This window comes from Pollicipes pollicipes, unplaced genomic scaffold (genome assembly GCF_011947565.3).
Source record: "Pollicipes pollicipes isolate AB1234 unplaced genomic scaffold, Ppol_2.1 Scaffold_4295;HRSCAF=5057_pilon_pilon_pilon, whole genome shotgun sequence".
NCBI classification, from domain to species: domain Eukaryota; kingdom Metazoa; phylum Arthropoda; class Thecostraca; order Pollicipedomorpha; family Pollicipedidae; genus Pollicipes; species Pollicipes pollicipes.
The window spans coordinates 7,556,192-7,685,863 of NW_023596461.1; the positions used below are offsets into that span (position 1 = coordinate 7,556,192).

The 129,672-nt window shown below is 53.2% G+C and overlaps 8 protein-coding genes across 11 annotated transcripts; 2 read left to right on the top strand and 6 right to left on the bottom strand.

Moving 5' to 3' along the window:
- Positions 1–38,984: 38,984 nt before the first annotated feature.
- Positions 38,985–55,878, bottom strand: LOC119096620 (lysophospholipid acyltransferase 5). Its single transcript, XM_037219523.1, has 16 exons — positions 55,798–55,878; positions 55,362–55,468; positions 54,323–54,430; positions 53,843–53,965; positions 52,881–52,996; positions 52,599–52,757; positions 50,635–50,772; positions 50,133–50,241; positions 49,236–49,380; positions 48,619–48,766; positions 48,071–48,327; positions 42,303–42,443; positions 41,377–41,500; positions 40,782–40,941; positions 39,949–40,032; positions 38,985–39,675 (listed from the first exon to the last, which is right to left on the bottom strand). Exons 2-16 carry the CDS (start codon positions 55,450–55,452, stop codon positions 39,431–39,433), a joined length of 2,148 nt encoding a protein of 715 aa, XP_037075418.1. The 5' UTR covers positions 55,453–55,468; positions 55,798–55,878; the 3' UTR covers positions 38,985–39,430.
- A 6,088-nt stretch (positions 55,879–61,966) lies between these two features.
- On the top strand, positions 61,967–71,643 carry LOC119096977 (divergent protein kinase domain 2A). Of its 3 annotated transcripts, none has more exons than XM_037219979.1 (6): positions 61,967–62,039; positions 67,362–68,282; positions 68,759–68,899; positions 69,119–69,278; positions 69,576–69,700; positions 71,320–71,643. In XM_037219979.1, the coding sequence occupies exons 2-6, from the start codon at positions 67,680–67,682 to the stop codon at positions 71,527–71,529; spliced, it is 1,239 nt and encodes a 412-aa protein (XP_037075874.1). In that variant the 5' UTR covers positions 61,967–62,039; positions 67,362–67,679; the 3' UTR covers positions 71,530–71,643. The 3 variants fall into 3 exon arrangements, with proteins under 3 accessions (XP_037075874.1, XP_037075876.1, XP_037075875.1); XM_037219981.1 differs by having other exon boundaries at positions 61,996–62,039; positions 67,554–68,282; XM_037219980.1 differs by lacking the exon at positions 61,967–62,039 and adding an exon at positions 66,335–66,394.
- A 4,734-nt stretch (positions 71,644–76,377) lies between these two features.
- On the bottom strand, positions 76,378–81,609 carry LOC119096622 (leucine-rich melanocyte differentiation-associated protein; the record flags this gene model as incomplete). The annotated part of the gene is made up of 7 exons (XM_037219524.1): positions 81,395–81,609; positions 79,078–79,152; positions 78,557–78,657; positions 78,228–78,351; positions 77,771–77,910; positions 77,352–77,472; positions 76,378–76,437 (listed from the first exon to the last, which is right to left on the bottom strand). Coding segments are annotated over exons 2-7 (585 nt in total), but the record flags the coding sequence as incomplete, so codon positions are not given.
- Positions 81,610–82,234: 625 nt separating this feature from the next.
- Positions 82,235–94,904, bottom strand: bur (GMP synthase burgundy). The gene is given in 15 exon segments (XM_037220640.1): positions 82,235–82,697; positions 83,480–83,668; positions 83,993–84,107; positions 85,312–85,427; positions 87,178–87,303; positions 87,956–88,135; positions 88,737–88,952; positions 89,536–89,687; positions 90,077–90,242; positions 90,903–91,046; positions 91,459–91,507; positions 91,509–91,613; positions 91,887–92,099; positions 92,445–92,664; positions 94,751–94,904. Coding segments are annotated over 14 exon segments (2,031 nt in total). The 5' UTR covers positions 92,603–92,664; positions 94,751–94,904; the 3' UTR covers positions 82,235–82,595.
- A 1,280-nt stretch (positions 94,905–96,184) lies between these two features.
- On the bottom strand, positions 96,185–100,376 carry ArgRS (arginine--tRNA ligase-like protein). Its single transcript, XM_037220641.1, has 2 exons — positions 100,242–100,376; positions 96,185–98,280 (listed from the first exon to the last, which is right to left on the bottom strand). The coding sequence occupies exon 2, from the start codon at positions 98,260–98,262 to the stop codon at positions 96,274–96,276; it is 1,989 nt and encodes a 662-aa protein (XP_037076536.1). The 5' UTR covers positions 98,263–98,280; positions 100,242–100,376; the 3' UTR covers positions 96,185–96,273.
- Positions 100,377–100,796: 420 nt separating this feature from the next.
- On the top strand, positions 100,797–108,030 carry LOC119097601 (ubiquitin-like modifier-activating enzyme 5). The gene is made up of 8 exons (XM_037220643.1): positions 100,797–101,011; positions 101,994–102,129; positions 103,173–103,369; positions 103,774–103,916; positions 105,053–105,224; positions 105,756–105,869; positions 106,730–106,830; positions 107,316–108,030. The coding sequence occupies exons 1-8, from the start codon at positions 100,869–100,871 to the stop codon at positions 107,510–107,512; spliced, it is 1,203 nt and encodes a 400-aa protein (XP_037076538.1). The 5' UTR covers positions 100,797–100,868; the 3' UTR covers positions 107,513–108,030.
- A 544-nt stretch (positions 108,031–108,574) lies between these two features.
- LOC119097602 (transmembrane protein 41A) lies at positions 108,575–114,984 on the bottom strand. Of its 2 annotated transcripts, none has more exons than XM_037220644.1 (5): positions 114,844–114,984; positions 113,204–113,348; positions 112,200–112,526; positions 111,737–111,875; positions 108,575–111,327 (listed from the first exon to the last, which is right to left on the bottom strand). In XM_037220644.1, the coding sequence occupies exons 1-5, from the start codon at positions 114,879–114,881 to the stop codon at positions 111,137–111,139; spliced, it is 840 nt and encodes a 279-aa protein (XP_037076539.1). In that variant the 5' UTR covers positions 114,882–114,984; the 3' UTR covers positions 108,575–111,136. The 2 variants fall into 2 exon arrangements, with proteins under 2 accessions (XP_037076539.1, XP_037076540.1); XM_037220645.1 differs by having other exon boundaries at positions 114,840–114,977.
- Positions 114,985–119,241: 4,257 nt separating this feature from the next.
- LOC119096623 (Krueppel homolog 1-like) lies at positions 119,242–120,705 on the bottom strand. The gene is made up of 2 exons (XM_037219525.1): positions 120,084–120,705; positions 119,242–119,339 (listed from the first exon to the last, which is right to left on the bottom strand). Exons 1-2 carry the CDS (start codon positions 120,703–120,705, stop codon positions 119,242–119,244), a joined length of 720 nt encoding a protein of 239 aa, XP_037075420.1.
- Between the last annotated feature and the right edge of the window lie 8,967 nt (positions 120,706–129,672).

The window sequence follows — 129,672 nt, forward strand, 5'->3', positions numbered from 1 at the left end:
TGGATCATTCGGCCTCATATCAGATCGGTTCCCGGGCGCTTCCTGGTCTTGCAACAGGAAGCAGGAGCCGGTTCCCAGGAAGAAATCTCGGGAACCAAACGCAGGTCTACTGCCAGGTACCTAGAACTTGACTTCAGGTACTGCCTCCATTTCGACTCGTCTGTCAGGAATCTGAGTCGATTATCAATACGCACACGACTTGCCTTGCGAAGATGATCAATTCGCTTCCGATGGATGGCGAGTCAGACGTATTTGCAGATGAGTTTCGTTGTCTCCAGTCATCCTTGAATCGGGGCCACTTCTGAGCCAGACTCTCTAAGAGTTTGTGCCTTGTGGTACGCCTTATTCTGTCCAGCTTGGCGACAGCACTCTGGTCACCATCCTGTTTCATTTTCCCTTCTGATACAAATGCGATACTTTTGTCGCGGAGGAACTCAAACATTGCTTGCTCAGCCATAGCAAAAGAGCCGTCTGTGCCGTAGCTTACCTACTATTGTGCAACTTCAGCCGCCTCCATTACAATGCATTGTAGCAGTCTCACCGTCAAACGCCGCCCAAAGCAAAAATACCGAGGATCCTGTGTGTGTAAAGACTTTGACCTTGAAATGATAACGTGATCGTGTAAACGTGCCATTCAAAGTCCACGAGCAGCATGCCAGTGGGAACGACTGTTTCTCTGAAGACTACCTATAATGACCACACACAACAGCTTTACCTCTACCACGTAACATAGCACCATTGCCCAAAATATGTGTCGATTGCCTCGATCCATATTGATCTTGACCAACTGTTCGCGAGTCATCTATAGCTTTAAGTATTTAATCCAAGACTCCTTTGTAGTCCTGCTACTCACCAATGAAAAACACAATCGGGCTTAGCTACATTTCTCAAGTCTTTGCGTCGAAAAAAGCGAACGCGGATTGTCTCACAAAGGGAAAAAAAACCGAAACCTTCGACCCCCCCCCCCCCCCCCTACACACACACCACCTAAGGGCCCGCTCCACTCGGCACGGTAATCATTTCACCAGCTGGGCTAAGCAGTCGCCGCCCTTCGACCGCGGACGAAGAAGCAGTCAGCTGGCGGCCCCGCCGCGCCCGGGTGTGTACCGGTCACGTGCAGGCCGCACCCCCACCGTGACCTTTCTCTTCGCATTGCTCTGCCGACTTCTCCACCACCAGCAGCTCTGTCCACCTAGCCGTTGTTGTGACATCGCTGATCTCATGCGCTGATATCGCGCTTCGTGCGATGCGGCTTCATCGATCAAAACGTGCACTTTCCTGCGTCAATACTGGGTCGTGCTCGGGTGATCCATCAGCGGCCCCACCCACAGGCGCACGAACGGGGGCGGGAGTGGGGCGACAAGGCAAAGCCCCCACCTGATCGTTTCTGCCGCTCTCTACGCGCGGTCCTAATCCAGACGCGCCGACACTGACAGAGACGTAGTTTTTCAAAGTAAGCTGGGGAGCTGAGAAGGGAGAAAAGCAGCCGAACCTACCTCCAAAAATACACGTTTCTCCTCGACTTTGCCCATTTTCTCATGGAAGTTGGGGAATGGAGTCTCTAAGTGAACAGGTGACGGCGCCTCGGGAGCTGGTCACAGGCCACAGCCGGTGACCGCTCCCCAGCCGCGAGCGTCAGTCAGCGGGCGCCTCCCCGTGACGCGGCAGCTCGCGGTCGCACCCGCAGCGTGCTATTCGAAACACGCCCCGCTCGCGCCTGCCGACGCTGCGCCGCCGCGGCCCGCCGCCCCGAGCTCGGCGCCGATCCTATCGCGCCCTTTGACACCGTATTTTTCGCGCCGGATATCGTCCCATCTCCGCTGAATATATGAACTGGGCCGCAGTGTGTTGTTCGGCGTCGGCCACAGCCTCCCGGCGCGCCCGATTCTCGTTTTATTACAGCACTGCTTATCTGATGGGCGATTGTCGCCCGCGCGCGCCGCCGAGCCGCGACACAACACCGTGCTGCCACCTGGCCGGCAGTCAGCTGAGCGCCATCCATCTCGTGACGTCACGCGTGCCGCAGCGGGGGCCGCGTGTGCTGCTGCTGCGTATGTCGCCCCGGCCGCGGCGCGAGCTCGAGGATGGCGCTATCGTTACGACGACGCGATAGCCATCGGCGGTCATTATCGCTCTGACGCCATCCATTTCCAGGCTGGGATTTACCCGGGCAGCAGACAGATGGCCGCGATTTTGGTGGCAGCGGAGGGCTGCTTCAGGCATGGCTGCTCTTTCCATTCTACCGAATGCCTATTGCTACGTCAAGGCACCTGGCGCCAGGTACATCCAGACACATGGATGTCTTCCCCAGTCGGTGACATGATCTGTGACCCGACCCTGGTGTGGCCCAGCGGGTCCAGAGTCGGGAGATCGAGCTGGCATACTGAGGACAAGGCAGCCGGTCCGCGGTGTGCGGGATATGACTGTGATGTGCGGTGTTCAGTGCATCGGTCCGATGTTTTTGTCTTGTCTAACAGTGCAGGGCAGCCGGCCGCCGAGGTGTGTGGGATATGACTGTGATGTCTATGTGTAACAGTGCAGGGCAGCCGGCCCGCGGTGTGCGGGATTATAACTGTGATGTGCGGGTTGTTTGTAACAGTGCAGGGGCCGGCGGTGTGCGGGATGATATGGACTGTGAGGGCGGTTGGTTGTAAACAGTGCAGGGCAGCGGTCCGCGGTGTGTGGGATATGACGTGATGTGCGGTGTTGTTGTAGCAGTGCAGGGCGGACGGTCAGCGGTGTGTGCGGGATATGACTGTGACGTGCGGTGTCTTTTTGTAACAGTGCAGGGCAGCCGGTCCGCGGTGTGTGGGATATGACTGTGATGCAGTGTAACAGTGCAGGGCAGCCGGCCGCGGTGTGCGGGATATGACTGTGATGTGCGGGTGTTGTAGCAGTGCAGGGCGGCCGGTCCGCGGTGTGCGGGATATGACTGTGATGTGCGGTGTTTTGTGTAACAGTGCAGGGCAGCCGGTCCGCGGTGGTGTGTGGGATATGACTGTGATGGTGCGGTTTTGTAACAGTGGCAGGGCAGCCGGCCCGCGGTTGTGCGGGATATGACTGTGATGTGTAGTGTAACAGTGCAGGGTAGCCGGTCCGCGGCGCGGTGTGCGGGATATGAGTGTGATGTGCGGTTTGTAACAGTGCAGGGCAGCCGGTCCGCGGTCGCGGTTGTGCGGGATATAACTGTGATGTGCGGTTGTAACAGTGCAGAGCAGCCGGTCCGCGGTGTGCGAGATATGACTGTGATGTGCGGTTTAACAGCGCCAGACGCATGGGCGCTGGCCTCTTGACGTGAGTGTCATGATAGCCAAGTTAAATGGATCCAAAGTGTGGTCGAGACAATGGATTTGCCGAAAATGTGTGTGTGCGTATTGCATTTATATGTCTCTGAATGCATGTATATTTATGCAGATGTGCGTGTGTGCGTGTTGTTATACATAGCAATGTGTGTGAATCTTCAAGGCACTTTGGGTAGCAAAAAATGTACGCTCAGGATAAATCGGGCTAATATGTGTCTGGTTCGGCCCTGGCATAAAGCACGCATAAATCACATATAACACAATACCCCTCAGGGCATGAACAACCGGGGGATTCAGATGACCGCCTGCAAAAGTCCACGAAACAGCCTCCTGACCATCCATGCGCCACCACCTTGTCGATGTCCCAGAAGGTCATAAGCCCATCTTGCCTCTATTGGGCTGAGCGACAAGCAAGTCCAACAGTTTGATGATTGACTGAACCGGGTTTATTGAAATTTTAAAATCAATTCCTAAGTTTTGTGAGGAAGCGCAACGAGTTCGTTTGCTGGTGAGATAGTTCACAACATCTGGTACTAAACTAAATCCACCACTGAAAATAACATCATGCATTTCATATATCTTATTAAATAAACGTCATAAGCCGTGCCTGCTCCATCCATCAAAGTGACTCATGTAAGCCTCCAGTGACTGGCGATTAAGGAACGGCGGAGCTGTGTGGCAGGTTCGCGCAACATAGACATCATGGCATACTCCATTATGACCGTTTACTTTGACAAAAGATTTATAGCGTTGGGGAACGCTTTCTCAATGCGGGGCTTTTCACGTTACAAGGGGCAATCCTGACGGCTACTAAACCACATGGAAATGGAGGGATAAATCACGTTTATTGACGAAACATCCCACATCAGTTCATGTCATTCCCGCTGCTTGACAAAGCACGCATTTCAACGACGCATTTCTGCTGGGAGTTTGCCAGAATGGCGCGCCGTGGTAACCTCGGCTGCCAGATCCGCTAGGGGGCGGCAGATGCCTAGCCGAGATGCCGCACCCGCGATCGTGAAGATCGTCTAGATACGCGCCCGGTTGACAATACCTTATCAGCCCATCTTGAATGTGTTAAACGCGCCCAGCTGGAATTCATAAATAATTCCACTTTATGACAATTTGTTGTTTAGTCGCCCGATGATGTGGAGAAAGTACCTGCTGAATCCTGTTACGGTTATCTGATGACGGGCGGAATTTGGAAACGACCCATTAGTTTATGCTAATGCCGCCTTCAGAAGTGTCGTTCCTAACGCCCCTCAGTTTTTGTGGGGGGTATGGGGACGATTTCCCGGGTTGTTCCGTGTTGTCGCCGGGATTTTCATCATTCTTTGCGGCATCTGATAAGCGTTTTCACTTATTTCCCCACGGGCGCTGCTTTTAATTTATTTTACGTTATGCATTCCCGGACTATGTATTCCACCTAAGGTTTGCTTGTATAGTCGCAGTAAATCTAGCGTTTACCCTAATGTGTAGTGCCTGACGTGTTTTCGGAGCTATCAAGGCTTCCCTGGGTCCACTGATAACCCCATCTTATCTGTACCAAGTTATTGGAACGATAAAATCTGAAAAATGTCAAAAGGGTTCTAATACCACTACAGTGCTATAAGAAGCCACCTTTTCACGCCATACTGACCATGCGAGTGTCACCGTGATGCAGTGTGATGCTAACCTACTATTCGCCAGGTGTCAATGCCAAAACTTAACATACAGTATGCAACCGAAAGAGGGGACGCCCTATACCAGCAAAGAGGACTGGAATTATGAGGCGATTACGCGGCTTCCTGTGTGGTACGTATGTAACTTCAACAGCAGAACTCCATTACTCCAAATCACTCGGAGCCAAGGTCATGTGTGATGATAAAGTTCCGCCGAGCTCACTAGCCTCGGGGCTTTATATTTCACTTTATCGCGGCCGGAAACAGCTTTGTGCACTTTCTCAGCATGATGTCGAAATCCGGGTATTACAGGTACATTTTGGTTCGCATGTGTCTCTTCGCCACGTCGCAATAGGAGACGTATGTGTATCATATGCATATCATATGCGTGTATCAGACCATCCCCGCCAAACTGACGCTTATTTTACCAGAAAGCAAGTCGCAAGACAACCGCGTCGACCCGTAGCGTGTAATATCGGGAATTCGCCTGTGATCCATGACTGAGCTCATGGGAACAATAGCTAGGTTTCCCGCGCCGGACACGCGGAGAGGTCATCTTCGAGCTGCAAACTAGATCGGCGGAGCAAATTTAACCGACGGACCGCAGAACTCTGCATTGAATATGAAACCGACAAACATGGGAAGGTCTAAGAGCCTCTAAGACAAGAATCCATCGAAAGAAGATTCACACGTAAGCAACCTGCAGAAGTCCACTTCAAAGTGCAAGGGCTACATTCCACCTGAAGCGAGCTTCGAACGTACCCATTCGGCGCGCTCCTTTCAAGACGATACGCTCACTGGATGGCGCTTCGTGCGCGAATGTTGCCTGCTGTTAAACCTGTAACTGAACGCAAAAATTAGGTGGGAAGTGGGAACCATTCCCAGGAATCGGACGGCGAATTAGGCGGAACTGCAGTTGCGGCGACGGCAAATAAGTGGGCCGGGATCACTGCAAATTAAACGGCAGCGCACGGATCGGTGCGCATCGCGCCGCGGCGGCCCGCCCTCGGCTCCCTCTCTCCGGTCGGACGCGAGCGGCCGGCCGGCGGCCGGGGCGACCGATCACATCGACCTCGACGGAGCGCACGACGCGTCCCGGCGCGGCTGCGGCGTGGCCGGAGGGGCCGGGCGGGCGCGTCGGACGTGCGAATCCCGGCGGCGGGCCTAATTGAGTCGGCCGGCGGCGGCGGGACGTCCGGCCGTCGGCCGCGCCGTGACGGATGGCCCGCCTAGCCCAGGGGACGAGCACCGCACCGCCCCGGGACCCGATTAGCGCCGCGACATGTGTGATTGTCGGCCGGCCGGCGGACGGGCGGCGGCCGCCGCGTCCGGCCGCCCGTGGGCGAGGATGGACGGGGCGTTCTTCCTTGATGGGGAGGGCTGGGCGGCGGTGAAGACTGCTGTCTGCCGCGTCTCGTCTGGTTGGCGAAACGCCACGTCCCGGCGCAGGTGCTGCGCTTTGCGCCCGCGATAACGATAGTGAGACGTCCTCCAGGGCGGATCCAGGGGGGGGGGGGGATAAGGAGCAATGCCCCAAAGATGGTGAAATCATGATCGGCCCCCCAAAAAACACTGTATTTATGTTATTATATGTATGCTACGTCATGTTTCCAACAATTGATCGTGTAAGTTTCTCGTTTTGTACTGTTGGAGGAGTCAACTGTGTCAGAAGTCAACGCATACCTACAGCTGACAACGGTTATGGGCCTAACATGAGTAGCTCATTGCTGTTGGATGGTTAACCCGCTACCGCATTGACGTTTCGAGAAGTCACTTAACCCGCGATTTTGTTAATTGTGTCCCCCAATGACCCGTTAACTCGATCATCACACCCAGCCCACCGGTCACGGATTGTTCTGCTAGCCGCTTCCACAGCCGTTCCACGCGCGACACGACATGAGCCCATGCCACTACCCCAGGTCGTGTCATGTATATACATGCATATATATATATATATATATATATATATATATATATATATATATATATATATATATATATATATGTGTGTGTGTGTGTGTGTGTGTGTGTGTGTGTGTGTGTGTGTGTGTGTGTGTGTGTGTGTGTGTGTGTGTGTGTGTGTGTGTGTGTGTGTGTGTGTGTGTGTGTGTGTGTGTGTGTGTGTATATAGCCATGCATGGGTGTGGATGTGAAAGCCACTAGGGTTTTAAATGGCATTCTATAAGAACGGTTTGCCCCCCCCCCCCCAAAAAAAAAATCCAAAGTCTAGATCCGCCCTGGACGTCGTTGTTGAATCGTCATTGTTTTAACACGTGTAGCGCAACTGGTTGATAACGTTAGGAGTGTTTTATCTGAGCCGCGATTCGGAGCCGGGCTGATGATCAATGTGAAGACTGTGATCATACGGCATGCAAACTTACATGATTTGCAGCGTGCGACGTAACATAATGGACGCGCATTCATCCATTTGATCTACGCCTGTTAGAAATGATTTGCTGTCTCAAGAGTGGGTTGAGCGCAGTATAAGCCAGAAGTATATTCATCTCGATGACGTAATTGCGTCGTAGTTTACAGCTTGTACGCCCACACCTAATGCCCGCTGAGCCTGATTTAGGGCGTGGTGGAATGTGCACAGCACAGAGTTGGCCCTGCCATTGATCTACGGCGCCCGGTGTAGTGGCGTCCTGACACGACACTGTTAGCACAAGCCGTCCTGTTATTGATATTTAAGCCAGGCCAAACCATCCAGTTGTGATAAGTTTTTAACGGCAATCACTGGCAGCTCATCTTGAAAATGGAAAACAAAGACAGGCTTCATAGATCCAAACTTGAAAGGGACGGTAAATCGCGGTACAGAATGAAGGAGCAAACCGTTGGACATTCCCAACTCGGTAGATTACTGTCAGTAAGCCCCACTACAAACATGAAACAACTTACGCAAACAGTCGTCTGTTCGTGATATACGTTCAATAACGTTGCCGTCTGGGTTACATTTGCTAAACGAGACAGGCAACATCTCGCAGATGGGAACATAATTGCGTGTCTCGACGTCAACTAACCGGAAATTCCGTGACTTCCGCGGGCCGGTCCAGCACAGCCAGCGAGGCTTCAACAGGGCTTTGTACCACTGCAACTACCGCCGATCGTTACACCATGCCTTCCGCAGAACCCAGCGGCGCGAGTTTAAGGAACGAGAGAAGGTGTTAAACCTGTGTACTGTGAGGCCTCTGAGGTCTTTTCATGCACCCCATCTGATAAGTCCACGTTCTCCCGCAACATTACGAGACCGCTGAAGCTCCGCATTTCCATTAGATTAGCACGAAATATGTGAACTGTCACAATCGTTAAAACCCTGAAGAACGTAGCTCGAAGCCCGGCTGAGATCCTGATGATCAGGCGCCGCAGCGGCGCTAGGTCAGGACAATTTGACGGGAGGAAGGGTGAACAGTTGCGCTGGCAACAGTTTGGATCAATATGCGTAGCCGGTCACTCGCCGTCGAGCGCAAACCTTGCATCCGCCCGTATTGGAGTGCTTTTATAACAGGTGTTTCACAATGATGTGGGATTTTAGCTGAAATAGCTATCTGGAAGAACTTTCGGTGCTGTTGATGTTCCTGCCGTTCTTAAGACTTAAGTCCCTTTAATTTCTGAGCTACACGCCAGCGAAAATGGGGAAGGGTATGTCGGGGAGAGTGTTTCACTTTGGCATTTGTGACGTCATACAAATTCTGCCATCCCATTAGCCATGCGGCGATCAAGGCCACACAGATATAGATAATTGTTGAGGCGTTCATAGCTGGCGTTTGCGAGCGCGAATTCTAGATACAACAACCTCAATTGGCTCTCAATGTTGTGCAGGCCACGGTGAGGTTATCAGACCATGACGCATCAAGGAGCGTATTTACTGAACAGAGAATTGCGCCATCTAGAACAGTCTTTTCCACTTGAAGAGTATGCCACTAGTTATGAGTGAGCTTGTTTCATCATATATGATGTTCTTGCTTCAATAGCTTCAAATGTGGAACATTCCCTTTAAGGATTTGCGTCAGATCTCCGTAGCCAAGACAGACAAGGATGTTAACTAGCTGCACGGAGTAGGCGACGGTACCGTCTACAGAACAGTAGATGCTTTAGAGCCGTTTGACCCATGCGTGTGCCACTAGCAGACCGGGCCAAGGCTACCTCCTTCGAAATCAGCCTCAAACACCCTGCACTGTGATCTAGCCCAAGAGCCAGTCGGACAACAGAACTGCATAGACACGCAGCACGGCTAATCGTGAGCAGCATCCACCCAAATATCCTAGCTTCTGAACAGACTTTTTCACATCCATGGACAACGTAAGCCATACCCAAACTCGTCGATTGCATCACTCACAGCTGGGTAATCTCGTCAGGCTCAAACCAGGCAATTCTCGGACAATGCCACTTATAAAGTTGAACCAAATCGCTACACGTCAGTGCACCGCTACCTACCAAATACGGAGGAGCATATTCTAATAAATTCATGAAGGCCTGTTTATATGGCTTCCCAGAACTGACTAGTGACTAGCGACAAGAAGAATATTCGCTCACTTGTCGACGCCATCTCCAAGGTGATAACATTAACGGCTGTTGTTGCATCGCTCGTTCATTGCCGTAAACAACGTCTTGATGTTATTATGTCATGTCTGCGTTGGGCTTCATGTTGTTTCATGTTTCACCAAACGCTGTTTTCCGTGCTTGAGGGACAGGCCATCAGGCTTTTTCTGCTGATGTGTTTGGTACAGTTGGTGATCGACCATAGCATCATCAGAGCTATTCAGCTGGTATTTTCGTACAATCGCTGATGGACCATCACTGAGCGCAGACCGGCATCTCCTGCATCTAGCCAGCGTTCAGCCAGGCACTGTCTTCACTACGAAATGAATGTGCGGTGTTTCGGCGCCTAATCGAGTTTCTCAGTACTGAGCGCGTCGCTCGTGCGCGACCACAGGTCACTGCTTCTCCCCGTGCCCGCTTGGTATCGGTCGCAGCCAGTCGGCCCTCGTTGTCTGTAATCTGGCAGCCGCGTCGCATCTGGCAGCTGGCGGTGGCGGCGTAAGTGACAGCTTCCGACCGGTGCCTGGACATGGGTGACCGGTAAATCCAGTTACCGCGGCGCACCGGCCCATCCGAATCGGTTTACCGAAAAATTAGTCCGCAAAATTGCTACAAATCACATTGGGGAGCCGATAGAGGAGTCAATAAAAAGGCGGCCTCTCAGGATTATGTGTCGTCCGTGCGCCTAATTGAGTGACGTTTGGACACATTTGCCTAGATGAGTGGCGCGGCGGATGGGTTGTGATTGGCCAGAAAGCGACGCCCTGAGCCAGAACGCGCCGCGTGCGGCCACGTAATGGGATGGAGTGGCCACTCGAAAGTCTGTCCGACAATGGAATGGCTGCCGAATTTATTTTACGAGAGGAAACGACGGTGCACTGGGCCGGATAATGGCACCGTTTCACGTATCCGTGTATGTGATTAAGCCATCCTTTGACGTGGTTTACTCGATATAGCATCGAGCTAGGAAATTCCATGCCTGCCACGAGTCGAGTGTGTAATTTGAGTCGCATCCCAACGTCGCTAGGAGAGACAATGCGAGTATTAATATTGATTACTCATAAAGCGACTGCTAGGTTTATCAATCCACTTTTAGTGAACGCTGTTTTTCTATGCAGAACAAGGTGCTGGGATCGAAAAGAGGTCTATCTTTCCTAGCTGGGTGGAACCGTGCTTCAGGATGCTTCGTTATTCAAAGGGATTTAACACCTCTTTGGGGTTCAAGTGTTTATTTTGGATTACAAGTGCGTCTACGTGTAAAGATCCAGCTATCTGCATCACGTTTTTGAATGTTCAGCAGCACGATCACCAGTATGGCGATCGTGCACGCCTATGATGCTTGGGAAACGTTTACCCCACGACCGCGGACCGGTTTCCACGGAAGCATGTAGGGCAAATGAAAGGCACCGTGCATTCATCTGCGTCTGAAATCCAGACCTTTCATCTGAACAAATTCCACACCGCAATAACGTGAAGGATCCCTCCTCAATCGGCCAAAACACCTACTTGTTGGAGCCTAGGCATCACGAAGCTGCCGCTCTTCAAAGATGAACGGCCCCAAAGCGTATCAATATTTGTATCGGAATTGCATGCTCCCATTCCATGTTGGAAGACAATAGCTGCCACGCCTTTGAGCGACCCTGTGCAGTGCTCAAGACGGTCTCCGAATCAGCGCTGACTCCGAACTGTTATTTTCGCTGAAGAGCGATGACTTTCTTGCCTGAAGATGTTGTGTTGGCACTGGGCTCCTTCACAGTCCATCAGTCGCTTAGTCAGCGCTCGCGTTCGAGTGCATCAGGCCAAAATCCCTATCCACGGCAGATGACCCGCGCTGTTCAGCCGGCTGACTAGGCTGACGAGGTGTGTGACGAGGTGACGAAGTGCGTGACGAGGTGACGAAGTGTGTGACGAGGCTGACGAGGTATGTGAAGAGGCCACGAGATGCGACCCGGAAACCACGACACCAGTTCCTGGAGACCACCATCCCGGCCCAAACCGCCTTTATCGCTTCTCTGTCTGGCTTCTCCAGGTTTGCGGTGCGACAATGCCGCCTCCGCAGCAAAGCCCTAGAATAACAGGCTGAGTGGCAGGATTTACATCTAAGCATAATAAGATTTTAAGAGTTATCGGCCTGGCAATATTATAATTCAAATTCAATAAATAATTGTGGCAATTAGGATACTTCAATGCCATTTTGTTAACACATTGTCACTGGTTTAGTGTCATAATATGAAATAAGAACAGTGCATATATGTAGCATACATGATAACATCCTCAATGGTCTAAATATGACTAAGTATGACAATTTGTACAGTTCTGGCTCTCCGGAGACATAACAAAACTGCACTAGCTCTGCTGGCAACATACAGGGCAGCATAGGCGTTTTGCTCCGATGATGGTTCATCACTCCCGCTGAATATTTGTGTCCAGCTACCCACTCTCCTGACGTTCAGCTAACCATGTTCCCTGAATTCTGTCTTAAAGTAGCAAACAATAAAAAAGTGTTATCTTTTAAGACCATGTACCATATCGACACATTCAAATTTATGATGGAAGTTCCATAACACAACTTTGGTGTGCATTCAAAAGCGATTTAATTTGATGTTCCCCTTTCTCCACACTTCCAGCTGGATATAACCTTTCTGCGCTGCATTTAGCAATAATATTAATACAATCTTGTGGGTGCTGCACTAGTGTCCAGCGGTCAGGGGCGCGAATTGAGTTGGGGGGTAGGGGAGGGGGGCTGAACAGTGAAAAATGACACAACCCGCCACCAAAATACACCAAACGGGTTTCTCAAATTTGTGAGGGGACGGGGAGGGGACGGCTAGAGCCCAAACTGAGGGTTGGAGCCCTTCAGAACTTGAAAGGAAATTGCACGCCTATCAATTGGTGCTAAGCATGCCTTATACAGTGCCCGGTGTCAAGTGTGACCCCTTTAAACACATGAAGATACCCCTAAGTATCTAATACTGGCACAATCACAGATGAGTGTCATAGTTAGAACATACCATTTGGCCACATCATTGATTCCTCTTGATAGCATTTCATCATTACCAGCGGTGTAGTCAAGATTTTCCACATAGAGGAGGGGGAGGGACCTGATCAGCACCAAGGCAATTCTTTCCATCCCTTCTTTACCCTCTCAAACGTTGCAATTACTTATATTTGTTTATTTCAGGCAGCGTAAGGCAAACACTGAGGCCTTCTGGTTTAATACTTTGGTGATGAGTTGGTCCTGTTTGGTCCCAGAAGGACTTCGCCTCTGGGCGGGTGGAGGGGGGGGGGGGGGGGGAGAGAGGGGCTCTCACCTGCCCTCCAAGTAGTGTCAGATAACCTGAAGTCCTTCATTGCTTGTTTCATTTAGTTGCATTCGACCAATATTTAACTGACAGTTGTGAACGCACTCGTAAAAGGACGTCATGTCGTGGCACAGGAACTGTATGTAACTCCAAAATGCTATTAATTAATACTGTTGCTGTTCTTCACCCGGGCAACCTCTCGCACTGTTGAAATTGGCCAGCTGCAGCTATCAATATTGCATGATGAATGGATCAATTACCCTGCCCCCTAAATCATGTTAGGTCCTGTGGAGCCAGTTGACTCTGCTTGCCAGCTGGAACTTGCCAATTGGAAGGTCAGTTTCCTTTCATCTTTTATACTTTGAAAGGTGACACTCTGCTCTGCGCACCCAAAATATTGCGCCGGCATCCCACCAGCCACGATATGTCCAAGAAATCACATACGAGCCTGCAACTCGGTACTGGAATTTTTACCTTGGAGTATATAATTAACAATGTTTTGTGCTTCAAATCAGTCTTACAAAGACCCCAGAATGCTGAAGGCATCAAAACTACAAGCAACCCACAAATTTTCTTCCAATTTATGCGCGGCTTTCACTATTTCCGGACTTCTGAGGCCATACACATAGAAGCGGTGGAGGGGGAAGGTAGAGCATGGCCTTATCCTTCAACGTCTCTGAACGTTTAGCGGTGCTCCGATGAGCATTGACTGGCAAGCCTATACCCTACCTCAGCCCAGAAGTGAGCGAGGCGTTGCTATTGCCGTCATCATGTGGAATCAGATTGCTCCTGTCTTCCCTGGCAATCCAATCAGGAAAACTCGTGATGCCTCACTTGACCTTAAGGCGCATTCGAACGGCAGATAGTCTCGGAAATTACCCGAAATGTTGGATGCCATCTAGAGGCAGTGCTCGGCACTGCAAACACGGAAATTTTTCCAGATTTTTTTCCGTACCGAGCGAGAATCTGGAAATAAGAGCATGGTCAAGACAGAGAATCTGTTTTCACTCTGCATAACCATGACCGTTGGCTCTGCGTAGCGTACGGGAGACGATCCTAGTGTATAATATGCGAACCGGCCGAACACAAATGGAGAATCTCCGTGGCTGATTATCGGAGAGATAATTATTCGTTGAATAATGATTCCTCCACCGAACGCGCCACTAAGCCAGCCGCTGCCGCCTTCCTATTGGTTGTACACTCGAATGTTTTCTTTCCATGGAGCTGAGCATGTATTAGCACGTTTCACCGATTTGGTGCAGCCTGTATCTGGACCACAAGTCCGAAACGGTCGACTGGGTGATGATCTCATCAAGTTAGTAAAAGTCCCTATTATTGGATGTAAAGCATGGTGCAGAGATACGAGCTGATGTTGGAATATGACTCCCCACAGCTGTTAAAACCCCGGGTATGTGGCTCGGAGACGTGCTAGCATACGTCTGAAGACTCACGTCATGGAAAGGAACGGCTTAGAAGTATTTAAAAACGATTATTGAAAACTCGCATTGTAATGCATTCAACACATACATACCCTGAGACGTCGCCATGGTGACGTCGCCGCGAGATTGACAAACCTAATCCCGACTAGGCTCCGACCCCCTTCTCCCCCCCCCCCCCCTCCTGCTCAGCAGTGATCCTCTTCGCGCGGCCGTCTGCGCACCATCGCCGCGCAGGCGTGTCACTCTCATGATGCGGCCTGCCGGTGGTCCACGCGCGTGCGGCGCCGCGGGCGGCGCATGCCGCGCGGCGGCCGCCGTCCGGCTTCGCCGCCCGCCGAATTGATTAGGCCCGCTCTGAGGCGGCGTCATTAGCAGCTGGCGCGGCCGGCCGCCTGCTCTGATCCGCCCGGTAAAAAGGCCCGAACCCAGAGCGCCCGGCCCGCCGCCGCCTAATTGGTAATGACGATACACAAACACTCCATTGTGGGGCGGCGCGGCGTGTGGCGATGGCGCGCGTCCAGGCGCGGCAGGCCGACAGGTGGGCCCCGTCGCCGACCGCCGGGCCGCTGGAGCCGCCGGCGAGCGGCGCTGGTGACGCGGCCGCTCGCCGGCAGCGGCCAGTTGGTCTGCAGCACTTCTTGTGCGGGTGTTGTTTGCGGGCGAGTGTTGATATTGCTGCTGGTTTGCTCACATGTGTACTGGCCGTATTGGATGGCTGTATTCCTCTCAATGAAACGATGCAGTGTATCAGCGAGGCATTCTATGGCCACATGAGTTATGCATATACAGTGGAATGCTGCTGATGAGGGACGCATGTTCATCCTCTTATGTCTATCCATGGCTTAAGCCGAGTCAGCATCATCGGACATCCAACATCCGGTCAAACATTTCCGGTCAACGGGCACAGTCCAGCACAAACGAGAGCAGTCACGGGCACACTGTCCAGCTCTCACTGGCTGCGATCTCGTGCGTCGGTGGACGTCTTTCTCTCAGCTGTAAACCGCTTACGTGGTGTTTTTTTGCCGAGTTAATGCCTCCAGAGCGAAAAAAAACACATTTCACCATTTTCGGGTCAAGCAGCCGGGAAAGCCACCTGTTAAACCGCGGGTAGGTCACGTGACTGGATCCGCCCAAGCGCCGAGCGGCACGGCTCGCGGAATGAGCATTTCTCCACAGATATACCTGCTTGTTTGCGTGGACCGAACAAAGAGGAGATTATGTTATCTAAAAGGTCATCCCCCAAGCACGGAAGCTGCAACGTTGAGATGGCATGTTTTGAGGCTTTTCCGTGTGTCGTTGAAAAAAAAATAGCATGCAATTTTGCGGGAAAGCTTCCCAACTACCTCGCGGGTCCTTCTTCAGGAGGCTTATGATAAACCCCATAAAGAAAATCCACAAGGTACTACAAAAGGTAGTGAAGAAAACTGCATGCCCTTTCTCTCAACATCACAAGAGAAGCCCAAAGAACATGCCATGTTAGAGAAGAAACCGGGTACGAGCCTCGAGCGCCGCGTGGCTCGTGGGGAATAATGCCGACTGGGCTGCTGCCGAGAGAAACCACGATGAAGGCTCGCAAGTACAACATGCAATTTGGTAACATCTTGTTGGTGCATGTTTGGTGAGCAGATGGTGCATGTTTGGTGAGCGGATGGTGCATGCTTGGTGAGCGGATGGTGCATGCTTGGTGAGCGGATGGTGCATGTTTGGTGAGCGGATGGTGCATGTTTGGTGAGCGGGTGGTGTTGACACTTACCAGCACAAAGTTAAATCTCATGGAGTGCATGTTAAATGAACCAACAGCCACCAGCACTCTATCACTGACAACAGCTTGCAGATCTGAATTTTATCTCAGTATCAGTTAACCAGCTTTCATAATCTGTTATTTTTTCTAGCTCGGGCAGACCATTCTGGTTCCAAGAGCAGCTTTAGATGCCGGAAAATCTAAACAGGCGAAAGATTTGCGCTTTTACACTTTGCCTCTGGCCGTACCGCTGCAGACTGAAGCACTACGATGACCGCTTACGTAAGTTTGCTTTCCAAAGGTCCACAATAAGTCCAAAGCTTTGCAAAGGCAGAGGTACAATCCTGGCCAAAATGTAGCCGGAACTAATCGGAGCGGTAGCAAACAGCTTCGTGGGTAGTTAACTTTGCCGTCTCTAAAATAGGTCCTATCTTTTTAATGTAAACAAAAAACTATAATTCAACTGTCGACAGCCTTAGTCCCAACGAAAGTTTCGAAAGCACATGCAATGCGTCTGGCGGTACTAGAGATGACGCTAACTTGCTTACCTGTTAAGCACATGTGTAGCACTGGGTCAGCATACATTTCAGGGTGTGCTTTTAATCTTCCCTAACAACTGCCAGCTCAATGGATTTTGAGACATCCATATTCGATATCCATCTTCGGTATTCGAGGCTGCCTGCCCATCGCCTTCCGCGATGGGCAGGTAGCCTCACAGGCAGGGCATCTTCCTCCCACGATGCCCCGCTCTGGCGGAAGCGGTCCCCCACCCCGGCTCTCCGCCCCGTCCCGTCCCGTCCCGTCCCGTCCCGTCATCGGACATCATCGCGTCGGCGGAGCCGGTTATCACGTACCTGCGCGACCCCCGGCGCGGGGGGCGGGACGCCTTGTTAGGCGGCGTGTCGGCCGGCCGGCCGCCGCCCGGCGACGCGTCCGCATTGAATTAGAGGAGCGGCCGGTGCCCATTACGAGCGCGCACAAAGCGGCCCGATCGCCCATTAGCCGCCTTCGGCTGTTATTAGCCGACGGCGGCTGTTATTAGCCGCGCCGGCTAGTAATCAGGCCTCGCCGAGGTGTAGAGGCGACAGGATAACGATTTCACCAGCCGCAGCACGGCGCGGGCGGGCCGGCCCGCCGGCTCGTCCGCCAATTTGTCGGCGGTTCGCGGGCCGGGCCCGCCGGAATCTCACGCACATGGGTGCCGGCGCAGGCGCTGGGGTCCGGGCCGAGCTGGCTGCAGGCTCACACACCCCGCGGGGCCTGCGATGGAGCTGGGTGTACGCTCACGCACGTGCGTGCCGGTGCTGGAGATGACCCGGGGCGCACGTCCGCGGACAGCCGCACTGCAGCTGGGGATGGAGGGGAGCGTGGGGGGGGGGGGCTCAATGGAGGCATACGGACGACGGAAAACTTTTGGTTGAAGAACAGTGAAAACGTGTGATGAGAGGATACGTGTTGACATGGACTGATGTCGGCGACTTTATATATTACTTACTTTGCAAAGAAACAGCTCCACCAATTCCACCCAATGGCGGAATTAAGCAAACGGCGAAAGAAGCAAACCGCGAAGCATTCCAAGAATACTGTAATAAGAAAAAAGCCAAAAGTGACGCTATCGTGATTCAGTTTTACGCACAATGTTTGAACATATATGGGGCACGCATAGTAAACACACGTAAGGCAGAACACGAGAACGCACTTGTGCCCAGGCAGGCTGCTGCACTGGAGGCGCCGCCAGGGTTTCTCGCCAGCGGCTCTTTTACAGGCTACATTACTTGAAAAGTGGGGTAAGACGGGTGGGCTTGGGCGGCATGCGAAGTGGACCACACACAGTGACCCCTGCACCGGGAGAGGGGGGGGGACGCGCTCTCTCAGCTCCAACTGGGCGGAAGTGGCGGCCGAGGATGCCACGTTGGTGCAGTGGCCTGTTTCGAGTCTTGAGACCGTGAAAAAGTTTCGTCAAACAGTCAGTTCGGCAGGTCATTAGTTCGGGCTTTTGTCCAGCTTTCGGATATCGTAGCACAATTATTTTTGTAAGCCTTGCTGCTCTTCGCCAGAATTTCTGCGTAAGTGTCGATTGCTATCAGTGTATTAGCACAGTAATAAAGACGATTTGTAGAAAATGTACGCGGACAAGACATGGAACAGAGAGGGACGGACAATATGCGGAGTGGTTTCCCGATTTCCGTACACCAGCCTCCGCGGCGCGGAACAAGCTGCTGATAGTGGATGTGGTAATCATCATACAGATGAGACCCGGACATGGACGAAAAGACACTGTTGTCTCTGGGAGCGCATGTGGATAGGAGAAACAGTGCATTGAAGCAGGACGGTTACTTTAAATGACGTTACGCATGCGGAGAGGAGGGTTCTTTATAGACCGTAACAGGCAAAGGTCTTCACAGGTATTATTTTTACAGCTGTACCCGCCCTGATACCCGCTGTACCCGCCCTGATATTCGCTGTACCCGCCCTGATACCTGCTGTACCCGCCCTGATGGCCGCTGTACCCGCCCTGATACCCGCTGTACCCGCCCTGATACCCGCTGTAGCCGCCCTGATACCCGCTGTACCCGCTCTGATACCCGCTGTACCCGCCCTGATACCCGCTGTGCCCGCCCTGATATCCACTATACCCGCCCTGATACCTGCCGTGCCCGCCCTGATATCCGCTGTACCCGCCCTGATATCCGCTGTACCCGCCCTGTAACCTGCTGTACCCGCCCTGATACCCGCTGTACCCGCCCTGATACCCGATGCAGACCTTGCGCGTCCATTTACCCGCCCATATGTCATTTTCCTAACTCCTGCACATAAGACACAGTAATGCCTTAAGTAGCACGTAAAAAGCTCTAATGCACGCATTTTAGCTGCCTCAAGACCTAATTGCACGTGGTTAAACCAAGATAAACAGGCAGTACCAGGCACCAGCCACCACCTGGCACGCTGAGGCTATAGCGCTCCCAACAGAGCATGATACATACGTGTCTAAAACTTTCCCATGATAGGACAATAATTATGCAAAAATGTCACCTCTGTTTGATTAACTGGTGTACATTCTAGTATCCGTAGTCCTAGTTTAAATGGATGGGTAAAACATGTTAATGTTTGGATTTGTTCAGTGAAAATATACCAATACTTGTCATAACTTCGAGTCGCGGTAGCGTCAACACGTTCCTGGTTTCAAAAGGACTGTTTTTTTGAATTTCACATGGTCTCAGAGCCGAAAACCAGACAAATTAAACACAAAATTCGATCGTGTTGATATAGACCACCAGCTTGCAGTATATTGTTCAAATAATAATGCACCAACATTCATCTGTTTCATGTTCACCTGTTTAATACCCACATCTTTATATATTTCGTTTTCCAGGGCTAGCAGCCCATCTTTTCATGGAGGGAGCACTGTATCACTTCACACATTTGTGTAGTCCACATTGTTTGGAAAGTACGGAATCAGTTCAGGGGCAATGTAACTCCTCCGAAGTCGAGAAGATGGCCATTTTTGTTGTTTTTTTCCAGGCAACGCCAATAGCGCGAATGCTAGATTTTCAGGCAGATTAGGAGGGGGGGGGGGAGTCAGCCTCCCCGGCTCCCCTAGTTCCCGGTACCCTGAATATTTCCATACAAACGTTTCATCTTGTCAGGAGTCCGAACCTCGCCCGTGCTGCCCAATCTATTCACACTTCTCCCGCACAAATGGATACGTTTGGTCTCAAACGCCACACAATCGTACAAAAATGCCACTCACCAATAAGCTCATTATAAAATCCTTTACACTACAGAAAAGCTTCAGTCTTGATAGAGGCTGCAAAAACATCGAGCGCAAGAACACTTAATGCAGCGTAACCAGGGAAGAAGGAGATCTTATATATATATATATATATATATATATATATATATATATATATATATATATGTGTGTGTGGGGGGGGGGGTGGATGTGGGTGTGGGTGTTTGTGTGTGGGTGTGGGTGTGTGGGTGTGCGTGTGGGTGTGGGTGTGTGGGTGTGTATGTGTGTGCGTGTGTTGTGTGTGGAGGAGACCCATCTAACATGGAGAGGATGCTTTACCGGACTCTTACAACGCCCCGACAGGGGTAAATGGGGCGTGGCTGCATCCTGAAAATTTCGCAACACTAGTGAAGATGCAGCCGGCCGCGGAGCACCAAGACTTCTCGATGAGCCACACTGGTCCCCATTCCCCTCTCCTACCCCCTCCCACCCCCAGCGATGCGGCCTCCGCCTCATCCGCCGGCCACACAGCTTGTTCATGGCCGGGCCCCTGACCAGTTGGGGGGATTCCCTGCTTCCCTGATGTATGCCAAATCCCGTTTAAAGAGCGCTAGATTACCTATTGACGGATTCAAACGGAAAGATAACAGCGTTGCCGCTTCGCCCGCTGGTGTAAGCGGGAGCCAAATGACAGGGAGTGGCCCCGGCGACAGCAGCAATAGGGTACGGTTCCCCTCTCATGTCTCCGGGTGAGGCACGCCGCCCAGCAGACCGTTTACAGGAGAGGAGCCCTCTTGACCCCATCGCCGGCTTTCGATCACGTTCCTCCTACCGAAACCTACTTCCCCAGTGACCAAGCGTTAGACCTCGACCGTCAGCGCATGAATTTGAATAGCAACTCCATCCATAGATATGTACAGATCAAACTACTTGGGTCACCTGTGGGCACATGCTTGGTCAAACACCATCCCCTTTTCTGCAATATTGCGCTTGCTTGTGGCCATTTAGGTTTCACTTGATGCCGCTCGATGACCCCGTGCAATGTGCACAGGGGTTAATGGAAGCTGAGGTGGGGTGCTGACGAAATTCGAGGAGTGCTGCGTCTTTGGCGCCCGACTGGCCATGAACCCAATGTACTTTCCCAAATACTTCCCATCTGTTGCTATATTAAAATGGGCGCATTTACAGCAGCCACTGGAATTTTGTACCACACACATTCCAATTTTGGAATTTGCTGATCAGCCTATCGACTTTGCATCAGCCAGCGAATAGCGGACCAACGTTTCCACGGTCCCGCAGAACGCTGTGTAGCGCCGCTTGGTTACGACTTATGGTCATTGACGAAACTCGTGTTCAGGCAGTTGGTGCAGATTTGACGATTACCTAAATGCGAATGACGAAAGGTCAGAATGGCTGCATTGGAACTGGACAGAACATTCAAGTGATAAAATGTGAATGGCAATGACATGCCGTAATGTAAAGGCATATGCAGCCATTGCGCATTTGCCTGCACCTTTTCTTTCAGTCAAAGTTTTTATGCCTAGCAAGTTGTTGCAGAAGTAGAACAGAACAGTTGCAATTACACAAAATTATATTGTTATGTGATTGCCACCAAGGGTAAAAAATCGCTTTTACAACTGAAAATTCATATCGCATCTCACATTTCAGCACGCTCCTTTTATTACCTTTGTCATCCCAGGTACGCCCGAAATTTTCCATCAATCCCTCGCGCTTCAACCAGCCAAACTTCCGTTGCGACGCGTCAAAAGCTCGTCAGCACCATCCGTTCCGAGCGCGAAACATTCCTCTCGGCGGCGCGTTTGCCGCCGCCGCGTCACCCTCGCCGCCGCGTTGTCGGCACATCTGATCATAGACTACCACCCAGCGCGCCGGGAGCGGGAAGGCCTGCCCGCAGCCACCCGGCATTTAATAATATTACGGCACACTGGAGACCACCTTGGCGGCGCCCTGTTATGTGGCCAATTATTTACATGTGTATTACACCGAAACGTGTTAATATTGATATAATTAATGGCGTGGCAGTTTAAACACACTGCCTTACATCTCGCCGCCGGTTCAAAGGGGCCGCGGCGCGCTGCAACCATCATCGCTGCCAATTATTTGCAATTAGCGATACTTGCCATTTGGGATATTGAATGCTAATTTATTGCGCGACCCGCAATGAGATGAGAAAATTAGGCTCCGGAGGTGGCCAATTACAGTTAAATTATGCTATTTATCCGCGGCGGGACGACGGGCATTGTCAGTTGTCACGGATGTCGGCATGGCTGTGGTTTGTCAATGGAGCTGACGCAGACGGGCGCAGCCACCGTGGCGAGGCCGACACCGGGGCTGGCCAGCAGGGGGACCGGAAACGGCACTCAGCTCAGCGGTCAGAGCCTGAGCCCCCAGCACAGCCGACACTGGGGAGGTCAGAGCCTGAGCCCCCAGCACAGCCGATACCGGGGCTGGCCAGCAGGGGGACCGGAAACGGCACCTAGCTCAGGGGTCAGAGCCTGAGCCCCCAGCACAGCCGCCACTGGGGCTGGCCAGTAGGGAGACCGGAAACGGCACTTAGCTCAGCGGTCAGAGCCTGAGCCTCCAGCCCCATTACAGCTCGCCGCCGCGTGCGGGATGTACCGAAGAAAGGGCTGAGGGCCTAATGAATCTGCGCTTGATGGGCACAGAGGTATCGATCAAGACAACGTATGGGGTAACTACGTGTGAAAGGAGGGCGACATTCGCGATATCCGCTGGCGATGAAAATACGACGAAAGAAAATAAAACAATCAATGTGAACAGAAGATGATCTTTGCATATCTATATCTGTGTTTATGGTGCTTTTGTTTATATTCATATGAGTCTCCGCAGCTATGTTTGTGGTCATGTTTGCGGGGCTGCCTCAATGACACTCATCCACCTGCGATCTAGGATTTCAGTTTTCTTCCTAGCCTTTAGGCGTTTGCTTAGACAGCGACAAGGCGGTAGTATTAGCCTTATTCCCCGGAGAAAAACCAGGAGAATAGAATGGAGATATAGCTGGTCTGATGTTTCGGCAGCATGCCTTTATCGAAACAATAGCAGAAGTGAATATATATATATATATATATATATATATATATGTGTATATCTCTCTCTCTTTCCCTCTCTTTCTCTCTCTCTTTCCCTCTCTCTCTCTCTCTCTCTCTCTCTCTCTCTCTCTCTCTCTACGGGCGGCTTGCTGTATTTGACCTCCGACTAGGTGATAAACAATAGCAGAAGTGACACTTCTGCTGTTGTTTCGATAAAGGCATGTTACCGAAATATCAACCCAACTATTTCTCCATTGTCCTGGTTTTTCTACGAGGAATAAGGCTAATACTACTGTCTTATCTATGTGAATAATGTGCCTCGCTGATGCATTGAACAACTTAAGTTTCTAAATACCTCCGATTCCAAATTCTTATCACATTCAGGAAGTGGCAAAGTGGAATTTTGTCGCACCTTACCAATGTCGATACTTACCGGACAGTATGCAGAACGCGATGGGGCAAGCTGTGATCGTGGCATTAACCAGGCCGTGCTCAGTGGAGTTCAGGTGTCGGCAGGGGCAGGTCAATTGACCTTTTTCCCAGAGGCGTAGTTTTGCGAAGTGGGTGGGGCGGTGGGGGGGCTAAACAGTGAAAAATAAAGCCATCCAACCCCAAAATACACCAGCATACGGATTTATCGCCAGATTTCGCCCACTTTCTTCTCAAAGACGGGGGAAGCCTGGATTCAAGAGGGAAAGGGAGCTGGAGCTCCTTCCACTGAATAAGTAACTATACATATGCGCCGCAAAGGTTTCCCGTTAGGTCAGTCAATCCAATGCCTATGATGTTTTCTGAGATACGCAAGGCGGAAATTCATTAGTCACCATTTGACACATATGACACGGTGCCGCACTTGTCTGTCCTCGTCGTTGCGGCCCTCCCAAACTGTAATAAGCTGACCGAAGCGCCCAACTAATCACCCCGTTTTTTTCGCTCCTGATTTATGTTTGTATTTAGCATCACGTGCAGGTCAAATACAGTAAGCCGCTCGTATAAAGCCGTCCACTTCGAAAGTGAGGATGATAAAAGACGAATGGAGACCGAGGCGGCCTCCTTAGGAGAAAGCTGAATAATGATCAATTGCTATAAGTAAGAAACCCCCGATTTCTCGTACATTGTGAGGTCTTGCACGGACAACGGTCAGCCTTGCCTATACTAGACCGTGCTAATTAGAAAAAGGTAGCAAGCAATTATTGAAATTTGTGATGCAATGCGCAGCATTTCAGCAGACTATTTCAAGGTCATTCAGACGTGCATAACGCCATAGCGATGCCATTTAAATCCCGCCATCCCTTAGGCCATGCGGCGTTCAAGGTCAGGAAGAATATAATCGTCGATCCTTTCAGATCTGACGCTCGTGAGCATCATTTCCAAACGCAGAAACGTCAGTTGGCTCTAAATCAATGTGGAGCAAGTTGTGCAAGTTCGAAACCCGAATCGCGTTTGTGGTACATAATGTAAGAAGTTGGATATGGTTGTCAGTTATTACGGAAATGCAACATGTAGTCGAATGACTTAAGAATAACGCAAAACCGAATTTGTGAATACGAGTCAACATATTAAACTCATGGATACATATGCAAGACCACTACGAGAACGGGCCAAAACACGAGCACATGACGATATTTGACTCAGCGAACACTTCTGCACTGCCTCGCCATCTCTCGGCGAGTTTTAAGTACTACAAGTGAGTGCTGGGGTGGCAATTTCGCACACCTAGGTTGGCAGCACCTAAACATCATACAAACGCTCCATGACGCAATCGAACCACGACCAATTGAGTACCATTTCTACTAAATAATGTAATTTTGTTGTCTATGACCGTCTTTTCAAATTCAAAATATACCGAACGTTATCAGTGAGCCTATTTCACAATATCTAATGCTTGTTTCAATGTCTGCAAATGTGGAACATTCCCTTAAAGCAGACATTAACGCTGCAAATTGCCTCTGACGGAGACCTCCCGAATCAGTATACACTTTAGATTGGAATACGTAGCGAGAGCCATCGTCATTGAGAAGACACATCCAGACAAGTCGCATTTTCGTTCTTTCATGATTTTCATAGATTAGACCGTAGTAATTGCCTTAGTCCTCAGGGAATACCCAGGGGAATGGAAATATAGATGGGATGATATTTTGGCTACATGCCTTTATCAAAACAATATCAAAATTGTTTGCTGTTGTTTCGATAAACCCGTGTTGCCGAAATATCAATTCATCTATATTTCCACTCTCTTGGATTTTTTCCTAGGAATAAGGCTATCACTGCTGACTTATCTTTGTGAATAATGCTCCTCGCAAATGCACTGAACAACTTCCTCGGTTTTCTTAGACGATGAACTCTCACTGAGCCCAGTCCCTCTTGTTTGCATTCTTGGATGGAGTTCGTTGCACTGTTAGATAATATGTTTGCACTTTTTTTAATGGTCAAGGTATTAGGAGATTACGAGACCTTATGCTGGTCATTGTTGATCTTCCATACACCTATCAGGAAATGTTATTTACCCGACGTCATCAGGCAAACATTTGTTGCACTGCCAAAACTCGACTTCTCAAGTTGTGCTTATGATCACGAGTGTGATCCGTCACCGGCCTATAACATCAAACCTTGCATCAAAAGGTATTCAGTTTTGGTGAAGCGGAATGGTTCATAATTAAAGATATCGAAGCAAACATCAGATCTAATAAAACAAGCTCACTTATAACCATGCGTGTACTTTTAAGTGCAAAATCTGCTCCACGCAGCACAGTTTCTTTGCTTGATAAATAGGCTTTGCAATACGTCATTATCTGATTGCGTCATCGTACCTTGCACAAGATTGATAGCCAATTGACGTCCTTTGTATCTGGAAATTGTGCTTACGAACGTCAGATATGAACGACCCGATAATCACATTTGTCTTGGCCTTGATCGGTCCATGGCCGATGAAATGACAGGATTTGAATGGCATTTTTATAGTGTCATGGATGCCTGAGTGACCTCGAAAAAGGCTTCCAGAAATAGTCTACACATCTTCATGGACGTATAGCTCAAAAACTAGAGTGGTTTAGGTCCTAAGAAGGGCAGAGCTGTGAACTGCACCGGATGATCTTCAAGATGGCTAATTCAGTTCAAACCCCCATACACATGTGGAACACTTCCTTTAACTGTTGAGAATAACCGTAGCTCGTCAAGTATCGTCGTCCTTGAGTATCGTCAAGATAAGCGTTAGTTAGGGTTTCATCGTCGTTTAACCATTACGTCCTCTTCATACATAATATGTAAAGGAAAATCCAAGATCTTATTTTCCTCTTCTTATGAGAATAACCTTGAGTATCGTCAAGATAAGCGTTAGTTAGGGTTTCATCGTCGTTTAACCATTACGTCCTCTTCATACATAATATGTAAAGGAAAATCCAAGATCTTATTTTCCTCTTCTTATGTAGTGATAATCGTTAACATAACAAATTTCAGGTCATGATGCCAAAGAACCAGGAGCTGAAGGCTTTTCTTCTAGAAGACATTTCCTCCATATAGCAAGTACATCAGTAGGTAAGGTAGTGCACGGATTTGGTAATTTTGTCACATGTTCATATCGTTACAACACCTTGAGAGAAGCGCGTTCCCACCCCTTTACTGGCAGCAGATGTACACCTATCATGCGTGTTTGTTCCGTCCTTTGTAATGAAAAGGGCTCCCTGTTGACCCAGTCGGTGAGCACTGGATTTGGATTTGCAGGCTCAGGGGTGGCACAATTAAGCATCGTTGAGAAACGTTCTCGTCTCTGAGAGACGAATTATTGTTAAAAGCATGACTGGAAAAACATCTCTGACAGCGGGGCGACGAACCAAGTTTGTAGTCAATGTTCAGCGTTCTCAGAAAATGGGAATGCAATGGCACCCCGCTCCGCCCATCCCCCTGCTTTACGCCCGTGCTTACAATAGCTTTTTTACTAGTGTGCTTACAGAAACTTGCAATATTTTGTTTATCTCGACGAAGCATCGTGTGGCCTACAATCTGAGCACGACCCGTCATCGTTTTGAACCGTACTGGGTTCATAAACGCTTTGCGAGGTACGCAAAACAGCCCGGTGGTCCAAGGCCCTGGGGCGACAGACCACCCAGGGCGCTCACCGGAGCGACTCCAGACAGCGAAGGCCCTCGAGGCCTATTCTAGGTCACTCGTGACCTGTGTTCGAGGTCATGCTCCTCTTAGAGTGATCATTAAACACTAATCTAGCCGCTAATTACAGACACGGCCCAGACGCCCGAGGGCCGCTCCACATGCATCCCCCCCCCCTCTCCGAGATACGTCACGGCCGGACCCGGGGAGATCTCGGGGGGGGGGGGGGGGGTGCGAGGCTTGTCGCAATATCTACCTCGCTTTCTTAGGGGAGATACAGTATTTTCGGACGGGGGCTGAGTAAGAACGGGAGAATGCTGAGGCATGTGTGTGTGTGACAAACCTGCGCAAACGAGAACCACTTAACATACAGTGGTGGAAGCTGCCAATTTCAGTTGAAGAGCTGTGGCCTCTGCCGCATCTGCAATGCTGCAGAATTCCAGCTAGCCTGACTGATCACCCCCTGTGCCGACATGATTACAATTCCTTTGGTTTGAAAACCAGCAAATTTTTTGGTAGCCGCAATCCGCCTCCTGTTTTGTACCTCCAGGCCCGCGCAGCATAATCACAACAGAACACACGCCGGCGAGCTGGCCATCAGCCGCGGGCCGACTCCCAGCGTCAGTACCCCCGGGCGGGCCCCGGGGCGGGTCCAGGTCCCAGTCCCGCGCGCTCGGCCCGGCTTGGCCCGGCGGCCGGTATGCGACGGCGCTGCGGCACCTTCAAACAATGCCCAATCCGAGCCCGGGCAGTCCAGGCCGCCCAAACGGCTACGGGACAATACTCCTAAACGGCCATAACTTGCATTAATAGATAGAGTGTAACACCATGAAAGAGACCGAAGTGGTCATATTTTTGAAACGGTCAGTTAGGGCGATTTAATAAGCTTAATAGTGTCAAAATAGCCCGTCATGAACCACGAGAGAGTCGTAAATAATGCGCTGCCTACCTTTCAGTCTGCAGAGCGGGCGGCGCCATTAGTGTATGTGCCGCCACCCAGCACGGAAAGCGGCCTCGTCAGATTTACGGGCCGGGAAGTTTCGGGCCCGTGTTATTACGCGCGTGGTGGCTTGAATAGGCTTCGCAGGCCGTTCCCCGCGCGGCCTGTGGATAATTCCGGTATTGCATTTTATGCGCCTCCCAGAGAGGCCGGTTCTGGGAAATGGCCGTGGCTAACGAGACTCTGGTTGCCGTATCTTGCGTGAGACGCAGACCCCATCTGCTAATTTGCGTCGCTCGCAAGTGCTCCGCGGCCGCTTAAACCCACACCCCACCGGCGGCTGGCGAGCCGAGCGCGGCGTCACGTTTGTAGACGCGCCGCCGGGAATGCCGCAGCGGCGACGTTGAAAGAGCCTCCCCCTCCGCTAATCCCCTGCAACCACCTCCTCCGTTTGCATAAGAAACGTAACAGGCATTTACCTCGCTTACGCCGCGGACTCGGCCGGGCCCCCCGGCAGCGCTGACCCGCCCGCCGCCAGCGCCATCTCTCGGCCACCGGAAGCGGCGGCAGCTGGCCGCCGTCGGCGCCGCCGTTCCGCTGCGTCGCGGGCGACGCGGCGCGTGCGTCGGCGCCGACGGTGCCGACGCAGCCGGCGCGGGCGCACCCAGCCGTGCTATTGAAACACTAAACGCACTGCTTTACGGCCCAGTCCATCACGGGCCCGCGGAAGCCGGCGGGGAGGGGGCAGGCAGACGTTATCGCCGCCCTGGGGGAGCGCGGAGGGGGAGGGGTCTAGCTGGAGCTCGCCGCTGGCAGAGATTAATCTCGATCAGACCGGAACGACGCCGGTAATGGGAATGGAGATGTTCCGACGATGTCTTGATCGCCCCGGCGGTACGCGAGACGGCTGCAGGGTGTTTTGCTGCACCGTCTGAGGTACGCCGGGGTCGCGGCAGCTAAATGCGCCAGTCTGTTCGCGAATTGGTTCGTACCGAGATCGCATTAGCTTTTGAGAGGGGGAGGGGGGAGGAAATCTCCATGCTGCGGCTGTCGTAAATGAATGGCAACATAGAGACAGGGAAAGAGCGCCGCCCAACGAGGACAGGATTTATTCTCGGCACGGTCCGCCCATTCACATCAGACATAGTTTGTTCACAATTATGCCGACAAACGCCAATTGTTACGGCTTGCAGCAACATAACTTGAGGGCCCGTTTTGCATGAAGCCCAGCTAGTCATGATATACAATGTTGCAGATACCTCGGCTGTTTTATAATAAGCTGTAAATTAGAGCAGTAAATAAGTCGGCCCAAAGCCCGTTCATTTTATTTCGTCTTGCAACAGGGATGACGCGGCGCTGGTGCTTGCTTGACGCGGCGCTTGCTGGTGGAACGTCCAAGGTGTGTGCCCCCTTGCTGCTAATGCCGTGCTGACATTTCCAGGCGTTTATTTGGATTTTATTGGCGCATTTAACGCGTCTATGTTCCGTTAGTGAATCCAGTGATGGTCACCCCCGCGGAACCACAATGCCTACCCAATCTTACTCTGGGCCTCCACTTGGAGGCTTGGACCTCCTAACATTTAGCCAAATCAACAAAACGGCCTTATCACAGACACATGCGTCTTATTCCAGAAGCATTTAGGTTTAGTACTTCACACAAATTTTAACGTTTTTTTACCATTTTCGTTTCCTCTAGATAATTATTGCAGCCTCGTTTGTAAATGAAAGCACAAATGCACGCCCTATAGCCCTTCTAAAACAGCTCAAAGAGCAAAGCGAGCCAGATAGCGCCCAACAGGATGGTTTTACCTGTCATCCTCATCACCACGTCGTGTTCACGTGATTGGGAACTGGACTGGACACTTTCTGAGACTCGGACCCGGACTGCCGTAGTCCAAACTCACAGTCACGAGGTTCGCATGACGCTAGGAAAATGGGAAATCTCACAGGCCCGCAGTCGACCTAAGTCATTCTGGACACAAACTGGCGTCTGATGCAGTATAAATATCAAAATACTCGCAACTTACGCATACACAGGGGGGTCGACAACAGTAAGTACACAATTCATAAACAGAAGAGCCATAAAACCGGTAACACATTTTTCCATTTTCAAGTATCAATGTTCCATATACTCAGTTGTAAACATTCAAATGTGTCATGTAGCTATTGCATGAATATAATGCCTTATTTCGGCTTTTATTCATTGAAACTGACATGCCGAAAATGCTTCATCTCGATCAGATCGGAACAAGTACCTTGTATCGTTAAGATAAAATGTTATTCGTACAAAATCAGCCATATGTTTGTCGATATCTGTACAATGTTACGTTTCGAGGTCATATGTTATCATCGAAGAAACATAAATGGCGCAAACAAGAGGTTTTGAGTTTAAATAATGAGAACTGCATCGTGGTCTTAAGAACGTCTTTTTGTACGGAGGACAAAAATTGCTTCCATCACTTGAATACGTATAAAATGTATCCGTAATGAAGAATATCAGCGGCCCGTAAGTTGGTGTGACAATGCCCTGTCATATTCGTGTCGCATATGCTCGAAAGGTGCCCTGGCGCGTAAGTGCGCTGTCAGGCATTGTCAGGGTATCGTTGTGGTTTCCCCAATGTAGTGTACATCAACCTTTTTAAATAGCGCCTCGCGGCGTATTGCAGACAGATTATTAGTAGTTCTTGCTGTTGCGATAATATTCACGCGTTTAGCAGAAAAGTCATTTTGAGGGAGCGGGAACACAGGTCACCCATGGGGCATATACTAAATGCGCCAGGTATAGATAAACGTGAGTGCATTAGTTCTTCGTGAGTGCCAGAGAACACTCGATCCTCGCCTCCTCCATTCCCGGCGCGAGTTTGAGCGAGAGCAGAAACAAAGCCAGCCGCCGCTCCCCCACTGGGCACACAGTCCGGCGCCGAATCAATGCGTCCATCTGACAGCCAACAAATGCCGGAGAGGGCGGCGCGGCGGGCGGCGGCGGCGGCGGCGGTGGCGGCCAGGAGCCTGACGTCGCGCCGCTCCGTCAGGCACGATTAGCCGGCGGCGGGGCTGCGGTCATCTGGCTCGTGTCAGCACCGCTGCCGGCAGCGGAGCCGGGAGGAGCCGGGCGCCGTCTGGGAGCCGGCCGGGCGGCGGAGCGAGAGCGGCGGCGGCGAGCAGACGGACAGACCGACGGGCAGACAGAGCGGCCGACAGGCAGACAGAGCGGCGGCAGACGCCGCTGCGGCCGCGGGCGGGCCGACAGGCGTGGAACGGCAAGAGCGTTGCTCGGGCGGCATTAGCGGCGGGTGGTCGGGCTGCTAGATTACAGACATCAGACCACGGCGTCTGATTGAGGTCGTTGCGGCTTTGATTAGTTGCCCGTGCAAGGTGACGCCGCGTTAGTGGGAGTTCACGGCAGCCTTGGGCACAGTCATTGTCGAGGCTTCACGAGCTAGTGGCGAATCAACTCCCTGGGTCAAACAGTCGCACCGGCACAAAGGCGCCGCCTTTACGGTGTCAGCATGCCCACAAAGGTTGTTTCGGGGCTATTTCTCTGAACTTGTTGGCCTTCGGAGAAAAACAGCATGCTACACCACAACCGAGCTGTAGCCAGCGAAGTTGTGGGACACCCCGGTGCCCTGTCGTGGCGTCGACAATAGATACCAGCCTATCCGCCGCCAACGACGAAAGTCGACCATCGACTTCAAATCTGCATCCTGTCGCGCTGCCGCGTGTTTCTTCAACGGGCTTCATTGTCATCTTATTCACAAGTCCTCACACCAGGCTCCTGCACGTGGGGGCCCCCTCCTGGTCGCCGGACGCACCCCGGCGCTCATCTGCTCCCCATCGTCGCGCGCAGCGCTCTCCGCTAACCATCTGCATAATCCCACCAATATCGGCCGGCGAGCCGCCGCTGCTCGCGGGCCGCGGCCGGCGCGCGGCTGCAGAAGCGTCGACCCGCCGCCGGCGCGCCCGGTAATCCCGACAGTCCCCTCCATCTAGCACCAATCCCCGCGGCGGCCGGCCGCTGCCACCCAATCTGCGCCCAATCCGCGCCGCTAAGCCGCCGCCCGGCCGCGCGGAGCGCTGTTTGCTCAGCGGCCAGACGGCCGCTAATTTCACGGCGTCCGAGCGCCGCGCGCGCGACCCGGCCGCCCCGATCTTATTTCACGCGCCATGGAGCCGGCTGATATCGTCACTTCAGGCCGGGCCGGCGATAAAGCAGCGCCGTCGGCGGCGAGCTGCGGCCCGGTAAAGAGCCGACGGCGCGGCGAGCGGCGGCGAGCGGCGAGCGGCGAGCTGCGGCCCGGTAAAGAGGCGACGGCGCGGCGGGCGGCGGCGAGCGGCGAGCGGCGAGCTGTGGCCCGGAAAAGAGCCGACGGCGCGGGGGCCAGCGGCGAGCGGCGAGCGGCGAGCGGCGAGAGACGAGCTGCGGCCCGGTAAAGAGCCGACGGCGCGGCGGGCAGCGGCGAGCGGCGAGCGGCGAGCGGCAAGCGGCGAGCTGCGGCCCGGTAAAGAGCCGACGGCGCGGCGGGCAGCGGCGCTACCGACGCTACCGACGCCATGGCCGGCTCTGGCGGCGCTCAACTGGCGGTCGCGACGGCCGGAGGCAATGACGGACGCTTTGTGGGAGTTCGGGTAGAGCTGCTGCTGGATGTAAGTGATCGGTGCGTGTTTCACGGCGGTGCTGCGTGTGCTATTGCGATTTCCCAGTCAAGCGACCTGAATAGTTGCGTTGAATTCTACGGTTTGCACAGGAATGCCATTTACCTTCGTGCCGCTTAGCTGTGACGGAAAAGCTTTGCAATCCTATACGTACGTAATGCAATACCTGTTTGCATGCGTCTTTGCCGAGCATGTCAGTAGGCACTGGACGAATATCACCACATGTCGCATGATGGGCTTAACATCAAGCTGTTCAAAAACCAAACAGACGTTTCTCTGTGTTGCAGTGCAGAAGCCGGTTTGAAGAAACTGCCCTCCAAATGGTTACGCTGCATGACATATTGCCTCGTCGGAATGGGATTGCAGCACTTGCAGGCCATGACAGGCGAGCATACATTGGCCAGACATTCAGTCGTGACAGTTGTGTGCTGTAGCCACGCGAGCCGTCCCCAGCTGCCCCTCCCCCCCCCCCCCCCGGCGTGCGCTCTTCAGGTGGCTTTGTCCACACGTGCGCCTCGCTGGCGTCTGCCGCCGCCGCTGTCGAGATTTGGCAGCTCAGCTGCGGGGTGGTAAACCGCTGCCAAATGCACACCCGGGGTCGTGACAAGTGTGCACGGCGGTAGGTGCGCGGCGTTACGCTCAGCTGTGGAAGGCCAGCGGCTCTGTACCCTGTCACAGGAGCTAGGCACGCGTGGAGCTCCACAGCATGGTCACGAACCGCGTCGTTGAAGAGCTGTTATGGTGCGTCGGCGCGCCTCGATGACAGTCAAACACACTGACGGCAGTGCGCCGACGAAGCTGCTCTCATGCGACAGAACCTACCGCTAACGCGGACATGGTGCGGCTCTCTTACTGGCACTTTCCACGCAATGGGCTGTCAGCTATAGGTCTAAGTCTGAGTTCCATCCTGCCTGCGGGAACGGTGCTCTGGAACGACACGGTCCGTTCCGGCCCGCCAGCGCAGTGCAGACGTACCACGGCTGCGTCATCTCGCTAATCCAAGGCAACCGGGCGCCTGCTGAAGATTGATCGCCGCTTTAATTTCGGGGCGATACTGGGATGGCGCGCAGCCGCCAACTCGAAAGAAGTCATCAGCCTGTGAGATCGATGGGGGTGGGGCCCGCCGAGTGGGGCGGGTCGAGGCGCGGGCGACGTGAACACGACCGGGCGGCGGCCGGGGAGAGGACTGGAGCAGTGCCAACAATGAAGACAGTCTGCTGATGGCGCTCGGACAGATATGCGATAACTCAGCTTTATCGCCGAGTCAGTGAACTCCTAGCACTTCAAGTCAACAATGTGGTGCTTTGCTTCGGGGGTTTATTGCAGGCTCTGGCAAGCTGACGGACGGCTCACGTTGTCGAACTGAAAATAGATTGTTTATTTCGCGTCCAGTTGGCGGCTTACCACCAAATCGCCTCGCGCAGACCAGCACGAAAGAACGACCGACATCGTGCTGGTAACCAGCTGAACAAGACGAGTTTCGCTCTTACCGGCAGGCCCCCTTCCGCGGCGAACACGTTGAACGATGCGGTAGGCCTCAGACAATCATTCCGTGACAAACAGCGATGCAATTTTCGGTGCCGTATTACCTGACGCTGGTGCTGAACCGGGCGCCGGCGGCACTGAGGCGGAATATGGGCTGCTACACGCTGATTCCGCGCCGATGCCAGGACACGCCCACCTGTAAAAGGACGCTGGAATTCTGTGCCGATGTCATGACTGACGAGGCTTTACCGGTCCGAGACCGGCCGCATTACCGCCGTGCCCGCTCTTCCCGCTAGGGTGAAATGCAGACGCCATGTAGCCTCAGCAGCTGAGTGCGTCGTTAAGTCCCGATGACGACGACCAACTGCATTAAAAGTACTTGATAATGTTCTGGTTTCTGTATTCGTCTGGTTTCAGCACTAGAATAATTGTTTCGCTTTCAATCAGTTGGGTATATTCGAATATTCGACAGAGAGCTAAGCATGGCTATAGCAAGGTTAGCATTTGCGTAAATTGCAAACATTATAGCCAAGCGAAATTATGACAGACGCGACATATTCATACTCGTTGTAATATTGCCGACTGTGAATTTGGACACATTGCGGATTTGGAGCATATCAGAACAGGAAGAGTGACCACAATTGAAGGCCAGCACGGGAAACTCAGTCATTTTTTTGCCACATGTGTAAAGTCAATAAAATGATCGGGATAGCAAAGCATGTTTTCTAAGTTCAGCTGTCCTAAATAAGTAGAAAACTGATTGATTCTACGCACAGTCGTTGCCTCCCCCGGAAGAAAAAACAACAACAAAAAAACAAAAAAGGGTACAAACAACTAAAATATCACCTTTTTGGACCGTTGCTGCACGCTCGTTTCTCACTGTGCTCAAACTAAAACCAAGACCTTACAGAACTATCGGGACTTCAAGAGAGATTTTCCGGTAAAAAAAACAACAAATGAACCGGGAGGGTACGACGCAGCTTCCTGTGCGCTTAGCTTGTAATATGTTGTAGCATGCCTGTCCCATTTGAATGATTCAACCTACTAGTACCTCTCTGCCTTTGCAGCAGCAGTTCCGCGAGTTACGCTGTCCTTCGGCTCGGCCCCTCCGCTCAACCCCTCCGTAGCAGCCAGTCGGGGGCCTCTGTCCAGCGCTCCTCGGTCCTTGCCGACAGCCTGAGCCATCCGTTCAGTCCATCCCAGTCACTGCCAGTCTATATCAAGGGCCTTCCGTCCAGTTCCTCCCAGTCCCTGTTCGTCCATCAGGGCCCTTCCTTCAGTCCAGCCCCTGCACGTCCGTCAAGAAGCATTCGTTCTGTTCCTCCCCATCTCCACCCGTCCATCAGGGACCTTCCGTCCAGTTCCCCCCCCCCCTGCCCCCAGTTCATCAGCGCGCTCCATCTAGTCCCTGTCAGGCCTTGTCTGTCCACCAGGACAATCCACCCAGTCCCTCCCGATCCCTGTCCGTACATCAGGAGTCCTGCCAGTCCCAGCCCACCCTTCAGGGGCTCTCCGTCCAGCCCTTCCCGGTCTCGGCCGGCCAGTGAGCCGGGTCCCTCCGCCCGGCTCGGTTTCAATAACCGGCCTGTCCGGACAGATAATCAGGTGGCGTCCTCACGGGCCGGAAGCCGGCTAGATTTGTCACTCAAATTAGAGGATAGGTTGGGCCAAGATTGATGACTGCCCGGCTCCTCAGGCAAATTAGAAATACAGCGGCGTGCCAATCGAGCCCGGCCGCGCGCCATTCGGACAAATTAGCTTAGAGCTGGACAAGAATCCATCACGCGGCTAGTAATTGGTAATTGGCACCGCGGTAGTATTGTTTCACTTGTGCCTACAATTTGTCGCAGATGGTGGGAGAATCTGGTCGGCGCGCCCGCCCGAGATGGGCAATTTGCGCGCAGACGGCACTCGCTCGCCTAGCCGGCGGGCCGCGGCCGGGCTAATCGGGTCCGTTCAGGCGGCACCGGCTCGGGAGGAAATCCGTCAATAACTTAACCCCGTCGCCCCTGTGGTTCCGGCCACGAGCCGATCCGTCACAGGCGGCAGGGGCGGCGCGCGCGGCGCACGGCCATCCCAGGCGCACCGCTCGCCGCTACCGGAGCCGGCGCGGCCGTTGGCCGGTGGGCGGCCGCGCAGCAGCCAGCGTCGCAGGCTGGGGATCGGTCGGTTCAGAAGCGGCTGCCCGGCGCACTGGCGAGCAGTGCTGAACGCTGAAGGGAGCAGTGGAAGAGAGCTACACTTAGACAGCTGCCTCTCAGTCCGAGAACACGAATTTGCGCTTTGCAAGCGTTTTCCCACCTCTATTTACATGAGTGGAGTACGTGTTGCAAAATGCGGACTTGCCTCGTTCTTGACCGTTGTATTGGATCAGTGAATATTCATCTACAATGGTGGTGTTGAATTGTCCTTGCTTCTGTTTCGAATTATCCTTTCTTACTTTCAAGGCCTGTCGAACGAGTAATCCGACTTTTTAGCAACTGCGTCCTGGTAAGCTGGGGAGGGTGGGGGTGGGAGGTGGGGTGGGGATGGGTGGGGTTTGGCCTGAAGCCCAAGTTGGGGACTGGACCCCTCTACAGCCGAATAGAAAACTCTACCCCTTCCGAATTTATCTTACAGCAAAGGACAGCTGTTTAAATGACCTTTCAAGTACGAAAGAATTGAGAGGTGGTCAATGTGTCTTCATGTTTTTTTCCTGGGATAAAAGTATTGCTGAGGTTGCAGTGATTTTAGTGTTTGACTGACGGTCTCACTGTTGCATAAAGCTGCTCAACTTTCCACGAGTGCATGTGTAAATAAGAATATAATCTCCGCAACCATCAACAGCAGGCATCCCGAGCAAATCCCCGTTTGCTGGAAGTGTCCAAACTGCGCGGCCGTGTGCTGCGGAAGAAGGGCAACAGACATCACCAGATCACGCGCGGGGTGTCAGGTCAGCTGAATTACTCATCGCGAACTTAAGAAATCTTAATGATGATGCTTAGCACAGGGAGAACACAAATTAGTAAAGAAACTGAAGCTTAATGAAGCCAGATAATGACCACGGACCCATATTGCATAAACAACGCTTACGCAGCTCCCTGGAGTGAAAAAGAATCATTAATGCTTCCACAAAAAACATTGGACTGGTGCCAAACTATTGCTTCTCAGCCCGGAAGCACAGTTTGCTTTTAGGAAGCGGTTTCCAATTTGGATAGGCAGAAAGAAGACAGGTAATTATTTTCAAACAGCGCCAATTAATTTCCCAACTGTTTTTTTCATTCTTGAACCCTGTCCGCACATTTGTCTTCCCGGCTTACGTACAGACTAAATGTTTGCTTCGGCAATGACTTCAAAAGACGCCTCCCGCGCTGACTGGGGTTACACGAGGGTTGGGCATGTCACGTTACTGGGTCTACACGACGGTTGGGCACGTCACGTTATTGGGTCTACACGACGGTTGGGCACGTCACGTTATTGGGTCTACACGACGGTTGGGCACGTCACGTTATTGGGTCTACACGAGGGTCGGGCACGACACGTTATTGGGTCCACACGACGGTTGGGCACGTCACGTTATTAGGTCTACACGAGGGTCGGGCACGACACGTTCCTGCGCTCTGTTGTAGATAGTGTGAAGGCATCTGCCACGAGAATCGGCTGGGTGCACAACTTGAGTCTGAATGTGATTCATATTGACAATAAACAAAACAGATGCATCAATGAGTCGATTCCAAATACGTCCGCGTTACTCTCATTCTCCGGCAACTGCTCTCGTCCAATGACGGCACGAATGCGTTGCAATGTCAAGCTGCGGACCAGTTGCTACATTGACAAAGTTGCGTTGCTTCCGTGCAGCCGTGCGCTGGTAGACTCTATTTTTTGGATCTACAACAGTTGACTGGTAGACTGCGCTGGTAGACTCCATTTTTTAATCTACAACAGTTGCTACATTGGCAAACTTGTGTTGTTTCCGTTCTCCATTCAAGAACTCCATTTTTAAATCTACAACAGTTGACTGGTAGACTGCGCTGGTAGATTCAATCTTTTTAAATCTACAACAGTCGCCACACTGGGAAACATGCGTTGTTTCCGTGCAGCCGTGCGCTGGTAGACTCCGGCCCGATCCTTGCTTTGCGTGTCGCGGGCGGCGCGGGGCCACGCGCCGTGAGAGACGACGCGACGAGACGTGGGGAACAGCACTTACCCGGGGGAGGGAGCAGCCGTACTGGTGCGGCGCTCAGAGCGCACACCAGCAAACCTCCGCATCTGACGGGCGTAACGCGCCATGCGTTGTTCCGTGTTCACGAAAACTGCGGTGTCGAACTCAGTGCCTGAGAGTTAAACTTTGCTCGGACTGCAACTGACAGTTGAGGTTTGCTCGGACTTAGTGACTGAGAGTTGGGCTTTGTTCTGACTCAGTGGCTGAGAGGTGAGTTTTGCTCGAACTGTCTGCGATTTCGACACGTTTCAAATGTCCCGTTTCAGGACTCCATCGGCGCATCTATTATGCGGACATGATTGGCTGAATACACGTTTCAGTGCGCTGAAATATCTATGGCTGTGATTGCTATCACCGAAGTCCTCCACCGCATGGGGGCACAAAGGGCAGCTGGTGCACGACCTAGCATTGCAAGCGTACGGAACGGGGAAACGTTGCAAAATAATGTTTCCACTTTTCTTCTGCCCAGCTTTACTCCGTTTAACAGCTCGCAGAGTGTCTTGTCTCCTTTCCGAGAGTGCGTATTACAACCATCATTGTTTCCAAGCCATGTGCATGTTTGCTCACGGTTTTGGACCAACGCACAGAATGTATGACAAGATGCGGCGTTGAATGTTATCTAGAAGCCTACCTTATGTACTTATGGATCCATTTACATTTACTGACATGTGTGACCATCGATTGTGAAAATTCGTGTGATAATGCCAATGCTTCAGGCTTAAAGACAAGATCCTTACTGATTTCATAGCCTCTTAAGTCCCAACTAAGTACCGAATTGGCGCATTGCAATCCTGCATGCAGCATTTATTTACATGTTCCTATTTCATTCATGCAGTCATTTACTTCGTGCTCGTAATTTGAAGGCAGGTGACATGCGAGGAACAGATCAAAATGATAAAAGTCCCACGATGGACTCAATTTATGCAGAGGTGCACCAAACAGCCTACACAATCACCCCAATCCTACACAATTACTCCTCACACGATCGGGCCGATCTGGCAAGAACGTCCAACAGATGTCAGGCCCGCCTAAGTCTCACGATGAAGGTGTCGCCACAATCGCGTCGATCGACGACCGGACGGCCAGGACGCGCTTTAAGCTTGCACTGCCATGCACAGCAGTTCAAAGGCGCAAACACAACGCATTAAAAGCCAAACCGCAGACGTCAGTTCCAAACCTCCACAAAACGAGGCACGAAAACAACGTCAAAGTCCTGCTCCTCTGCCGCTGGTGCTGCACGCACCGCTCCCGGCCACCTCTCATTCGTCGTCAAGCTCGACGCCGTCCTGTTCGTACCGACAGCCGGACAGCGGGTCCTGCTCGGTGCCGTCGGCCGAGAACTGCAGCTGCCTGCCGTCGGCCGGCTCGGCGAACGCTGATTGGTGGGCGCCGGCGGCGCTCAGCAGGTCGGCGAACACGCCGCTGTCGGCGACCGCCAGCGGCCCGGAGGAGGCCCAGTCAAGGCCGGCACAGAGGCTGGACAGCGGCGTTGGAGGCCCGTCGCCTGCAGACAGGGGCGGCATGCTGCAGGTGACTCTAGCCAGAGACAGGCGAGACACACTGAGGCACTACTAATCACCCCACCCCAGCACCCCGAGCCCGAAATGGTGTTGCATTTCACGCTGAATTGTTGTGATGCAATATCACCGAGTAATTTCAATAACAATTAAAGCGATGAATGCGCTACAGAATGAAGAAATGAAGCGCGCTGCTGGCTTTGGAATTACTTGAGGCACGTCATCAGCGTGCACACACCGCCACGCTCGGTGGAGATTACCGATGGTGATTGTGGGCGATGTCGCAGGAGGCGACGGCTCGAGCGGCAACATCAGGTCCTTGGTCAGATCGCTGAGGCTTATCACTGGAAAGAGGACCGTTCCTGGTGATGTGCTGCACTCAACAGGCCGCATGTTTCGGATCATTTCATTTGTCACCAATGGCCCTAAACAATCGTTTGGTTTGGGTCTGCAGCTAGCTTTCAGAGAGTGATGAATATTCGCTGGGTTATAATCTTATCATGTAACGCGAGTATTTGAACATTTATCTTCATAAAATTTACACCGATTGTTACACGATTGAGATGATTACATGAGATGAGACGAATACACGATGAGATGATACACATTGAGATGCCCACATTACCGATTTGTTTCGGCTAGAGCTCCATCGGCCTGTATAGACCTCTTTGGAGCCCTGAAGTCTTCAGGCCACAACCAGCGGCATGCTGAAGTTCTCAGGCCACAACCAGCGGCATGATCAAGCCTTCAGGCCACAACCACAGACGTAGTTTTGCAAAGTCAGTTGGGGATGGGAGGAGCTTTACAGTGAAAAATGACGGAAATGACCCAGAATATACGTCAACAACCAGATTATCCCCGCATTTTTCCTACTTTCTTTTCGAAGTTGGTGTGTGGGGACGGGACTAGAGCTTAAGTTAAGGGAACCAGAGCCCCCCCCCCCCCCCCAACCGAAGAGGAAACTACACCCCTGGCCACAACCACACACCCAACCCTTACTCTGCAGGAAACCCAGCCGTGCAGAAGGCAGGACCTGACGGTGCGAGGCAACAACAGAGGCCAGGATAGTGGCCGTGCTCCGCCAGTGTCTTACATGGGCCGGCCGCCGCCTGCTCCTCGGGTGGCGCCACGAGCGCCATCAGGGCGGCGCCCGTGCCGCCACCTGACGGGCTGCCCAGCGATGACGCCGTCAGCTGTTTGTAGGTGACGTTCTCACCCTTTCGCCATTTGGCTCGTCGGTTTTGGAACCACACCTGCAGTCAAAGGAAACAGCGCTCAAATCAAGCAGCAATTAAAGTGACCTATAGAAGATACCTCACATCAGTGCTTAACACCAGAGAAACGACGTCAAAAGAGGCGGAAACGCTTTTAAACGGTAATGCCAACACACTAAGCCGGCGTTCTTGACAAGCGCAGGTTCTGCACTGAGACCAGGACGTGCGCTCACAACGCTCCCTTACGCGGCGAGCTGAGCCGAATAGCCGTGACCTAGCCCTTGACCTACACCCTGGTCACCGCCCTGCACCCTGGTTCCTCACCTGCACCATAGTCCCCGACCTGCACCCTGGCCCCTGACCTATACCCTGCCCTGACCTGTAACCTGGCCCCTGACCTGTACACTGGCCCCTGACCTGTACCTTAGCCCCTGACCTGTACCCTGGCCCCTGACCCGTACCCTGGCCCCTGACCTGAACCCTGGCCTCGGTAAGGTCGGCGCTGGCCGCGATCTGCTCACGCAACACCACGTCCGGGTAGTGGGTGCTCTGGAACGCCCGCTCCAGCTGGTCCAGCTGGTGGCTGGTGAACGTCGTCCTGGAACGACACCAAGAACACCGCTTACAGCTGGAGATGCGTGGGCATCGGTGGAAAGCCGTAGAAAAAAAGACCACAAGCGGACAGAGCTTTATGTTTTTGTTTCACGCCGACGAATATATTGTTTTTCGAGTCCATCGCAAAAAATGAACTATCAGTTCAAAGCAAATAACTTCTATCAGTAACTAGTTGGATTCTAAGTGGTTTCACTCCCTTGCAACCCCACTGTCAATAACACGCTTTAACTGCGTAGTTGACACACTTCTATTCATCCTGCAATGGACAGAGTATATTACCCAAGAGACGAGACGATATCTCGCGGATATCCTCTAATCAGAGAGAACGCCAACATTTGTCAGGTCAGGTCATGTCAGGTAAGATCACCTGAATACTCCATCACATTAGGCCAGGTCAGATCACGTCAGCTCCCACCAGATCAGGTCAGATTATGTCAGCTCCCACCAAATCAGGTCAGATCACGACAGCTCCCACCAGATCAGATCAGGTCAGATCACGCCAGCTCCCACCAGATCAGGTCAGGTCAGATCGCATCAGCTCCCAACATATTGGGTCAGGTCATATCGCGCCAGCTCCCACCACAATAGGTCAGATCACGTCAGCTCTATCAGGCCAGGTCACGTCAGCTTTCACAAGACCAGATCAGATCACGTCAGCTCCCACCAGATCAGGCCAGGTCAGATCAAGACAGCTCCCACCAAGTCAGGTCAGATAGCGTGCGCTCAGCTGGTCAGCTCGTGTCCGGTCAGAAGAGCGGCGGGCGCCCCACCGGCGTCTGCCTGACCTGTAGCGGCGCTGCTTTCTCTTCAGCGGGCCGGAAAGCGAGGTTAGTGTGATGAGGTGGCCGCTGGGTGTCTGGATGGTGGTCAGGTCGTCCAGCGTTGACTCCGCCGGTGGCGCCGCCTCGCCGGACACGTCAGCACCGCTGGCCGGAAACGCTGCCCCGGGGCAGCAACGGCACGGTCAGATGAGACGCTCAGTTAGGCGCCGGGCCCACGCATCAGGTCAATCAACATCGCTTTTAGGTAAACCTATTGCAGGTTTCCCCAGGGGCTTTACTCACAGTGACACCGCGAGCGCATTGCGTGTTCCCGGAGGCTCATAAGGAGAGCCCCTGATGGGTTAACTTTTAAGACCTTCTCCGATCCCAACAACTCATCCGCCCCTTCATCATCATCTTCAACATTTTATCCTGCACTCTATCGACAACCCGCTTGTCCGGGTGGGCTGCGTGTGCCAGCAAAGAGTAGACTGAAGTACCCTCCTTTCCGCCTACGGCTACGGTCCTCCGTCTGTGCGCCTGGCACACACCCCGCAGAAGGGTCCCCGTGGGCCTCTGCGTCCTCCCGAAGCCTCGACAGTTGGGTCCCATGTGCATGCGGTCTTGTCCCTACCGTTATCCATGCTCCTTCATCCCACAGCCCTGAAATGATCGCGACTGTCCAAAAGGGCTCCAGCCTAAAAACCTGTAACCAAATCCAACCAACTTGAAATACAATCTGCGCGCAAATCTGTCCCTTTCACAGTGTCTAAACCGATCGGTTTAACTCCTTCCAGTAAAAAATTGTCGATAGGAAATCTTACATCCTTGGAAATCAAGTACATAACCACACTGCCCAAGCACAAACCAAACTGCTGCCCACGTGACAATGAGCTTGTTTCCCCGATTGACATCTGTGCGTTTTGCATGCATGCAAAACGCATAGATGCCAATCGAAGAAGATTCCACGTCTGCATTTCGTTGTTTAACGGTGATCCCGCATCGACCTGGATCTGCAAGACATGCCTGTCCTATGCTGAATTCACATCGTTATAAAATGCGTCTTGTGTGACGCACAGACTTGGCTCGTTTTCCCCGGTGTCAGTGTGAGCAGAGGACGTCCTACGAAGCGCCAGCACATCGCGCGGAACAAGTTCGAAGGAAAGCGGACCTGCACCGACCATTCCGCAGAGTTTCTGCTACTCAGCCCAATCATTCAAGGTCACACATCGAAATAGCCGGTTCCGTTTTTCTCAGCCATCCGCCGTGGAGCCCAGCGGTCACGTGACCGCGTATCAATGCAGCTGCCACCCGGAAAAACCGGCCACTTTGACTGCCAACAAGATCAGCCGACGCCGCGCCGCGCCGCCGCGGCGCGTAATTTCATTTGCCTTAATTGAATTGGCAGGAATCTCGTCAGGGGCATGGGGCTTCAGCCGCGGTGCGAACGGCCAGCCGGAGGGGGCCGAGCACAGTCACGGGTCGCGCGGAGAGCCGACGGCGGCGTCCAGGGAGCCCCTGCACAGGCGGCCGCGGCGTGAGGGGCCGGCGCCTGGAAGAGACTCCCGCGGAGGAGGTCACGGCCGTAGGGCGCCGAGAGTGGCGTCCCGGAGCGCTCCTGCGGCGGCGGTGACACGGCGAGAGCGCGGCACGCGGCGGAGAGGGCTCGGCCGCCCGCCTGCGGCCGCCGGTGGAGGTACCTCGAGAGATACCTCGCGGTCCCACGCGAGGGCTGCGGCGCCAGGGGCAGCGCTCTCACCTGGCGGGCAGTCGTGCGAGCAGTGGTCGCCGTCGGGCAGCCGTGGCGACAGGAATGCCAGGTCTGACGAACGTACCGGCCACGGCAGCATAGCCGGCCCTGGCGCCGCCGGACGATCCTGAGACGGACCCTGGCGCCGCCGGCACGTCCTGAGACGGGCCCTGCCGCCGCCGGCTCCTCCTGAGACCGGCCCTGGTGTCACGGGCTGCTCCTGAGGCGGCTTAAGTGCCCTAGGTGCTCCTCAAACTATGCAGAGCAGGCGCCGACGGTGGGCGAGGAACGGGGAGGCGCGAGGACGAGGCGGCAGCCACACCGCTGCTCCGCGGGCGGACTCGCCGCCGGCTGTGGGAGGGGAGGCTGGAGAGGCCGAGGGCCGCGCGGAGGATGAGCCAAGCCGAGGACGCTGGGCGTGGGGACGGAGCGGCGAGCGGGGTCCGCGGCGGCCACCACACATCTGCCCGCGGGATCCGCCGACGGGACGCGGAAGCCCTACGAGGCGTGACGCCGCCGCCACCGCTGGCTTTGTGGGTTTCGGGCCGATAAATCAATACCCGGTGAATGCGTCACTTGATTTCGACGAGCGGAGAGTTCGCGGGAAGACTGTGAGGAAGACCGTGTGCCGCTGGCCAGTCAACTCAATGTCCCTTGACCGGTAGTGAATGCCTGTTGATGTAAGTGCACAGTGCTACCACGTGCCGGGAGCTAACCCGCCAGCTGCGAAACATTCGCCTACAATGGAACACTAACGGGGACTGCCTGCCTTGTCGTGGCATTTACGTCTTGTTTAACGTCCATTAGCTTCACTCGGGCCCAGGGCGGCTGGGGTCAAATCGCTCCAAATTTGGGATATCAGCTCAGGAGCTAAGAGGATTACAATGACGCACTGCATGGAGCCCAGACTTTGATCCCAGACATACACGCTAAGCATCAGGAACAGTTTGCGGAAGCGCCTCATCAACTCCTTCCCAGTAGCCGCCAGCATGAGAAGCGAACAAATATCAGTCAGACAAAACGAAACTGTTGCTATTGGCGCATTATTTCTCGATAAGCGGGTGCTTAACAATAAATGGAAAATTTCGTAATCCTGCTGCCGACGGAGTTGACTTGACACGGCGGACTATTTGCATGATAAAGCATTACCATGCTTCATGTGTATGACGAGTCCGCAAAAGTTCAAAAAGTGTTTTAGTCCGGTAGCGCGACATTGGCGCACGCTCCACATTTGAGACACTCACATGGCATGCGCTAAATCTCCAGTAGGCGATACTTGAATGCAGTGAGATTCCCCAGTCTCAGCGCTCGAGATCGGTCAGGCCCGGGAAGACACGGGTCTGCACGCCCGAGAAGCCCTGCAAAAATAAGAAACATGGTCTCGGACCTGTGCGGGCTCTGATGCATGTAGACCTGAAGCAAAGCGCCTGCCGGGAACAGAGTGGGCCCAACTGAGGCTGACCAGTGCGACCCAAAGCGGCCCAACGTGCAGCCGACAGGGACGCGCCATCTTAGGGCTGGAGAAGCTGAGACGGGTGCCAAAATAGATTCGGAAAGGTTCTGGCCTTTTATGCATTCCAAAAATAAAAGCCAGGGCGTAAACCGGCGCCACGCGATGCGACTCATAGTGGGAACCGACCTGGACATGGAGCGGAATGAAGCCAAGAGGACGTGCTCTGGCGGTCTGTTCGGCACACACCCTGGCGGAGTTGGTCACGCGAACGTACCCAGTACCCGCCCGCAGCCCGGGCTGTCTGGCTCAAGGGAAATGCAAAATCAGCGCTGGCTACAAAGTAGTTCGAATTGAACTGACGTCTGACACATGCGCGAGTTCCATCTGCTGAACCATGCCCGCTGTACATGGCATCCATCACCCTACTGTGCTCACCCTGGATCCTCGGCGACAACCCGTTCATGCGGGGCAGGTCGCGTGCACCAGCCGTGGGCGGACCCCGAGTGCCCCTGGTAAGAGGCCCCGTCCGAGCGCCGGACACAAAGCCTGGACAGAGCTCCTTGTGCGGCAGGTCTCCGCGGATGAGCCCCAGACGCACGTAGTTGCGCCGTTATCCACCGTCACTCGTCCCGCAGACCGAAGACGCCCGTGACCGGCCGAAACCGCCGAACAATTCAATCATCCAATCTAATCCAAACAACCGAACCCAAATGTACATGGCACTGACGAGCTACCGACACCCCACTCCCTTTCGTTCATCCGTCCCAACAAAACTGAGCGTTGGAGAAGATATTACCGTTACGAGGGGGATGGGGTTGAGATGTTTCTACTCGTCCGTCGAACCACGTCAGCGTCTGTCGCCCCAGTGGCGACGACGATTGACATTGGTCCCCGACACCGGTCGCTTCGAAGCCGTCATATGCATATGCGCGCTTTGTTTGCTTCTGTGTCGAGATGTGTTTGTGAAAGATTACTGATTGAAAAATAATGATTGGTTGGCTTCTGGCTGAATTAGCTCTTACTCCAACTCACACGAACAACGTGAAAGCACCGCCTACTTCGTAGGTACGGTGGAACAAACAAAAAACCCGTGACGACATTTTGTATTGTTACACAATGAAAACATCACAATTAGATGCATGTGAAAGGCATCATCACGTTCCGTCAGTAAAATACTAATTTAACACTATGCTCATGTTGTAAGTACATTCCTCATTATGTCAGCACACTCCGAATCCATATTTGATTATTCACATTCGAACTGGCAACGGTTGCGAAATGACAACGAAAAAACGGGACGCAAGGAGAAGGCTACCTTAACACCAGCACCATTCCAATACGCCGAACGTAAACAAGGCCAGAGAACAATCCCGCCCGCTACTATCTCAACCCAAGCATGTTTTCATTCCAAAGTTGCCAAAGACATGCAAACTCATTGGCATTGAGAAAACAAACGTTATGGCCCACAAATACTTTCCTGGCGATTATACTGTTTCCCTGGACTCAATATCCGTCGTTTTAACCAGCATCCTGTACAGGTACCATGTCAGGCTGAACTACACGCTTGCGAGACGCGCCATTGCCCGTTTACCACGGCGGCAAAATGGCTAACAAGCCCAGCCCAGTCCTTGCACAACTCCTCAGCGCCCGAACTAGTCACCCATAACACCAACCAACCACCGGCTGCTCCTGGCCAAACATCACTCGCTCGTTCAGCGTCCAAGGTTCAACCAACGGTGCAGTAGACACCCATAACCCGGTTGGCGTCGGGCCTGGCTCCATGCCAAGATGGCGCGCAGTGTGTTGGCGCGCTGCCGCGCCAGTGCTGATCAGCGGGGTCAGTGCCGAGCTGAACGACGCCAGCCGGCCTTCCTCTCTCACACATCGGCACACGAGGGGGCCAACGCTTGCCCATCGCCTCAGCCACGGCGACGCGGCTAAAACCAGTCTCGGTGACCGGCGCGCTGCGACGAAAGCGACGCTTGTGCGACACTCACCGCAAAATCACTAACAGCGGCAACACAGCAGCCGCACTAGCATCGGAAGCGAATCAAACGGCAAACGGCTGTAAAACAACACCCGGAGAGCGGCGCGCGCGCCACTGAACGCCGCGCTCTCATCCCGCCGTCTTTTGTGTGGCTCGCCTTCGCAACGACAGCAGAGGTAGACAGACACGCTCTTCACCCGGCGACCCACTCTGCCACGCGCTCGCCGCCGCGTCGCGCCGACACCAGCCAGCCGACCACGCGGCGAAGCCGACCGGCGCGGCACCGAGGTCGGCCGACGCTGCCAGCGCCGCGGCGGCCCCCCGTAACAACAGGCCTCGCCGCCCGCCCCGTAAGTACTGCTACATTATGACGGAATACCTGGTCGGAGAGCATTTATGCTACGGCACAGGCGTCCCCGGCTCTGTTGAGCGATCGGACCAGGCCGCGTCCCTGCCCTGGGCTGTCGCCTCGCCCGCGCCCCTACAGCTCCTTCTTGGCGGCCGACCCGGCTGGGGCGGGTTCCGGCTCTGGTGCGGGTGCGGGCACGGGCGCGGGCGCGGGCGGCCTCGGCGCACCGTCGGCCGCCGCCGGCCGCACGCGCCGCACCCCGCACAGCCGCATCAGCCAGTGAATGGCCGGCACGAGCGCCGGCCACGACAGGAAGATGACGTGGCCGCAGAAGTACACCGAGCTGAGCAGCGGCCACCAGCGGCGGCGCACCACGCTCACGAACGGCACGCACGAGTAGCCCAGGAAGACGAGCGTGTAGAGGCGCAGCACCAGCTGCAGCGGGTACCGCAGCCAGGTGTCCCAGCAGGTGGACATCACGGACGGGTACTGAGAGAGCGCGCCCAGCACCTGCGACACGTGCGCCACGGCGGGTCAGGCGCAGCGACGGTCCGGCCCGGGAGGAGGGACGACGCTTCACCAGATGAACATCAATGCGAGGTTATTCCCTCATACGCCACAGAGCCGCACGTCTCTGTAAGATGGAGACACCAGCAGAACAGACACAAAGTTAAAGCTGGAACAAATGATTGGGTTTTTGCTCTCTCGAGTAAGTGCATACTTAAATGCTTGCAGCCCCCTGTTTGCGTGACGCCGCGCGGATGCGAGGGGAACGCCGACTTGACGTCAACACGCACTTACCTTTCTCTCCCACAAGACGATGGCGAACTCCATGAAGAAGACGACGAAGTAGCCGAGATGGTAGCCGTGCCACACGGCCAGAAACATGAGCGTGAGGAACTGCGACAGCTCCTTGTTACCCAGGAAACGGAGACGTTTGAAGATGTACCTGTCGTCAGAGAGGCGCGGCGCCCGCGCTGTCGGGCCAGCTGGCAGGAGGTGGGGAAGAACACTCTGGGCGTCACGACACGCCACACCGGGGAGAGGACGTGCTGCTGCTGACCACGTGGCCGGCAATCTCAGCATTCTCATCACTGGATCTGATCGGTTCGGTCTGATCTTGCGACTTTGGTTACCGGCAGAACGAATAGGTATCACAGGAAGGTGGCGAAGTAGCCCTCCGTTTCGATGCAGTATTTCTCCGCTTTCTTAAAGTCAAGTTTACTTGAACGCACGATAAATCCCCAACGTTCTCTGTAGACAAGATGCTCTACAACCGACATGACAATATCATTCACAGTTGACAAACTGTGCGATGGGCTTCAGGAGATAACTGGTAAGTTTACAAGACCGACCAAGTTCAGATGACCACCGCCCCCAAACATCCAGCCGCGTGCCCATCCGCCGCGATATCTTACTTGGAGACCCAGACATTCGTGTTCACGTTGAAGCCGGGCACATAGTCCTGAAACTTGATCGCATTCTCGTAGACACGAATGCGCACGTTGGCCAGTCGGTCCCAGAGGTGGTTGCCTTTGCTGTCCTGACCGTTATACGTCAAACCTGAGGACGACACAGCCACGCATGCCGATTACGAGGTACACTGGCAGGCAGTTACCATGACCCAAACCAGGGCGCAATCAATGGTGTGGACTCTGAAATACGCCAAAACCCAAAGGGGATGGGTGGAATAATGGTGACGGAGCTGGGAAAGCTGCACCACAGATGCCGAAAAAATTAACATGCCGCGTGACATGGCACAACCGTAAGCCCACGCCGAAGTAACGAGACACATACACCGAAAGAGGCCCGCAGTCATGACGGCACCACTGATGGCGGATTGAACGTAGGCGTCCACCCTGTCTCCAATCCTCCACAATCACATGTGCCCTTCCATGGCGCCTGAAGCATGCTGCAGTGCAACCCTTTCCGCGGGGTGACGGCAACTGCCGTGTCATACGAGCGCCTACAGGTCCTGACTCTCTCGATCGGGGATCCAACCTGGGCCTCCCCCGGGACACTGTGCGACAGACCAAGTATGCTTCTCAGAAAGCAAAACACATTTCAATTTCGCGGCTTCCAATGTCGCGGATGACGGCCTGTGGGGCGTGGCCTTTTATCTCATCCCTGCCAGGCGGATGCTGGACGAAACCGGATTGGACGGTGACGGACGTGAGAACATTGCACCGATTGGATAATGGAAGGGTGGATGAGGTGGTCAGGCGGAAGGAATGAACCGAGAGGGAAGGTGGGTCTAACACAAAAAAATATACAAGAGTGTACGGGGGGGGGGGGATGGTGCAAGATCATCTCACCTAGCATGATGCAGCCTCCCTCAGCGAACATCCAGGCAGCCAAGTAACGCATGAAGATCACCTTCACCCAGACACCGATCCAGAACATCTTGCTCCAGAAGCTGGACGCCTACCGTGCACGTCACGTGACGCGTCATTTCACAGCGGGCTGGCGGGTGACCTCGCACACGTGACGCGTCGGGTAACTCCAGCAGATCATTGACGGATCCGCGCCGCCGCATGGTTAACGCCCCTCACGCCTTGCACAAGTTTTACAGCACCGCCTACGCCTATCGCAAGCAGGGCAACCGCCGCTGACAAACAGCGGGTAACGAAGCCTGGCCTTACAAGGGCGTCAGCGCACAAATCTCCCGCAGTCATTCCGTGAATACCACACGTACACAGTCCCTTCTCGCCCCCTCCACAAAAGGCCTCCTAACGCCTGCCAGACACCGGTGCAGCTCTCACTACGTCTGCGCGTCACGCAGTGAGCCAGCCTTCCCAGTGTCGGGCGGGCACGCACCATAAACGCCGGCCCGTGGAAGTAGTCGTCGGGCACCAGCAGGGTGTAGAGCAGCTGGTAGAGCAGCATGTAGAGGGCGCCCAGGCCGAGGCGCAGCAGGGCTGGTCGGATACAGTCAGGCAGGCCGGCCGCGTCCGGCTGGGGGAGGGGAGGGCGAGAGGGCGCCGCGTCAGGACCGCGGCCAGGCGTCCAGCGGCGGCCGGCGAGGCGCCCCCAGCAGCGGTGCGAGCAGACGGACCGGTCGCAGGCCTCATGGTGGCGGCTGACCCGCTGACGGCGGGCGCGGCGGGCGACATATCAATGCCGGCGGTGAGGGCACATGCCGGCGGTGAGGGTAGACGCCAGCGGTGAGGGCAGACGCCAGTGGTGAGGGCAGACGCAGGCGGTGAGGGCAGACGCAGGTGGTGAGGGCAGACGTCGGCGGTGAGGGCAGACGCCAGCGGTGAGGGCAAACGCCGCGTTCGAGGGCGGTCCCTCGGCACGTCATGGGGGTGCAGCGCTGGGGGCTGCTGGCGTCAAGTTTGGAAACTGGCCGAACCAGTACGGACCAAATCCCGACTGGACAGCAGATTTTCTGACAGAAATCGTCCAAAGCAATTATTCGCCGGATATAACAACAGTTTCTGAAGCATTTCAATCAAAGCTTGGCCAATTTTCCGCTGCTTGACAGGTCGAGCGCACCAGCCTCAACTACGTCAGCAGGTACTTTGAGCGCTCTGCACGCCCGGCTCGAGCAGCGCTGGGGTCACAGCGGGGCTGCACTGGGGTCACAGCGGGGTCGCAGTGGGGTCACAGCGAGATCACAGCGGGGACCACAACGGACAGTTTTTGGTAAGCGAGCGGCATGGAGTCGGGCTATTTCGGCATGAAGTCGGGCTATTTCGTGCAAACCATACATAAAACTGATGGCTGCTGTAAAGCCTGAGAGAACGACTTTGTCTCCAGAGGGTAATGTCGTTTAGATGGATTCGACCTTATGGAGGTGATGTAGTTTATAGGTTAATGCAGCCGTTAATATATGCAGCGCACGATGGAACGCTCACTCAAGTCACCTACTTTCATGCACAGGACCACAGTGCTCGAGTCACATGTCCACAATACCGAAATAGTCCGGAACTATTCGTGAATGGCACATCATTGCAAAACGTTCGAGGGCAAATGCATTGGCACAGGGCTCAGGGTTCGCCGTATGCAACTAAGCAAACAACCACTATCGTCACTATCTCAGCAAGCAATCAGCGTCGTCGACCGGCCGGCGGACCGAAAGCCATTCCGTCCTATGCGGTACCGGGCAACCACTCTCGATCGATACCGCCTGCTTGTCACGCAACAAATAATCAGGCCCAACACAGGCCGCGCTGGAATGCACGACTCTCGTGTTTTCCGCGAGCAGGCCACGTGTGAACATGGATCAGCTGACGCCCTGCGACGCGCGGTGCGGACAGAGCGAGCCCCGCGGCGACGGACTGCGACGGGAAGCCATGGCGATCCGCCCCAACATTCCACATCGATCGCGCTAGCCGGAATGGGCGCAGAAAACGGACAAGTCCAACGGATACCGCTGGAAGTCTCATGCCGGCCCAACTCTGGGGCCCAGCCGCCGCTTCACGACGATGGCAACACGAAGCGCCCCGGTGTCGGAGGTCTTGCCTTTTGCTGGATACCGTGCTCACACGTCTTGCCTTTTGCGTTCGTGACGACAAAGGAATGACACGACTGGGCTGCCAAAGCACACTGTCTGGCAGCACAGCCCGCAGAAGAGCGCCCGGAGCGTGCGGCACGTGATCAGCAGAAAACGTCAACACCCACACGTGACTCCCTCCCACAAATAGCCCGTTACGCGGCGGGTCACGATGACAGCCCGCGCCAGAGAGCGGACACAGCGGCCTTGACCTCTGTCTCCGCAAGCTCCGCGCCGGAACGCGCGTCGTTAGCAGGCCCCTGCTGCGACCGCGCCCACTCACCGCGAACTTGAGCTGACCGTGCGTGAACTGCTGGTAGAGCCGCAGTGAGAACTGCGGCCCGACTACGGCCGCCGCCGGGAAGAAGGCGTGCCCGCCGATCTCCAGCAGCGAGGGCCGCTCTGTCAGCGCCGTGTCCTTCTGGTCCGGCCGCAGCTCCGCCTGCAGGAGCGCAGGGCCAAGCAGGGTCAGCCTCCTCACCAGGCGCTGCGCACCCAGTGCCGGTCGGCGCGCTGGGTGGGCGCCACTCGTGTTCGTCAGGGCGCGGGACGTTCGGCTACGCACCTTGTCCTTATGGCCGTCGAACATGTCGAAGGCGACTCCGATCAGTCGCAGAGTTAGCACGCAGTGCGGCGTGCACCAGTTGATGTCGTAGCCGTCCGTCTGGGAGAACACATACCCTGCGGCACGGGTCCGCGAGCGTTAGCAGTCCGGTCCCCAACACCCAGCAGCGGGCGCCGTGCCTGGGGGTCAGGCGACATCGATCGTTCAAGAGACTTAATGGGAGTAAGACTACAGTCGAATGTACCCGTTGGCACCGCGTCAGCTAAAGAAGAACAACATAACATTTGCTTTTTCCTCGCAGCCAATGTGCTGTGCTGTGCTGTAAATGGAGTTCAGTAAATACCACCGTCTTACAGTCGCAGCCAATAAGACCATGTATATATGGCAGTGGCGGAGTAGCACGACTGGCGACACACTTGCGATCCTCAGACCCGAGCGCAAATCGAGCGCACTGTGCTGTCGTTTAACACTGGAATCATCAACCCCCTTCATCAATCGGCGTCACATTTGAATTCATCGACCTATCTTATTAATCTGCGCGGGAGATTGTAATACTGATGACCTTGGCAGTTAGGTAAGACACGTAAGCCTATCTACACGACCATATTGTAGATCTTGCTTTCTGAACGCGTGCGAGCCCAATAGACTAAGACATCATGCCCTATCTTGCGGAATCAGACCTCGATCCAACGACAAAGCGTATGGTGTTACTCGGAGCCGGATGGGAAACAACTCTACACAGAGTGTGTTGGAATAAGTCGACGTCACTGCAGCAGCCAAACACACCCATGGACAAGTCACGTGACAGATCCCGTCCATCCGGCGAATGGAGCGCCCCAACATGGCTGGAGACAGTAGGACCGCCCTGCCGAGACACGTCCCACGGCCTCCCGTTCTACACGCGGTCGTTTCCAGTCGCCTGGACTGAGGCTCGGAGCGGGAGCCGTAGCTCGTGCTCCCACCTGTGATGAGATAGCCCATCTGGAAGATGAAGGAGAAGACGACGGACCCCAGCGTGCCGCCGGCCACCAGCAGCGTCAGGTACAGCACGGCCACGCAGATGATGGAGTGGATCACCAGCAGTGCTGAAGGTGGGAGGCAGCATGGTAAGTGGCTGGGCTGACCATCTGGATGGGGTACAGGCATCAACAGTGATGAAGAGTAAGCAGGGTGGTCCAGTGAGCAGAGGTGCAAATTAGCATTGGCATTAGGTGGCCATCTTGCAAGTGATTTAATGTTCAACATATGGTGCACAAACATCACACAAGATCAACAGCCAACATATTTCAATTCATGGTGCATACCATGAGTTTGTGTCCCACATGATGTACCTTATTGGAAAAAATGATAACATAAAAATGTGATGGAATATACCACACAGTGAAATCACAGATCTCAGGTATACTACACAATGAAGAACACAATCACCAGCTGCAACTCACCAAAGTTAAAGTAGAATAGCCACAGGCCAGAGAGTATGAAGAATATATGCTGCACTGTCGGTGATTGATCGCGCATTGTGTACCGATGCACAATGGCCAGCGGATAGCCTGTGGGGCAGATATATGCTAGCAATAGATGGTGTGCCAGTGGACATCTTGCATGCTTGCACATCAAGACAGGAGTGGAAAGAGTTATACATTTTGATCAATTGGCATATCAATGAAGCTAGATTCCAAGCAGACACTTATATCAAGCATCTGCCAGAGGTTCATCTGTTTAAGCTTCCCACACACTTGGCTAATCTGATGGTTGGACCAGGTGAGGACAGTGTGGAAAGGCTCACTGAACATCTGTCAGCTGCCCACATCATTGCATGGTCAAAAGGAGCCCTCTGGATGCTTGGGCAATTGCTTGGTAGGTATCAGCACATACCTATACATGTACCTCATACTGTGAACTGGCACTACAATGCTTGGAGGTGGGTTCATGGCCAGTGGACATGTCAGTGAACCTATGTGGACTGTGGACACAGTTCAGAATGAACAGGCTGCACTTTGGGTATAATCAGCCTCATACACTGCAGTCTGCAAAAGAATACATTCAACCCTGACATTCATTCTGGCACACAGTTAGGGAACAAAAGTAGGAGAGCACTTCAATATACACCAGGAAATAAAAATGTCATGAAATACATATGAAACAGCTTCACCATCAGAAAGTTATTGTATGATGTCTGGCACAATGCTATTAACATACAGATCCCTGGACAAATGCAATCAAACAAGTTAGCATGGATCATCAAAATGAAAACCTATCTACCCAAGATATCTAAGGATGCACAAGAAACTTCCATCTCATGTAACCAAACAGAAGGATGCTAAGCAAGGGGGAAAGTAGCATTAACATAAAAGTGGATAAACCTCATATGAGGCTGTAATGAACATCAATCACATATGAGGACAAGCATTTGTAAATAAAATAACCATTTATGCATGTCTATAAACTATTCTCAGACAAATCCCTCTAATCATAACTTACCAAACAGGAGAGAAAGAAGAAGACGGAGAGCAGGTTCTGTGGCCCCAATGTAGCCAGCTAGAACTGCTATCAACCCTGGTGATGTCATCATGAAGATTTATGGAAACCTGGAACACAGGCACATTGAGAGTACAGATGAGGCATTTGTCTAATGCCTGAAATACCATGCACTTGAAAAAGTGGCAGTACATTTTGCACTACCTGCAGCCCACTTCCATTCAAAATTAATTGTTGATTAGTTAAGTCATGTATGAAACTACATGCTAAAAGGTACTGCCGAAATTTTTGTCTGTTTTGGTTTTGTGTTGTATGTTCAAAACACAACAATAGCACTGTAAGACCAAAAGTTACTGGGGTCTGGGCCCCACTGACTCAAAAAGTCACCAAGCTCATTAGTTCAATACATGTTTACCCAGGTTTTGAAGCCATGCATCACCTTAATGAACACAAGTGATGAATGAGTGCTGATGACCACCCAAAAATACACATATGCACGCGGGAATTTCTGATGTCAGTGGTAAACCTGGTTCGCGCGCGCACACACCCGCACGGCCGAGCGTGGCGCAGCGGAGACGTTCCTTGATGTGGAGAAATACAAAATGTGCGCAAAGTGCACACAACACACGAATTGCACCAGCGAACAATCAGTCCGAGAAATTCTTAACCTTGTCCACATCTAACAAAAGCTAAACGACGTCTGGTCCACAAAGTTCACCAAACAATCGCCGTTCCCAACCCTACAATACCCCTCAATGTAAACAGCTGATTGGTGCGGGATGCTGCTGCAGTATTTGCTACCATATCTCACATGTCTTTCTGCGCATGAAGGAATTATTGCTGACTGGAAACAGCTGGAGGTGCGGACAGAGGGAAAAGGGTAACGTGGAGGAACCAAAGCGTAATTTTGGAGCTCAAACCAATGCAGCGATGCCACCATGAGTCCACCCTCGCCTTAACGGCAAAGGAGCGTATACATTATTATTTCCCCCGCCACTGCAACCTCAAATTTGGAAGTGTGCAATATAAATTATGCGGTACTATAGGTTACAAGTCATACTAAGACCGTTCCTGCCGTTTCCTATTTATTCTTAGTTCCTTCACTCCCCCTTCAGGAAAAAGCGAAGGAACAAAACCTTCTCTGGCGTCCCATTGTTACGACGTCCGTAACTGTAAGGTAGTTGCCATTTATAATGCCGCATTTTCAATCATCTAACGCTAACCACAGTTCAGCGTATGTTTGGGGCATGCAATAAATGGTTAATGCACTGTAGCATACGATATGACGGAGTCGCGTCGTGAAAATCCGGCGTTCGGTGCGCCAAGAATTACGATGCCACTTCGCACCAAAGTTCCTGCGCCCGCCTATGTTACATCATGCCTGTGGGCTCACCTGACCGTGGCAACTGATAAGTGGAGCCCAAAGGGCTACACAGATTAACACCATCTGGTGCCTCGTTTGACACATCACGAGCAGATGATAGACGAACATGACGCTTGATAAAACCGAGGCGAACACGTGAGTGTAATTGGGGCTTCACGACGCACTCAGCTGCTGAAACTATACGGCGCCATTTGTCTCTCACCCTGGCGGGAAGGGCGGATACCGCGGAGAACCCAATCCTGTACCTCTGTTTTCCCACGCGCGTAGCTTACCCACTACGCTATTGGTTCCCCGGGATACGTGAGTGTAACCACTAGCCAGACGATACTTGACCACTTAAATGAGTCCCACCCAAAAATATGTACACATAATCCAGTAGCCAATACTATCAGACAAATATGTAATTGTCAACATTTAGTGTATCTGTGGGTCATGGAACAGATGACCGTTATTTGCATGCTGCACAGGCAAACTAAGCCGGGGCCAACCCGTCCCATGACGTAACTTAGTTCTGATCAGGGGCATGGGGAGAGCAAAAATAAATATTTCAGCACATCAGGCATGTGCTTGCGTCCGCCCAATATTGATGTACCGTCTAGTCTTATTGCCTTTTCGCACTCGGGCAAATTTGTATCCATTTAATTTACAGAAGGGCTGACCTCGGACCTAGTCATACTCGTTTGAAAAACCGAGTGCTCTTATTCTTCTATGGACTTATCCGTTAAAGGCTCTGACTAAGAGCAAGGCTTAACGATTCTAATGACATGAGACCCGCGTGCCTAACATCATCTTGTCATTTAAGTTACAGCAATGGCTGAAACCTACAATTTCGGAGCAAAACACGTGTTGAAATATAGGGTAATTGAAGTTGGCACAGAAAATATTAGCTTATGCCCACATTTCTAACGGTATTTTGCTTTTGCTAACTCAGTTACTTAGTTTTGCTCTGTGCGTCTTTAGAAGCATATGGTCTCAGCAGTCAGAGCGGATGAAGGCGCGACACCACCTACAGGGTGGAGGTGAATGTATCGGCTGTGATTCGCCAACACACAGCTGTTCAACCAATCAGCGCGTGAACAGTTGACCGGCAAACGGCCAACGCCATCTTTTCCGACTACGATCAAGAATAGAACACGTCATGGCTTAAACCAGCAGAGATTGCGTCATCGCAGGTTCACAGGAAAGTCTTCTTGTTCATTTTGATTCCCTGCTTCTAAAGAAACGTATTTCCTCCGAAGAATCCGGTCATAAGTCCTAAACTGTGAATTACTGCAAATCTGTCAATTTCGTGCATGCAAATTGCCGAACCTGTCCAGACATGGAGCCCCAATTTTCAGAAGAATCCAGCCATAGATCCGAAACCGTGAACCACTGCAAGTCTGTCAATTTCGTCCACGCAAATTGCCGAACCCGTCCAGACAGGTGGCCCCTAATTTTCAAAAGATATTTCCAATCCACTACGATTTTAGCTCAACTGATCATATCGCAAATCTTATTTGTAAATGAGCGTTCCAATGCAATCACATGGGACCTCCACCCGTTGAACTCACACGAAAGGCAAAGGACCAGCGCGTTGCCAAACCAGTCGGTATGGGTTGCCAAAGTCTCCAATTGCACAATTTTTGACACCATGGGCATGACAAAAATTTTGAACTCTCACGAGCGCTCTCTCCTCGTTTGCCCCGCACCCCATAGAACGTCTTACTGTGTAAAATAGAGGCGGCGGACGGTGACAAGAAGCCTGCTGCCGCAGTCGTACAGCACGTGCTACTGAAAAACGTGCCATAGAGCTTGCATGCACAAAATGAGCGAGGGGTTTGTGACATCAGTGAAAGGGCACATACCAAAGCTTGCGCGAATATACATCACACAAACATCCAAAGGCGTTATCTAAAAAGTTAAAGTTGCAATTAGTTGCGATCAGAATTACAAAGCACAGCAAATGTTATCGTGGTGAAATGATAACATCAATGAAATGTTAACGTGTTTCACACGCTCTCCGTATTGGTTATAACAGAGATTATACTCCACCCAAACGCGCCGGATGCGCGATCGTCCCGCAGCGGTAAAGCAACCAACAACCGTGAACCTGCCTCTACCATCAAGTAATAAGCCTGAAATGCTCATAGTATAAATCCACTATGAACGTAACGCGTCTTTTGACTGCGCTGGTACTCCAGATTACGATTTCTTTGACAAATACGACTATACGAGTTGCTTACTTACTGGAGACTGCTTTCGTCACATCGAGATGTGAGTACTGCCTTGCAGGTCAGTGTATTTACACGCGATATCGATGTATGGTTGATGTTGGCGTCAAATTGATCGCTCACACTCATGATATCGTTTAACTGCTACTTGTTTGCTGCTGTAACTATGCGCCAAATCATCCAACAGGAGCAAAACAGAACTTGTGAGACGTTTCTACACCAGAAGCCATAATTGCAGCATTTCAACGTTTCTAATGCGATGGACTTAATCTAAATCAGTCATACACGGATAATGCAAGTAATCAACTCAGCTTTTGGAACGTTAATGCTTCTCCACTAAACCCATGTAGTTTGTGACGTATGTGGACGAATGTAAGTACCTTGGCTTCCTTCTGTCTGATGTGTTTTGTGACATGTCTAAGATGCAGGAGCAAGTTCGTCTGTCATGCTGCCAAACGACCCTCTTGTCCGTTAATTTTTCCATGCGCCTCTACTCCGCCAAAAACCTTTATTTATGACGCATTGCTCCACTGTAAATTGTGTTCACATGTGGCTTACGTAAGATGTCAATGTTCTTAAGAAGTTCAAGGTAAGCCTAAACGGTGCAGCCGGGACATTGTTCGGTTTTAAAATAGTCTGTAGTGCTTTCGTCATGAGCGTGTCAAAGCGCATTGACAACAATGAAATGATGCATATAATGGTGGCTTAGGGCTTTGTACCAGCGCCCCGGCAATTCGTGTAATCATATCATGATATCTCTCGCTGGAAGTGCTTTCATAACAAACTTGCTGTAAACGGCGTCCTGGAATCCAGCTCTACTTACCTTGTTGCGTAATCTTATTTCAGACCACGAACCTGTGAAAACAGTGATGTCTCCTCTCTCTCATGTAACTTTGAGGGCACTTGGATTTAGTCGCGATCTTAAGTTACAAATGGAATTTTCCCCAACACACATAATCTTTGAAGACATGGTATCGACACTTCTGCAACAGACCTTAACAATGAAAATACATTTATGTCGTTTTGCGTCTGCCTTACAGGGGCGCATGAAACATTTTCCCACAGGATGGGGGGGGGAGGGGGGAACTCAGTGAGAATGCATTACGCTGTTGTGTTAATTTGCTGCCAGGGGGCATCTCTGGTGAAAGATGAACAAAGGTGTGTCTCGGAGAGGGAGGGAGGGGGGGGGGCTCATCTGTGATGCCTTGCCCCTGAGACCCGACACCAGTTGTTGGCGCGTTTGGTTAGGACAGGGTAACTTGTGCTTATTTATGGCATGACTGCGGACGAGCCGCACAACTTATTAACTACATAAGTAAATACCTAACCTGTGCCCGTGCCGGATCCGGCGCTCCAGGTAATAAATCAGACCCTCAGACCTGTCGGCTCCGAACCCGCATTCACTGATGTTATCCCCGCGTTAGGGGCAGCGAGGGGGCATAAAGGAAGTAATAAAACGTCATCCAGAATCAATAACTTTTGCGTTACTCCGTCACGTTACATGCAACGAACGAGCCTGCAACATCCTTCCCTGTTATTATCCGCTGGAGGCTACTTTGCTCTTCACCTGAACACCTAAAAGTTCACAGCTCCGTCTACCGCAGTGCGTTCGCTAGAATCGCTCACCTGCCACTTGTGTCAGCACGGCCCGCCCTGCTCAGCCTCGTGCAGCTGGTGTACAAACAACCCTCTGCTGGCTCCGCCGTCGGGCGCGCCGCGCACTTTGACCGCGAGCGGCGCCACCGTCGCCCGACCCGCCGTGCCCGACGCGGCCTGCCCAGAATGCGCTGACCCTGCGGAGGACTCACCGGTCGCCGCCCGTCTGTTTATTTCAGTCGCACCCGGCGTAGTGGCTGGCAGCGGCGGCGCCAGGGGGCGGACCAGGACTTTGACGTGTGCTGATGGTGACGTTGGTCGGTCGCGGGCGCTTCGGAAGCCGCGCCGCGGTCTCTGGCCGTTGCGCCAGTGAGATCGTTTCAGTCGTTCAGTGACCCCATGAGCTGCAGTTTGCTGCGTAGCCCGTGATAACGCGTGACAGGGATGACCGCTGCCAGCATGCCAGTTGGCCGAGTGCACTCTCTATGCGCACTCACTGTTTGGCTCCTGGCTTTGCTGAATGGTAACGTGGGCTGCCCTACAGGAGGGGCTGTCAGCCGATAGCGTCAATGCCGGCGAGCGCTCTGAGGAAATGATGGACAGACGCGACGTTGGCGCGTTTCCTTTTATGCAGCTACCGTTAATATTTAGTTTTGCTAGAAAAGGTGAGGTCCTTCAATGTGCCAACCCAGGAGACGAATTCCCAGTGCCGTGATATCTCCCTCATCATGAGTTAGAAAATATTCGCAGTCAATAGGACATTCAAGATAGAAAGATGGCAATGGTCAAAAGAGCGCCCTTTCGACCCACTCTTCTGCAAAGCCCTGCTGAAACGACGAAAAGTCCCTCCCTGCTCATATACCAATGCACACTGCTGGCACGTACGGCGGCCTGCTCTCCGCCAGGCTGTACCAAATACAACCGTCTTGTGCCCTCTGGTCTGATGTGTCCCTGGCTGAAAGGCATGACTACGCAAGGTCACGGATCAATCAGGAGACACCGAGTGTCTACGATCAGATTAGACTGATTCGCTGTTACCCAGCCAACGATTTATCGTGGCTCAAGCCGGGAAGGTTTTTGTGGCAGCACAGTCCGGTCTGGAGTCTAGCAGAACGTACCTAGTCCCTTGCTAGAACGTATTTATTTGTGATTCGCCCACCTAGAACCCAGCTTGCACCCAGATGGGCTTGCAGTGTGATTTCTACAGCAAATGCCGTTGCAGAGTGCGGGTAGGATATCAATGGGCCACAAGTCTATCCCATCACACCAGAATTCAAATTCTGGAGCCGCATTTAGCAGCGGTCGCAACACAGTGCCGTTCGCGCCGGTGGTGATGTCGGCCACGTGGATGACGTCACACGAGGCCGCTGTTTTCCGTGTGAAGTGGGAAGCCTACTCAAAGTGAGATAAGCCCTACACAGATACAGGCAGACTGACTCCCTCTGTGCTAGGAGCACCATCGTCAATGTGACAACGCATGCGTAATACCAGGTTAGCTCCGAAGTTATATTTAAACCACGTGTATACTTTAACCATGCGTATACTTGAACCGTGTATAAATTTGAAGCATTCGTACATTTGGACCATGCGTATATTTAAACCATGCATATATTTGAGCAGCGTTGAGGAGGCTACACGCTTCCTGGTGAGATAAAGGAGCCAAATGGACATTCTATTGATGATCTAATAGTCACTTTTTTCTAAAAAAAAATAGCGCTCCACATTTACATGGGTTTTGAACTAAAATAGCCATCCTAAGAACATTAGGTGCAGTTCACTGCCCTGATCTTCTCAAGACCTTAACCCCCCTAGCTTCTGAGCTACACACCCACAAAGATCGGCAGACTATTTCAAGGTCACCCATACACCCATGACGCCATAAGAACGTCATTCAAATCCTGTCATTCCATTAGCCATGCGGCGATCAAGGCCAAGAATAGCAAAATTATCAAGTCGTTCGTATCTGGCGTTCGAGAACACGATCTCCAGATATAGCGGCCTTCAATCAGCTCTCAATCAATGTTGAGCAAAGTGCGATGATGCCATCAAGAAATGACGCATCGAGCAGCATATTTACTAAAGAGAGAAAGCATGTTGGTTGGAGCAGTCTTTTTTACTTAACAGATACTTTTAATCATAAGTCAGATTTGTGGGTCATAATTAATGCCTGTTTCAAGGTCTCAAAATGTGCAACGTTTCCTTTAAATTCGCTCGCGTTTTCAGAGAAGCATTTTGTTTGTAAAGTGTAAAAAACGTGGAATTCCTAGTTTTCAAACGCTACTATTTGTTTCACTTGGTCTATGTAAAAGTGGAAAATATTTGCCATGCTCTCAAGCGTGGAAAATGCTTTAGTTAGCACCATGTTAGCACCGATCGCGCGCCATGGCGCCGTCAATTGCACCAAACTGATAGTCGGCTGGAATCGGTAAATCTTCCCTTGTGTCAAATAAGTGGAAATACGTATTAGGGCAGTGTTCATATGGTGGCAACTCACCAGACCGTGACATGCATGCTTTCGGTACGTCAACATATATTTTCACCGGCTATTTGGAGTGTTGGGGCTGCACAAAAGTTTTCAGCCGATGCGATTCCATGAAGCATTTTCTGTTTGGGCGGTACAAAAGCAAAAGAGCACATGCTTATCATTCTGCCCAAAAAAAGTTCAATTGACTTAATCCACAAGAAAAAGTTGGGAATACGTGCATTTATTTACAAACTCTGTCTGTTCCGCAGTCATGTTCTCTGAGAGGAGGCCAAGAGAATACTCGTTATTGTCCCCTCCTCAGCTTCGGCCACCCCTGGTAGCAATTGTGGCTGCCTTTAGTAACTTAAAAGTGGGGTTTTGAAAATGACTCAGTTCATCCCACCTTGCCCTTACTTATAATCGACTGTAAGGGCTATATCATAAATGCTTTACTTTTTCATGAGTAGACACTGAAAGAACTTTCAGCGAGAGATTGTAAAAACACAGCACCAGTCCCAATTTATTGCCCGTTTTTATTACCCCTTGAAGCGTACGCATCTGCTCGTAAACGCTCGCAGGGAGAACATTGTACAAGTCCACAGGGTGCAAAGCCATTACAGCTGTTGCGTGCTATATCATATAACCTGGCTGGAGGTCAGTGACCTTCACCGCTACCGGCATCGCCCGAGAGAACGCGTACTGTGCGGCAGCGACGAATCGATCAGCTTTCTGGACGTTTTTCTAACAGGGCTGAATCTGTTCTAGTGTTGCGAAAACGCGAGTGCCGTGCCCAGTAACGTGCCATGGCTGTAGTAAGGCGCACTCACGAGTATTTGGATTGCTTTCTTTCCATGCAAAGCAGTCGTGTCATGTCTTTCCGCTTGCAACAGGGCGGTTACAAAAATGCGTCAACGTCAACGCTTAACAGTCAAGTTCCTCTAGACCACATGGAGCATTCTCTTTGGAATGAGGATGTTCTCCAATCACCAACATCAGAACTGTAGTTGGCGGAATTTTCAATGCAAATGTCGTTGAAATTCTGCATAAAGCGCCTTTTATCGCTGATTAGTCATTTAGCTCGATGTCTCAAGGAGTGACACCTTACAGAAGGATCAAACGTGTCAGCTCACGGGATACTCCTGTTAATTCTCCAAGTGACAAACGTAAAACTCTGGATCGCAGTCAGGTCGTAGTGACACATCTGCCAAGTTTTAAAGAGCTTATTGACGCCCACTTGTGCGCCATACCACAATGAGATCGCGTCCACAAATGTTTGATGCAGATTTGATATTTACAAAGTGGCTGCACCTTGAAAGAAAATGAGAAACAAGAATATGATGCAAAGAGTTACGTAATCAACGTTGGAACATGCTCACCGAGCACAGAAAATGAGACACGTCGGCGCCAGTGGTGATAGCGGGTCAGGGGCGGCCGTTCCTGGTCTCTAAGAAAGCGACAGGGACACTCCTAAAGCGCCTCGAAAAATGCATCGACAGTTTTGATGCCCGTTTTGAGTATAAACTAATATGACCGTCAGTAATGGAATGATGAGTTCGGCTTTGTAAATTTTACTTCACGGCGCACATGTGCCGCGTTGTTGCGTTTTATGCGCTAACGAAGAATTGCCGGAAAGTGTCTTTATTCTAGACATGATGCATCCCTCACTGGCTTCAATCTCTACGTCTCCACTGACATCCTACATGACAATTTAGGTTATCCTTATATTCTAAATAATCCTAGTTGCTTTTCGCTGTGCTCTATCAAACCTATCTATGTCTTTTTGAAAGCATGGGCACCGAGCCTGTACACAATACTCTGGGCGTGGTCTGACATGAGCCAAGAACGAATTTTTGACAACATTTCTTCTCTTGTAAAGGACATCCATGTTGATAAAACCCAGCATCCAAAGCGCCTTGCTCCTCTGCTCTTGTGCTCATACGCGTGCTCTGGAGTCGATACCGCCCAAATCGAGCAATTCTACATTCGCTTAAAGCTGCACGAGATTAGCGATTCAAAACTGCTCTGCCTTTTCGGAACATCAAACCGGGTTCAAAATACACCACATTGCAGAAGCATGCACCTGTTTGGTAATCCGAACCAGATGTACCATGCCTAGTTATTTCCACAACAGGCCATGACTCTCACGCATCAGAAGAGCATTCGCCACGGAAAAATGTGCCGAGTGCCGCAATTTTTACCAGCTGTGAGATATCTTACACCGGACAAAGTTGAGTGTACTTAACTTGGAGTGCTCCGCGTCGCACGTAAAGCGCGGGGCGCTGACGAGGTCCTGAGAGCCCTGGCGACGGAGTAGCTCATGAGCGTCAAGTGACTGAAATCCGTTGACATGGGAACCCCATCGCACGGATATGAGGAAACCAACCAGATGAGGCCTGCCGGGACCGCAATGGACTGGACGAATCGGGCGGGATCGAACAAGACCGGATGAGACCGGACGGGACCGGACGTGGCCGGACAGAACCGACTGGGACAGGGCGGGCCAGGACAATAGGAACCAGTCAAAACCGAGACCTCATGACAACGGCGACCCATGCGGGCACGGCGGGGCTGGGTAGAATCAGATGGATACGGAGCCTACCGCACCAGGTGAAGCCGGACGGGAACAAGCGGGACCGGGCTTGACCCCACTGAACTGGACCCGACCTGACCGGACCGGACCGGACCGGATCAAGTCTGGACCCGTCCAGACTCACCCAGTCCACTCCGGTTCCGTCTAGCTTCGTCCAGTCTTGTCTGGTCTCGTCTGATCGTGTCAGATTTGATCCAGTCTCGTCCTTTCCTGTACGATCGCATCGTCTTTCCAGTCTCCACAGACTCATCTCGATCTGTCTGTTCAGTCTCGCAGACGTCTAGCCGGCCACCGCGTGTTGTCAGCATGGGAAAATTTGGGAGGGTTAGACTCCGGGAGGCTTTAATCATGTTGAACCTGGTTGTTTGCAGAAAATATGTGCTTAATTTGGCCCATTCAGTCGTTTTGTTTTGCGCACCAAAGAAGACAATGTATTTGGTATGCAAATGTCTGTTGTGGCAGTTTTTCACAACAAAGATTGAAATGTTTGCCGCGGAGCTAGGAATATGGTAGCTCCAATTGTAGCGTGCTAATACTGCGCAGCATCTACAATTTACGCCGTGTGGGGCCAAATGTCCCAGAGCGAAGAGGGGGCGGACCGATGAGCTCCTCTTTCAAGGTATGTCGTAGCGGTGTTATGGAGGAATGTTCAACTAACGAGTTGTGATATAAACATTCTGTGGGGTGGAGCTACTGCACAACTCAAAGGCCAGTTGGAGGAGACTGTGGATAGGTGGAATCGCCCCCTGGCAGGCTACTCTGTGCATTGATTCGTCGATTTGTTACAACTAAGTAGGACTGCTGGGTTAGGTAGCCGTCTGAACTGCAGGATGGGAAAATAATATACCAGTGGAAGGCAGACCTTTAAGTCTTCATTGTATTTTATTCCCTCGTACCACTAGGCTCCACCTGTTTCATTAGACTGGACTTCTGGCTTTGAAATTCCATCTGGGTGCATACTGGATGCCTGTGCTGGATGGGTACACTTGTCTTAGATCTAGAATTGAGGTAGCGACTTAAGCAATTTGTCATTGTTGGGTGCTTATATCCATGCATTTTCTGTGTGCCTTACATATGGGTGTTGTCTCCTTTCCATATAATTACTGTAGACAGGGATCACTTGATATGCTGTGGTAAGTTGACAGGAGCCTAAATTTGTTCTGAAAGTTTAAATTTTTATGGTTTGTCAAAAATGTATGTTTTCCCGTTTCTTTCAACCATTTCATGTTCTTTTTAACATTAGGTACCAATGTGTACCTATGCTCTACCCTGTGGGGTGAGCATATGTGTACTGTCGTACTATAATTGTAAGCCATTTTTGTTCCAAATTTTCAAGGTGACTCATTCTTGATGCACTGTTTTAGTAATAATGAAAGAAATGTGATATTTTGAAGTGATAACTGTGCAAAAATTACATAAACCAATCTCAGCTATAACTGAAATGATTTAGCAGTCCACATATTTCATACAAGGTGTATGTGTGTATGTCATCTGAGACATGTTGGTGTCAATGGGGACCAACTTTTGTATATATAGCCCAGGGAATCAGTATCATGCTTACAAAGTGATGATCCAAGTGCTGCCTGCACAGCTGCAGCAGTATGGGTTGTGAGCATCTCACTCATGGTGAAGAAATCTTTGGTGGCACAGAACATATGTTATTGCATGTAAGCCACTATCCATTGCAGTTAACCTGTTTGCTGTTTCTTTTGGTGTCATGTTTGTGGTGCTATCATTTAACATGAAATATTTTTTTCAGGTTGAGGGAAGCTACTTCTGCAGCCTGTCTCTTCCACCTTTTCAAGCATACATTTTTGCTTCAGCTCATGAGAATTTTCAGTCAACAGTATCTGACATTGTGGCAATCAATGCACATGTCTGTATGAAGCATGGCAGCAGCACAGATGCTTCGGGCAGCAACCTCATTATGACTGTTTGGTCATATTTTCAGCAGCAATCACGAGCAAGACCAGGAAAATACCACCATTGCCAACTTGTGAAGCCTGGAACATTTCCTGAATTCGCTCATTGAAAAAGCATCAGAATCTCATCAGTACAAGGTGGAAGAGTCGATAAGATGCGCTTATTTCCGCCTGCCCGACTAGAGTACTGTGTTTTTATAATTGTCTTATGGTGTGCACTGGTCACTATTGTGTTCATTCTATATGGTGAGGACCAAGTGCAGAGCAAAACACTGCAAGAGACGACCAAATGTCCGGTCTGCTTCGGTGACACCAGCTGCTTCATGCTACACTCGAGCAACATGCACGTGGTCAAGCTGACCGGCCTCTCCAAGGTCTCGCTCTTCAACTACATCAACGTGAAGAACGTCTTCTACGGCAAGTACAAAGGCAGCGACATCGTGCTGAAGAAGCTGGCGCACGACGCCGAGTTCCGACAGTTCGACCAGCTGGTCTGCAACGGCTCGCTGCGCTGTCAGCCTCGCGTCCACTTCTACCGGGGCCTGCTGCGCACTGTCTTCCCGGAGCTGGCGGCCGACGGCTCGGCCGCGCTGGCGCTGGCGCCCGACGTCAGCGCCAGGTTCGAGCGCGAGCAGCTCACCTGCCCCTCCCGGCGCTTCCTCAAGTTCCTGTACGACGCGTTTTCGGGGCAGTCGGAGCTCAGGTTCTACCACTTCGCCACGATGCTGCTTGTGAACGCCGAGCCGCTGATGCTGCAGGTGAGCCGATCATGTCGGTATCCGACTCGTACTGGCAATTCGAAATCGTAGGAGCTCTTGGCATCCTACCGCCTGCTGTTGGTGTGACAGAGGGGTTTTATGTTATTTTTCCCGGATGAACAACAGCACTGATACGTTTAGGCTACCGTAGCATAGTTGTAGAACGAGCTTGGAATGGTGGTTTCATTCACATCGTTACATTGTCAGATGCTTTACGAAGTGCGTGATCCTTTCTGTAAAGGAGGCGTCATTGCCTAACCATAACTCATGAATTAATTACCCCATGCATTCAGGCTTTAAGCTCCTCTCCCCAGCTATTCGTAGCAGGTGGGGTGCCCCTGGACTGAGTCGTCACGGCCCGACCAGTGTGGTCGGGCGCCTCCACCCGCTAGAGGCGCCGGCTAACGCTACACCAGACGCGCCGGCACACGAGACAGTGCGCTCTCTGACGTCATACGCCCTTATCCGGTGGCCAGGCGTTTCCCCAGTCACACGGCTGGCCGTTTCCACGCTATCTGGGTGCCTGCGGCCGGCTGGTGCTCGAGCAATACATCGGGCCCACGCTGGCGCGCTACCACGGCGCCTCCTGGCGGCAACGTGTGGAGCTGGCCCTGCAGGTGGGTCCGCCGCCTGCCGCATTATCACGCGGCGCGTGGCGTCGGCGAGGTAAAGTGTAACTGGTGAATCTTGCCCTTGTTTGTCTGTAAGGGAGCCTGCGGCTTGCGATGATGTTTTGGCTGTTATTGTCACTGAGATATTTGGTCTTGGTAAGACCACATGCAGTTTGCTTCAAGTGCCTCGCCGTGCGTAGTAACAGGCCCGGTGTTTCCACCCAGCTGCTGGAGATAGCGGAGATGCTGACATCTAACGACTACGACTTCAACTTGTACTTGACGGACGTGACGGCCGAGAATCTGGCGGTGGACTCGGAGGGCCGCGTGTTTATTGTGGACGTGGAGGACGTGGTTGTGGTCGACAGACAACAGCTGATGAGGGGTGAGTCAAGCGCTTGACGCTCTATCCAGTGACGGGGGGAGCTCTGGGCGTAGACGGCGGGTTAGGCTCGAGTTAGGTCAGAAGTGTTGGTCACCGCTTGGGATGGCGATCGCTCATCATCATCATCACGTCATCTTCTCATCTGTCATCTTCGCTGGCGATTGATTTGCCACTGCACAGGCGTGTTACGTTATGGGGACTAGAATCAAGTGTCGTCAGGTGCGTTCCACGAGCAAAGGCCACGCCGGTTTTTGACACCAGGGGCGAGTGTCCACCTCCACACGTGACTGTTTTCAGACCAGCCCCCCGGCTGGAACCGAACGCACGTGGCCCCGATCCTGTGCGCCGACTGCATGGGGTACGAGGCGGACGAGCTGTGCGGCCATCTCGTCTCCGACCACAACTACTTCGCCATGTGCAAGGTACGCCTCCGGCAGTTACAGCGGGGCACTCGACAGGGTGGTGAGGTACCCGGCAGTTACAGTGGGGCACTCGACAGGGTGGTGAGGTACCCGGCAGTTACAGTGGGGCACTCAACAGGGTGGTGAGGTACCCGGCAGTTACAGGGGGGCATTCGACAGGGCGCTGAAATACCCGGCAGTCACAGCGGGGCACTCGACAGGGTGGTGAGGTACCCGGCGGTCACAGCGGGGCGCTCGACAGGGTGGTGAGATACCCGGCAGTCACAGGGTGGTGAGGTACCCAGCAGTGGCAGCGGGGCACTCGACAGGGTGGTGAGGTACCCGGCAGTCACAGCGGGGCACTCGACAGGGTGGTGAGGTACCCGGCAGTTACAGCGGGGCACTCGACAGGGTGGTGAGGTACCCGGCAGTCACAGCGGGGCACTCGACAGGGTGGTGAGGTACCCGGCAGTCACAGGGTGGTGAGGTACCCAGCAGTGGCAGCGGGGCACTCGACAGGGTGGTGAGGTACGCAGCAGTCACAGCGGGGCACTCTACAGGGTGGTAAGGTACCCGGCAGTCACAGCGGGGCACTCGACAGGGTGGTGAGGTACCCGGCAGTCACAGGGTGGTGAGGTACCCAGCAGTGGCAGCGGGGCACTCGACAGGGTGGTGAGGTGCCCGGCAGTGACAGCGGGGCACTCTACAGGGTGGTAAGGTACCCGGCAGTCACAGCGGGGCACTCGACAGGGTGGTAAGGTACCCGGCAGTCACAGCGGGGCGCTCGACAGGGTGGTGAGGTACCCGGCAGTCACAGGGTGGTGAGGTACCCAGAAGTGACAGCGGGGCACTCGACAGGGTGGTGAGGTGCCCGGCAGTCACAGCGGGGATCTCGACAGGGTGGTGAGGTACCCGGCAGTGACAGCGGGGCACTCGACAGGGTGGTGAGGTACCCGGCAGTGACAGCGGGGCACTCGACAGGGTGGTGAGGTACCCGGCAGTCACAGCGGGGCACTCGACAGGGTGGTGAGGTACCCGGCAATCACAGCGGGGATCTCGACAGGGTGGTGAGGTACCCGGCAGTGACAGCGGGGATCTCGACAGGGTGGTGAGGTACCCGGCAGTCACAGCGGGGATCTCGACAGGGTGGTGAGGTACCCGGCAGTGACAGCGGGGCACTCGACAGGGTGGTGAGGTACCCGGCAGTCACAGCGGGGCACTCGACAGGGTGGTGAGGTACCCGGCAGTCACAGCGGGGATCTCGACAGGGTGGTGAGATACCCGGCAGTGACAGCGGGGCACTCGACAGGGTGGTGAGGTACCCGGCAGTCGCAGCGGGGCACTCGATATCGGATTGATGTTGACTGAGAATACGCTGCAGGTAATGCTGACGGAGCGCTTCCGTTTAGATGGGATGCGGTGAACAGTAATAACGGATCTGGGTTTAGCACCACATGTTGATTGACAACCTGATAGCTCAGCTTTAATGTAATGCCGATACAAAAATGAGCATCCGAATGACGGTTTCTGTAATATTCGTATCCAGCTGGATGTTTTACGGCCGTGTAATAAGCCTGTGACCGCCAGACGTCGCCCCCCCCCCCTCCCCCCCCCCCCGGCTGACTTCCCGTGCGTGGCAGGGTCTGCTCGCCCCAGACGCGTTCGCACGCGGTCTGCCGGGTGGTCTGCTGCACAGCGTGCCGGAGCTGGTAAGCTCCACCCACCCGGAGCTGGCCGACTGGCTCCGCCTCTGCGCCGACCCGACGGCCACCGGCGGCTCGCGGTTCGGCCCGGCCGCCGAGCTGCGGCACGCGCTCAACCGGGCGTTGGCGGAGGAGGGCACCGACTGACCGGGTGTCACGGCTGGTGGGGTGTCTGACCGGGTGTTGGCGGAGGGGGGACACCACCTGAGCGGGTGTCACGTCTGGTGGGGCACATGACCGGGTGTTGGTGGAGGAGGGCACGTGAGGGCACGTGACCGGGGGGGGGGGGGGAGACGCAGCACCGGACGAGCCGACGGACACGTGACCGGACGGGCGGACGGCGGAAGTGGCGGTTTGACGAGTGGGCGGAGAAATCAGCACGGACGATGAAGGGGATGAGCACGCTCGGCCCTGTGGACTTGCGGACGGGGTTCTGGTTGGGGATGGGTCAGCGAAGGCTGCTGGCGGACGGCAAGGGGCTGGGTGGGCGGTGGAAGGTGAAAATTATAGGGTGACGGCAGCGAAGCACGCCCGTACGTAACGGCCACGAGCTGCTGGCACGGTTGTGGATTAGAATATCAGGGTAAGATAGAGCGTTCTGTTTTGTTTTTTTTTGTACGATGATCTTAGCCGACAATAAGCAACACAGTTTCTCCAGATGTTCAGGTACTTCGCCGGGTGCACGGTTGCAATATGGGAAAATTGTAATATCATTGGAGTCGGTGGCCCGCCTGCACACCGTTCGCAGATGTTTCGATGCAGGACATGGCTGGAGAAGGTGGTTGCTGCGACTGCTGGCAAATATCTGAAAATGAGGAAGAGGTGCTTACGTATGATGCCATTATGTAGACGTGCTGTTTGTACATGATCTTCACCGTTAAAAGACCGCGTATTTGGCATATTTGTATCGGCTTCCGGCCCTAATGGCAAGATGACGGTAGTCCTAGTGCTTCGAAATTATTGGAAAAAGGATCGGACCTCGTCGATAAACGGAAGCACCACGGCTTTGGTGAAAGCTAGCAGAATCGTGGGTCACGTGGAGATGTGACGGGGGCCACTGACCGCTCGGCTGGTGCCGCCAGCGCCAAAGCATCCATTCACCTTTGTGTGTTGTGACGGCATGATTCGAAGTGACTGGCTGCGCCGCGCGATCCCAGCGGGCTGATAGCAGAGCTGTTCCGCAGTAGGTGGTTGGCTGCGCCGCGCGATCCCAGCGGGCTGATAGCAGAGCTGTTTCGCAGTAGGTGGCTGGCTGCGCCGTGCGATCCCAGCTGGCTGATAGCAGGGCTGTTCCGCAGTAGGTGGCTGCGCGGAAGGTTTTCTTTGGGAGTGCAGCATGCGTCGAACCGGGTGAAACCAAGGACATTAGCTTTGATGAACTGTATCCGTTCAGTAAGAAGATGTTTCCCAATCCAGTATGATACGGCTGGGATTGTCAGGCTTCCAGAATGCTTCCAACGCCGTTTGGGGAGCGGGCATGTAGTCCTAAGCAACTATGTGTAGAAGGCTTTAATATTTTGGAAGAAAGTATTGTGTTGATCCATGCAATCCATGTTCGTGGTGCACTGCATTAGGGTCGTCTACTGTTAGCGTGTGAATGGATGGTGGGGGAAGCTGTCATTTGTAGTACTTTTATGGATGTTAGGGCATTGTATAGGTTTGAGCGCTAGGAAAGTGCACACGCATGAGATGTTAGAGGATTATATACGCCTGACACACCCTTTTATGGTCGCCGATGTGTCAAGTACGTGTTCAGCATGCTTTGGGTCTCGGGCCACGCGCGCAAGGTAGGTGTTGACTGCGCCTGTAGCAGCTGCGCCATGGACTCGCCCTGCAGCTGTCAGCAGCAGTCGGCAATCTTGCTGTGGTCTGTAACATGGCCATCTCGTTTCACGGTAGTGGGCCAGTAACGCGGTAGGATGTTCTCACGGCAGTAGCTGTTAGATTAAACCTCCGAACTCGAACTCACGGATTCGGCATGCAATGGAACCTACATCCGGTAAAAAGACGCCCTCCAGACTACGGTGGGTCGCTTTGTGACGCGGTATGGATGACGAGCCCCTGCGTTGTGGCCGTGCGGGGTGTTTCGCAGCAGCCTCTGTTAAAACTGACGCTGAAACATTCCACGCCTCCTCTGCAAGGAATACGGGGGACGATATACCTCACAGCGGTCTTACACTCTCTGACCCTGAGTCTCCACTGTTCCTAGACCTTGCCGAATAGGTGGGTTCGAGGATGGCAACTGACGCAATCCGTGCAATGCACCCTTAGGCCTGCGTTGTTAGGCGGACGGGGGGGGGGGGGGGCGGGGGGTGAAACTTTTGTACCCGGCAAATGTGCATTGAATGTTAGGTGAGATCTCCTATAGTGCGTACACATTGTCCACGTCGTCGTATGTGTTGTGAGACTGTCACCGGCTGTGGCGTTTTGAACAATACAGTGTCAAACAGCAGAGGCATGTCTGTTTCTGCCACGGCTCTCCGGCCGGCGGCGCCGACTGGCGGCGGGCCCGGCGCGGTGCCTCCCGTGTGCACGTGGCGAGCCCATGCCCTAACCGGTCAGCGGCGGGCCTGACGGCACCGACGGCGGCCCGCCGGCAGAGCGGGCCGCGCCCGACACCATGCTATTGACGTGACCCAGCCAGAGCTTCACCCCTGCGACAGAAAGCGAACAGGGAATGACGCCCATTTATTGTACAAATATACCAAAATCAGCGGAACTACCAGGCATCAATAAACTTTGCCTACTTGGTCCCGCACATACCAGTGCATATGACTGGACTCATTTTCGCAAACTATCGTAACAGTGGCGATGTTGTCCGCCAGACGAATCATAAGGCGATGATTGACGGAGCACAGAGCACCAGAACAATCATTGCTAACGGCATCAAATGACTTACGCGTCTAACAGGGCAACCACCAGTTCTCGCAGCACGTGTGCTCTGGCCTAAGAACTCAAGAGAAATAAAAGCAGCGCCCCTGACACGGGTCACTAGGCAATATTTACATTAAGTTCTTCATCGTTATCAGATCTGTAACCAGGTGCTATTTCACACGTACAATCGCACCGCCTTAGCGTGTAACCGTTACGAGGCTATTACTGCAGCACACACGCCAACATCCGCGGAGGACGTTTGACAGCGGCTGACAACCATCCGGCCCGGGCCGGTAGCGGCGACACAGCGGGGCTTAGGGGCCGCCCAGGGCGACGGGTACAGCCAGCGCGTCCCCCCGCCGGACGATCCGGGTCACCCAGCCGTGAGGCCCGCCTCGCGGGGCAGGGCCGGGCCGCAGCGAACCGTGCGCGACACCAGGACCCCGGCTCGGACGGAAGCTGGGCAGACAGCCGACGCTAGAGTATTAAACATAATATCCTCGATGGCACACGCACACACGCCTGACTACCAGAACTAAATTACAAGTTCATAAGGACGCCAGAGACAACGGCGAAGGCCAGATGAACGCCAGGAGCCCAGGCCCCGACCCGTATTCCGACGCCATTTGGAAAATAAGCGCGACACTGTCTTCTCTCCAGGGAACCCCTGTTGTCATCAGAACCGAATGTCGAAAGCCTCCGTGCTGTGGGAGACGCTCCAGCCTGTACTGAGCTGTGGGAGGCGCTCCAGCCTGTGCATTCTGTAGGAGGCGCTTCAGCCCGTACAATGCTGTATGAGGCGCTCCAGCCTGCGCAGTGCTGTTTGAGGCGCTTCAGCCTGTACATGCCGTCGGAGGCGCTCCAGCCTGCGCAGTGCTATAGGAGGCGTTCCAGCCTGTACAACGCTGTAGGAGGCGCTCCAGCCTGTACATGCTACAGGAGGCGCTCCAGCCTGCGCAGTGCAGTGGGAGGCGCTCCAGCCTGGTTCACATCTCGCCGCCCCTCAGACGTACGGAGAGAGAGGGGCGAGCAGTGACTCCCGCCCGTGGTCACCGGAGCCGGAGACGTGCCCCGCCCCCGCCCCCGCCGCCGTCAGCGGTCCGCCCAGCGAGCGCAGCAAGCCATGCGGGGACGACCCGTACCCGGCCATTGTCAGGGGGCACCGGCACCTCCCCACAGCTCAGCCTGGGCACGGGAGACGGGTTCAGCCTTCACGAGGTCGCCCCCGGAGTAGGCTCGTAACGACAGGCGGACTGGAAATGGCGGCGTTCACGGCGCATGGTCCCTTGATCGTCCGGCAACGGCTCCTCCACACGGCCGGGCTGACCGCACAGCGCGCGGATCCGGACTCGGCTCGAGCCCTCTCGTGCCGGGCTGCCGCCGTGTTCGGAGGCGCCGGCAGGACCAGGCCCGGGCGCGTGCTCAGCTGGCGGGCGCCATCACAGGTCACTGTTACGAATGAACCTGTTGCCTTCCGAGTGCTTGCCGATGTACCGGTACGCCAGCTGGCCATAGACCGCTGGAACAGCACCACCGCAATGTTAGCACCGCACCGGCCGGTGGTGCACAGGCGGCGAACCAGCGGGCCGTGCAAACGAACAAGCCCCATTGCTCAGTCGTCGCACTCCATCATATAAATCACTACCTTACAAGACATGTCATTATCATTACATCGCAACATTATAGAACGCGCACATGCACATGATTGTCATATTATCACAGGCCATGCCCTATCTGAACCTCGGTGTAAATGGTGGCCGTTCGCAGGATACATATTGCAGTGAAGCTGAATGAGCGGGGGGGGGGGGGGGGGGGGCGGCGCCCGATTCCCAACATTGGCAGCGGCTGGCACGTGTCCTCGCCTGCCAAGCAAGGCCGTCCTAACTTGACAATATCCCAACCGCAGCCATTAACGTTATCATCAGCGCCAGTCCAAAAGCCGGAAGACTTCCATCCCTTAATTGACGGCGGTCGCGGGACAACCCGGCGCGGTCGGCCCCGCCGCCAAACACCCCGCCACCCTCCTGGCCTGCGCCTGGGCCGCCGGGCCGGCGCCGGCGACCCGGGCTGACACTCACGGCCGCGTCTGCCCTCGTCGGCCGGGGTCGGAGGCGGGGTGAGCGCCGTGTCCAGCACGTCCTCGCCCCACTCCACCCTGGCCGGGCTGGCCGGCGCGTCCCACTGCGGCCGGAGGGAGGCGTCACACACTCGATATGGGGAGGTGATGTCACGCACTCGATATGGGGGAAGTAATGTCACGCGCTCGATATGGGGGAGGTGATGTCACGCGCTCGATATGGGGGAGGTGATGTCACGCGCTCCATATGGGGGAGGTAATGTCACGCACTCGATATGGGGGAGGTGATGTCACGCGCTCCATATGGGGGAGGTGATGTCACGCGCTCCATATGGGGGAGATGATGTCACGCGCTCCATATGGGGGAGGTGATTTCACGCACTCGATATGGGGGAGGTAATGTCACGCGCTCGATATGGGGAGGTGATGTCACGCACGCACGCCTACCCACACACAGCGCAGTGCGGACATGCGGATATGTGAGGATGCCGTTATGTCTTCGCAAACATGTGAAGCAGTTGAATATTGTGCTATGAACATGCTGTCACATCTTCACACACCAGCACATACATCCCACACACCAGACGTAGGACGGCGTTACAACGGGCACAGGGTGGTGCCATCACCCAAGCAACTAACAAATTTGTGTATGTTAAATGCAAAGACCACTGGTATACATAGTGACTCCCAATGGGCCAAAAATGCGGCAGGCGCCCACTTCAGCACTGAAAGGCTATTCGCTGATCTGGGTATGCCCTCAACGGACCTTGACATGCCATATACTGACCCTGACACGCCGCACGCAGACCTTGACATTTCGTTCATTGACCTTGACGCGCTGTGCACTGATCTTTGCATGCCCCCAACGGACCTTGACATGCCATATACTAACCCTGACACGCCGTCCGCAGACCCTGACATGTCGTTTATTGACCCTGACGCGCTGTGCACTAACCTTGGCATGCCCCCAACGGATCTTGACATGTCATAGACTGACTGTGACACGCTGTACACTGACCTTGACCAGTTTGACGGTGCGACAGTAGGCGCCCCGTCTCTTGGCCTCGACCCGCTCGGGCGCCGTGACCCGCGTCGAGTCAAGGAAGAGCAGCTGGGGCAGCATGTACAGCACGTACAGCCTGCCGGAGCGCGGCACCGAGGTGAAGCCGGCAGGGCCACTGGTACCCAGCCCGCGCGGCCACCGGAGCTGGGTCATGCCCGCGAGCTGGATCTGACATCGGCCCAAACCAAAACCGGTCTTATGGCCGCCACGTGGTCGTGCATGGGAACGGCCTACCGGGAGGAAGTCACGATCGCTGCCGCGTCACGGATTGTCAATGAGTGCGCGGGTGAACTTCACGGCGTATTTCCTGTCAAAACACCCGCTCCCTGCGCCGTGGTGCCTGCTGACGACCTCCGCGTGCCGCAGCCGCTGACCTGTGTCTGGCGTAGTCGGCGGGCGTGTACCGGTCGCAGGTCAGCTGATCGGGGCTGCACGGGTTACCCAGGATACTGAGGTAGCGGAGGCGGCCGGCGCAGCGCTGCAGCATCACCAGCAGGGTCTCCAGACCCTCCACCTGCGCAGGCGCATGGATGTGCAGCAGTCCGACTCCCCCGGAAAACCGCAAGTCAACGGTCGCCGAGATAACGTCCCTATCGGCGCTTCCAGTGCCGCTATCTGAGCACAGCAGCGGCGCCGGTCAGCTGCAGACCCGCTGCAGAACCCCGCGGAACGGCCCCTGCTGCAGTGACTGTGTGCCGGAGGGCACCACCAGGCAGCAGTGCTCGACGATCGGTCTATCAAGATGCCCAAACTAACCATGCAGGTAACCAAACACATTGTTGGACATACTGTCATGGAAGCCTCTGTTCTTCCAGCGACCACGCACTTTACCTTATTGTTGTTCAAGGACAGTGTATGGAGGCGTGGTAGTCGACACATCTCTAGCGATGTCAGCTCGTTGTTGTCCATTATTATTTCTTCAACATTGGGAAACATCGCAAGCCCTTTTGAAAATCTGAAACGAAGCACAGAGGCTACAGCCGGTGCCAAAAATCACATGGATGAAGCAAAAACCAGTGGATCAAAAACTGCTTGAATATAAAACTGACTGATCCATGACACTGGCAAAACTGATCCCTTAGGGAACTGCACCAAAAATGTCTCACTATGAAGGTGCTTGGTACGTCAACAGATGACATAGCAAGCAAAAATCCACACACCTGAGGTGGCAGGAGCTGAGGTTCAGCCGAAGCGTATCAGGCCCGAACAGGCGGCAGACTTCGCGGGGGATCATACCCTCGTGGTTGTCAAACACATGCAACTGTGAAAACAGACACCACACATGAGCTGACACAAAGGCAGTGCAGGCAATGGCATTATCTCTGTACAAGGGCCGAGTAAGTGAGTTGATCACTTGCAAATGTCTGCGCTGATATGATGGTGAACAAGGTCCTCTGATAAAAAACATCAAGCTTGTGCGTGTGCGTGTGCGTGTGCGTATGCGTGCGCGTGCGCGTGCACGTGTGCATGTGTGTGTGCATGTGCTGCTCTACTCAAACCAAGCCCACCAGCGGAAGGGTGGGTGGGTGGATCCCAAGGCGGGGGCTCTAACCAACTGAGCCAAGGGGATGGACTGTGCTAACATACATGAAGCCAAACCTTGCTGGTAAAGTTCATGCTTCTTGAAGGTTGTGCAACGACATTACAGAGCCTGATGAGAACGTAGCCATGCAGGCATCACCTCTTTTGTAGAGTCCATGAAGTTATAGTCCTCCTCCATCACTGGAGCTTCAGGGACCCAAAAATGACCAGAGGGCTGAAACAAAAAAAACAGTAAATGTTATTATACAGGACTCTCATCCATAATGAGATCATTTTAATAACAAGGAAAAGCTATTTGAAAAAGCTAGAACAACTTGGCAGACACATGCAAGAACAGCCATGCAGAGAACAGGACTTTGACACAGCAGATACCAGAACATAGGTATAACATCACTCAATCACTCACACATAGAAACAAATGGATGAACACTTTGAAAAACCAGAAAACTGTCATGAAAATGGACATCTAACACCGCACACATACACACTGTGCCAAACAAAGGAGCATATAATATGGATATAAGAATATATAAATGAATATATATATATATATATATATATATATATATATATATATATATAGGTGTTGTCAATCTGGGCACAGAAGATGCAATGTTACTAGAAAAGGGTCAGGGTGTACTTTCCTACCTAATGTTAGAAAAAATCATTGTACACCATTCGTCGTGTTTAAGGCATGACATATCGTAAATAATCTCAAAACAGGTAGAATCATGCTCCTACCTTCGAATTTCAATAACTTCGATGGCGGGCCCCCGAGCGCCGCGCGCACCGCACCGCCTGGACTCCCCAGCGCCGTTTCCGCGTTGCCGTTGCGTAAATACAATATTTCTGCGTACCAAGAACTGTACAAAATGTACGGGACCAAAGTAAACCATTCGTCATGTTTAAGGCAGGACAACCATAACCTAACTGCGAACCATAAAAATATTTACTAAACATAAACCATATTTACCATAACCATATTTACCATATAAACCATATTAACTGCGAACCATACTATAAACCATAACTATAACTATAAACTATACTATATAAACCATACTACAACTATAAACCATATTTACTGCGAACCATAAAAATGTACCGGGACAAGGTAGCAAGAATCCATGAAATTTGATCCTCGACGCAAACGGGACCATGGGTTGCAGGGGGATTGGGTGGGGAATGTAAAGCAAAATGAGAACATGGCAGCTAAATAAAAGCTCACTATATGGCACCTATATATGGCATGGAACATGGATGCCAATGAGATGCTCGGTTGAAGGGGATATAGGGTGGGGAGGTTAGGTTAGGTTAGGTTAGGTTAGGTTAGGTTAGGTTAGGTTAGGTTAGGTTAGGTTAGGTTAGGTTAGGTTAGGTTAGGTTAGGCTAGGTTAGGTTACATTAGGTTAGGTTAGGTTAGGTTAGGTTAGGTTAGGTTAGGTCAGGTCAGGTCAGGTCAGGTCAGGTCAGGTCAGGTCAGGCTAGCTTAGCATAGCTTAGCTTAGGTTCTGGTCTATTCTCAGTTAGGTTAGGTTAGGTTAGGTTACATTAGGTTAGGTTAGGTTACATTAGGTTAGGTTAGGTTAGGTTAGGTTAAGTTAGGTTAGGTTAGGTTAGGTTAGGTTAGGTTAGGATATGTTCTGGACTGTTCTGGCCTGCGTGTTTCATAAATGTACCTAAACTCGATAAGAAACAATTTTGGTTGCTTTATTATTGTTACCTTGGTCCCGTACACGTTTTATGGTTCTTGATAAGCAGAAATATTGTGCTTTCGCAACAATGTAGAAACGGCGTTTGGAAGTCGAGGCAGTGCGGGGCGTGCGGCGCTCGGGAGCTCGCTATCGTATTTATTAAAATTCGAGGGTAGGAGCATAATTCTATCTGTTTTGAAATTATTTACGCTATGTTCCGCCTTAAACACGACGAATGGTTTACCTTGGTCCCGTACATTTTGTAGAGTTCTTGGTAAGCAGAAATATTGTATTTACGCAACGGCAACGCAGAAACGGCGCTGGGGAGTCCAGGCGGTGCGGTGCGCACGGCGCTCGGGAGCTCGCCATCGAAGTTATTGAAATTCGAAGGTAGGAGCATGATTCTACCTGTTTTGAGATGATTTATGATATGTGCCGCCTTGAACACGACGAATGGTGTGCAATGACTTTTTCTAACGTTAGGTAGGAAAGTACACCTACACCAGCAAAACTTGATAAAACATGAATTTAGTACACACAAGCACAGGATTCCACACACCAATGTTGTAAACATCCAGTGCAGTGGATGGATCTTTTCAGGCTGGGCAGGGCGCAGAGCAGTGCCTATACTTGAAAAATATTAAAGACAAAGCCAAAAACAAACTTGACCTCTAAGATATCATTATCATGACAAATATGTGATCACAGGATCACAATGTTGGTCAAGCGTTTCCTTACCGTGTTCCACACTGTTTCACTTACCTTGCGCACAGCTAGCTGAAAAACCTTACAGAAGCCTGTTAATTCTTGCTGACTGGCATTCAAGTGTCCTTCAAAATGATTACTGCAGCTTCAGCTTCAAAAACACCATCTATTGGTTATTCTTTTTACGCAACACCAGCCCTCCTAAAGACACTCCAATGGAAGAACCACGGTCCTCTTGGACGGGAAAAAACTAAGGCGTCTGTAACACAATATCATCCAACAAACGAGCGGAACGAATAATAGCCAACTCCATAACTGTCTCTAAACAGTCACAAATGCCGCCATATGCGATGGCCAATTACATCCAAAGTGCTGCCATTTCGGAAACTTTCGGAAACAAATTGTCATCGCTTTTTTGCGAACAGCCAGCGTGCCGGCTTCCCGCGCCCAGCGCACCCCCAGCAAGCGCACTACCCAACTGCTAGCTTGACGCCAAGAAGAAGGAACCATATTATGGGTCTCGTTCGATCCTCACTCGACAGGGAGCCTCGGCGTCAAGAAGGTAGGGGCGCTGAGGGGAAATGGGGAAACGGAGTGGTTTGATGTCGACATCCGTGGATAGCTACAGTATGCATATATATATATATATATATATATATATATATATATATATATATATATATATATATATATATATATATATATATATAATGTTATACATTTTCACATTTCACGTTTAACATGAGCGGGCACATAACCGCACGTGCCCGATCTAGCCACCTTGAGGAATTGGCTTTAAATGCCGGTTTGAGTCTTTGTGACACTTGTACTGTGCGACCACAGTAACGCGCGCAGGCCAGGGCACACATGCTGCTCACAAACACCTCAGTGCGTTACGGTATGTATTCCACATCAGTAGATCGCACGTCACACGCGGGCGGGGTCCGCGCACATGGCCACTCACCAGACCTACAAGTTGCGCGCTGCCTGCAAACACGCGGCGTCGCCGCCGCGGCGCTCCCAGGCGTCTGACAACGCACCCGCGGACGCCGCGCCGCCCGCAGTTCGACGCTCGCCCTACAGATGGCAGCAGGACGGACCGCGGACCGCGGCAGGCGCTTCAACAGCGTGCCTCTTGGCACCGTTCGGTGCGCGAGAATCGGTACAATCACATGCGGGTGCTGCAGACGCGCCAGCCGCGCCGGGGCAGGCTGCGGCCGGCGACCCTCCGGCGCTTCGAGCCCAGCCCGTACGCCGCTCACTCCCACTCGGTGGTGCCGGGCGGCTTGGAGGTGAGGTCGTACAGCACGCGACTGACGCCGCTCACGTTCTGGACCTCGGTCACCATCCGCTTCAGCGTCTGTGGCAGAGTTCGCGGCGTTAGACGCTGGGCAGTCGGCCGCCCGACGGCCGCTCGTAGCAGGCACGACGATGGCCACCACGACCCGCCCGCCGCCAATACGGCGATACACGTTGTGAAATCGGCACATCTGGTATGTATCCCGGAAAATTGGGGCAGCTGTCCAGACAAACACAACAGTCATTACGGAAATTGGGACCAGCACAAAACGAACGCAAAGAAACAAAAAAGTGTAGCAAGTTGCGGAACTTTCTCGATTCATACAATTTATTTCTGCTTCTTACGCAACATTTTGGCTTTAGCAATGAGTCTATGGCCGGTGCATGGGCTATAGTGGTGCACTCACACACGGCACTAGCTGAGGCTACGGCGTCACCGCATGGCGAGGTGACAAATTATTGCGAATTTTAACATATTCGTCCCCCAGCATTTATCGGGGCTGAAAAGATACTTCTGGCAATGCCACGTTTCCATCCGAATTCCTGCTCTTACGGAGACAAAGCTGAAACGCTTATTTTCACGGGCCCAACCCCAGCGTGCGCAGCGCACAGCGAGCCACGCATCCCGACGCCATACACGCCGATAGCGCACAACCGCGTACAACCGCGTACAACTGCGCTGACCGTGGCCGCCCGGCGGCCCCGCTATCTGTGGATGTCACGGCTCACGACGAGCGCAAACGGGAGTGACCGAGCAGCGGAGACCGGCGCCGACGCAGACGACAGCGCCACTAACGGGACACGCACCCACGGCGCCGCGCCGCACGCCGCCGCGTGCCGTACCTCAAGCGACAGCTGCTTGCCAGGCGTGGCCGGCACGCCCGTCATGAAGTCGTGCGTGATGAAGGTGCGGATCACCACCGAGCGCTGGCAGCTCGGCTGGTGGCACGTGGCGTCGCGGTCGAAGTGCAGCGGCAGCAGCACCACCGGCATCTGGCTAATGACGGAGGCGCAGCCCGACGACGACAGCACCTGCCGGCGACGGTCGCTCAGACGCCCGGCCGTCCTTGACACGCCGACACGTGCAAGAGGGACGCCGCCACTGCGCTGGTGCTAGAAGCACGCTTACATCTGTGACGTGCACTCATCGTCCCGATGCCGTGATTTATACACACCTCCCTAGCATGGGGTCACCGGCACTGCTATACCGCTCGTGGCCAACTCGTGACAAGCATCTGTCGACTTCCACTGTCCGGTAAGCCGGGTATCCCGCTGCTGAGCACAGCCCGCCAGCCGACGCACGCCGCTCGTGCCCAGCTATCACCTCCGCAGCGGCGGCGGCGGGCGCGGACCGACCTGGTGGGCCACGTAGTCAGCCTCCCGGATCTGGGCCAGCACGCCAGAGGTCAGCAGCGTCGGCGTGACCGAAGTCAGCGGCGCCTTCACCAGACCGCCGAATATGTAGCACACCCTGCCGGCCACAGGCGTGAGTTACACAACATCGAGCACACGTGGCAGCGGGCCAGCCGGGTCATGCTCCCATCGGGCCGCTGGATATGTAGCAAGACAACACTGAGATCCGGCAGTGACGAAGGGCCCAGGACGGTAATGTCTTCATCGAGCTGCCGAATATGTGGGCGCCTTCCCCCTCCCCTCCATTCAGATCACCGACCACTGTCACTCGTTGAGACATGAGACATTGCATACCACACACAAAACATCCCTACGCTTGAGACAAGATTTTTAGCACAGAACGTTGGTGTTTTTTGTTCACTATCGATTGACAGAATGGTTCTTCCGTACTTAAGGCACTCACTGCACCACGAACCATGACCTACATCTGGAACACGACATGTCCCGGCAGCATCAAGCCGCGCCGAACCACTTTCGTTCACAGTTCCCAACCGCCCCCAACGAAATGCAACTGGAGATCAGGCCCGGATCGGTGCCATCGAATATGGATATGCTATCGCGTCAACATCGCCACTACACGCGCCGCGGATCTACGATAGGAGCCTCTTAGCTCCGTACACGGCGTGCAGCAACGGCGTATGCTGGCGGAACTGTCCCGGCAACTTCCCCACATCTCGAACCCTGCGAGCAGCGGGCGTCGGCACCATTCCCTTGTCCGCGCCGTCGTACGACGCTCCCTCAACCAAACTGGCGATACGCATCGGGCCACGGCCGATCCTCTGTCCGCTCGCGGAGTAGCCGGCGGCGGCCGCCTCGCCGCCGCCAGCTGTTCAACGGAGCGACACTCAGTGTGCGAGGGTAGTATCGATGTCGACGCAAGCTCAGCGACGCCACCTTTCTTCCCCTCGGTGCCGGGCGACATGTCGGCCGTGCTCATACTGAGCTGACGCGTGCTCAAAGAGGCCCCAGGCAGGCCCCGGGCGACGGACCCCAGCCACGGGCGACGGCCCCAGGCCATGGGTGGCCGCCTCTGACAACGTCCAGCACAGCTCCGGCGCGTAGCGACGCGCGCCAGGCGGCCGGGTCCTGAACTCACGCAACCGAAACTGAGACGGTGGTGAGTCTACATCCTCATCCGCTCGGTCACAACCGCGGAAGCCACGTTTGTGTCCTTCACGGAAGTCCATGTCGTTTATTTACGGCACGAGCTCCTGGCGTCGACCGCACGTTCCACGCGGCGGCGGCAGCGGCGTGCTCCCCACCTGTTGATGTTGTGGCAGATGCGCGGGATGAGCCGGGCCAGCCGCAGCAGGTCCGCCCAGTCGGGCTCAGCGCCGCTGCTGATGCCGGCGCAGTAGCTGTACGTCCTGCCGTCCCCCTGCCGAGACAGCAATGGGCGTCATGGCCGCTAGCCGGCGGAGGACGCTCGCACCAGGCGCGCGCCGCACAGAAGAGGGAATAGTAACGTGACCTGGGGTCAGCTGGCTCCACGCGGAGATTATGCAGGGCCAGTGGACGCTGACCTCTCACTTGAGCTGGCAATTACTTGCCAAAATTGATGACATTTACTGGCCAATTACATTCCACGAGAGCTTCTTTAGCACTCCACCTACGCTAAAATCATGCGGTAAATGGTGCGCTCACCATTACGTTGGCAGCACCCCGTCATAGCATTGCAAGAGCAGTGTGTGTGTGTAATTGGGGCTTTACGACGCACTCAGCTGTTGAGGCTATATGGCGTCAGCCGCCTCTCAACCTGGCAGGAACGGTGGGCACCGCGGGGAATCAAACCCCGTACCTCTGGTTTCCCAGACGCGCACAAGAGCAGTGTGGATGGGCGTTCTACTAAAACGCTGGCAAGAACTCCAGCAGCTTAAACGGCAGGAAACGTTGCACACGCAGCCATCTCATCGGAAGCCAGTCTGCGATTTCCCAAAAGAAAAAGTAATATGTTATGCAACAGTTTACATCCATCTACACTGGTAGGGAAGTTACATCAGACAGCATCACACCTCGCCCTCGGACACGGGGACTCGAACGAGGGTAGGGCACCGTGCCGGCGCGCCTCCCCGGCCGGGTAGCCGCGGTCCTCACCTGTGTCCCCACCGTCTGGATGGACAGCACGGTGGTGTCCAGAGGCCGCCCCCGGCCTGGCAGCGGTCCTCACCTGTGCCCCCATCGTCTGGACCGGCAGCACGGTGGTGTCCAGAGACCGCCTCCCCTGTCCAGCGGAGGTCCTCACCTGTGCCCCCATCGTCTGGATGGATAGTAGAGTGGTGTCCAACAGGCCGCCCCCGGCCCGGCAGCGGTCCTCACCTGTGCCCCCATCGTCTGGATGGATAGTAGAGTGGTGTCCAACAGGCCGCCTCCGGCCCGGCAGCGGTCCTCACCTGTGCCCCCATCGTCTGGATGGATAGTAGAGTGGTGTCCAACAGGCCGCCCCCGGCCCGGCAGCGGTCCTCACCTGTGCCCCCATCGTCTGGATGGATAGTAGAGTGGTGTCCAACAGGCCGCCCCCGGCCCGGCAGCGGTCCTCACCTATGCCCCCATCGTCTGGATGGATAGTAGAGTGGTGTCCAACAGGCCGCCCCCGGCCCGGCAGCGGTCCTCACCTGTGCCCCCATCGTCTGGATGGATAGTAGAGTGGTGTCCAACAGGCCGCCCCCGGCCCGGCAGCGGTCCTCACCTGTGCCCCCATCGTCTGGATGGATAGTAGAGTGGTGTCCAACAGGCCGCCCCCGGCCCGGCAGCGGTCCTCACCTGTGTCCCCATCGTCTGGATGGATAGTAGAGTGGTGTCCAACAGGCCGCCCCCGGCCCGGCAGCGGTCCTCACCTGTGCCCCCATCGTCTGGATGGATAGTAGAGTGGTGTCCAACAGGCCGCCCCCGGCCTGGCAGCGGTCCTCACCTGTGCCCCCATCGTCTGGATGGATAGTAGAGTGGTGTCCAACAGGCCGCCTCCGGCCCGGCAGCGGTCCTCACCTGTACCCCCACCGTCTGGACGTGCAGCAGGGTGGTGTCCAACAGGCCATCCCGGCCCGGCAGCGGTCCTCACCTGTGTCCCCACTGTCTGGACGGATAGTAGAGTGGTGTCCAACAGGCCATCCCGGGCCGGCAGCGGTCCTCACCTGTACCCCCACCGTCTGGATGGGCAGCAGGGTGGTACCCAGCCGGTGTTTGGACGAGATGCGCAGCAACATGTTACGGTCGTCCTCCGTTGTGGCATTGTCTATCCGGTTCAGCAGCGCATGACTCTGGACAACGGCCGGCAGAAACCTCAGTCAGGCCGGGCCACAGCAGAGACCTTTACCAGCGGCCAAGATGGCAGACGAACGTCTTTGGCTGATGTCAAGACATCACAAACCGGTGGTCCTTGGGCGCGACAAAAAAAATCGGATATAAAAAATACGTGCATAGGGAAATGTCATAGATGAAAAACTACTACAAAAGTTACACCAATGCATACCATATAGATTAAGGCACCCAAATTTGACCACTGTGATGTGCATACAGAGGACAATAGAGTCCAGCGAATTTGTGAAAACGACCATTTGACAACAGATGACAACTCCAACATTTGGCAATGAAATCTGATCGCAGCGGCTATCAGCGCCAAACGTTACAGGCACCATGAAGCACGTTTTCCAAGTCCCCACAAAAAGGGAAAATGGCATGTATCATGGTAAACAGAGAATGATTTCACTCACCGCTGCTTCAACCGAATTTTAGCCAACCACCCGAACTTCCTAGCTCACACAGCACCACTCCCCAAATGTGCATCGCCGTTGTGACGGCCCCCACTTCCAATCCCCTATTCCGATGTCTCCGTGGCCTCCAGCAAATCAAGTAGCCGGCCCCTCCTCCTCTACCTCACCCCCACGTCAGCGTCGCGCTGGGCGGCCCTACCCGCTGTTTGCAGCTGTGGTAGTCGGCAATGATGCGCAGCAGAACTTGCGTCTCGGAGAAGTCGGCGCTCATGTACGGCTCCTCGGCGCAGATGACGCGGATGGCCAGGCCGGGCCCCGGGAACGGGTGCCGCTGCACCAGCTCCGGCGGCAGGCCCAGGTCATGGCCCATTTCGCGCACCTGACAGGGGGTCAGGTCAGGTCAGTTCAGTGGGACTGCACCAGCTCCAGAGTCAGGCCCAGGTCATGGCCCACCTCACGCACCTGACCGGTCTGATCAAGCCGGCCAGGTCGGATAATTTTGGGGCACAGGCATTGGGCCACCTCCAGCACAAGCCCAAAAATGGTCTAACTCACAAATCTGACGGGTTGCTTCCGGCTAGACGGGGCCCGGCTCGGCCACACCAAATCGGTCAGGTCAGAGAAACCAGAGGTATACGGACTGCACCATGTCCGAGGGCACACTGATGTCACGGCGCATCTCACGCACCTATTGGGTCGGGTCAGCTCGGAGCTCCTGTGCCTCTGGCCTCTGACAGAGACGTCAGAGACGAAGGAGCTGCTGTATTGCCACACTCCAGCCAAGGCTCATCTCCCGCACCACTGCCTCAGGGGGTCACCCGTCACCTAACATCAGAAAACGCAGCAAGATCCAAACATGGGCCTATCACAGGGGTACATGGCAGCACTTCTACCGCGCTCATCTTTTCCAAAGCAAGGCGCGCAGGCCATACGCCTTCTCCACGCACGGACGCCATGCCGACGCCGCGCCGACCACCCACCTCATCCTTGTGGAAGTCCTTGAGCGGCTCGATGACGCGTCCCTGCTGGCGCAGCTGGCGCACCAGGTCTGTGTCGTTGTGGTGCGTCTTGATGCACTGGGCGGTGCCTGACGCCAGGTGCGAGGCTGACTCGATGAGGTCGGGCCGCAGCGTGCCCTGGCCGAGCAGCACGTCCTCGGGCCGCAGCATCAGCTCGCTGATCACCTCGTTAGCCACCTGTCAGGGCGAGTACCACTGAGTCACCACCGGGTCGCCAGACGGGGGAGCGGAGGGCGTCGCGGCAGGGGCCTCCGTGGAAAAAAAGTGACGCTACAGGTCGGTGACCCGGGAGTGCCGACGGCTCGCTGTTCACGTCCTTGGCCTGCAACGAGGCTGTCGGGGTCATCCCCAGACCGGGCTGGGGAACAGGGGGGGGGGGGGGGGTCACTGACACGACGCTGGGTCAGTGGACACCAGCGCCGGGCGCGGCCGCCCTCCGTTCAGAACAGGACCAGCAGGCCGAGGGACGGGCGGGGGGGGGGGGGGGCGTCACGGCGCCGCCGACACCGGGAGGACATGACGCCATGGGACGGAGCTGCGGCCGGGGCGCGACTGGGGCGAGCCAACGCGAGCAGACCGCCGTTAAAGCAGCGGGGCTCGCTGAGCACCGCACTGGAGGAAATCACGGACAAACCTCGACAGAAGACATTCCGGCATTCCGGCTTGAACCGGCCTCCGACGCTCCTGCTCACTTGCCCGTCATCGCGTTCGCGGCAGCCCTTCCACCCCGCCAGTCGGCGGCGCCGGGCGACGGCCTCACCTTGATGAAAGTGTCGCCGATAATCTTGCGCTTCTGCTCGGGGTGCGTGGTGCGACAGAGCAGGCCGGTGGCGCGCTTGCGCGGCACGCCGTTGGCGCCCGTCTCCGGGATGGTGGTGCTGCCGTTCAGGAAGTTGTGTCGAGCGTTGATCACTGCCGGCGCGGCCGCCGCGGTAAGGCGACGAGAAGCGGGCCGGCGGAGGGCCCACGCTCCACGACGCAAGATCCGTGCACCGCGCGCTCTCGCTGGCAGGTGTCGGTTGCTTGCAGACCCATGGTGGTATCACGCAAAGATGTTCCAATGGCATTCTGTATACCACGATCCATTCATAGTTTGAACGTTGAAAACGGATCACTGATGCCTGAATAAGCCAGATTAGTATGCCCAAAAAGTCACGATTTTGTGAAATTCTACCAAACACTCAAAAAGAAAGCGAGCTCAATTTTTCACTACTGCATGCTCCTATCCCACAGCAGCAGTGCCCCTCCCTCCCCCCCCCCCCCCCACGTCCGAACACGGCCGCCGACGTGCCCCGACTGACCCCTGAGCTTGACGCCGATCTTGCGCAGACTCTGCTCCACCTGCAGGCTCTCGTGTTTGCGCATGAACCCGTTGTCGATGTGCACAGCTACCACCTGGTCCTGGCTGAGCGCCTTGTGGAGCAGTGCGGCGCATACCGTCGAGTCCACGCCGCCGCTCACCAGCAGCTGGCGGCCGCCGGGCACCGCAGGTCAAGGTCACGCCGGCGCGAGGGGCAGGGAGGGGACACCCGATCGGCGGCGGTCCGTCGGCGTGTTGTGGTGCGGCGAGGCGATTTTGCGCCGAACGTATCGAACGGTGTGAGGCAAGGGGATGATGCCAACTGGAGATTTAAGACGCGTCAACTCATGAGTCATTTCGCACCAAGCCGTAACGCGGTTCTACCAACAAAGCGCAAGCTCCCAGGCATGGCTCTTGGTGTCTAATCTGATGCAACTGGATTGAAAAAATGATGTGAGAAAGTAGCTTAACGTCCGTCAAGATGATTCCACGTATTTGCTTAACTATCATTACACTCTGGTTATCACTGCAATATTCAACTTTATAATGGTCTAGGCACGTAAAATTCACACCAGGCCCTAATTGGTGATGCACACATTAATATGTGTGTTGGTGTATAGAACTTCACGTTACTTTTTCAGGACATAAACACACCATGACACCGTTTGGGAACTAACTTCAATGTTTTCGCCTTATAAACGGCCATAGCCACCCATCGACAGGCACCCATACACCCACCACACGCCGTCGGTCCAAACCCACCGCACGGCTGCCGGCGCGGTCTGGGCCTGACTGAAAGGACTGGCCCCGACCGAGCCGGAACTCACCAGAACCTTCTGCTTGCCGACGGTGGAGCGGATGAACTCGAGACACTCGGCCTCGCGCGACTTGAGCGTGAAGAGCCCGCTGAAGCCGGCCACATTGAACAGGAAGTTGCGCAGGATAGTCCGTCCGTTGTCAGTCAAGTCCACCTGCGGGTCGGGACAGCCGGCTCAGTCGTCCACTCCGCGTCCACTGTGGACGACTGTACTCCATTAGCCGCAGTCAAAAGATGCAACGGGCTTCCGCAGCCGGTGCGGCGTGGAAGACCGGTTCCTAATAGTGCTGCAGCACCCGCAGGTACAGTGCCGCTACGATGACACTTGCGGCCCGGCAACTGCACTGATTCCAAAAACACCGCGAGAAGTGTACCACTGAAAACTGCAATTTAGTTGTCAGACGACCCTGTTTTCCGGCTCTCTCCAGATCACTGACGCCACGCCATTTTCTCACCGATCAATGTGTCACCGACTAGCGCACGCGTCCCGTCCATCTGGGCAGACCCACGCGCACACCAGGGGCACCGCGACACGGACGCCTGGCCTGCTCGCGGCCCGCGCTGACCTCGGGGTGGAACTGCACGCCGTATAGACGGAGCTTGTCGTTGGCGACTGGCCGCCACCAGGTTACCGGAGCGGCCCACCACCTTGAAGGAGTCGGCCACCCGGGTCACCGAGTCGCCGTGGGTGAGCAGCACCTGCTGCGTCTTGTCCAGATCTCTGTCGGAGGTCACAGCCAGCTCAGCTCGGCACTCGGCGCGGCCCGCGGGCGTCCGTGCCTGAAGTACTGGGCTTCAGCCTGTTATTTCAGTAGACATGAAAATGCCACGAAACCAGGCCTCTGCTGCGTGCATGCCCATCCACTGACCACAACAAAGCAGAGGCTGATCTGATCTGACCACCGCCACACAGAGTGCGTGACAGACGCCAGGTCGAAGAACTCCGCCAACCAGTACGTCCGACAGTCCATCCACACTGAGCCCCATTACTCACTTGAACAGCACACACTTGTTGTCGACCTCGATGTCGAACTGGCCGTCCTCGCGCTCGTCCTTGCGCTGCACCAGGCCGCCGAACTCCCTGTTCATCATGTGGAAGCCGTAGCAGATGCCCAGCACAGGGATGCTGATGCGGAAGAGGTCGGCGTCGTACTGCGGCGAGTCCTCGGCGTTGACGGAGCTTGGCCCGCCCGAGATGATGATGGCCCTGGGGGGGGGGGGGGGGGGGGGAGGGCGTCACCACCGCAGGAAAACAGCGGGACGCGCCGCACCCAGGCACAGACTCGGCGGCGGCGGCGCCGTGGGAGCGCCGGACGAGCGGTCCCCATCCGGAAGACAAGCGTGGGATTGTGCATCAACACGACGTTCTCCTGAAGGAACACAAAGCCCATTCGTCGAACACCAAACCTTATCAGTACAGGATTGATGGATACCCCCAAGGTACTTACAAACGGAAAATACACGCAAATGTACCTCGATACCTTTAACAATCATCCTGCATGTCTTGTGTACCATCCCTTCACCATGGGACTCCCACATCCGTCCTTCTCACTTGAAGTTACGCTCTTTGAGCGTGAAGGCGGGCGTGTCGAGTGGCAGCATCTCGGTCTGCACGTTGAGTTCGCGCACGCGCCGGTCGATGACTTTGCCATACTGGGCGCCGGCGTCCAGGATGGCCACCACCTCCGAGTGCGCATGCGCGCCGTTCATGGCGCGGATCCGGTGACTGGAGCAGGGCGCCACGCGGCCCAGGAAACAGCAAGACAGAATAGCTGCCAAAGTGGCACAGTCCGGGGTCAGCTGGCTACTTCCAGCTGAAGTGGGCACAGGTCAGCTGGCGAGAGCATCACCATCAACATGCTCGGGCCTGGGAGCCCAACATCTGTGATGGAATGGTTGGAGATAGGCATTCAATTATGTGAATCATATGTAACATCTGTGATGGAATGGTCGGAGATAGGCACTCAATTTGTAACATCTGTGATGGAATGATTGGAGATAGGCACTCAATTATGTGAATCATCATGCAACAATCCAATACTTGCAAACTGCAATTGTCTAGCATCAATTAACCTCATAGAATTAAGGTGATGAATGCAACTGTCAAGTGCTGTGTCTGGAAAAGTAAGTGCCCCAGTTATCACACAACAAATAACATGCAGGATGAAATCTGGCATTACATGATATAATAAAGGCTCCTCTGGGATGAGGAAGCAATGATTGGTTATGCCTAACTGCCATAAAGCATGACAAGTCATCATCTCTGTTCAGGGGGCAAGCATTTCATATCCTTGACAAGAACATTTCAAATAAATCTGAGCAAAACACACGGTCGTGGAAAGATGACACACACTTCAAAAGTATGCAACTTGATGTCAGATGCCGGCTATATTTGGCCTAAAGTTCACAGTGCTACTACATGATACTTATCAGAAATGATGCAGAAGATAATGGAGGTAACTTATCATTAAATTCTGAATATATTTGAGGCTTGTGCTCCATCACTTATTGCAGAATCCTCACTCAACATAAACAAATCACTTGACTTACAAGGTATCACCTTGAACACAGCTGTGAGTTTGAGCCCAACCCTTGAGCTAATTGCACCCACCCCATGCATTCAAACCAGGAAAATGCTAAATAATTAACAGGCAAACACCCTAAAAATAAGCCACGATGGTTAGATCCATGCAGAATTAAAGCTATGCTTTTGTGGTCTTGGCTGTTTGAACTAAAAAAAACTCTTGAAAGATTGAAAAGATTTTAAGACAATCCAATTGCAACTGCCAAAACTAAAAATACCTGTCACAAAATGCTTGCATACATAAAAATGAAAGGCACACACATCCCTCTAAATTTTAACTCAATCTCAAGTTCAGTTGCAATTCAAGCAATTGATTCTCCTGTGTGTAAAATTACATAATAATAGTTGTGATATGCCATTGCCTGAAAATGAGACCACCACAAACAGCCCCAAATTTGTTAGATTAGACAAGCCTGATAAGCAATTACCAATAATGCTCAGAATCAACAGCAAACAATATAATACATTTTGCATTTCATACTTAACTGGTCTGATGATATGACACCAAAGTACAGAATGACAGTCCCATGCACCTTGACTGAAATATAAAGCAGTTAACATGACAGGTGAGATATAAGATCATACATAATCAAAACACTATCCAGTGCCATTCATGAACTGATAGATTTACTACCAAGGTATTAGAAGCATGTACCAGAAGTCTTTTTTATATCTAAAGCAAGTACCAAAAATTACTGGCTTCATGTAAAACTATTTCCATATTGTCCCCTCATTTATTTAACACTTCTTTCTCTTTTCTAACCATGCTTTCGCACACCTCTCATGCTTGAAGTAGACCACCAACTTCAAAATCATGTGTGACCTATCAAAGAATTTGGAGAGGACAGCATACAGGGAGACTTCTGCATTTACTTTAATACATGCCACTGTCCATACTCAACATTTGTAAGGTTTCACATAACCTGCCTTTCCCAGCCATGTGTTCTGTACTAAGTGTTTACAGTAAAAACTACAGACCATTTAAAGCATGCTTTGGCTCCAGACTACAGAATATATGTTGCACCAAACATGCCCAATGTAACAGTAACATCACCGAAAGTTTTAGCGCAGGCATGTTCAAAATTTAGGCACTCCTAGATTGCACCTACATAAATAGCTCCACAAGACTATGATTTTAATCGAAAAAATCAAAGACCCGTCCAACACAATGGAAGATCGCGGCTAACCATTGAAGAGTTCACCTCTTATATGCGCACTCAAATTAGCGCCGGTCATTCAGTGCGGTCTTAGTAGAATGGATTTGGAATTCTCACCTGAACCTCCAATATTAAATGATGAAACGGGTGATCGCAAGTAATTGCAAGTGCCGCTGCGAGTTCATCGAGTAATCTCACGCACGGTAATGATATGCGACCCGGCAATATCACACCCCCGCGAGTAATCCGAACCAGATACCTCGAGGGTACCGCAATGAGCACGTAAGCGACGCGATGAGGCGATGTGTACCAGTTAAACCATTCCCACTGGACGCCAGGAAACTTTAAAAAATATATTCAAGTAAGCAGTAGAAAACTTGAGACAATGTGACCTGCAGGAAAATAAGAATCATCCTAAAATAATTTTTAACTTTAAGTGTCATTAATTTTGATATTTATTTCAATTAACTGAAATTTGTATTCGAGGAAAGATGTCTCACTAGGTTTGTTGCCATCGAAAAAAAGCCTGCACTGGACAGCGCCTTGCAGACGGATTTGGGCTCGGGAGTGAAATAATGGGGTTGCGGGGCTGTAAGTGGAATGAATGGGGCGTGGAAGTCACTGGCGGTGGTGCTAGGCGCTGGTCAGTGAGTCTGTGTGAGAAGATGCATAGCACAATGGTATTTAATGCATGTTAAGCCTAACCGGTCCGTAAAAGATCCATATAACAACACGATAAGCTGTGTCCTGACCGCGCCTGAGACGTACCAGTTCTTACCTATCCGGACATTACTGTTAAAGAACCTCGCATTCTTGCCACGACCCAGCTGTTGTAAGCATCTCGTCAGTGACTCAACTGTTATGGGCGCAAAATGACCCTAGTAGTCGACGCGCCCTAAAACCCCAAACATAAACCAATCGACTGCGGGCGTGGGACCGTACCACCAGTCGGACGGGCAGGTGCGCTGGGCGGGCAGGTGCGCTGGGCGGTGGTGGATGACGTCATGCTGATGCAGCGGGCTTGGAGCACGACTTGCCCGATTTGATTGACGGCCCATGTTGCTATATGAACGCACGAACCATCAGGATAACGTGCTTCACGCAACCCCGTTTCACATCCACGAATGATACACTGATCGTGACACACTAGCGTCACGGAAGGCCAACGACCTTGAGAGTCTCCCGCGATCCTGCGCAAGCATTGCCACCGGTGCATGGACCGAGGTCAAACACCACTGACCCGGTTCACAGTCAGCAGAGTAACTAACTTAGCGAAAACACGAACACAACACCTGTTTTAGCTAGGGGTGTTTGGCAGACGTCCACCGTCTGATGGACCCATAAACCTCGGCTAATGCAACAAGTTCCAGCGTCATGCAGGCATTTCGGCGCCGTTCCTGGGCTGAACCGCGAAGCCAACCTGCACGACGGACGTGAATCGCACGGAAAACACGTTGCTAAGCAACTCTTGTTCTAAATCCCGACTGGTTGTGCCATTATCACGGCGTCCCGCCTTCGACCCGTCCGACAACGCGCAAAGAAATAGTTTCCCGTGAGCCATGATAGTTTTATTAAAACAACCAGCGAGTCTTTGGTCGAAACTCACTGCACAACAAATGTGCCCTCTAGTATGGTTCCGGTTACATCTTCTGCACTGTCTTGATGCCCAGGATGCCAAAACACCTGGTCATCACGAGGGCGGTGGCTTCACACAGCAGCATGCGCGACATGTTGATCTTGACGATCTCTCCTGTTTTGCGATCCTTCTCCACGCAGTAGCAGCTGTCATAGAACTCCGTGAAGACAGTGGATACTTCGTACAGATAGTCGCACAGGCTGTGGATGAACAGGTCCTCAGTCACCCGAACCACAACCTCTGGGAAGCGCAGCAGAACCTTCGCCAGCTTCCACTCCTTGTCGTGCAGCAGCTCGATGGCCGTGCCGTCCTCGGCCGTCTTTACGAGCTGTTCGGAGGTCAGCTGCGCCTTCCTGCTGATGCTGCGGATGCGGGTGAGCGCATACAGCAGGTAGGCGGCCGTGTTGCCTCGGTCATCCAGCATCTTGTCGAAGGAGAAGACGTACTCGTGGTTGCGGTTGTGCGAGAGGTCGGCGTACTTGATGCAGCCGTAGGCCACGTGCTCCTGCGCCTGGCGCAGCTCCTCCGGCGTCAGCTCCCCGTCGCGGCCCTTCTCACGCAGCTTCTCCAGCGTGCGCTTCACGCCTTCGTCCAGCAGATCCACCAGCCGTACCGTCTCGCCCGACCGCGTCTTGAACTTCTTCCTATCTTCGCCCAGGACGACGCCGAAGCCCACGTGATCGACGCGCACGCCGCCGTCGAGCCAGCCGGCACGGCGGGCGCACGCGAACACCGACTGCAGGTGCGCGCTCTGGCCGGCGTCCACCACATAGATGAGCCAGTCGGCGTGCTCCTCCTCCACGCGCTGTCGCAGCGCCGCCATGTCAGACGTGTCATAGGTGAAGCCGCCGTCCGACTTGACTACCGTCAGCGGCAGGTCGCAGCCGGGCGCGAACATGATCTGGCGGCCGTTGTCTTCCTCGAGGAAGCCGCGCTCCGTCAGCACCTGCACCACGTCCTGCATGCGGCTCTGGTAGAACGACTCGCCCCGCGACACCAGGCCCTTCACGTTCAACCGCGCGTAGATCTTGCCGAACTCGCGCTCCGACACGGCGCAGATCAGCTTCCACGCGCGGATGATATCCTCCTCGTACGCCTGCAGGCGCACCACGCAGTCGTAGGCTCGCTTCTTGAACGCCTCGTCCTCGTCGAATCGCTTCTTCGACTCCTTGTAGAAGCCCTGCAGGTCGGTGATCGGCGGCGTCTCCGTCTTGTAGTTGGGGAACTTATCGGCGAGGTGGGCGATCAGCATGCCGAACTGCGTGCCCCAGTCGCCCAAATGGTTGATGCGCAGCACGTCATGGCCGAGGAACTCGAGCAGACGGCTGATGCTGTCGCCGATGATGGTGGAGCGCAGGTGCCCCACGTGCATCTCCTTGGCGATGTTCGGCGACGAGTAGTCAATGACGACGCGCCTCTTCTGCACGGCTGGCGCCGGCACGCCCCGCAAGAGCATCTGGCGCAGCTGCTCCGCCGCGTGCTCCTTCCGGAGGAACACGTTGATGAAGCCGGCGCCGGCCACCTCCATGCGCTCGATGATCGGGTTCTCCGGCACGCAGCTGATGATCTTCTGCGCCACGTCGCGCGGGCTCATCTTGATGCCCTGGTCCTTGAGGATCTTGACGATGGGCAGCGCGGCGTTGCACTGGTAGTCCCCGAAGCGCGAGCCGGACGTCAGGCCCGTGGGCGCGTCTGGGATGTCGGGGAACGCCGCCGCGATGGCCGCGGTGAACCTCGCCGACAGTGCCATGTGCAGGCACTGCATACCGGCCGGCGCGCGCTGCGCCTCCGCCTCGGCGGCGCGCCGCAGCACGCCGGCCCGGTGACGCAGCTTCTGGTTCTCGGCGCGCAGCCGCGCCACCTCCTCGCTGTCAGCTTCGGACGGTTCGCCCGAGCCGGCCAGCAGCTGCTGCAGGGTGCCGTGCAGCTTTTCGATCTCCTGCTCGGCCAGCCGAGCCCGCTCGTTGTACTTCTCCAGCTCTTCAGCACTCATCCTCAAACTGTCCAGCACCTGCAATCCAGCGAGCATCAAGTTACAAGGCCATCAGAACTTAATGCAGGGCTATTTTCTGCTATTATGTATGACCATTCTCAAATCAGAAATATGCTGCTGAACAGAAAATCCCCACCTGATCACATCACAGTGGTCCATTATACCACAACATTATACACAACACAACCCCCTCCCCCAGCAGCTCTTAAAGGGGGTGGTCCACACTGATATGAAGTTTTAACTGAAATGGCCATCTGTAAGACCTTTCAGTGTTCTTCACAATCCTGCCCTTCTGAAAGGCAATAGGTATATCAGAGAGAGCATTTTGAAGTCACTTTGGCATCCATGACATCATAACACTATTTGAATCCTAGTATTCCATAAGCTGTGCAGGGACCAAGGCTAATAAAAATGTAATTGTCAAGGCATTCATATCTGACATGTTCATATTGGCATGCTCATATCTGGCCAGTATAAATTCAAGATGTAACTGGCATCAATGGCTGACAATCAATGTTGTACAAGGTATGATGAAGCAACCAAACCATGACATATTGAGGAGCATGTTTACTAAACAGATAATTGTGCTGTCTACAGTAGTCTTTTCCACTGAAAAAATATATCAATAGTTTAAAATGAGTTTGTGTCATAGCTGACACTTGCTTCAATGCCTTCAAGTATGAAACATTTCAATTCACATGAAGGTGACCACAAACTAAATTTTCCTGCAGTCCCTTTTTAGTACAGTTTCATCAGAACAAGAGTAATCTAATCTGTCCAAAAAACAGGGGTCCAGACCATTCCAAACCTTGTGGTGGTTATGGACAAGCCTTTTAGAGCACATTGAAGGTGGTATTTCTGGCATAAGAACACACACTGAAAAAACAGTATCTCAGAGCCCTTCTTACAAAAAAAAATTAATGAAACCCATGCTGTTTGTAACAGTAACAAAGATAAAAAACTATTTCCCTGATTACATAGGCAGCTTTGATTCCAGCTGGGACCCAGCTTTGATCCAAACTATCAGACCTGTGTCTATACCCAGGCACCATTTGGAACTTTGCTGTTCAGATTTAAGTCACAGAGACAACCACACATCAGGCAAGGATTTGGGATTTATAGCCCAGTTACAGGGGCATGTCTAGATACTAGTCAGTCCTCACATATTTCAAGATTTTCTGTTTTTCTATTTAGGCATATAGATCAGTGTGCTGTGCCTGCCCCCCTGATTCATGTGTTTCTCTCCCTCAGTCTCAGCCTGAATGTACCAGTTCTTCTACCTACAGTTCTTCTATAGGCTCTTCTATCCCAGTCCACAGTAAGGTCCTCAAACTCACAAGTTAAAAACAACTAAAACTGCCCTTGGCTTCCCATGTCAATGGGGTACATGCATCAGTGACCAGCTGTTCAGGAATTTTCCAGGGTGAAAAGGTGCCATTCATTCTTAATCATTTTTTTATGAAATAGGACATTTCTTAACCCATTATGTCAGGCTCTTAAGTTTTTCCTACAAGAAACAGATACCTTGCCATCTTGCCTAAGAACCATCTTTAGTCCATACTAGCAGTGCCAGAATATATACCATAAAATCAATTCAGCATGCATGACCACTACCTCAATGCCACCCATCACTGCCTGAAATCAATTGATTCAGATTTAAGTGTTTTTCAAGCTGTCTGCAACCTAAAATATGAGAACATTACTATACTCCTAGTTATTCATAACCATGCTTAGCAAGTATGATAGGTCAATGGATGGCTCAATCAGGAGGCAGAGACCCACATCAACATCACTGATCAAATTTAAAAGTACATCACAAACACCAATTCAAAAGAATCACACGGTTACATACAAGACCACATCGCAGCCCCAGTAATACACAGGAGAGCCGCAGGTGGCCGAGTCAACAGTTTTCTTGAAACTTGATATCGCATCTGTGGTTGGTTAGAAATGATAACCGACAATGTCTTTCGCCCTACCTCAACTTGAAGGGCCTTCTCTTGCACCTGAGAACACACCTGTCAAATCTCTAAAGCATTAGTGAGACGACGCCCCCAATCCGGCCACGCCAACACGGCGACCCGGCACCTAAAACAGCCACGCGGACGGCGCCTCCTAATAGGACTTTCCCCAGGAGGTGAGCAAGCCAAGCTGTATCTTTCGTCATCTGCCTCCCATTAAATCCATGGAATATGACGTCGTGAAATTACACTAGAGTGAAATCCAACAATGGAGCTCGCTTTATGGTAGAATTGGAAAATAAGCTAACAACTTTTCAAGTCTCCCAAACTGAAGGTCATCATAAAATGGTAAAAAATTGTGTTGTGTGTTTTTGTGTCATACTTTTAGGCCAGAAAGCACAAAAATGCGCAAAAATTACAAATTCAGCAAAACATAGATATGCAGTATAAGCATAAATCTAGACAGAACTGCTCTCAATGACATCATCACTACCATATTGAAGTCGGGATTTTTTGAGACATTTACGAAATGGTAAAGACAATTGTCAATGATTCTGTTTCGCGTGTGGGTAGGGGGCGGCAGGCGTTGGATGCACTAGTTGACATATGTGATTAGTGTCCTCGTTGCTGAACAGTTTATCGATCATGTCGTCGGAAGATCTAAAGCAGAAAATAATTGAACTTGAAAAAGAGCTAGAAAGCCTTAAAAATGACGGAACCCACGAGCCCCAAGGACGTCAAAAGATTGACCAGATGTCAAGCGAAGTAGTGGATGCAAATCCGTATAGGTATGGTTCGGCAACCCTCCATGCTTCATGTGTGATTTTCCTGAAAAAGATCATGAAAATGGAATACACGGGAACACTTAAAAAAATATACATCATGAAAGCATGCCCAACATTTTTGTTTCAGATGTGATTTTTGTGAAAGTTCCTGCCAGGTGGGTGTTAAAAGACAGCTTGTGTGACAAGAGATGATTATGCACTTACATACATATATATATATATATATATATATATATATATATATATATATATATATATATATATTTAGATATTATATATCTGACACTTTGGTAGTCATATGCAGATGATGGAAATGAGGGTAGAGGTTGCAGACCCAGGGGCTAGGGAAGCCCACATATATGCAACTAAGTGTCATGGCCTTCACAAATGAGTAGCAGCCATACCTTGCAAGGCATCAGGGATGGAATAGCTAAATAGCTTTAGTGTTGCAGCCAAGGTACAGCTGGTGTTGGCAGCTTATGCCAAGCTGTCTGCCTGGACTGTGCAAGTTGGCCATGTGATACGAGGCTCTCCGAACCCCAGGATCACTTTGCAGCCATTGAGCTGCAGAGGGGCTTCTTGAACCCATATTTTGGGTGGGAGGTGCAGCCAGTGATGCCTGCCAGGGACAGTGAGGGGCACAGGGAGGGGGGGGGGGGCATTGGTGCACCACCCAGAGGAGACTCAGACTCTGACTGATTTGCTCAAGCATTCTGTTGAATGGTGTGTACTCAACATGTAACATGTTTTGTGCCTGGTGAAAACATCACAGGGAGTGTTTGTGGTCAATAATAAGGGCTGAGCTTTTAAAGCTTAACTCTGCACATGGCATGTAACAACAATTTTGATCAAACATGAAAAAGCCTGAACACATGACTGTATGCCTGTAACCACCTACATGCCCAGTTCAAATGTGGTAGCTCTATTTAATTTTGTTGCAAAGTCGAGTTCTTCAGGACTTAAGTTGCGTGTCATGTGCCAACAGTCGCCTGATGGCCCTGAAGCGGATGGGCATTGTGGACAACTACGAGCAGATCCGCCAGTTTACAGTGGCCGTGGTGGGTGTCGGCGGCGTGGGGTCGGTGGCGGCCGAGATGCTCACCCGCTGCGGTATCGGAAAGGTGAGCGGATCCCCAGGTCGCGGTGGCCGTGATGGGCGTGGGCGGCGTTGGCTCGGTGGCGGCCTTGATGTTCACCCACTGCGGCATCGGAAGGGTGAGTTGCACGATCAGCTCGGCTGGGCCGCCCACAGTTTGGACAGTCGTTGCGTGATATTGCAAGGTGCGTGTAGTTTCATGTCTATATTATGACCTACAAGTGAGTTAAGGCTTAACAAAGTTTGTTGTGGGAAACTGACCCTCTCCCTGATAGAGAGGGGGTAGAAGGTGCGAACCTCTCCCCTAAGGTTTTTGGGGCAAGCCTCTCCGGCGTGCCGCGCAATCTTGCCCAAGTTTTCAGGAATTTTTAGGACACCCATCGCGCGTGTTTTGACACCAAAACGTTCCCTAGTATTTCTAGTTTCGGGGCAGCGGTGGCTCTGTGGCACATTGCGCAGTTATCTACGGCCTACGGCGTTAATGGAGCCATACATCATAAGTACTTGCGTAAGACAACAGCCTAAAACGTATTGCCAATGACGAGGTCCTGTTGGGACCAGTCCACGAGTGTTCTCTTCTAGAGTCTAGGGTTCCTGGTTAGTAAACGACAGAAGGTTCTATCGACCCCACCCACCCCTTCTGTATTTTTTCGTGTTATGAATAACTGTGAACTGGGGCGAAGGTTAAGGTAAAGCTTGTCTTAAAGATGTTAATGGATCACATTAGATATCTGAGATTGAAAATGCTGATCCCGCCATCATTAATACGTATCATTTGCTTAGCTTCCCTGTTAACACAACGCCCATTTTAAACACTCACACAACGTACTACGGGAATCGAAGATCGCCTGAAAAGACCATGCATGATCAGTTTTAATCGCCTTTGCAGCTTTATTGCCGTGATTTTATGCAAATGCTTTAAATGTGTCGATGAGACAGCCGCCCTGCTTCCCCCTGATTGTCCCGACGCCAACGGGCGCGACGTATTCCACTGGCGGCGAGCAGGCGGGCGCCGCATCAGCGTGCGGGCCGTGTCTGCTGCGGTTCAGACTCCCGTGCCCCCGGCAGCTGCTGCTGTTCGACTACGACAAGGTGGAGCTGGCCAACATGAACCGGCTGTTCTACCAGCCGCATCAGGCCGGCCTGAGCAAGGTGGAGGCGGCCGCGCGCACCCTGGCCAGCATCAACCCGGACGTGATCATCGAGTGTCACAACTACAACATCACCACCGTCGAGAACTTCGAACACTTCATGGGCAGAGTCAGGTGATGCGTCGCGGTGCGGATATGGAAGCCGCGAGTCCTCAGGACCTGAGAGATCGACTGAGATGATTTGGTGTCAGTCTGGGATAGTGTGACCAGCGTCGCGGCAGATCGGGGCGGGAGCGCGCAAGGTCGTCTCCTAACGGATGAATCACAAACGTGTCCAGGTCGCCGATGCAGTTGTGGTGTCCAACATCCCGTCCTTTGTGTTTGCAAAGAGGGGGACGGGAATGACTAGGTCCTGCACATTGCCGTACTATTCCGTGCACTAACAGCATTTTAGTGCAGATCATCGTCCTCTGCGCAAGTATGGCTTGCTTCCGGTCACGTGAGGCGCCAGAGACGGCCCCGCTGACCTGTTTTAACACACGGCTGCAGTTCTGTGACTGTCCCGTCCGGCTGGGCAGGTCCGGGAGTCTGAGCGACGGGCCGGTGGACCTGGTGCTGAGCTGTGTCGACAACTTTGAGGCCCGCATGGCCATCAACACCGCCTGCAACGAGCTGGGCCAGACCTGGTTCGAGTCGGGGGTCGCCGAGAACGCCGTGTCCGGTGAGGAGCTGTTCTGGCGGCGCGCTCGACGGCGGGGAGGACGGGGCGACGCCGGAACACCGGGGCAGGCGGCCAGGATACGGAGGGGGCCAGGCGGGAGTGGGAGAGCGTGCTGGTGGAGGCGCCCTGGGGTGAGCGTGTTGGAGGGATCAGAGAAACTGGTGGGGGAAGGAGAGGGGGCGGTGTAACTCAGTAGGGAGAGCGTCCTTTGCGGAGCGTCGTTGGGCGTCGTTGGGAGGATAACTGGCGTCTCATGTGAGCTATCCTGTCGCGAGAGCGCGACGCTCTCGTTCCAGGCTGAGGCGTGGCTGTTGGGGATCGCTTGGTCAAATATCAAAACATTCCACGTGGAAACACTGAACGCGTGGCTGCTTGACACTACCTCTTTGTCAGCTTGTTGAAGCCTTTAAGCTGCATCACTTAGTTTTTTACCGTAATGTCCGTGACCTCCTAATAATGCTAGGCATAACGTCAAGTTCCACGAAGTTAGAGTTTAACCCTGCTATCGCTCCGCGTGACAAAATCCATGATGGACGTGGCATCTGAACGCAGTTGCTTCACACGATTTTGCATGGCTTAGTGACAGCGCCAAACTAAGGACTTCCGACTTCCTAAATTGCTTGCTTGTCTGCATTGTCAATAGCCGTTACAACGTTGCGTTTCTTTTCGACGCATGTGTCTGCTGTGTTGTGGCTTTTCACGCCGATCAGTGTGTGGGAGACCAAAAAGCTCTGGACTCTCCTTTTCCCACAAGGCCATGAAAAGCGTGCACTTCCCTCTAAACACTCTGTAATATAGGTTCCATGTAAAATAACAACCCCGTTACTCTCTTTCGCTCCTCCCGACCACCACCACGCCAACTGCGGCCGTACCTCCGCACCGTTCTCCCCCGTCGGCCACGCCTATCCCCGCCCCCGCTGCCCTGACCTTCCTGACCGCCCTGACCGCGCTGAACGCTGACCTACATGACCATCCTGACCTCCCTGACCGCCCTGACCGCCCTGACCATCCTGACCTGCGTGACCTCCGTCACTGCTCTGACCGTCCTAACCTCCCTCATCGCCCTGACATCCCTAATCGCCTTGACCTCCCTGACCGCCTTGACCTCCCTTGACCTCCCTGACCTCCCGCCTCAGGTCACATCCAGATGATCGTGCCGGGTGAGCTGGCCTGCTTCGCCTGCGCGCCGCCGCTGATCGTCGCCTCGGGCATCGACGAGAAGACGCTGAAGCGGGACGGCGTGTGCGCCGCCTCGCTGCCCACCACCATGGGCGTCGTGTCTGGCCTGCTCGTGCAGAACACGCTCAAGTGAGTGGCGAGCGGGCGGGCGCACGGCTGCCGTCCGCGCGGCTCGTGTCATGGGCACGCTCCGCTCGGGACCGAGGGCACTGCTGGGAAACATCCACATGGCTCAGGGATGGCTCGATGTCGCCTCTTTACCGATACCTCCTGGCATGTTGAACGCCGGCTATTTTCGACGCTCACAATGGGCTGCTTTCAGCTTGGCTGCATTGTTTTTTGTGGTGGGCCACCGTAGTGTAAAGCCAGTAGTGTATATTAATTAAGTAGTGGATTATAGTGTAGTAGTATATAACCGTAGTGTAAAGTGGACTTGCTGGTCAGAAAGCTGTTGGGAGTTGTCACGTCTCTGTGCGGTCGGCCTGAGCCGTGTTCGGTGTCTTTGGACCGCTCGGTCTGTGACGTCACTGCCCCCGGGTGGCTGTGACGTCATTCACACGGGAACTGACGTCACTGGGATGGTGTGTGATGCCGACGCGAGCGGCTCACGCTGGTCCAACACCGGGACTGAGGGGCTGACGGTGGCCTGCCCGACCTCAGATACCTGCTGAAGTTCGGCTCGGTGACCCACTACCTGGGCTACTCGGCGCTGCAGGACTTCTTCCCGACCATGAGCATGAAGCCGAACCCGACCTGTGACGACTACCATTGCAGGTACGCGGTCCCGACCCGTGTGGCGTGACACCGTGTGCGTACGCTCGTCTGTGCCAGGTCACCGAGGGGGTGTAGGGCGTAGTTTTGCAGAAGGATTGATTGTATTAGTATCACGAATGAACTAATTGCTTGGGCTATCACCTCATTTGATGCGTCAGTACGCACACAATGCCTCGGCCATTTGGCTCTGCGACCGTTGACAAGTGTGAGTCCCGACACCCCAGCGTCCAGGGTGGTGTGTGAATTTCAGCCGTGTATGAGTCACAACCTGAAACTCTCCTGGGAATGGCTGGGATTCGAGCCGGGGTCCTCTGAGGGTAGATTCGGGTTGTTACGCATACGTGGCGGGAAGTCAGACACCATCCAGTCCTTGTCAGAACTCAATATCACCAGGCGACGGCCGGAGAATCAACTGTCTGAAACGCTGTGCACATGGTAACACCTTATCAGGTGATAGTCGGAACAACTATTTCATCCGCTGAATGGACCATTTAAGCTGCTTGAAGTGCATGGGAAAGCGTAGATCATTTGCAATGGTTTTGCTCAGAATATCCGCTCCTGGAAAGCACATTTTTGTGCCTTTGGGGTGCGTGCTGTTTTCCTTAGATGCGTCGTGTCGGTAGACCTCTGATGTTTTATTTTCGCGGCACAAAGGTGGAATCCGTCAAGCACGTAAAAAGCCTGCATCCCACAGAGCTGCACCAAGGAGTCAATAGAGGATGCAGTTTCGGGAGCCTGGGCTAGTGCTAACCGTGCATGCCTTTGTTCGTAACCTTGCTGCACATCCAGAGACGTTTCTGCACACACTTAAATTGAGTGTGGCGACAGATTGTTGTGGGACGGCTCTCTCCCCTCCCCAGAGAGCGGCGGAGAGAGTTCCTGGAGCGGGAGGCCTCCAAGCCGAAACAGGAAATAGTGGAGGAGGCGGCCCCAGAGGTGCTGCACGAGGACAACGACTGGGGTGAGCACTGCCGGCGGGTGTGTAGCACCCCAACGTCGAGGAGGGTGACGGGCGTGTGATCCTTCATCCACTCAGGCTAGGAGGATGACAGGTTTGGGGACGTTTGCGCACGGTCGTCTTCTTTTGTCCAGTGACCCGTACGTCGAAGGCGTACGCTTACGCTCTCGTGACAGCGTATGACTAGTGTGACAACAATGGTGTGACACTTGGGTCTCACCCTGTGTGGCACTGAGGGCTCATCCTGTGTGACGCCGGGGGCTCATCCTGTGTGACACTGGGGCTCATCCTGTGTGACACTGGGGCTCATCCTGTGTGACACTGGGCGCTCGGCAGGTGACACCCGGCGAGCTATTGTTGTGTCGTTTGACTGGGGCCTGCTGCCTTCCACACCCTGACGTGCCCGACGACGATGATGGTGTGATGATGCGATGATTCGACATCCTGGTGATGATGCGCCACGGCCTGACGCCGCGCGTCGCCGGCAGGCATCAGCCTGGTGGAAGAGACGGCGCCAGAGGAGGCCGAGCCGGAGCTGGTCCAGGGCGTGCGGCTGGCCTACAGCCGGCCCGACCAGCCGCCCCCGTCAGCCGAACCGCAGAGCGCGCCGGCGGCGGACCCGGAGGCCGGCGCCGCCGACCAGACCAGCCTGGACGACCTGCGCGCGCAGATGATGGCCCTCTGAGACGAGCCTGGCGCGGAGGGCGGCCGCCGGCGGCTCACACGGCCCCTCGGTGGCAGCGGTGGCCGCGGTGCCGTCCCGCGGCTTCGCTAATGCCGGCGATTTGTGGTGCGGTGGCGTGGGGTCGGCTCCTGCAGGTGGGTGTGGCTCTGAAGCTTGCGGAGTGGTCACACCAACACGACCTTGGTTCGGTGTTCGGGCCCCCTGCGATGCCGCTGCGGTGGTGCTGCGTTGTGGCGAAGGTATCTCGTTGGCGACGACTGAGTTCAGGTGGAAAACTGCATTGGTCTTCACCGGCCAATGGTATTCATGTCAAACGTTGTTTGTTGTTGGTTTAATTTTGAAACAATTTATGGTGGATGCTACTGCTCTTAGTTGTGTGACCTCAGCGTCCTCTCTTTCTTGCATGGGACAATATTTAGCATTCCAAAGCAAGCAGTCACACACTAGGGCTGTTTTGCCCAGTAGACCCAGGTCCTGCGCGTGCAGCACCAGTGTGAGCGGCTCCGGGGGGGGGGGGGGGGGAGGGGCGACGGGTGTCTCATGGCCCGACCGACATCTCGCGGGGGGCAAGACCGCCAGATCAACCACGATGTCGTACGTCACGGCTCCGACGTTTTCGATGACTTTCGACGCGTCAGCCTGCACGACCCTTCTGACTCGGATCCATCCCGCCTGGAGTTGTCGCCGTGTGAGCCGTTGGCGTTACCCGAGAATGCGTCAGGAAGGCGGGTGTCGTGTGGGCCGTATTTATTGAACTGCCGGCGGCAGTCTATTTTTGTACGCTTGGTGGTTGGTGAAATACAGCCAGTGGTGCTGGCGACGTGGTACGAGAGTCTTTGTTCAACCTGTCGGGCCTAGCAGGTGCTTGGCCTGACGGTGATGCAGTCTTTCCGGGCCGCGGTCAGCTGTGTGGGGCTAAGTCACAGTGGATGTCTCGTCTGTGCACGTAACGGCTGCTAACGCAAGCGAGATCACGAGGGAAAACAACGGACCAGCGGTAATTTATGTACCGATCCCTGCTACAGACATACTCTAGCACTAATAACAGGAAAGCAATGTGTCTTAATCGTTTTATTGGACAACGTCAAAAATTATGAACATTGCATCACATCACTAGAACGTAAGGCAACAGGGAAAAGCCCATCTGTGCCGGTTCGCGGGCGAGGATGGAGGATGAGAAGGATTATCCGTTCACAAGCTGCTCGAACCGCGACAGCACGACGACGACATTGTGACAGCTAAATTGACACATCTGCGACACAATGGTCGTCTGTGCACAGCACGACAGACGATCGAGTGTTAATGTCTCACAAGAATACGTTCTGCGCCTGTGGTTGATATTGCACGCGGCCTCTGCAGCGCGTTGAATGCCAGACAGACGCCGTGATGCGTGTGTGACAGACAGGGGTGATGCGCATTCCACATGCACAACTCCTTGCACATCAATTATTACACGTTGCCAACCAAATGTGGGGTTTGCAGGGCATGACTCAATGGCAACACGCACTTCTCGACCCAAAGCGTGTAGTCTGGCACAGTCGGCGACAATTCAGTCAATGAAGTAAACCAAGCCCGGAAACAATGTCTGAAGCGAGGCTTCAAATGAAATCAAAGCTACTTGGGATTCATCCAATTGGTCCCTTGACGCGAGCTAGGAAAGCTTGTGTGAAATGGAAGCTGATGGCGCAAGTTTTAAACCCCACTTCATCTTAGACTCCATCCTCATCTGACAGTCACTGTTCATTCGTATCACAACCTTAGTTTGTAGTCCCCGAATAAACATCTCCCTACGAGAAACGAACCACCAGGTTCGGAGCTACGCTCTTTTCGTTGGTTTGCTGTTTGCGGAACGGTAAGCACCTACTTACTGCGAGCTTCAAACGCCTCATCCTCGTTCGTCCCTTTTGCATAATTTCGGGAAGGAAGCTGTACTCTACAGTATTAATTTAAAGAAGATATACATACCATAGCCTACCCAGACATTCAGGCGAGGTCCGATATAATCGGACAGCAGTAGGGGATTCTCCTTGGACCCCGCAGTGTTAACGCCACGTAGCCCAGCCCACCGGCATACGGCGAATGGGAGGGCGCCTCGCTGTGGCTCGACACCACACGCGCACGCGGCCTCCATCCAGGGCGAGTCGACAGACGGCACCGCCGGCATGGAGAACGCCTTTACGTGCTGCCCAATCTCGAACGGACTGTTGTAAAACATCGGACAGGATCTGATCTGGGAACTTCTTCAAAACTGCGTGCGAAAGCGGCTTGAATCAGACGTTTGACGCCGACAGCGGCACAGCTACTGTACCGTCACGCTGTCCCCAGCAAGATCACGAGATTTCGATCCAGCCCGGGATTATGTCCATCCACTGTTCATAATGACAGGTTACCCTCGAGCGCAAGGAAAAGTTGCTCACCAAAGTGAGACCCCTGTGAGGCCCTGCCTCAGCTAGATTTTCACATCTCTTGGTTATGACTTACCCCAGAGGATTAGTATTCCCGGTAATGATGACGGCGTTGGGAATGCCTGTGCCCATGACCGTGATGCACCTTTTAAATCCGAAAATTCCCTCGATTCGCGGCCAATAAAGCATAGAAAATGAGTGAAGATAAAATTGTATGTTCCTTGCAGATGACAACGATTTATAGTTAACAGAGGTGGACAGCGAACACCTGGACACGAGGCATATGGATTTACTTCGTGGTCACGGGGTAAGAGTGAGGTTAGTGTCATCTGGAAAACATAAACATACGCATAGTACCCGAGATACGTCAAGAGTGCAAACAATATGCCACTGAGCAACCCACAAGTGCTAGCATTTATCTGCTCCCTTATCCGCTCCTGTTAAGGAGAGCACTAATTACTTGAAAACGACCTGATAAAGTTATTGTGCTAAGTAGTGCTGCGCAAATTAGCGGGATGGGGGAACCAGTACACACCAGGTCCCCAGTTTGTCGACAATGTTCTAGGGTCTGGAGGAATAAACAGCTTCGTACGCTAAATTCCCCTGTAAGCTGCGCCGCAGACGTCATCGCGGTCGGTTCTCCGCGCACGGGTCGTGCTCTCATGTAGTTAGAGTCAGCGAGCTCCCATAGCACTCCACCCATTACTGGCGGCGAAACCCGCCTCCCTACCACGACTCCATCCATCCCAGGAGCACGTCAGAGCCCTAAAGATCACAGCAAACGACCAGAATAGCGCCAGCTCGGCGCCCCACTCAGCAGACGGGTCAGGGTATGACCTACCGTCACGCTCATCACAGGTGAGGGGCCCAACGGCGGAAAAAACACTGACAGCACAACCTGGCTTGACAATCCAGTGTTTGGGCATGCCTTTCCAGTAGGTGTGAGCGAGCCTTTTGGCACCCGAGTTCCGCAGCGTGTACTACACAATGCACTATGATGTATGACATCGACAAGCGCCCCCATGGAATGGCATCTTCACACCGAACAGGACAAAACTACGGAACCAAAGCCCACATCGGATGGCACCCGTGCAGAACTACAGCTGCTAACAGAAAACGTGACGTCATTGGTGCTTTCGGGCGCGTCGACTGGAAAACGTGACGTCAGAACAATAAAATAACATCTGCGCAAATCCCCCACGCCAGACGCCGAAATACCCTAGAGCACGCTGGAATTTGCAAAGCCATACCGCTGCCGCCTAGATCGCTTGTAGATCGACGGCAGCAGCATCACAAACGCCAGCAGGAGCAGCTTCAGCAGCGTGGTCTTGGAGAACAGATCGTCCAGAGACGACAGCGTGCCGATGACGTCCCCCGCCTCCACACAAACGAAATTGTACGGCATCAAACCTGGGCAGGGAAGCATCCGCAGCATACACGTTAGGCCAGGCGTGGGGCGGAAGGCATTGGTCACACATGTGTCTCCCAACGGCGCGGCTGCTCAGAGACGTTGGGTTATATGACAACGTGATTAGTTCATATGAAGTCCCGGCTTCTACGGAGCATTTACAATCGGATAGCTAAACCCTACCTGAATACCCGAATATCAGTATTCAAGGATTTCACACTAGAATGCTGGATGCTATCAATTAAACGCTTTCACAATTGAATGTCGGTCAAGAGCCCCAAATTTACGCACGGACACATCCAACACATAACAGCCTGGTCCAAGTAAAACGTTTTTGCCTGAAGGCCATTCATTGCCGTCCAACAGTGTACAGCAATGACGTGAACAAATCGGATACCTAAATATGCTTACCCACAAATACTGAGAAGCAGAACATATGCAGAGGCACCCCGACAATTGGGGAGGCCATATTGACGAACCAGTTCGGCGTCATCGGAAAAATACGAATGAATAGTAGAAAATACAGCAACTGGTGACGGTTCCGATGCACCTGAAACGAATCCAGACGATGTTCCAGCGATGACATGTGAAGAGACAGAAGCTTAAGAGCCATTTCGAATAACACGCATTGTCGCATTTCACGAACACCACAACCAGACGGGCACCTTCGCACTTTGCGGAGAAATCGATACAACTTGCACGTAAATGAGTCAAAATTCTCATTCGCTTCGTTCCGAGAATCGTAAACATGGCACGCCACCCCCATCACGTCATCCCTGCTACGCAAGTCGCTACCCGGAAGAACATACAGAAAATCGCGACGAAATAATTCATGGCTGCTCTCACTGCTGCGACCCATGGGAGAGCCACTCACCGTGTCCGTGAGATCCACGATCCGCTTCTTGAAATACTTGAGCAGCAACTGCCGACAGCAGTACTTGCTTAGCAGGTAGCAGTTCGTGGCGCCGAGCGCCGTGAGCGCGCAACACAGCATCCAGCCGTCCAGCGCGCCGTACAGGGCGCCCGACAGCACGTTCAGAAACATGCTGCCCGGGATCGAGAACGACTGCTTGTAGATGTAGGCGCTGCAGAAGAGCACCAGCGTGTATAGCCAGTGCTCCTCCTGGTAGCGGCGCAGCAGCACCGCCAGCGACTTGAGCTCGGCGAACGTGCTCGGGAACCGCAGGCGGGCGCTCTCCACCTGGGAGAGGAGGTCAGCGGCGCCTCACGACGCGGAAGGGCTTGTCGGGCCGCGCCACCCCTGCCCAGGCCACTTTTCCTTCGAACTCACGAGCAGCGTTGGATGGAATCAGCTCACCATTTTCAGGAAACAATATGTGTTAAGTGAATCTCCAATATGCCACTTTTTCTTAGTTGCAAAAATATCCTATACATTAGCATAATTGTATTGCAAGGGAGGCTTTGAAATAAGTTCATGGCATGCTTGACTTGTCACAAAGGCTGCCATTCCACCACCCTTGCTGCACAATGACAGTAAGTGGGAGGTTTGTCTTGAACCTTTCAACTAGCTACAAATAATGGTTACCTCATTAAGCAGAAGGATGAATAACAACCTGCATGTTGTAATGAACAGACCAATGTATGATGATTAAGCATGTTGGAATGGAGCAAATTTTGAAACACATGGACATTATGCACATTAAGCACATTATGAACTTAATTTTAACAGTGCAGGCATAAGTCCCCACAGCAACCAGCATATACAAATCTAATGATCTTAGAATCTAGCAAAATTGCAAAGACCACACTATGCTTGACATAAATGAAGAATTTGTGACATTTGACATGCATTGCTTGTAGCTTGTCATCCCATACATCCAGCTAACCAATGTGTGGGAGTGCATGGCTTGGACTGACCTGCTCATCAGAGGTGGTGAGAGCTGGTGCCCTGCTGACCAGGAGATACAGCCAGAGGGTGGAAACTGACACCACAGCAGGTAGGATCCAGATGTGACTCACTTGTCCCGGCATCAGCACACCTGATGGGTGTTCAAGGTGCAGCCTGCAAAAAAACAGCACCAGATAAGCACGTGAGTGAAGCAAGGGTCTAGTTGCTTGCTCTACTTCCTGTATGTGCATCTTCTTTCATGTTTTTGCTGTGATGTGTATTTGACCATTTCCAGTTACAGCTGAGGGTCTTTTCTCTGTAGCTCAGATGGAAGCATCAAAGAGATTCCTGTCAATGCATGGCAAGCATGTGAGCCTGTGTAGCAGAAACTGGGCCTATGTCACAAGGCTAGGACAGATGTTTGGGCATCATGTTGAAACATGATATGTTTTCATAGTTAAGGCTGAACTTGAATTAATTTGTCACAGTACTGACACCACATCAGGTATTTACATTAACTCATGTTTGGCAAAGACTTTGCCATCCATAAGTTAGCTCTGCTTGGTGACAGCATTCAGCCCATTTTTTCTAGCTCCAGCTTGGTTTTCATTTGATCAGTCAGATAAAAGGATGTAAATTGTCATTATCACCATGCCCTCACCTAGATATAGTTCTAAAACTAACTTTTGCAACATAGATCACTTGCTTGGAGATGCCAATGATAACAATTCTTACACAGGTAACATTGTTGCAAAAAATCTATTCTGTCACACAGAAGATCAACTATGAGATGATATTGCCCAGGCCTATCAGCCAAAAAACAGTATGCATTTCTAATGTAAGGTACATGACCATGACAGAGCCACCTATAGCAATCATTTCATTCTTCATCTGGCATGTATCATGCCTTGGGTGGAAATCAAACACAATGAAATGATTATTGCCTGGAGTCCACTATGTATGGTAGCCTGACAAATCAGATGTATACCTACTTGAAGTTATAGGCTAATGCATGACAGCCAACACAAGTGTGAAAGCTCACCTCCACCTGTAACCAGCTCTTCAACTAGGAATACCTTTTGTCAAAATGTAAGTCATGGGGGGAGACCTTTCATATCTGTGCAGCCTTGTCCCTTCAATGCTTGTTTCAGCCTGTATGTTGTAAAAGACTACATAAGTTGTTAACCATACTTGCAAGGAACATTATATGTAATATATAGCAGTAGCAAAGTCTTAATGCCCTGTAGACAAGTTAGGAGAAAGGAGAGGTAGATTTATTGATATTTCAGTTACATGCCTTTATCAAAAGACACATCAGCAGTATTTCCCAAACAGATTTTCAATCTGAATCCCAAGCATTGTGAAAAGTGGATTCTTAACCAATGATATTTGTTTTGATAAAGACGTTTGGCTGAAATGTCAATGCATCTGTATCCACTTTCTTCCGGTTATTCTACAAGGAAAAAAGCCACAAGTACTCTCATATTAAGTTGTCAAAGACAGCAGAACCTTTTAGAAGTCAGACCTTGAACCCGTAATGAATTTTCAAGCTACCTTGATGATGTTAACATTGATTACATATTCGTTCATGACCAAAGGGTATCGCTGTATCAATAAAACTACCGGTCAGCCACATGTGCCACACACAGGCCCCAGATTGTTTACCTACTCCTGTTTTCGACGGCAGACGAGATACCTTACAGCCATTGATTCCCAATGTTAAACAGCATTGCCATTTGCCTGACTGCAATGAGTTTCAACAGTCTCATATATAAGCCTAGACGCCGTGCATAATACAAAACACACCGGTCCGACGAACGCCAGTTAACCAAACGCTCACTGCGGACCTTTTCTTAAGTTGTGTGCGCTACCTATTCGAAACAGGAGCTTCGAATAAGCTTCAAAATGACACATAAGTACAGGCAGGCAAATACATTTTCTATCAACACACGCTCGGCCTACACATAAAAGTTTTGTGACATACTCCCATAGTATTAGCTGCATTGTACTTAATTGAGTTTTGGTTCTTCTATTATTCACAAGCAAAACAACGCATGTGCTGCAATGAAAACTACGATGTCTTTCTTCGCCCTAACCTGCTACCATCGAGGCAGAAAGCCGAAATCTGAGAAGTCTGCAAGACAGTCCACTAGTGACGCGGCGCTGAGAGGGAGAGGGTGCACAGGAGGCAAATGCCCCCCCCCCCCCCTTAGGTACCGAGCGACTCCAAGAGCCCCGTAGAATGGACCCATAGGTCCGAAAAGTTGTCCGGAGGTCGTGTTCAGGGCCCCGATTGACAGTGTGAGGCGCTCAGTGCCAGCCAGAGGGTCTTTTGTGCGGCTAGGGGTCCCCCTGAGTTGATAAGGGCCTACGCGTCGGTCAGACACCATCAGTTCCGCATAGTCCACTCTGTGTCGGCATGGGCACAGTCCACTAGTGAGCACAGTCCACTGAGGTCCCATCTCCCAAGCAGGGACAAATCCGAAGCCAGCGATTTACGTTGGCCGCGGTCTCGTCGTCTGTCAGGGGCCCGCAGTGCCTAACGGGGGGCCCTGAATTGGCAAAGAGCCCCGAATCGCCAGTGGCAGTGTTCAAGAGAACCCGAAGAGAGCCTGGAAGGCTACTCGGACCGGTGATCACGGGGATCACGATTGAAGGGCCTAACGGCACGATGGACTGGCCGGAGTCTAATTTAGGGCCCCCGGCCTACGGGGACGAGCCCTCAAATAACAGCCAGACGGCACTTCAAACCGATCGGGGAGCCCCAAGTCAATAAGGACCTTTTTCGGTTAGGCACCATCAGTGCCCCACAGTTGACTCCGTGTCGGTATGGGCCTGAGAGCCCACTTTCGAAGCAGCGCAGGGCAAGGGTCAGCCATTCATGGTGGTCGGGCGGGACCCCTGCATCTGTCAGAGGCACATAGTGCCTGACAGGGGTTCTTTGTTGGTAAGGGGTCCCAAGTCGACCAAGGACAGTGTTCGATGACGCCTGAAGAAGGGCCCGATGGGCCCACCAGAACCGACGCCCAAGGACCCGGTTGTATGGCACAAGGGCCCGTGGGGGTGGCCGTAAGTCACATAACTGATAATCACCCATCGGGGAGTGACCTCAAACGTAAGTCCAAATGCCTTTTGCATCGATTGGGGACCCCTGGTACAGCGGGGACCTATATTTCGGCGAGTGACCTTTACGACGACCTTTGACCTGATTTGCGATGTACAGAGTCCCTGACACATTAAGAGGCTTCTGTGTCGGTTAGAGGTTCATAGTACCTAACGGGGGTCTTATGTCGGCACGTGGCCTCGAGTCGGCCCGTATCCGTACTTGAGGGAGCCCGAAGAGGGGCCGGAAGGTCTCTCGAGACTAAATACCAAAGACCCGATTGGAAGGCTGAAGGGCCTGAAAAGCTGACTGTATGTCACAATTAAGGACCACCGCCCGTAGGGTCGTGCCCTCAAATGTCATCTAGAGGGTCTCCTGCATCGATTAGAGACCCCTGAGACAGTTTGTGCCTCTTTTTCCGCCAGAGATCACCAGCACCGAACAGTCGGCTCCGTATCTGTCTGAGTTTTGGATGCCCATTTCCCAAGCAAGAACAAGCCCAGGCCGCTGATTTGCATTTGTTGGAGCCCTTGCAACGATGTAGGGCTCCTACGTCGGTCGGGGGCCCAGCGTCCAATACGGTGTCGTGAGTCAACAATGGGCCTCCCGCGTTGGTCAGGGCCCTCTGACAAAGAAAGGAAACATGAGGACTTATGACAAGAGCTGACACTCGATACCATGGAAGGGTCCTGTGTCAGTCAAGGCTCCCGGTACCAAACGGTGGGCCCTCCAACCCAACTCCAGCCATGAGCCAAGACGTGTTTGCCCGCGCACGTCATTCTTTTCCAGAATCGACTAGTGAAAAAACATCAACAAGTTTTGACCCTGCGCGCATGCAATCTCGTGAGCAAGAGCAGCGATGGCCGGGACTGCCGCTTCCATGAAATTCAACGGCGTCGGCCGCTACAGGTAACACCAGGCGGCGGGCGCTGTGCGTGCGAAAACGACCGCCGTGAAATAATGCCTCCTTATGTCTGTATGTCTTGAAAATCAACCCGCCCCGTTCAGAGATAAGACTGGGCGTTTTATCTCTGGGGCGACTTTGTACAGTTTTGAGGTTCTGAGACTGCAACGCCGGGCGTTGAGGTATTTGCTGCCATGATTTGCGAGCGCGCTAGTTCAAAACTGCGTTACATAAGCTTTATCATGCATCAGTTGTCACTGAATGTTCAATATTTCCGAACAAACATGGGCAGGAACAGTTAATACAGATTTTTGTTCCATTTCTATCTGCAACGTACGTTCACGGGGTCCGTAATTGCACTGTAGAATCTACATCAAAATTCTAGCAAAGCTTGAGGTCCGTCGGTTCAGAAAGAGCTCACTTAACTTTTGTAGTATAAAGTGCCGGCGATTCATTCTATGCAGTATTTCAAGGCCTGATATATTCAATGCATCGCCTTTGAAATTAAAAAGAATTGACATCACGTTAGCTTCTGGTTTCCGTTCTTTTTTTAAAAGGTAAAAATAATGAAAAGAACAAAGAAAACCGTGACTCTCAGAAACAGGCGGGCTATATCCGGCGCTTTTTTTAGCCTGTTTTCCACCTTTTACTATCAGGGCGCTTTGTCAGCCCTGTGCCTGCCGTCAGTGCTCTGGCTGCGCGCCCGCACTCCACGCACCCACTGTCCGTTCTCGGAAATATTTCCTTAGAGCAGGGACACGTGGAGCCCCCCCCCCCCCCTGACCCCCCCCCCCCTCCTTAGGTCTTAATCAAGGGCCCAACTGGAGGGTCCGAAGGCCCTAAAATGTCGGTCGCGCGGCCTCCTGCGTCCATAGGGGTCCCTAGGGTCATGAAGTCCCCTCTGTCGGTCACACTGCCGATACAGAAATGCTCGCCCGTTTCGACATGCGGACCCATTTCCCAAGCAGCGGCACGGCCACGGCCCGCGATTACCTGTCAAAAGGCCTCAGTAGTCAATGTAGTCAGAAAAACAGCCGATAGGCAGCCCAATCTGGGATGGAAGGCCTTTCGGCCCCTGGCCGGAAAAGGTAAAGGGTTCCCTTGCTGTTCCATTGACGGTACGCGTAAGTGCACACGCCCATCGGTAAGCTGTACAACATATTTTACCCTGTTCAAACCTTGCCAAAACACTGAACAGTGCCAGCTGGAAATTTTAAGCACAGGTTTGTCTCGCGATTCTGTATGGTGCAGAACAGGAGAGCACAAAGACTGCGGTCTGTTTTCGCGCCAGCTTACGCCAAGACTACGGAGCCTGAAACTGCGGTGGAACTGGATGGGGGCCTCTTCGGGCTCGCGACTCTAATCATCACGAGAAAAGGGAGAGGTTGCTCAATTTTCGTTTCATGTTGTTTGCGTTAAATTCATACGCAGATTATATACGTATTTTCTACATAATTTATATATATATATATATATATGTATATATATGTATGTATATCATAGGTAATTTAGAAGATGCCACCATCTGATGCGTAGGTCAATATAGAAATGCTTCTGGTGCCCAGTTCCGTTTAACAACCATGCCAAAGTGCTGATGCATTCTCCATGTATATAAAAAACGCAGCTACGAAGACACAACACGAAAGAACTGAAACGCAAACTGCGTAACTTCAAAGGCGCCGGACGTCGGGCAAACGCAGCTACCGAGGCTAAGCTTTCAACGTCAACCAGGGCTCCATGTTCAATGGTACGCCCGTTCGGGATTAACTGACACATCAACTATATCCGAGCACCATGCACACGACTCGCATCTTTGCAAACACATACGCTGTGCCACGCTTGTTCTTGAATAGAGCAGATAATGCAGCGCATGTGGCGCGTTACGCTGCAAGCAAGCAGCGCTGCGCATCATAGTTCTTGAACGCTGCCAGCTACACATTCGTCCGCCAAGGGACTGCGCACCCGTCTTATTGGCGTTGTTGCGGGGACAATGTGCTGTCGGGCCTCGCTGCCAACGGCATGGGCGTCAATGATGCACGGTCGCACGCGGTGGTGGGCAGTCACCAGACGGTCTCATCGACCATGAGCGGCGGCGTGTCGTCGGTGTCACACTTCACGAGCAGCGCTGGTCCGTCGGTGTCAGTCGTGACGCGCAGCGCTGGTCCATCGGTGTCAAATGTCAGGCGCAGAGCTGGTCCATCGGTATCGCCTGCCACAGACTGCGGTGGGCTGTCGGTGACACCCGTTCTGGGCGACGATGGTACGTCAGTGACATCCCCCGCATGTACGCGCTGGGTAGCGGCCCGACGCCGTTCGAGCTGCATTGGCGCCGGCGGCTGCTGTGCGCTGGGGCTGTCAGGCCGCTGCTGTGCGCTGGGGCTGCCCGGTCGATGCTGTGCGCTGGGGCTGCCCGGTCGCTCTCGTTGGTGCAAGCGCATGTGCCGCTGCAGAGCGCCGAGCAACTTGAACGCCTTGCCGCACCGGCAGCCGAAGGGTCGATCGTCGCTGTGGCTGACCAGGTGCCGTGTCAGTGCCTGGCGACACCGGAACGCCTTGCCGCACATGCTGCACGCGTGCCGTCGCTGACCGTGGCGGGTGCGCAAGTGGCTGGTCAGCCGCCGTTGGGTTTTGAATGTCTTGCTGCACACGGAGCAGGCGTGTTCGCTGGCATCGCTGTGGCTTGCCATGTGATCGTTCAGTGCAGCCCTGTCGAAAAAATGCCGCCCGCAGGCCGCACACGGCACAGGCTTATCTCGCTTGTGGACTCGGCTGATGTGCCTCTCAACTCGATTGCGCTGCAGATATCCATTTGGACAATATGGACACAGGAATTTCTTCACCTTGTTATGCACCATGCTCTTGTGGTTCCGGACGCTTGAACTGTCTCGGGCGCGGAACGCGCATCCGGCCCAGTCGCATGCGAACGGCTTCTGGCCCGTGTGGATCAGGCTGTGTGCCTCCAGTGAGCTCTTGCGCACGAAAGCCTTGCCACACTCAGGTATCTGACACACGTACGGCCTCTCCCCCGTATGGATCATGCTGTGCGCACGCAGCTGCCCCTTACGTTTAAAACTGCGAGCGCACACCGAACAGCTGAACGGATACGCCGCCGAGTGCACGGTGGCGTTGTGGCTACTCAGGTAGCGGGCAAGCTTGAACGTTTTGCCGCACAGGTCGCAGGCGAACGCCTCGGTGGCCGCGTGCGTCTTGAGGTGGCGCCGGAAGTCCTGCGTCGTGCCACACAGCTCCTTCTGACAGACGTGGCAGCGGCGGCGGCACCGAATGCGGTGGAGATTCAAGTGCGCTTCGAACCGCCGCACGGTGGCGAACGTCTTGTCGCAGGTAAAGCAGCGCCATGTCACGCCTCCAACAGCACTGGCCCCCTCCCCCCCGTCGGCCGACCACGCTGGGTCCACACTCATACCGCAGCCGCCCAGCGTCGCTTCGACACCCGCTCCCAACAGCAGGTAACGCACACTCTCCAGCCGCACCACGCCAGCACCCGACGTCCCCGCGAGCTCCATGACGACTCCGCGCCGCGCCAACAGTGGTCGCGCGCATCGTATTCCAAGCCCACGTGACTGGAAGAGCAGCAGCTCGAAACTGCGATCAGCTGTTGCAAATGTCCTTGAAATCACGTGCTAAAGAGCGCGCGCGTAAGTTTGGCGCGAAGATAGCGCGTAGAATGCGACACACTGCTGTCAGCCGCCAGGACAGGGCGAAAGGCGGAACTGACTAGACGCCGGCGAGAGATTTGAATGCATTATGACGGTAAAGTATTTTCTTATTTTAGGGAGGGGGGATATTCAGATATAAATTTTTATAAGCGTCAAATGTGCATCTAGATGCACGACTAGTTGCAAAATGAATGTGAACACGTGAAAACAAGCTGCTTGGAACAAGAATTAAATGCCGCGTGGGAAATGGCGTGTCTGCCGCGCGCTGGAATGCATAATTTGATGGAACGTCGTGGTTGTGGCCTCTACGTTCCAAACACGGAATGCTCTAAACCCCGTTTTTTCAGGATCCGATTCTTCGCCGGTCTGTTTCCGCGATCTAGAAGCGAACCCCGGCCAAACTGGGCACGGCACAAATGTAGCTGAGAGGAGCGCAGCCAGGGCCTTGGGAAAGGTGGGGGGTAGGGGGCGCAGTGTTTAGAGAGGGGCCCCGCGTGGTAAAAAGGACTTCCTTGCGAATAAATCGCCGGGTATGGCCCACGTCTTGATGAGTAGCACAGTTTTCTTTGAGCTGTTATTATCTTTACCTTTTAAAGCTCAAACAGCGACCAGCAGCTACCGCGAGGTCAATTCCGTTTGCATCTTGGAGTGAATAAACTTTGGAAATCAGGCGTTAAACGACTATGGAATATGTCGCCGTCGCTCTTTGTTTCACAACGGCGCGGTGGACTCAGTAAAACAATAGGTCTCTAAAACTTCAGAATTTTTATCTGGATTCTACAGGGATGTTGAGGAACCAATGAACGTAAATTGCGGAACAAAATAGGTCAGAAATTTATGTTAGCATGGCCAAACCATGTTTGTAAACGTTCAGCAATCAACCTGTGTCGATTAAAGAGAGAAAATAACGTAGCATAGCTTTGAGCATGCGCTCAAACCATAGCCACAAAAACACGATAATCCGCGCTATAGTCTTTATACTTGGCGTCGAGTCCGCAGCTAACATTAAGCAGTGGTCAACCGGCGCACGAAAATCTGGCGTGTAATTTTGTCACTAGTCGATTCTTCAACGAAAATGAACGTTTTCAGACAATCATTGGCTGATCTTTTTCAGTTCTAATCTGATCTCGACCTACTCAGTTCAGCATCAATGAAACCCTTTAATTGTTTCCGGCAAGGGTCTCCCTGAGTAGAGCACTGGGGGGAACGATATCATTCTCGGTCAATGGCTGAAGGGTCATTCTGTTCCAGCGCGGTTCGCCTTCCGGCTGTCATTCTGGTGACACGGGGCAGGATCTCCTGGTCGATCCGGAGGCTATTCGCCCTTCCAACTTGGAAGGACGTACGTTGCCCGATGCTGGCGGATGCTTTTTGTACCGCAGTGTCGAAGCTTATTCTCAGCTTAGTGCATGTGATCCTCCCGGGCATGTAGATTCCTATTCAGTTTGGGGACTCAAGCCCCTCTCCCTCGCCCTCCTCACCACAACCATTCCCAACTTGAGCGCTAGCCTTGAGAGAAATGGGCCAAATCTGAGGACAACACATCTGCTGGCGAATTGCGGGGGCAGGTTTCATAGTTGTTCATGGCTTAGCCCCCCCCCTTTTATAATCTCCTTTTCAAAAATACGCCCTTGTATCCTCGCAACCAGAAAGCCCTGTCATGTATCACCCTACAAACGTTTGTATGTAGAGGAGACAGAGAGTTGCTTCAGTTTCGCTCTAAGCTCCCTAATACCATAGCTACTGTGGATAGGACTAGGATTCTCATATCTACAGACAGCCAAACTCTTGGGCTCCATATATGGTGGACGTCTTCATTTTGGAGAACACATTTTGATTTTGTTGTCGTTGTTTTTTTCATAAGTTACGTTTAAATGAACCCATTTCAAACAGCACAATCTGGCTAGTCCTGGGGTAAATTGTATCAAACGGTGGGAGAATTTGTGTCGATGTTGTTTTTTTGGCAGCGAGGTGGCTGCATCGTAAGCATGCTGAATGTGTTACAATGTGTGAACAAAATACGCTCGTGTCTCCGAAGTCGAAATTCGTCGAGATGAGATGGCATGGCAAAGTGCTGTCTTTTTAATCAGCCAGTGTTTGTTTCACCCCTACCGTCTTCCCGGCTTTGGCTGCTCAGGTAGGAATTGTATTTATTGGTGTCATAAATACGGACGTATGGTCTAGATGACGAATGTCATGGCAACAGTGGCCGTCAATCATGGACAGCACGTCAGTTCATGACACCATTGACAGTCAGTCATGTGATGACATCGTTGTCCGTACATTGTGCCACTGATCACATGCCCCATGCACAGGTGATATCTTTGTACCACTGATATTACGTACCACCCGATATCCTGGAAAAAGCTAGCACCGTCCCGAATTCCTTGGCTATCACACGCTAACTGTTTTGCGGCATGTGCGGTTCATGTGCTTTCCCAGTATCAGTATTGCATTCAGATCAGCCGCGTATTTGTCGCGCTCACCCCATCACGCTTACACTCATGCCTCCGGAAGATCACGGAAAGTCAGAGAGTGCTTCTGTGCATCAGCTTAAGCACTCAAGAGTGCCGTCCGTTGTTTAGGTTTAAAATTAATCGCCCTGATACCACTTGGGTATGTTATAACTAATCACACCCTCCCCCACAGTGACAAAACATGTATGATTACCCAACCGCGCAGCCAGAGCCTTGGCAAGGGGGGGGAGGGGGGCACAGGGTTGACAAAAGGGCCATTGATCGTGAAAAGGTTTCCCCCAAAACATTATATTTTCGATACGGCCAATTTTTAACGAGGGCATGCTTTGCATTGACATTTTCCCATTTTTGCCTTCTATAACTGGATAAGAAGCCAGCAGCCGCCGCGAAACAAACTCTGATTGATTTCACAGTAAATAAACTGAAAAAATTATGCGTTAAGTGGTTGCATGAAACAGAGCACCGGCGTTCTGCATTCAACAATGATCCGATGGACTTTTCCAAATGGATATAACTCAGAAGTCCCGTCAAATTTTCATATGGCTTTTACAGATGTATAGGGGCTCGCAAATGAAGATTGTAAATCGAAATAGGTCAGCAATATGTATTAACATGGCTAAGTCAAACGAGTCCTTTGCCAACACAGGGCCCCCTATTAGGCGCTGTGGGGCCCTGACAGACGCTGAGGCCCCGACCAATCTAAATCGCTTGCTTCTGTTTTGTCTCTGCTTGCGGAAGGGGCCATTAGGACCATGCCAACGCTGAGCCGGCTGTGCGTTATGGGGGGGTGTCTGACCGATATATGGGCCCTTATCGACCCAGGGGTTTCCTGAACAGCATGCGGGGCCGTCTGGATAACATTCAGGAGTCCGGTCTTGCGGGCCAGGCCTCTGAAAGCGGCCTCCAGCCAGCCTTTCGGGCCCTTCAGTCCCTCAAATTCGGGTCCCTCGGGCCCTCAAATCGGGTCCTTAACGTGAGTTGGGGCCCTGGGGAGGGGAGGTGTTCCTGTGGCCCCCTGCCTGCGCTTCTGTGTTTGCCCCGTGGCTACGGTATGGCATCCGTCTCCAATAGTTTTGTGTTTGCCTATGGAAAAATGGAAACAGAGAGTACATTTGGCCACCTATTATGGTGACGACACAAGCATCCCAATGACACGCTGCTTGAGGATTACATACTTCACATGCTTCTTTAAGGTTTGCACCACCACCATTTATGGTGCGGTCTTAAGTGCAGCCAAATGTTCCCTGACGTGATGCGTTTAGGCTGGCAAAAGCGACTGCAGCATGAGCTAGATCCATTGCATACGGGCGAACGTAAGCAAATAACTCACTGCTGATGCGTTGACCCTCCTTTACGTTACCAAGTTAAGTCAGGGGTATCATATTGTAATAATGGCTATAGTTGCCCATTGGCAAATGGCACGTGGACGCTTCCTTTTCCCCTCTGATAGCGGTAACCTGCATAACGCTGATAAACCAACCCTGCCAACTGAAGGATTGGTAGCGCAGCTTTCGCGCGACCTGGCATACGAATGTTGCGAGCTTGTAAAGAGACAGAACTGATTGAAATTGAACCTCTTCAGGTCACATGAGTGGCATGTTACGACACCATCATAGCACATTTCAAGTCAGAAACACTTATCTGGATCTCTTGGCTGCCATATGACCTCTGCTCGACAATGGGCCATTACATCAGAGGTACATTCCCATCTATAAGGTTGAAATTTAGGTACATGCACACTTCGGTAGGTCGGTGTGCATGAACTGAAATGTTCCATCCGTCCTCCAAAATTCGTTTTGGCAAGCTCAGAGATATTTGAATGAGCAGCTGGCACAGCTTTTCCGCATATTGATGGATCAGACGAATAGCAATGTATATTTAAACACTCATTTAGTTTGCATGCCTGGTATATGCACGATACATTAAGTGCAAATTTATTTATGTAGTACATTATGTCATTATGCTGCATTGTAGGATAATTTATTAGGGTATTACAATTACGGTGCATTCTACAAACACAAACGTTGACCAAACTGACATCAAAATTGCTGCATTTTTGAACGATAAAACCCTTTTATAGTTTACTCTGATAAAAAACAGCACTGAACAATCCGTATGGCACCCATTGTCTCCCAGTCGTCTGGCTGTGGTTCTTGCACTTGGATCAACATCTGTTTAATGCGAGCGGCAACAGTTTAAAAGCTTCCGCGCTGCGAAAATAAATGTTGTTAAGGCTGCTCTTGGCAAAGTCTACATATGCTCACGGATCGTACAGCTTATGGCAATTATCTTCAAGCTTTTTAAACTGCATGACAAATGTCAACAATAGCTGTTGGAAAATACATACCCTTGAGTTGTTGAAAAACCGCAGTCGCTTAGTGCTGTCAGTAGTACTTAGCGGCTGCCATCACGTCCCCATAAAGTAAAAAAACAAATTACTGATTTAACTCAGCGATTGAATTCCGCACCGAAATTAATGACAGAACAGAGGCCGTTGTCGGGTCATGGGACCAACGGGGTGAGCTGACCCGAAGTCGCCACCACTCTCACCTGAGCTGGCCACCGACGTCGAGCTGAACCAGGAACCATCAGTTTTAACTTCCCGGAGAAAGCAGCGCCCGCCTTCATGCAGTGCCATGCGTGCATGACTGCGGAATCTGCGTCGCGGCAGATTAAACCCTCCTGTCGACTGTGACCACTGCAGTGCGTGATGATCCGGACTGCAGCCACCTGTTCGACCACTGCATACGTGGTCCGGACTGTAGCCACATGTTCGACCACCGCATGCGTGGTCCGGACCGCAGCCACATGTTCGACCGCTGAATGCGTGATCCGGACTGCAGCCACACGTTCTGGACCGGAGCCCAGAACTGCTCGACGCCCAACCTAGTGGACGATTTTTCCCCGCTTGCCCACGTGCCATTTTAGACCAAATTTGCTACTTAAAGTTGGATCCAACCAATTTAAACCTATCTAAGTAAATTTGACCTGTTTTGGCAAACCAGTCTTTTTGGAACGCTTCAAACAGGAGCTCTGCCCGCCGGCGCGGCAGGTGGCGGCCGACCGGTGCTCCTGTCCACCGACCAGCGTGCTCAGCGAGATTGACATCTACGTCAGCGTCATCCTCAGCCTCAACGATGCTAGCCGGGCCCATGCCATCCGAGGCGGTGATGCTAGCCGAAATCACGCCATCCCAGGCGGGGTGATGCCAGCCGGGATCCCGCCATCCGAAGCGGTGATGCCAGCCGGGATCCCGCCATCCTAGGTGGTGGTGCCAGCCGGGATCACGCCATCCGAAGCGGTGATGCCAGCCGGGATCCCGCCATCCGAAGCGGTGATGCCAGCCGGGATCCCGCCATCCGAAGCGGTGATGCCAGCCCGAATCACGCCATCCGAGGCGGTGGTGCCAGCCGGAATCACGCCATCCGAAGCGGTGATGCCAACCGGAATCACGCCATCCGAAGCGGTGATGCCAGCCGGAATCACGCCATCCGAAGCGGTGATGCCAACCGGATCACGCCATCCGAGGCGGTGGTTCCAGCCCGAATCACGCCATCCGAGGCGGTGGTGCCAGCCGGGCTCACGCCACCCGGGTGAGTCCTGGCCTTTTGTGCCCAGCAAGTTTTTTTTTGGACGAAAGCAGCGTTATCGTTTTTGGCGGTGCTCGTGAGATGCGGCTGGTCGTGACAATCAAAGGGTTACCAACTCCCTGTGGCACCAGAGCGAATGATAAGGAGTTAACACTACGTCGTGCTATAAACTAGGGAACTGCACCATGGTCACGCAGACCGACGAGTGTCGCTTGGAGTCGTTCCCTTGCCGGCCAGCGCTGGAAGCCTGGCAGCGCGGCACGGCCGAGCATCAGCACTCGGCAGTGTGCGAGCCACTGGGTCCAGGGCCAGCACGGCGGCCGGGACATGAGAGAGGGGCACCATCGGCATCTACCAGGAAGTGACGGTCCAGATCTCCCCACTCTTCTGTTTTCCGCCCTCTGGTCTTGACGTCCAATGCTATAATTCATCACAGCTGCATTTGTAAACCACGGTATGCAATCGAGAGGTGCAGTGCTGCTGTTAACTCCCCGAACTCCGCACCCGTAACTTCATTGTCATCTCAGCCTTTCGTTCATCCGTGCGAATCACCCGGTGAATACGAACCTTTGTAGATCCTGGTCATTGTTTTGAGTACGCCACTTTATGGTTACCTGGGCCGTTATCAGCGTGTGTCGCGTTTCCATCCTGACATTGACCCCAGCGGGGCACGCGCACCGATGAAAACCGCCCCTCGCATTGTTACCAAGACGTCACCTTAGAATACAGACTTGGCAAAAGGAATGTGTGCGACGCACTTGCATTGAGCGCCACTCCACGCACTCTGCACACTATCATTGACCATTTATGGCCTTGTTCGCGAATAGAATGGATTGAAGTTTCCTGCTCGGCCATGAAAGGCCGCCACACAAATGACGCCAGACCCTCAATTAACTGCGTCGAAGTCATTACCGTTGTCGGGTCGCCTTTGTACAATACTCGCCGGACTATGCAGAAACGACTACTGTCATGCGCCCGCACAACGTGGCAGCATTGTGCTTCCTGCACCTGATGGAGGCATTCAGTTTGGTAGCACCACAATAGTCGGTCGTCCGTGTGGATGCGTAGCGCCGGGACGCGGCCACCCCAGTTTGGTGGATCACCCCACCAAGGGTGCCGGTGGCGCCCTCCCTCTGACCGCCATGACCCGGCCGACGTGCTGGCCGCGGACCCCGGCGGCGCGCACCCGCTGCCTGCTGATGCTCAGCTGCGCCGCGCTGTCCGTCTACCAGTGCGTGCAGCTGCTGCAGCTCTACCTCAGCGAGCCCGTCTCCATGACGCTCTCCTACACGGCCCGGCCGGACGTCGCCGTGCCCAGCGTCACCATTTGTGTGTTCCCGTACGACTTTAACTCGGAGGCGATTCGCCGCCTGAAGGACATCTCGATGGCTGAGCGGGTCTGGCGGGCCAGCGCGCTGCTCGGAGCCCAGCTCTCCCGCTGCTACCCCCCGGCTGCACCACGCGCGCCAACATCTTCTACCCTGGAGGGTACGCTTGCCGTCGCGCTGGGAACCTGGCGCTCGTGGATGTCGAACGAGCCCAAGCTGTGCCACACTCTCACGCCCAACGTCACCTGGGGACAGCTGATCGACATGAACAGGAGGAAAATCCCCGAGCTGGAAATAAAGATGTCGGCCAGAGTAAACGCCTCGGTGCGGTGGGACCACAGGGTGTTCGTCCACCCAAGGCGACGACCGCTGACCACCAACATGGGCATCAAGGCGGTCGACCCGGACCTGCGCTTCGAGCTGCAAGGCCTGAACAAGGCGGGGGTGTTCATCTCGTCACGGGTTCGTGACAGGGAGAGTCTGCGTCGGGCTGCGTGCAGTTCGGAGGTCGGATACGACTACGAGATATGCGTGCTCCGCTGTTACGAGACGCTGCGGGCGAACACATTCAACTGCTCAACACCGGAAATGCTGGAGGACTTCCCCCATCTGGCCGAGTGCCCCGCCGTGATTCGCAACAAACGAGTCGACTTCGCCAAGCAACTTGAACGAATGTCGCTGCCTGCCGGCCTGCCGCCACCAGCTGTACTCCGTGGAGGTCAAGGTCGAGTCACTTCCGCCGGGCTCCACCGTCAGGCGCTACTCGCTGATCCGCGTGCAGATGGCGCAGATTCCGGAGGAGGTGGCGACGGAGCGGCGCTCCTACCCGCCCGGTCAGCCTGGTCAGCGAGATGGGAGGCTACATCAGCCTGCTAATGGGCGTCTCGGTGCTGTCCGTGGCAGACGTGCTGGGCCAGCTCATCGACTGGTGCCGGCCCTCCTGGTGATCACGCCAGCTCATCGACTGGTGCCGGCCCTCCTGGTGATCACGCCAGCTCATCGACTGGTGCCGGCCCTTCTGGTGATCACGCCAGCTCATCGACTGGTGCCGGCCCTCCTGGTGATCACGCCAGCTCATCGACTGGTGCCGGCCCGGCCCTCCTGGTGATCACGCCAGCTCATCGACTGGTGATCACGCCGCGCCATCGAGCCTGGATATCCGTTCACGTTGAAGGTTGGCTACGCCCCGCTCGGATAAGTTACAAGAGCTCGTTGAAATGACAAGTGGGATAGAATTTGATTCGGGCTACTTACGCTGCCGTTTCTTGTCTGATCACGTTTTAAGTGGTCTGGAGGCTCATGGCGGCTGTATGTGTCTATCTTTCCACTGATATTTCGGTCGTTAAATACTGGTATTACGTATTTGGCTATCCATAGGCGTAGGAACGTTTCAAAAACAGGGGGGGGGCAAGCTCAGGG

Coding starts and splice junctions, on each gene's coding strand:
- LOC119096620 (XM_037219523.1), bottom strand. CDS start 55,452: ATGATGACATCACCAGGGTTGATAGCAGTTCTAGCTGGCTACATTGGG. Junction 54,431..55,361: donor TCTTCTTTCTCTCCTGTTTG/GTAAGTTATGAT, acceptor TCTGCCCCACAG/GCTATCCGCTGGCCATTGTG. Junction 52,997..53,842: donor GATGGGCTATCTCATCACAG/GTGGGAGCACGA, acceptor CCCGTGCCGCAG/GGTATGTGTTCTCCCAGACG.
- LOC119096977 (XM_037219979.1), top strand. CDS start 67,680: ATGCGCTTATTTCCGCCTGCCCGACTAGAGTACTGTGTTTTTATAATT. Junction 68,900..69,118: donor GTGTGGAGCTGGCCCTGCAG/GTGGGTCCGCCG, acceptor GTTTCCACCCAG/CTGCTGGAGATAGCGGAGAT. Junction 69,701..71,319: donor ACTACTTCGCCATGTGCAAG/GTACGCCTCCGG, acceptor CGTGCGTGGCAG/GGTCTGCTCGCCCCAGACGC.
- ArgRS (XM_037220641.1), bottom strand. CDS start 98,262: ATGAGTGCTGAAGAGCTGGAGAAGTACAACGAGCGGGCTCGGCTGGCC.
- LOC119097601 (XM_037220643.1), top strand. CDS start 100,869: ATGTCGTCGGAAGATCTAAAGCAGAAAATAATTGAACTTGAAAAAGAG. Junction 102,130..103,172: donor CCCGCTGCGGTATCGGAAAG/GTGAGCGGATCC, acceptor TGCCCCCGGCAG/CTGCTGCTGTTCGACTACGA. Junction 105,225..105,755: donor CTCGTGCAGAACACGCTCAA/GTGAGTGGCGAG, acceptor GCCCGACCTCAG/ATACCTGCTGAAGTTCGGCT.
- LOC119097602 (XM_037220644.1), bottom strand. CDS start 114,881: ATGGCTGTAAGGTATCTCGTCTGCCGTCGAAAACAGGA. Junction 113,349..114,843: donor GTCTGCCGTCGAAAACAGGA/GTAGGTAAACAA, acceptor GTTTTTTTGCAG/GCTGCACCTTGAACACCCAT. Junction 111,876..112,199: donor TCGTGGATCTCACGGACACG/GTGAGTGGCTCT, acceptor GATTCGTTTCAG/GTGCATCGGAACCGTCACCA.
- LOC119096623 (XM_037219525.1), bottom strand. CDS start 120,705: ATGGAGCTCGCGGGGACGTCGGGTGCTGGCGTGGTGCGGCTGGAGAGT. Junction 119,340..120,083: donor CGCATGCGACTGGGCCGGAT/GCGCGTTCCGCG, acceptor CCGATGGACCAG/CGCTGCGCGTCACGACTGAC.